The sequence below is a fragment of the Sphaeramia orbicularis genome, chromosome 11, assembly GCF_902148855.1.
Source record: "Sphaeramia orbicularis chromosome 11, fSphaOr1.1, whole genome shotgun sequence".
Taxonomy (NCBI): domain Eukaryota; kingdom Metazoa; phylum Chordata; class Actinopteri; order Kurtiformes; family Apogonidae; genus Sphaeramia; species Sphaeramia orbicularis.
Window position 1 is genome coordinate 31990217 of NC_043967.1, and position 144179 is coordinate 32134395.

The window sequence follows — 144179 nt, forward strand, 5'->3', positions numbered from 1 at the left end:
GAACAAAAGCCAATGTGGTTTAATTAATTAGAAAAAAACATCAAACATTGACCTAAAATGCTATAAAATACTCAACGGTTTCCATGTGAGATCTAACTCCCACTTTTTGAGTTATTATTTGTTTAGTGAGACAATTTATTTGTTTGATTACTACTGATACAGCAAAACAGAGTTAGCATTTTAGCATTAGCATTTTAATTTAACTGCTAACTTCATTGGTCCTACTTTTTACCTGGTCCTCAGGTTACTGTATATATTGTACATTTATTCCGTAAAGTAGCTGTAATATTTAATAATAAATTAAAAATGTTTGTTTTCGCAAGTGGATTCCATTTGTCTCTGTTGATGGACATTTATTACAAAGAAAATGGGGGACGCAGCCTTTACTAAATATGCACCAAAGTTATGGAATGCAATTCCAAAAGACATTAGAGAAGCCAGTTCACTGAATATATTTAAAACCAAATTAAAAACATTTTTATTCTCATTAGCCTTTGAAAGGAGATAAAAATGGGGTCACAATTCAGGAACCAGGAATGTGCTTTTTTGTTTGTTTGTTTGTTTGTTTGTTTGTTTTAATTGTATTTCTGTTTTTATTTTTTTATTTTATTGTATTTCAAATTTCATCTTATTTCTTGCACTTCAAAAATTCTATGCATAATCAAATATTTTAATGTGCGCTGCTTTTATTTTTATTTTATTGTATTTCTCTCAAATTTTATCTTATTTCTTGCACTTCAAAAATTCTATGCATAATCAAATATTTTAATGTGCGCTGTTTTCATATTTATTTTTATTTTATTGTATTTCTAATCAAATCTTAATGTATTTTAATATTGTATTTTTTTTCAATCAATGTGAAGCACTTTGGGCTACAATTTCTGTATGAAAGGTGCTATACAAATAAAGTTTATTATTATTATTATTATTATTATAATTATTATTATTATTATTATTATTATTATTATTATTATTATTATTATTATTATTATTATTATCATTATTATTATTTATTGCATTTCCTACTAATTTTACCTCCAAAGAAGTCCTTTTTTTTTTTTTAAGTTTTTTTTAATAGAACTCACATGTAAATGACACTGTAATTTATTAGGTCAAAGGTCAAACAAAGGCCAATGTGCTTAATTGATAAGAAAAAAGCTCAAACATTGACCTAAAATGCAAAAAAAAAAAAAAAAAAAACAACTCACACGCTTTCCAGGTGAGGTCTAACTCCCACTTTGGGTGTTATTGTTATTTGTTCAGTGAGACAATGTATTTGTTTCATTACTACTGATAGAGAAAAGCAGAGTTAGCATTTTAATTTCACTGCTAATGTCATTACTTTTGACCTGGTCCTCAGGTTATATATTGTAACTTTTTTCCATAATGTAACTATCAAATACATTTAATGGAATAAAGCTACAATATTTTAGTCTCAAACTTATAACACCTAACATTTACATATCAAAATACCTAAAAAAAAAAAAAAAAAGGCTCATATTCGATTTTTCAGTTGTGGCCTAGTTCTATCAGTGAAACAAACTGATTTTTTTTTTTTTGCTTAAATGTGATTTATTGCTTTCAATATTTCTTCAGTGTACCTCAGAAACATGCGGAATTGAAATTAAGAGAAAAAACAAACTGTGCAGTTGGAACAAAGTGCAATAGCAGCTAACAGCTAACCGCTAACTGCCACCTTACCTGCCACTACAAACCCAAATACAGATCTGTGCAAGAGTCACAGGCTGCCCTGAGCTTTGCTGTTTTTTGCAGGTTTGTAATGACTGTTTTTATTTCTCAGTCTAACATTTAACAACATACAACATACTAATGTGTACACTATTAGCACACACACACACAAATAAAACCATCAGAGCTAAATGGCTTCAACAGGTAAAATCCATATTGATGTGAACTCAGTTTGACTCAGTACGTCTTTAACTTTCTTGGGTCGACTATGGATATTTTCTTAAATTATCTTCCTGTATATTATACTACGCTTAATGAATAACACCTCAAAGTTCTTCTTTACACTTGAGATGTCTTTATTCTTTTTTTTTCATCTACCTGATTCCATACAGTGTCTCATATAATATTTATATTTTTCCAGAAATGTAGTTTGTTTTTGATGTTGTTTACATATTTCCTGTATAATCTAATTATACATATACTGATACACTGAGAAATGCATATGTATGGTCAGTATGACTATGCTAAAACAACAAGCCTGATGCTACCCACCCAATACACTCAATAATTCCCTTTATCCATCCATTATCTATGTCCATTTGAGTTTGACAGGATGATGGAGTTGACTGTGGGTGAGAGGCGAGGTCAGTCATGGACAGATTCCCAGTTGATTGCAGGACCACACTTTAATTTGATTCTATAAATGCATCTATAGTTGGCATTATGTTGAGATTAACAAGTATGTGTGAGTCTTCACAGGCACATAACACATAATGTCTATAATCTGGAATATAGGGCATCCTGTTCATAGCAAAGTTTATTTACATGAAGGCCTGAAAGTTTGATTATTATTATTATTATTATTATTATTATTATTATTATTATTATTATTATTATTATTATTATTATTATTTATGATATTAGTAATTGGTACACCAATAATTAGTTTTGTAAAGAAGTTTGAGAATTGTAGAAGTAAAGAATTGCTTTCTATTTGGTGAAATAAGTCATTTTGTGATTACTGTGCACAATGTTGTAATTTACATTGATTTGCTTGGTTAATTTTCAAGGAAGTTGCCAATTATTCCTTCCAAATCAAATACACAAAGTCATATAAAAAACATAAAACATATAACCCTCGTTTTGTATTTTTTTCTAATCTCTGTTCGGTGTCACTGACTATATTTTAAGTCTTTCTACCTTTAATATGTACCTTTTGGGATTAGATATAATTGCACAGGCTGATAATGTAAGTCCATTAATTCTGCAGTGCTAACAATACAAAATATGATTTACAGATCATGGTTTGGGCCTTGTAATTTGAATTTTAGATATTTTATTCTTGCACACCATGAACCATTAGCATTGGTTGACCCACAACAATAATCATTAGTAGAAATAATAATTTGCTGCTGTTTTTAGTTTTCTTTGATAATCCTGATTCAATGTGGGATCAAAGCTCTTTACTTTCTACAGTAAAGAACTAATAGAGAAATAAAGTCACTGAGCTGTTGTGTTTCGTCATTTAATTGTGTGTGTGTTTATGAGGACTCCCCCAGACTTTAGTGAGCAGGATGTTTGCTGATGGTCTTTGCTCAGTCTGGAACAGTAAACAGGTTCTGCTGGACCCGGGGTCTTCTCTGCCCCCTGCCTTATGGTGTGTGTTGGTCGGAGCAGACTGAAGCCTTTGTGCTCTGTACACCAGAACCTGCAGCCTGTGTTGGCCTTCACTAATTGACAGTAGGAGTTTGACTTTGCCGACTCCGCCCCTGGAAGTGTGTGTTCCAAATACGCTTTACAGAGTGTGCTCAGCACCCAGGTGTGGAAGCATGAGGACTCTTAAACAACACATGCAGATGTGGGGCTCCGTTATTTATGCTGCTGATTCAGTTTTAGTTGGAGGAAGGGTTACAGAGAGTACAAACACACTAAAATGACAAGCTCCATTCTGTTCATGTTCAGGTTTTAACATTAGGGTAACATTTGAGTCAGGTTTGAACTGATGTAAGAACATTTCCAGGGTAGATATTTTTACATTTGCAGTTCATTAATCCATTCAAACCTTTATTGAAGAGACAATAATATAGTCACTGTTGGGCAGAAACCTCGTAAGTTCATTTTTGGTTTTTACCCTCGGCCATTGGAGCAGGGGATTGTCATTGGATTGTTGTCTGTCTGTCCATTTGTATGTTCATCTGTATGTGCAAAAACTTTGGTGTGCACCAGTAGTTCCCAACTGGGGAGGGGGGGACTGAAGGCTGAAAGTTTTGTTACATTATGTTTTGTCATAAAAGGATTCCACTGGTCAGTCTTCACGTTAGCCTGTCAGTTTTAAAAACACTTAATCAGTGAAAAGTGTTAAAAACGGCTTGTGACCAAGGTTATTATTGTTAACAAAAACAAACGAAATGATGAAAACTAGAATTGTAAAAACATTTTCGTTAACTGAAATAAATAAAAACTATACTTAAAAGAAAAATACGATAACTAACTGAAACTGTATTGTGTGCTTACAAAACTAACTAAAACATATACAAATTATGGATAAAATTCCCTTCGTTTTCGTCTTTGTCAATGTCGGATTGATACGAAAGCAATTTATTTCGCCCTAGCAATTTTAGCTAGCAGCACCATACGGTACTTCATGGTCCATCACTTCTTGTCACTTGTTTAGAGTCAGCTTTTCATCTCCACTCTACCTGGAAACATGGAGACTAAAGTTGGGAGAAAGCAGCAGAGTCCTGTCTGGGATTTATTTGAATACGACGGAGAAGAAATTACGACGAAACTAAAATTAATAATAAAACTGAACTAAAACTAAGCATTTTTAAAAAAATTAAAACTAACAAAAACTAGCAAACCTGCTCTAAAAATGAATTAAAACTAACTGAATTAGAGAAAAAAAGTCAAAACTAAATAAAACTAAACTGTAATGAAAAATCCAAAACTATTAAAACCTTGCTTGTGACTACATCTCCTAACTCCATTTATTCATTTTACATATAAGTAGTTTTTCCAGTTTTCTGAAAAATAACCATTGTGGACATAAGAGGTTTCCACCTGACAGTGACGATGTTTTCACTGACCAACAGATATACAATGGTGGAAAAAAGTTTTTGGACACCCCATCCATTTGTGATGGATTGCATTAAGAATCACTGTTAAGTCACTGAATTCTACCAAGTATTGTTCCGTTCTCCAAACCCACATACTGCTGTCTGCACATGCTCTGTTCCATGAGGTCAAAACTGGATGTTCCACCAAAATAATGAAACACAACCAGGGCATGACATGTTGAAACTGTCAAGAAATTAGTTGAAACTGTCAGGAATTTAGTTTTATTATTTTTTTTCTTGTTTGTGTCTGTCTGATGCAGCCACAGCTTTAGAAACACAAAAACGATTTTTCAAATATTTTATGATAATATTTGCGTTTGTGTAAAATTTTAAGGGTGTCTGAAAACTGTTTTCCACTACTGTACTTCCTGTTGCGTTAATCACTAAATAAAGACACTTGCATAGTGTTGCATTGTTCAGTAGTATTACAGGTTTCATTATAATCTATATTAACATAATACTGGAAAGTCTCAAAGTGTGTGTGTGTGTGTGTGTGTGTGTGTGTGTGTGTGTGCATCTGCACAGTTCTGAGAAATTGAGACATTTTTAACAGGCCAGTTTGGTACCTACAGTTGAGGAATAGTCTCATCTCCACATTAAATATCTCGCCAAGTTGATAGGACCAATATTTTCGAGATATTAGTAATTTTGGAATACAATATCTTTACAATCACGTTGCTATGCTCATGGTGGTTGACAGGAAGTGAAGTACCACGCTGCATGATGGGAAATAAAGTTAAAAACAGGAACAACGCATTTACTAACTTCAGTCCATGACAGCTGACAGGAAGCACAGTAACACGCTGCATAATGGGAAAGGAAGTTTTCCCCAACATAAAAACTACCATATGTACAACAAGAGGTTCCCCACGGGTCAACGCGCTAGTTACAGTTTATCATATTACAGGTTTCAGTTGCTAAACAGTCCAAGGTGGTGATTATCGCTGTTGCATCTGGTGCAGAATGAGGCTTAGCATCATGCTACTTAAATAACCATGGACTTCTTGTTTCAAGATGTTGACTTGATCAGAGTGTACGTGGTTAAAATTCCAGTATATGCCTTAAGTTTGTTGGTATCTTCACACATCAGCCATCTGGACCCCGAAGCACCTCTGTCACAATCAATAATTGATGGATTGTAGTTTTTATTGCCTTTTATGAAGTGTCCCGACTCTTCTGGAAATGTGGTTCACTTGGGTTTTAGCCACTTGCTTAAAACTGAAACTATAGGATTTTCCTTTTAAAATGCGGTCTAACACATTCATTTTGATTGTATGTTTCATCTACTAATGGCATTGTACCCGTGGTGCCGTTGTAGGATAGCATGAGAGGCTAAAATCGTCCCGGATACCTCACAACATTTAAATACGGACATAAAATTGTGCGTAGTAGATAGTCAGGTAATGTTTCTATTCATTTGGCGAGTTTGGCGGTGATCGGGTCTGTGAAGGCTGAGGAAAACCTGTACAAACGCCCTCCTTTGCTGCAACTTCAATCACACATCGATGGGACACGGGGCAGGGCCAAAATGTGCATTATAGAACATCAATCATCAATCAATCAATCTGTATTTATATAGCACTTTTCATACATTAAGGACGTAGTACAAAGTGTTTTACATATAAGTTTAAAAATCAGTACCACCCCCCCACATACGAGAGTATATCTCTCTCGTAGCCTCAGGACTGATAACTAAAACTTCAGTTTTGCCCTGGTTGAGCTGTAAGAAGTTTTCTGCCATCCAGGTTTTAATAGCTAAAATACAGTTAAAAGGAGCATCAATTAGCCGAGTGTCTTCAGGAGACATGGCAATGTACAGCTGTGTGTCATCAGCATAGCTGTGAAAGTTGATGCCATGTCTCCTGATGATATCCCCAAGTGGAAGCAGGTATAGGTTAAAAAGTATGGGGCCTAAGATTGATCCTTGGGGCACACCACATCTAATTTCACGGATCGCTGAAGAGCATGTATCCATACTTAACAAAAATTTCCTATCTACATTACATAGTAGGAGGATTATAAGCCTAACTCGAGGGTTCCTTGAAAGGAGCGAACGTTTATTGTTTGTTAAATGTTCAGATATCGTCTGGGATGGAACTCAGATGTTTTTAAATAAGTCAGCCAGATGAACAAGTTGTCCCATCTTCATCCTGGCGTCTCCTCACGTATCTTCCAGGAACCGGCCGCCGAACAGCCTTATGGAAGAAGAAAGACGAGCGAAGCACAAACACCACAATTATAACGGTGAGTCACATTGTGCGAGGCCTTCCCTGTGTGTGATTTATGAGGGTGCGCTGCCAAAAAACAAGTCGTCAAGTCTGGAACAGCGAGTGAGCGCAGCGGCGGGGAGGTGTGTTTGCAGACCGCCCCCTCGTCAGGCCTGAAACCCCAACCCCGGCCCTCTGATGTCTGTGTGTCTTCGTTAATGAAGAAATTCTGGTACCTTGGTGAGACATTGCTCTCAGCTGAGCAGACTGTGGCTTCTGGGTGCCCTCGGCCCTGTCATACAGCGGCCCCACCCATCTGCAAACGGCCCCAGCCCTCCCCTCAGACCTTTCCTACAGCGTAACTCAGCCACACTTCAAACTACACCAAACTTGACTTTTTAGTCTGGCATTAATGTTTTACATGTTTCTGCTGAATTCAATCAATTTTGGTAAACAAAACAAAATCAGATAATATTTGTTCCCATTCTTATGACATGAATCAACGTATGTGACAATATCAGCCCATGTCCTCAAGGAGAAGTCTGTGGATACTGAATGTCCTTTAACCTCCTGAGACCCAGGACAGTGAATGTTTTAGCTTTTTTACGTTCAACAGTTGTCTTGATCGGAAACTGCACAATGCAACAGTTTTTTCAGATACATTTTTTAAAAATAATTTTCATTTATCTTTTTATTTTGTAATGGAATGTCCTTTATCATGCTTTTTTTTTTTTTTTTTTAATAAAACTGTGAAACTTTTGCCCCAAAAATGCATTGCTGGGTCTCAGGAAGTTAAACTGATACAATGTTGACATTGACAACATTTCCGATTTCTTAAAAACATAAAACTAAAAGTAAAACTAACAACTGTCAATGCTATCAGAATGGTTCATTTACACAGTAAGAAAACACACAATGTAATGCAGATTAAAAAAAAAACAAAAAAGTTCAAAAGTGGTTATTTTTTCTACAATGACCCAAAATCATTCTAATGTCCATAATTCACTCTTACAGAATTCCATTTTATTTCTGTTTATACTTCTGTGATTTATTATCTTTAGTTGCTAACTTTGTTAACGTTGTGCCTTCAGTTACACCAGTTTTGGCATAATTTAAGATTTGCAAAAGGAAATGCAAAAACACACAAATGTTTGCATAATGTCAATGATTCCGTCTTGATATGTTTTCATGCTCACATCACCCAAACTACCTTTCTTCCATTAGTATTATTATTATTATTATTATTATTATTATTATTATTATTATTATTATTATTATTCAGGGTATACAACAAAGTGTTATTACACACATTATATACATTTATGCAATAGATTTATAAATCTTCCACTAAGAAGAACCTGTAAAGTGAATGTATTATAATGGACATACACTGTTTTGAAGTAGATCTAGTAGCTCTGAGACAAACATTTCTTTGAAATAAAACCCATTTTCTTATTAATTCTTACAATTTCACATTTTGACCCAATTCAGTAAACAGCAAACCAACTTTTTTTTTTTTTTTTTTAATAAATATATTATATATAATTTATATAAATATATTTCTTTATTTGTGACTGAAACTTGGTAAACTTTTATTCTGGAGACATTTTACTTGGAGACCAGTGTTATTGGACACATGTTTTATGTATGTATGTATGTATTTATGTATTTATTCATTTACCTTTATTTAACCAGGAAGTCCCATTGAGATTACAAATCTCTTTTGCAAGGGAGATCTGGCCATGGTAGCAGCCATACAAAGTCAAAACTATGTAAAACACATGCATGAGCAATAAAACAGAATATCAATTATTTAACCACAATGACTTCTCAAGAAAAACAGTGGCATTCCTCCTTCGCAGCATTCTCCATGATACTTTTAACATCATGTTATACACACATGACGGTTTGGACATGTTGTCACAGCAGCTACAGACAAAGTAACATCATGGGGTCACATGGTTATACCCTTCAATATCCTACATAAGATTATAGGCATGTGTTATTTGGCTGTTTGGCTGCACCCACCCCCAGTGGTCGGACCACCAAACGGTGCCATGATGACTCCATCCAAACCAGACTCAAACTGAGAAAATCAGTGTTTTCTCTACAAAACAACACGACCCATGAGACAGATCAGAGGAGTGTTTTCGAACCCCATGAGCAATTTCACACATTAGGAGGACTTGCTAGCCGGCATAAGCTAATGTATGTTGCCTGTGGTCACCAGAGTGATGGTGACAGCCTCTCACCATCCTGACAGGCCCGTCCAGTTAGCTGTGGACACTCACACAAGCCCCAAAGACTTGTAAGCAAACTGGTCCTCACTGAAGTAACATTTAGCAGAGATGCATGATATCCAGTGTGGCCTGAGTGAGAAGGCTGCTCTTTCACTCGTTGGTAGTAACATGTTCATTAGTCCAATTGACATGACAATCACTGTGTTCACGGGTCAATGACGCCACACCTGAGTTCTACTCATTTCTTTTCCCAGTTATTGTTCATTATAAGACACTATATATGTAATATCTCACACTAACATGTGCTGACTTCAACTTTTCAAAAGCCATTTTCAAATTTTTCTGATATTTAGAGTCAAAATATCATGTGGTGTGACCATTCAGCCATGATGTATATGTATATGTACTATATATGTGTATGTGTATGTATATGTACATGTAAATGTATATGTATATGTATAGGTACTGTATGTGTATGTAGTATGTGTATTTGTATAAGTATATGTATAGGTACTATATATGTTTGTGTATGTGTATATGTATATGTATATGTATTGTATATGTGTATGTGTTTGTAAAGGTGTATATACTGTATATGTATATGTACTGTATATGTGTATGTATATGTATATGTATTGTATATGTGTATGCACTGTATATGTGTATGTATTTGTATATGTACTGTAGATGTATATATATATATATATATATATATATATATATATATATGTGTTTTCCACAGTGTTTTGTTGCATTCCTAGTTTTTATACCATTATAAGAGACACAGTTTGTTTTCGGACCACTCTAAAGGTCATGTGTGTTTCAATATGTGGACTGACTTTTTGGAATACCTTAATGACACATAAACATAAAGCCGTTTTGATATAAAACACAGTGGAAGTAAAGCAGACAGAAGCCAGGTTCCAGTCAAATATGATTATATTCATGTTATTTTCTGTTTTTATTTTACACTGGGGTGTGGGGCCACACTGAGGTGTGATGCCAATGGTTGGCTGGTCTGACGATATCTTGTTGTCTCTTTTTGTGGCAATGACATTAGACTGAAACTGAACTGAAACTTATTTTAGTTGTTGGAGAAAAAACATACATTGACCATGTTACTGCAAAGTAGCATCAAAGTGTTCATTTGAGTTCTTTAGGATTAAAAAAAAGTTTCCTCCTACTTGCTTTCAGACAGTTTATGGCATTCATTCCTATAACTCTTTACTTCATTGATATAGCTGTTCAGGATAAACATCAAAAATTGAACTACATTTATCCAGTTATCTTCATTTTAGGAAATAGCGTATGCTGTGACCAATAATAGCCACAACTTTATTAAACATAAGATAAAACACATGACGTCTATGACTGATGTCTATTTTAAGTGTTTATTCTTAAGTCAGTTGTATTTAATTTGTTTTTGTTGCATACATATGCAAAAGAAATATGATTTCATTGACATTTTTTCCTCACAGTCGATAACTGAAAAAGGAAAGAGCTGAAACTAAAGCCTCATTTTGTCTGTTCCCATCTTGAACACTAAACTGGAATACCACCAATACCAAAGAAATAAAGTACAAATAAAGTACATAAACAAGTCACAAATAATTAATTATATTTTCCCTGTGGTGTTTAAGAGAAAAAAAATGAGACCATTATTTCAAAACAGGAATTACTGTATACTTTATACTATTTTATATGAATGAGAACTTAAAGGAAAGGAAATTATGTGATTTACACATCACATTTTAAGGTTACGGCCTCAAGAGTAGAAATGACTTTTGGGCACAACTGGATTTTTGTACTTGCTCACATATCTAATATCACACTATTATTGTTTATTATTTAGTGTAACTATAGTTAGTTACAGTTAGTATTAGGTATTCTACATTAGATTGTTTAGTTATCCTTAGTTTTTAGCTTTTCACTGTAGCTTATAGACATATCCTTGTGCATAGCTTTATCCACAGATCATCTATTGATTTAGTTTTAAAAAGTTTGTTTGAAAATGCATAAAACACAACTTCATTCTACTTTCATGATAAAACGTGCCTCAGATAAAACAGGACCTAACATGGAGAACACTGCCACCTAGTGGTTACAACTGTCAACAACCACATACTGACACATTAACTGTCAACTGATTTTATATATATATTTTTTTTATCAGTTGCATTAAAATGATATGAAAGATGTGATAAATCTTCTGTAAAACATTTGCTATATGCTACATAAAAGCATGTTATGTTTCTTGTACTGACTGCACTATTTCAGTTAGGTAAAGCATTTTGTAACTACATTTTGAAGTGATGAACATGTTTAACCATGTACAGATCTTGTAAAGGTTTTATAATAAATGATCTCAAACTGACTTTTAAATTATTTGATAATTAAGTGTAAAGCAAGCCCATAACCTTTTATTTAAAGGTGGACATGTCGACTTGGTCATCATGCACTTAAGTGTCAAAGTGATGTGTTCCTGATGACCATTTAACATTAGTCAATATAATTTTTCAGTTTTATATACAGGCACAGAACTGTCTGATGTTACTGTACATTAGATGTGAATTAGTGAAAATTTTACTCCACTTAGTGGGATCCAATGGTCAACAATAAAAGGAGTTTTGGTAAAAACACAAACATTTAAGATTAAATTTGCACAAGAATTCACACTGAAAATAAATCCTCATTCTGTGTGTATGTGTTTTTAATCAGTCATATATGCCATAGTTTCATTTTGGTTTATTTTATTAAAAAATCCAGACACATCTTTAAATATTCATCGGACATGCACAGGAAACATGACAGCTTTACAGTCATCTAGTTTGTGACAAAAAGAAAAAAAAAGAAAAACATGAACCTTTGCACTTAAGACTTAGCCAACAAAACCATGTGATGTATGAAGAGATGAAGCGGAGGAGTTGGTCAGTGCCTGACGATGGATCTGAGTCAGATTCACATGAATCCGAGGCCACATGGACGTATTACAGCTGACAGCAGCAGGTCTCAGCTGAATTTGGCTTTGGAGAAATCCATCTCTGGGTGCTGAGCCATGAACCTGCAGACACAGACCACATCAAATTCACACGTTCTATCATTTTTACACAAATCACTCCTCTCTTGGTGTTTATTTTGATCAATACTTGTACAACAGCAAAGCCTTCATGTCACAGCGTTCATTTTTAAAGGGTATTTAGCTCCGAAAAGAAAAAGACCCCTTCTTTTCTGCGATGCCACCATCAGATCAAGGAGTCCTGAAACATTATTTTACCCCCATAAAACTAGACAAGGCTGTTTTTACAAGCATTCAGAGGCAACAGTTCTATAAGAGCAGACACTCACTGATTTTGGCCTCAAATCTGAGCAACAGACGACATCATCTCCCCTCTGGGCCAGAGCTGAGTTCACTTTTTGGCAGAACATTTTGCTACCACAGTAGGTAAACTCAGCAGAGACAGACGTAATCATCAGGTTGAGGGGAAAAGAAAAGCTGAAACTGCATCTAGAATCATCTATGTTTTAAAATTAGACTGATGTTCAGCTTCAGATTTAGTCACGTGTTCATATAGTTTACTAGTTTGACTTTCTCAAGTGTTTTTAGATCAGCTGACGGATTTGCTTTTTCATGATCTAAACCATCATTACTACCATCACCAGCCTCTAAATATTGTTAGACCTTTAATAACATATAAACCTTTAGTTGTGGGCTCATTCATTCTGTTCATGTTCAGTCGGGCTCCTGTAAGTTAATGTTGAAGTTAATCTTTCAAATATTACGTAGGGTTTTGCTGTATTTAAGTTAATGCTGCTGTTTGTCAAATTGAAAACAGGAAATGTGAAGTGTAAAGAGGAAGTGGCAATTTTCTTTCCTACAGTTTCCTTTCCTAATGCTGAGCACAGTTTGTAAGATCTAATGCATACATATTGTACCATGTTTATAGCATTATTTTGATTCATTTCAACCAAGTAAAACATCACAAATGTCTTTAATTTTAGGTTTAGTATAACTTAATAACATTAGTGTGCTAACCATAGGTTTAGCCTCTTAGCATTAGCATATTAGCCTAATATACTGTCAGTTCTCTGAAAGATAAGGTTGACTAACAATTGAGATTATGTAAATTAAAGGCTCATTCTATAAACATTTCATGAGTACATTTTTTATACCTGTCTGATGTTATTTTCTGACTATATTTCAGTGTTCACTCTGCTGTCTGGAATTGAATTGAAGTTTATGAAGGACAACTACTTCAGATGTGTCATCAATGGAAGAGTCCGTCACACATGTTTTGCATAAGTACTGTTAGCTGATGACGACGTACTTTTTGAGGATGTCTTGTTTCTTCTGTTCTTCAGACGTAGGCAGCCCCATTGACTTCTGCCTTTGGTCATACATCATCTTCTCTACCATGCCACGCGTCTCTCCATCCAGATCTGACAGCTGAGACACAAACACACATTATTCGCTGTAAAACACATCTCACTTGACTAAAACACATGACTGTTGATGCTTATTTTACCTTTGAGTTTTCGGGACAGATTTTCTTGGTGTTGATTTCTGGATCTGTGGTGATGATCCTGCTCCACCACTCCATTTTATTAATCTGAAATCAAACAATATTCATGAGAATATGAAGAAGGAAGCCAATAAATGGTTATAATACATCTCCTTTGAGCCACACAAATGATATCACACCTTTTCCAGGTGAACTGTGACAACTTTGCCATCATCGATGAGCCAGGAGCTTTCTTCCACCTTCACCTCGTTGTACAGCTGTCCCTCTACTACAGGAGGGTGACCCTTCAGACCCACTTTGAGTGTACGTCGCTGGATGTCCACCACCACATCCCTGCTTTTAATGCGGAACTTCACATCAAAAGGTACGGAAATCTGTGGGAGAATGAACAGTCAGTGAACAGATCAACTAAATCATCAGGTCTAGTGTTCTCCCACCGGAAATATATGGAAATCTACTATAAATATATGGATTTGATGACGCTGCAAACAATTTTTGGTGAATAACAGCCTGAGCTACTGAATGATAGATCAAAGAAAAGTTATGGAGGAAAAGGTACTCACATCGACTTCAGACAGGGTCTGTGTCCACTTATAGTTTGGAAGGTCAGCACCGTTTCCTGCATTAGGCTTTAGTTTGTCTTTGTCCTTCTCATCCTCCTCTCCTTCTGAATCAGACTGAGAAAACCAGGACAAATTAATTTGCCAGTTCAAAAGCAAATTCTTTCATCAGACACCATAATATTTGTCAGGGCAGTCTGACACACTCACCCCTTTCTCCTTCTCTTTTTCTTTTTCAGTTTTGTCAGATGACTTTTCTCCTCTCTCCTTATTCTCTTCCTCTTTCTTTTTCTAAAATGCACAACAACCAATTTGATGAATAAAAAGAGTTAACAGAACAGCAGTGGTTTTCCCTGTGTGATGATATGCTAAATCATTCTGTACATCACCTTGTCTAGTTCAAACTGAAGTTTCTCTGCTTCTTCATCAGTCAGTTCCTGAATTCTGGGACCATCGTCATTCTTCTTTTTCCTCTTCTCCTCTTCTGCCAGTTTAGCAGCTTTTTCAGCTTTCTCTTTCTTCTCCTTCTCCTGTTTCATCTGCTTCTCTTTTTGGGATTTCAATGCTAACTTACTGTGGTGGGAGAGAGTATCCTTCACAAGCTGAAAGACACAGAAGACAAGAGTTGGGAAACAATGCAAGACATGCAATTGTCAATACTTAACACAGTCTACAGACTGTTAAGACACAGTTAAGGTGAGGTTAGAAAGCACTCACCTTCTCTGCTGCACCTATATCACCACCAGTGAAGAAGTCCGTTTTGCGACGGAGGAAACTGAAAAATGTGTTTACTAACTGTAGAGAGAAAAACAGATATTAAGATCACTGTTATACTTGCACGACCTTCTGTTTAAACTGTTTCCTAAACTTTATTTTATTACAAAGAAATGTAGATTGGAAACAAGATGGTGATGTGTTTGTATCCAGAACACCCACAGCACCACCTTCTGGGGTAACTCCAGATGTGCCAGACACAGGTAAGATTCACCATGAGGTTGCATTAGAGATGTGGAAGAAGTTGATTCAAAGATACAAAATGGATATCTTAACTGGAGCTGTAGTTTTAATGCACAGAGGAAGATTTCTGTTGTTTTTGTCACGTTTACATACTGAAGTGGCTTGCACATGTGTTTGACTATTGTATGAGCCTAAGAATCTGAATATTTAAAGTGCAGAGAGGTCTAGATTTATTAGACTGTATATATATATTAGTAGTCATGGCCAGTCCAATACAAAATGTAGATTGTGTTGCATGGAGATTCCTCTGGAATTTTTGTACATCACTGACAGGTGAATTGTAAGAGAATCAAATTATGAGGCCAGAGAAGAGTCATACTCCAAGTCTGCACCAATGGGTTGACTTGGACTTTGAGAAACCTGTAAAATGTTTATGTCAACATGATTAACATTATTAGAGCTTGTGTTTGTTGGGAAATGTGGTTGTATTCAGTTATGGGTACAGAAGACTGTAGTATCAACTTAAAATACAGTCCTTCTTTTGTCAAGACTTCAGTGTATTCTGTCAATTTTATCTTTCATCAAATGATTTGTATTTTGTACACTCTTATTAAATCTTGGCTTGATCATTTACAGTGTCTTACTTTCAGTCTGATGCAACATTAACTGACTTTGCATCCCTGTATGAGAAAAACACAACCAGATGGCAACTATTTTATCTTTCATTTGTAAGTGGAAATTCTATCAAACTCTGTTTTTTGTTACTGGTTTCATGAAAAGAAGCGTACTTTCAAAATTCCAAGATAACAAATTAAGAATTTGCCACAATAGACATTAGCAGTAATAACACTAGTATTCCTTTTTTACTCTTAGGATATAAACGTGTGTAGAGGGAAATACAGATTCTTCTAGAAATGTCAGTCATTTGACATTACTGAAACAGATGCAGTTATATCAGAGCAAGACGAAAATGCGTAACAGTGTCGTCAATGTCCACGTCTTGCTATTTGAGAAAATATACTTGATAAAAACAGACATAAAAGAGCTGCTAAAACACGATTTTATTCTGTATGTCGTGCTACTTCGTTAGCACAGACAGCAGAGGTAGCATTGTATCGTTAATAGCATAAATATGATAAGTTAGTTATGGTCTCTCCAAGAGTTTTTCCACAATGACACCATTCTAGACTATATCATAACAAAATAGTGATTCCTTTAGTTTTTTTTTACTGAATATGGAAATAGAGTCAGTGGGATTTCTGCTAGCTTACAAGCTAACTAACCTAGCTACAACATTAGCATGGAGGTTTTAGCATTTTAGCAACACACTAACATTACCTCCTGGACTCCCCCTTCGTGTTGCTGCGCCATAACAAGCAGCATCCCATCGTACTTCTCTTCATCGTCACCCATACTGTCGGAGTAAAAATGGTTTAAGACGATGTCGGCTGTGCAAAATGACAAGCAAAACGCTGAACTGACGGCAGCGTGAGGCCTGTAGTCACACCAGTAACTTCCTGGTTACAAGCTCCTCCTTTAACTATTTTGACCAATCAGATGAAGACACTTTAATGGACAGCCAGTTTGTCCAATAACGTCAAGATATATACGTAGGACATGATCAAGGAGCTCATTGGACAGGAATTTTCTAGAGTTGCTGAAATTCATGATTGAACAGTAACAGTAAACAGATCTTAAATTAATTGACAGCTCAATACATACAGCAAAATAAAATGAAGAACTGATACTGAGGCATTATTTATAAGTTTTTTATTTATTTATCAATCAATCAATCTTTATTTATATAGCACTTTTCATACAGTGATGACATAGTAAAAAGTGCTTTACATATAAGTTTAAAAATCAGTACCCCCACCACCACCACCACCCATTTACAGTTGTAGTATATGTCAGCTAGCATTCATGCTTCTATATCAGGTACATTAATGCTGTTAATGAATCACTACATAAAAATAAAGAACAGGTACAATAATAAAACTCATGATGAATCAACATTAGACAAAGTGGAGACCTTACTGTTAAATTCCTCTGTCTGCACAATAATCAAGTGGAAATTAGGTGGAATAAAATTTGTAATGTGCTTACTAAACTTTTTCACCACTTATTTTACTAACCACTATCCATAGGATCCATGTTATACAGTATAATAGTATTACTAAAACATATTGTGATATAGCCAATACAGTAACTACAGCCAAGATTCTGTTACAGTGCAATAATACAGGACTAATTGTGAAAAATGCATAGCGGTAATTGCTCCACCCAATCTGATGAATTATGCCATGACAGACACATTTTTTTAAAAAGGATTTTTTGTTTGCAAATACAAATCATTCATGTCTAATACAAAATCAAATTATTTTGTCAGTATGGCTGCTTTTGTATAAGTCAAATGTTTTGTTTTTTTTACTTTAAAATGCTTAACTGCACTAAATTCTTTCATCATTACATCATAACATAGTAATAACAATAAAATCAAAAAAATTAAAGCATTAAAATTCATAAAATCATAAACGTAGCATAGTTATACATAATAAAAACAGGAATAATGGGCCTGTAGCTCACCAGCATGTTCTATCAAGAATCAATAACAACTTGAATTTGTGAGGTTTTCAGGTTCTGCTGCTATGTTAGAGTCCTGTGGTCTGGATGCAGAAGGTCAATTTCCCAATAGAAGTGGGTGGTACTTTCACTGGAGGATAATTCAGCTAATTGAATGAAAGTCCATATATGACTTCCTAAAAGTCCTCAATAGTAATGATATTGATATTTCTAACCATTTCCATTTCATAAGCCATTAGAATATGCCCCGTTATAAGTAAAGACAAATTTTTAATATTTCAAAAATTGGTCAAATACTCATATTTTCTCAAAACTGTGAACAGACTTTGTTGACATTGCCTGGCCTATTGGCTGATGAGCTACAAACCATAAACCAACACAAGCAAATTATTTTGACAAAATGTTAATCAGTTCTAAATGGAAAAGAGAAAGAATAAAATACAACAAAACCCCCCAAATCCCTTCATTTTCACTCTTTCATTAACACATTGTTTCATGAATCCATTCACTGAAGAAAGAGTACGTTTTGATTCATGTATTCACCTCCAGGTTTCATTAACATCTACAGTGTATCTGCTGCTCAGGTTAAAAGATCAATCCAAAATGGACTGTCCATACACATTCATGGTACATTAACAAACAGCATACTTGAACATTGTGGCAGTAGAACATACAATTTCTGCCATAAGCATTTTTTTTTAAAATATAGCAAATAAAAGTATCCTGTATGGTTAAAATAAAACTGAAGATTGAAACTGGACAGACATTTAAAAAGTTGTTTGTAGCAACAGTGATGTTACATATATGGTCACATAATAGGATAAATTGTTTGCAACAATTTGACATTTAGCTATTGTTACCCCTCGGCCAACTTCGTTTAGTCGTCTGTCCGTCCCACCATTCAACAATGTAATCGCATCATCTGAAGAATGTACTGACATATCTGCACCAAATTTATACTGTAAATGCATCCTGACACAGAGCAGAAGCCTTTTGAAATAGGTCCCCTTGACCTACTTTTTCAAGGTCAAATGGCATCAAATGGAGACATGCCCCCCAAATTTATACCATGTATACATCTTATGACTGCTTGACAGCCTAGTGAAGTTATAATATCTCAGTACTTTCAAATATAAATATGTATGTAATAAGTTTTACTCAAAGGCATTCTAATCTAAACAAGTGGTGCCAGACACAACAAACCCCGCCCCTCGCATGTACTGTAGTTTATTTTGGCATCGATCCAGCTGATGTCATCATGTCTATGTGTGTGCTGATGTCAGCATATCAATTGCCTCTATTTATGTGACAAGTTTGAAGCAAATTGAAACAAAATGTATGTTTTTTATAAATGTGAAATTTCACCCATTATAAGACAATGAGAGAAGAAAAAACACTTTAAAAATTCCTAAAATTTTTTTAACTTAACTTATTTTTCCCAAAACATAATCATGTCTATTCTGGGTCACTAGCAATATATAAACCAAATTTGGTATGAATTCAACCAATAGTTTTGCTGCTAGAGTGTTAACAAAGAAACAAACAAACATCCATCCATTATCTGCCGCTTATCCAGGGCCGGACTGCGGGGGTAACAGTCTAAGCAGGGATGCCCAGACTTCCCTCTCCCCAGACACCTCCTCCAGCTCTTCCAGGGGGACCCTGAGGAGTTCCCAGGCCAGCCGAGAGACATAGTCTCTCCAACATGTCCTAGGTCTTCCCTGAGGCCTCCTCCCGGCGGGTCATGCCCGGAACACCTCCCCAGGGAGGCTTCCATGGGGGAATCCGAAACAGATGCCCGAGCCACCTCAGCTGGCCCCTCTCAATATGGAGGAGCAGCAGCTCTACTCCGAGCTCCTCCCTGGTGACTGAGCTCCTCACCCTATCCCTAAAGGTGCGCCCAGCCACCCTACGGAGGAAACTCATTTTGATCGCTTGTATCCGGGATCTTGTCCTTTTGGTCATGACCCAAAGCTCATGACCATAGGTGAGGGTAGGAACGTAGATTGATGGGTAAATTGAGAGTTTCGCCTCCCGGCTCAGCTCCTTCTTCACCACAATCGACCGGTACAGCGACTGCATCACTGCAGGCGCTGCACCAAACTGTCCGTCAACCTCACGCTCCATCCTTCCCTCACTTGTGAACAAGACCCCGAGATACTTAAACTCCTCCACTTGGGGCAAAGACTCTCTGCCAACCTGGAGAGGGCAGACCACCTTTTTACGGTCAAGAACCATGGCCTCAGATTTGGAGGTGTTGATCCTCATCCCACTCACTTGACACTCGGCTGAAAACTGCCCCAGGGCACGCTGAAGGTCTAGGTTTGATGAGACCAACAGGACAATGTCATCTGCAAAAAGCAGAGACGAAATCCTGTGGTCCCCAAACCAGACCCCTCCCCCGGAGCCCCTGGCTGCACCTAGAAATTCTGTCCATAAAAATTATGAACAGAACCGGTGACAAAGGGCAGCCCTGCCGGAGTCCCACATGCACCTGGAACAGGTCTGACTTACTGCTGGCAATGCGAACCAGGCTCCTGCTTTGGTCATACAAGGACCCTTACCAGAGGGCCCCGGACCCTATACTCCCGAAGCACGCCCCACAGGATACCACGAGGGACATAGTCAAACACCTTCTCCAAATCCACAAAACACATGTGGACCGGTTGGGTGAACTCCCATGAACCCTCAAGCACCCGATGGAGAGTGTAGAGCTGGTCCAGCGTTCCGCGACCAGGACAAAAACCGCATTGTTCCTCTTGGATCCGAGGTTCGACTATCGGTCGGATCCTCCTCTCCAGTACCCTGGAATAGACTCCCCGGGAGACTGAGGATTGTGATCCCCCTGTGGTTGGAGCACATCCTCCGGTCCCCCTTCTTAAAAAGAGGGGGCCACCACCCCGGTCTGCCAATCGAGAGGCACTGTTCCCAACTGCCACGCGATGTTACAGAGACGTGCCAGCCAAGACAGTCCCTGCACATCCAGAGACTTAAGGTACTCAGGGCGAATCTCATCCACCCCCGGTGCTCTGCCACTGAGGAGCTTGCCATCCACCTCGATAACTTCAGCTTGGGTGATGGACGAGTCCACCTCTGAGACCTCAGCCTCTGCTTCCTCCATGGAAGACGTGACAGTGGGATTGAGGAGATCCTCGAAGTATTCCTTCCACCGTCCGACAACATCCCCAGTCGAGGTCAGCAGCTCCCCACTTCCACTGTAAACAGTGTTGGTGGTGTACTGCTTTCCCCTCCTGAGGTGCCGGACGGTTTGCCAGAATTTCCTTGAGGCCGACCAATAGTCCTTCTCCATGGCCTCCCCAAACTCCACCCAGACCCGAGTTTTTGCCTCCACAACCGCTCGGGCTGCAGCACGCTTGGCCTGCCGGTACCCATCAGCTGCCTCGGGAGTCCCACAGCCAACAAGGCCCGATAAGACAAACAAAAAAACTGAACTAAAAACAATACCTCTTGCCTCCCCTTCGGGGGGCGGGGCAATTATAGGGCAGTAACTTTGAACAGAATCTTACACTATATTTGGCTGAAGGGTATTAAAAGAGCACAGCACATTATGTTTCTCACCGATGGAGTGCATTTCCTGTGCAGATAAATCTTGAATGCTGCACCTGTTTTCTACACACTGATTTCCGGAATTTGATTTAAGCGAAACTTTGTCACCAAACTCTTCATGTCAGGGTCTAATTTAAGATCAGCTCTTCTAAGAATAATTGTCTTGTTGAATGGATCAAATCTGGATCTGTAAGAGAGTGACAAATTCATTTAAAACACTCAACAGAACTTCACATCAACTGACAAACCTTTAAAGTGTATTAAGAGTTGAATAAAATTGAACAAAATGTGATTAGTTTTAATAATAGTACTTCTTTGTCATTATTTCATTTCTAAACAATTTAAATGCTTTTATGGTCATCTACTGGATATAAGAATTTAACAACCAATGCTTTATAAAACATCACAATTTATTGTAAAATATTCCACTTACTTGGCTGCTTAATATCTTGCAGTGTGTATTGTATGGCAAAAACAGTGACAATTTGGAAGTATGTCTTATTACATGCTGCTTTTTTTCCTTTTAAATGCTACCAAAGAGGCATTGCAACTTCAACAAAGATTTAATTAAAGAATGAAAAATCCTCATGCAACAATGTTATACTGTTAGAAATTAAAAAACATATACTGTAAATGAAAAGGCTAATGAAAGAATATAGGTGTATACGCTCATGATTCAATAAATGTATAAAAATCTGGAGACCAACTTACATTTTGAGGTGTTTTTCTATGGCTTTCTGTTCATATATTGCTCCATGTTTTGTTTTCACAGGATCAACAAACATCTTCTTGCTAAGAGGACATTTGAGATATTCTGGTATATCTTGGCTCACAGGTTCCACCAGTTTCTATCACAGCACAAACCAAGAGAACAGTTATTAAAATATCAAATGTAAGTAAAACAACGGTAAAATATTGTTGTGAACAGCAACAATGCTTTAAATGTAGACTCATGTAAATGTTGCAAAACATGAACTTTGAAACTTTTCATTTTACAGCTTTTATACTTGAATTAAATGGTCATATCTGTGTAATTATTCATCAACAGGCATATGACGACTCCTCATTAAGACCAGATGAAGTAAGACGGAAGAGAGCTGAATAGTGGACCTTTGGACTGAGTGCAAAACATCTTGCTATTTAGCAATACTTATATTAAGTTCAGACCCACACAAAACACACAATAAATCTTGACAAACAGGATAAATATTGAGCTGACTTTTCTTTTTAAATAATCTGATAATTGTGTTAAATGTATTTTAAGATGAGCAATTTGGGTTATATGTGAAAAAATACCATCTCCATGAATTGTTATATTGCTAAGCACATTTGTAGGTACCTGTACAACAGTACACTATTTATTTATTTTTTAACTTTTACTACATTTTAACACACACACATTTAACACACTCCGTAGCTTCCAATCCATACATTTTCAAAATTCCTGTGACTTTTAAGAAAGGTTATATGTGGTGTATCTATTTTCTATCACAAAATGGGCTAAAATTATTAGTGTTGAGAATAAGGAGCTCTGAACTGTGTATATTCACATCAGCAGACTGATGGATTTATGTTACCACTCGAGGTAATAGTGAGTCACTCTGTCGGTGCCCCACAGTGAGGAAAACCAACACCACAGGTCCTTTGACCAAAGCATCAGACACTGACGAGATGGGGTAAGAACCACTAAGAAACCAATTTTAGAATCAAAGAATGTGACAAAGTGATAAAAACTACATGCATTGCTGTTTTTTCACCACTGGTTTAAGCTTTCTACTTCAGCTGTAAATGAAAAGAATGGGGTGTGATGCTAAATTGCAGTGTTTCTTCTACACAGGTGACTTTGATTATGAGACTTATGAAGGTATAAAGCAATGTGGTGTTATTGCCTTTGCTAAATTGTTTTGTTGATCTACAGTTCAGACTAAACTATGACAGTTTTGACCTTGTTTGGACGATTTCAAACAGATCTTTAGTTCAACCACTGACAATATAAACTGAACAGAAAACTGAGGTAATTTGTGATTTTATTGTGGCTGTTTTCTGTCTAAAAACAGAGCTAAGCTAACAGAGCTATAACGTAAACTATAAACTGATGCATCAAATGAAGATTATAAGTATTATTTTGACTCTAAGTCAAAATAACATTTTGTCTTATCACTATCCAGTGTTCAGTATTGTACATGTGATAGTTATGTAGTAGTTAAAAGTAGTACAGTTACCTTCTCCATGTCATCCAGTGACTGTCCTGCACTTTGCACGGTATGTTTTTTGGCCTCTTGGTCATATTTCTGACAGGTGGTCAGATACTCCTCAGCTGAGATGCTTCCATGGACAAAACAAGAAAACACACTTTACTCATAGTTGTAATTACCTCCGCCAAGGAGGTTATGTTTTTGTTGCGTTAGTTTGTCCATTTGTCTGTTAGCAAAATTACGCAAAAAGTTATGGACGGATTTGGATGAAAATTTCAGGAAATGTTGATACTGGCACAAGGAACAAATGATTAAATTTTGGTGGTGATTGGGATGGAGGGGGGGCACTGATCTGCCTTGGCGGAGGTCTGCGCTCTCCGAGTGCTTCTAGTTTTCTAATGTCACTAGAGTGGGTAATGTATTATATGTCTCTTTTATCAGGAATCTATGTTTACTTTGTGGCTTTATTCAGCTTGATTTTAATTTATATTTACACAATACAATGGGGACGGCTACTTTATCCCGTGCTAACAAGCCTAATAATGACATGATGATCACAATATTCAGTAAAGATGAGGATGTGAGAAAATGTTAATAGTAATAGTTAAAGTATTAAATAAGATAATGTATATAACTGTATATGTTTTATTATAGTAAAACATACAAAACAACATAGTTAATAAGCCATCCTATTGACAGTACTGGTGCCGTTTCTGCTTCCTTACTGCCATCACTAATTCACTATGTGGTAAATATCTGGACCCCATGTAGACAGACCAAAGAAGAACAAAGTTACATGTTGAGCGAAAGAAAAACATGAATCAAAACTAAATGAAAATTGTGCCAAATTACAATTAACTGCAAATTTTACTGAAGAAAGACATTTCTAAACACATTTGCTCACACAATATGTATATGGAGCTGAATGTGCTTAAAAAACTGAAAACAGTGGAGTTTTGTTCAATTAAGATAAGATAAGATAAGATAAGATAAGATATACTTTATTGATCCCCCAAGGGGGAAATTCAAACGACTTATGCATGGTGTGGAGTGTTTACCTGTCCAGTGGATCTTCAGGCTCAGGGACAATGAGCAGTCCATAAATAGCATCAAGGATCTCCCTCATGGTGATTTGTGCATTGTAACTTCAGTCAAATATATTGTGGCAAATACGCCCCACATTGTTAATATTGCAGTGGTATATCTTTATTTATGTCAAGAAAATGTTTCTTTTACCTGAAAAGCTATTCTTAAATATTTAAATTGATTTTAAAGGGCTGGATTGTAATCACTGAATAGCCATGAAATAAAAAGAGAAAAAAAAAGAAGATATCTTATCTTTTTGCTGAATAAACTGAGAAGTGTTTTTTCTCAGTGAGTGGTCAAGTGCTACAACCTGTACTTTGAATTATCTTGTACATGAAATGTGCTATGTAAATAAACTTGACTTGCCTTGCCTTGTAACCAGAGTCAAACAGGGTATAAAAACGCTTAAACAAGAAAGCTGCAATGAAGACAACATCTCATTCTGGTTGAGCTAAAGATGCCTCAACTAAAGTTTAAGCTATGTATTTTTATCGTAGTGTTTTTCATATTTTAATGGCAGTCAAAGCCAAATACTTCATGTATATACAGTACCCTCTATTACGCTTCATAGTCAAAATGATTCTATAGCTAAATATACTATTTTCTTTTGTTCAGACAAGGAATAGTTTTTAGATGTTACCTGCTTGACAGTTTCGACTGTGACGCCAGTCTTCCTCAGAAGCGTCATCCGACGTGTTGCTGGCATGTCATTTATCAGCTGGTCGGCTCGACAGACCAATCAGAGCCCGTCAAGCCGACCATGCCTCCTCCGCCTTGGGTGGTCTCTGGAGGAGGGAATCCCAGGTGTGAGAGAGGGTGTACGCCCCCTCGTCCCGGGTTAGGACACCACCCTCTCTCACACCTGGGATTCCCTCCTCCAGAGACCACCCAAGGCGGAGGAGGCACGGTCGGCTTGACGGGCTCTGATTGGTCCGTCGAGCCAACCAGCTGATAAATGACACGTCAGCAACACGTCAGATAACGCTTCTGAGGAAGACTGGAGTCACAGTCGAAACGGTCAAGCAGGTAACATGTAAAAACTATTCCTTGTCTGAACAAAAGAAAATAGTATATTTACATAAACAGAAGACAAAATGAATGTCGTTAACCTTAACCGATTCTATAGCTAGTATTATAGTTACTTTATAATTTATCTTTTAGGTTATGTCAGTGACAAAGTGATATTTTTACATTTCACAACAAACCTTTACTTGGTCTATTTTAGCATTAACTCAAAACCTCTGTAAATAGAATTTTAGGGTTTTCTTACTTCTGTGTTACTGTCACTTTGCTGTTGATCTGGCTTGGTAAGACTGCCTCTGGGATGTCATCGTACCCATGAGTTGCAAAAGATCCTGCTAAAGATTGCTGAAAATGAAGAAAGTGGTCTGTAATTGATTGTTAAAGAACATCTAACTGAACTAAGGACAATAATCAGTGTACTAACCTCAGTGACGGAAGATGGGTCAGCTTTGTTTTTGGGTTTGCTAATCTCCAAAGAAAGAACTGTTTCAGTCTCAAATAGCTTGAGACCATCTTTACTTGTCTCAGGTTTGAAACAGCAACCCCCTAAAAAGACATGAATCTCAAGTTCACTCAGATGCATCCATTATTCTTGCATCATAACCTGTTCATGCAATACTCTCATTTGCTAACAGTTATAACCAAATGGGCTGGATCTACAAAAGGTTTGCACGTATTAAAACGTGTGCAAACTCATTGCACACGCAAAAAGATGTACAAACTGATTTACTAACAGTGCACAATACGGGTTGCGTCTTTCAAAGGTGCAAAATAGCGCATCTGCATCCAGTTAGTACATTTGACACAATGAATATGTAATATGGGGCGTTTACATGCTGTTGTACGTATGGTGGGAGGAGAAATGTAAATATATTAATTTAGCACACGCAAAGTGATTTATCAAACCTGAAAGCAATTTTGCTCATAGAAACTGCGTCTATATTTACCACGTCTCAAGAGGAGGTGCAAACATGTTGGATGCGTAATTGCGCACACGTGGAAGTGGTTAGGAGACAAAGAAATGATGAAACGAGATGCAGAGAATGCATTTTTCACCCTCGTGTGAACATTTTTGGAGTGGCGGAAGAAAAAATAATTGAGACGCATTTATCTGGAACAGCTTCCATATTGATGTTTTACCTTCACACAGGAAAACAAGGCATGACTCTTGATATCCCAGATCCTTCAAAAGCAGTGGTGGAGTCACACAGAGTAGAGGGAAAGCTTTCATTTCCTCTTCCATCATTCCAAAGCTCTTCTCAATGTTTAGGTGGAAACTGCAAATTTATTTACATGGATTAAAAGACATTAACTGTATTTTTTATACTGTAACATGAAGTTAGCTGAAATGAAGGAAATAAATCTCTTTGTAGTCTCTGAATTATAGCATAATTTGTAGAAAAAGTTAATACTTACTTCTGTCCAGTGACACTGCCGTGAGAAATCCAGAGGTGGTATGTTCTTATTGATGGATGAACACTGAGCAAAATTTTCTCAATCTCAGTATCCCTCCGAAGTGAAGTGGGTTGTAAAACTGCCTCTGTGCAATTTGGAATCTTTTCACCATCTCCAGATAGAAACACACATGTTTAATATCAAGGAGAGAACATTTAATGGTTGTATAATCATATCAGTTGAGCATTAGAAATGGCCCATCATCAAGCTGATTCTAAAAATGGATACATCAAAATACAGGCCTGTCCAACCCTAGATTAGCCTGTCCAGCAGAGACCCGTATTAACCTGTAACGTGTCCAGCGTTCCAGACGAGTTAAATGCATAAGGAATCTATGAGTATGTACGGAAGCTGAGAACGGCCATGGTTTAACACATAATTTTATGGTTGTTATCTCGTGATAACAAATTAATTAAGTCGTTATCTCGAGATAACAAAGTTTGCTATCTCGTGATAATGAATTAATTTATTTTGTTATTTCATAGAAGATTGTAACAGGTACCACTTCCTCCACATTGCTGCCATCAGCAGCTGTTACTGACATGTGCTGAACAGAGAAGAACACACATTCAACAAGTTACCGGTAAGTTACAGTAACTACAAGTTCTGTTAATTTGGTTACTGTGTGTTTAAGGTTCAAGGGGTAATATGTTAGTCTGAACAGATGAGAGTTTGACCAAGTTACTAACATCTATCCGGTTGCTTCAGCTAACGTAGTGTTAGCTACTTGGTATTGCTCAAGAAATGCTCATGGACACTTTACTGTCAGAATAGCAACCTAACTTCATGTTAATGTTATTGAGCCGACAGACACCAGACGGGCTTTTCTACCCTTATGACTAAATGTGTTAATGTGGTGTAGTTACAAGACAAGACCAGTAGGGACAGCTCTATGCTAATGTTTAGGCCAAGAGTCATGTCTCTTCTCAGTCATAAAGAAATGTGGGAAGAAGAAAGATGTGTCCTTGCATCTATTCATTATTATTCTCCTGTTTCAGGTATGGTAACGTTATAAAAAATGACAGAAAACAACCTCAAGTAAAACATTTGTAAGTTTACGCAATTGCAAACTAGTTCTTACAAACTGTAAAGTGTTGTTTGATCTATACAGTTTATTACAGAAACAGCTTGTTAGCATCCTACCACTATGTTTATTACACTGGATTAGCTTCACTAGCAAAGTTAGCATTCAGTCATACTAGTTAGCAGCTACAAAAAAGTTGTTCATCTTTTGACTGCTGGCCCTTCATTAACTGTAAATACAAAAGGCTTGTCATAGTTCCAGTTTTTTTAAAAGCCACATTTGCTTTTGAGTTGATCGTAATGCACTGTACTGCACCACTAAGCATAACATACATACGACACATAGGACACAAAGCACTATTAAGGGGATAAAAAAACATTTCACGTTATACAACACATCCTGCTAAATTAACGTTAGCCTACATAAGCCAGTGTAGAAAAGCCCGACTGGTGTCTGTCGGCTCGATAACATTAACATGAAGTTAGGTTGCTATTCTGACAGTAAAGTGTCCATGAGCATTACTTGAGCAATAGCAAGTAGCTAACACTACGTTAGCTGAAGCAACCGGATAGATGTTAGTTGGTAACTTGGTCAAACTCTCACCTGTTCAGATGTTACCCCTTGAACCTTAAACACGCAGTAACCAAACTAACGGAACTTGTAGTTACTGTAACTTACTAGTAACTTGTTTTTGAATGTGTGTTCTGCTCTGTACAGCACATGTCAGCAACAGCTGTTGAAGGCAGCAATGTGGAGGAAGTGGTACCTGTTAGCAACTTCTGTGAAATAACCAAATAAATTCATTCATTATCACAAGACAACGAACTTTATCTTAAGATAACGACTTGATTATTTTGTCATCTCGAGAAAACGAACTTTGTTATCTCGTGATAAGGACTTAATTCGTTATCACGAGATAATGAACTTTGTTATCTCAAGATAATGAATTAATTAATTAGTTATCAAGAGATAACGACCATAAAATTATGTGTTAATCCACGGCTGCTCTTGGCTTCCGAAAGTATGACTATAGATAGCCACAAAGTTTAGAGGGAAGTATAGAGAATCTAGGACCTGGACACATATAACAGGCTAAGAAATAATGTGTGCATTAGAAATTGTGAAGAATTTCTCCAATATTTTATGGCAGTACAATAAATAAATGCCCATTCCTCCAAAGGAAGTACTACATGTTACTAATAGTAGTTCTGAAATTTAAGAGAGAAGTTGACCAAAATGAGTACAATACAGAACAATAAATAAATAAATAAATAAACAAACATATTTTTTAGCTACATTAGTAGCTTTAATGTGGTGTTGAGTATTTATTCAGCATCAAGTGGTACACAACAACCAAAGTTAAATTTTAACCCTTTCATGCACAGTAGTCACTACAGTGGACAGCTATTCTCCAGCTGTTCTCTTGTAAATTCATGGATTTTGTTGTTTTAGTTCCATATCAACCGACACAGTGGACGCTTATGTATCATCCCAAATACTGCAATTCATACCATTACTGTGACTTTGCTGTTCTTGATAAATTAGATTGTAGTTTTTTGTTTTTTTTGCATATTATCTCCATAAAGTGAGTAATACCTAATATTAGAGTATGTTAAAATGTGACAAAACACCAGATTAGCAGCATTTAAAAAAAAATTATTTCATAGTTTTCACTCAGTATATCAGTAAATACATGTTTGCTTCAAAAATTAAATGCATGATGTCCAGCTGAGTGCTAGGCTTGCGCTAGCCTATCGCCACATCGCCATTGGTGATGCATTTTCCTGGTTGGCAAAGTTGTTTTCAACCCGTGTAGCCACAGTGGCGAAGGTATTTTACCACTAATGGCAGCGTGACATTCACAAGTGCAGCAGGTACGCTGTGGAGGAGTAATGTCAGCAGAGTGGAGATTTTTCAAAACAAATGACGGTGATAAAAGTAACGCTGACTCCAAGTCACGTTAAAGACACAGATACGGACGGAGCATTCTGTCCGTCCTCTGCGTACATTCCATCTGTTTTCCAGCTGCTGGCAGACGCGTACCCAGATGGAGAATACCACCGGGGAAACTTATGGTTCATTTCTCTTTTCTTTTCCTGCTGAAGCTTCGCTTTTAAACCTTGCCAGTGAAAACGCTGCAATATTAGTATCACATTAGTGTTGCCCCTATCGTCTCCATGTTTATTACTTCCTTCTTCTTCTCAAAAAACTTTCTTCGTGGTATGTGTCCAGTATGGTTAATTAAGAGCGGCGCCCCCTGGTGGATTATTTGAGAAACGCTCATTCCACTGGTAAATCTATTTTATATTGAATCTCATATTGAATCTCATGAACATCAGTGGTCAGAATAATTGTATTTATAAGTCTATCATTTATTGTTTTGTTATACATTAGATTAGAAATAAAAATAGTTTAGATGAAAATGTTGACTTAAGTTAATTTTTTATGATTTTTTTTGTATGAAACTGAAGCCAGATGAAACATATTTTTAAGCTCAAAATGCACCAGAATGCAGGAAAAAGACTTCATTTTCCCCAAAATTTCCCAGGGGAGCTATGCTCGTTGCTGCAGTCCGCAAATTGCCCCACTGCAGGAACCCAGACTGGCTGTGGCTTTTTGTGGCTACACTCATTTCTACTAATGTAGCCACAGTAGCTGTATCTTTCATTTTCCTAGCGCAAGCAGTGGATATTTTAGCCACTCCATTAAAAATAGGTTCATAAAAAAATTTTCAATCTCATTGTTTTTTTCATGCCTAAAGAGGAATAAAAACACTCAAGACAAATAACTTGATTAAGGTCAAAACACGGTATTCAAAATCTCTCTGACGGGACATTTTAGAGACAATTTGACCCACATTTTTACTTTTAAATTAATTTTTTCTTTAGTTGGACCATAAGGGATTATCCAAAGCAAGGAGCTACTTTATATTGAAATAAACTTTGGAATGGCAATCAATTAAAGTTTGCTCTCTGATTGGATATTACTGTGTTTGTGTCAACAAAGCAAGTGGTCCTGGTTGAGCTTACTGTCCCCTGGGAAGACAGAATGGAGGAGGCCAACGAACGCAAGAGGGCCAAATATGCTGAGCTGGTGACTGAGTGCCGGAGCAATGGCTGGAAAGCCCACTGCGAACCAGTCGAGGTGGGGTGCCGGGGTTTTGCTGGCCAGTCACTACCCCGAACCCTAAAACTCCTTGGAGTAAAAGGTCAGCTGTGCAGAAGAGCCGTCAAGAGCATCATAGAGGCTGTGGAAAAAGCCTCAAGGTGGCTATGGATCCGGAGGGGAGATCCGTGGAGTAGTGGGCCACTTGGACACAAGCCGGGGACTGATCACCCCTGGCTGGGTCACCCAAGCGATGGTGTTTGATGATCAAAGACCCGAAACACCCTATGACCTCGGGTTCATCACTGATGATGTGTCCAAGTAGCACCTAGTGGTGTATTTAAGAACTTTCGCACCTGGCCTTGCCAGTGACCTCCGGGAAAGACTGGATGACGACCGTGAATAGAATGGTGACGACTGGAGAGACAGTTGACAGCACGGAAAGACGGCTACCGGGGCAGCAAGGGCTAGCACCCCAAACTGCAGTTCCTGTGAAGGAGCACCCAAAGCAAGCTACTAAGAACCCTTCTGAACCATACCCCCAGGGATTCCCGAGAGGGGGGGAGAATGAGAATCCCAATGGGACTGACCTATCGGCAATGACCCTAGCTAACGGACAATCGACAAAGAGCACAGTCTGCATCTGCGGCAAGGTGTGCAAAAACCCGACAGGTCTCAAAATCCACCAGACCAAGATGGCCTGTCTGAGGGGAGGACGAGTGAAGCAACGCACAGGTGCAGTGGCCGGCACTACAGACGAAGTGCTCGTCACGGTCCCTGATCAGACAGAGGAGGAGCCAGGCCCGGAGCCACCCCACAGTGCCCGGAACCTCCGAGCTGCACCAGCCCACCCGCAAACTGGAACATCAGGACAACGTCGGGTTAAGTGGCCTGCCGCTAACAACAAGGAGTGGCTTCAGCTGGACGCGGACATTGACAAGATCATGGAGACAACAGTGAAGGGCGATGTGGACCACAAACTCCAGGCCATGTGCACCCTCATAACAACCATCGGCACAGAACGGTTTGGGGTGACAGACAGACCTGTGAGCAGTCAGGCAGTGAGACCCAACCGGCGGGAGCTCAAGATCTGTCAGCTGAGGCAGGAACTGAAGACCTTGAAACGCCAGTTTAGGGCAGCAAAGGAGGAGGAGAGAGGCGCCTTGTCTGAGCTCAGGCAGCTCTTGAGGAGAAACCTCGTCACACTCAGAAGAGCTGAATGGCACAGAAGGAAGGGGAAAGAGAAGGCCAAGAAGCGCAAGGCATTCATTACCAACCCATTCAGCTTCACCAAGCGACTACTGGGACAGAAGAAGAGCGGTAACCTGGTGTGTCCTGTGGAGGAGATCAACCACCACCTCAACATCACCTTCAGCGATCCAACAAGGGAGCAAGATCTTGGCCCATGCGAGGCACTGGTAAAGCCGCCAGAGCCCGGGGTGCAGTTTAACACTGCAGAGCCCACCCTGAAAGAGGTCAAAGAAGTAGTGATGGCTGCAAGATCCAGCTCCTCCCCAGGCCTCAGTGGAGTCCCTTACAGAGTCTACAAGCAGTGCCCCAAACTGCTTGTGCAACTCTGGAAGATCATGAAGGTGATCTGGCGCACGGGAAGGGTCGCAACTCAGTGGAGGTCTGCAGAGGGAGTCTGGATTCCGAAAGAAGAGGATGCAAGTAACATCGAGCAGTTCCGTGTCATCTTGCTGCTATATGTTGAAGGGAAGATCTTCTTCAAGATAGTATCCCAACGGCTTTCAGACTTCCTCTTGAAGAACGGCTACATAGACACCTCAGTACAGAAGGGGGGAGTTCCAGGTGTTCCGGGATGCCTAGAACACACGGGTGTTGTCTCGCAGCTGATCCGGGAGGCAAGGGAAAGCAGAGGGGATTTGGCAACACTCTGGCTGGACCTAACAAACGCCTATGGATCCATTCCCCACAAGCTCGTTGAAACAGCACTGACAAGACATCATGTGCCAGTGACCATCACCAACCTCATCCTGGACTATTATAACAACTTCCAGCTGAGGGTAACATCGGGATCATTAACATCTGCCTGGCAGCGCCTGGAGAAGGGTATTATAACCAGCTGCACTATTTCAGTGCCACTCTTCTCCCTGGCTATGAACATGATTGTGAAGTCAGCTGAGGTGGAGTGTAGAGGCCCCTTGTCGAGATCTGGTACTCGGCAGCCTCCCATAAGAGCATTTATGGACGACCTCACAGTGATGGCAACCTCTGTTCCCGGCTGCAGATGGCTTCTCCAGGGGCTAGAGCGGCTCATCTCTTGGGCGAGGATGAGTTTCAAGCCCACCAAGTCCAGGTCTCTGGTCCTGAAGAAAGGCAGGGTGGCCGACCGGTTCCGCTTTACCATAGGAGGGACACCAATTCCAACGATGACGGAAAAACCTGTCAAGAGCCTGGGCAAGGTCTTCAACTGCTCCTTGAGGGACTCAGACGCACTCCAGCAAACCAAGGCTGAGTTGACATCATGGCTCACAGCAATAGACAAGTCGGGGCTACCAGGGAAATTCAAAACCTGGATCTACCAACACGGAGTCTTGCCAAGACTCCTTTGGCCCCTGCTTGTCTATGAGGTGCCCATGTCAATGGTGGAGACACTGGAACGGACCATCAGTCAGTTTCTCCGCAGGTGGCTTGGGCTCCCTCGATCCCTCAGCAGCATCGCTCTGTATGGCCATTCCACCATGCTGCAACTTCCAATCAGCGGCCTGGTGGAGGAGTTCAAGGTCACACGTGCCAGGGAGCTGATGATGTACCGGGACTCCTCCGACAAGAAAGTTGCCACAACAGGGATCCTGGTGAAAACTGGGAGAAAGTGGAAGGCACAGGAAGCCATTGACAGAGCAGAGGCACGACTGCAGCACAACATCTTGGTGGGCAACACGGCAGTGGGCCGGGCGGGACTTGGCAGCTTCCCCAAGCCCCGCTACGACAAAGCCAGAGGAAGGGAGAAACGTCAAATGGTACAGGATATGATCAGAGCAGAGGTGGAGGAAGATCGGCGGGTCAAGATGGTGGCTATGTACCAACAAGGCGCCTGGACGAGGTGGGAGCACGCTGAACAGCAGAAAATCACCTGGCCAGAGCTCTGGAGACTTGAACCCCAGCACACGAAGTTCCTCATCCAATCAGTATATGACGTTCTCCCTAGCCCAACCAATCTGCTGTGATGGGGCTTGGCAGACACTGCAGCATGCCAGCTGTGCCAGAAGAGAGCCACCCTAGAGCACATCCTCAGTTGCTGCCCGAAGGCCTTGGGGGAAGGGCGGTACCGCTGGCGTCACGACCAGGTCCTCAGGGCTCTGGCAGACACGCTCAGCACAGCACTTACTAACTGCAAATACCAGCACACCCCCAAGCAGTCCATCACTTTCGTCAGAGCTGGGGAGAAGGCACAACATCAGCCAAGTTCCTCTGGGGGGCTCCTCACCACTGCACGAGACTGGAAACTCCATGTCGACCTGGGAAGACAGCTCAAGTTCCCAGAGAACATTTCAGCCACTTTATTTCGGCCAGACATGGTGTTAACATCAGAGTCAACAAAGCAAGTGGTCCTGGTTGAGCTTACTGTCCCCTGGGAAGACAGAATGGAGGAGGCCAACGAACGCAAGAGGGCCAAATATGCTGAGCTGGTGACTGAGTGCCGGAGCAATGGCTGGAAAGCCCGCTGCGAACCAGTCAAGGTGGGGTGCCGGGGTTTTGCTGGCCAGTCACTACCCCGAACCCTAAAACTCCTTGGAGTAAAAGGTCAGCTGTGCAGAAGAGCCGTCAAGAGCATCATAGAGGCTGCGGAAAAAGCCTCAAGGTGGCTATGGATCCGGAGGGGAGATCTGTGGAGTAGTGGGCCACTTGGACACAAGCCGGGGACTGATCACCCCCGGCTGGGTCACCCAAGCGAGGGTGTTTGATGATCAAAGACCCGAAACACCCTATGACCTCGGGTTCATCACTGATGATGTGTCCAAGTAGCACCTAGCGGTGTATTTAAGAACTGTTTTGACCCATTAAGGTTCTCATAATTCATGCATGAAAGGGTTAAATAATATTTTTTCTATATGAAATCTTCTTTGTTTGTTAAATCTCGACCTGGCAAAAAGTACCTTAAAGAGACAAATCACATTTGGGAGAATGTGTTGGATGTGTGTTTTTAGTTCAGTTTGGCAGAAGTCTCATGAATAACATATAAGAAGTGAGACTTCAGTTAGCCACCAGGGGGAGATGTACACTGAATTTTGCAGAGAGGCAGAAGAAATGATGATCTGAAAAAACAAACAAAACTAAAAACAACAGGAAAAAAAGAATTACACAGATTTGTACTAAGACACTCAGAGGTTACCTTTAATTTTTTTGAGTACATCAGCTCTTTCCAGGGCACCTGGCACTCCAGCTACAGTGACTGGTTCACAGAAACGTCTGCCTTGTTCAGTTGTCAGTGACACTGGAGCGTAATTCTCATGATGTGATGTTTCTTTCTGTTTCAGTGTACAGGTTGGTATCATGAATGTAGGTAACTGACAGAGCTAATGTAAAAAACAAATGACCTCAATCGCAAAAGACAGACTCTGACACAAACTTCAAATAGTACTTGACCATGCCAAACTGGTTATCAGCAAATCAAGTTTAACTTAAGGTTATCAATTACTATTCTACCGCTTCTATTATAGGTCTGTTTTTTTTGTTTTTTTTTTTAATCATATGGTATTGGTACTTTCTACTATCACTCTTAACAAGTAACAAAAATGAAAAATGCTGAAATATATATATATATATATATATATATATATATATATATATATATATATATATATATATATATATGTAAAAACTGAAATAGCTTTGTTAGACAGCCTGGTTGTCAGACTGTCCAGGTGAACCAAATATGAAGCGTGTGATATTGAATTCTGTTTCTAAAACATAGTAGAATTACCTTTGCCTCTGACATGAGATAAGCCCAGCAGTGTGGTGAGTATTCAAACACATCTCCATCCTCAATGATCTTATCCCCATGTTTTGATCCAAGATTTGGCAAAATCTCTCGAAAGAGTGTGTACAATCCTTCAACAACTGCAATCTACAGACGAAAAGTAGATGAAGTATTTAAACCAACAAATAAACAATAAATGAATAAAGGAGTGTTCAGTTGCTTCCTCTAGCAGCTATAAGGTCATTTGGTGCTCTTAAACATTGTGTACCCTTTGAATCCTGGAAACGGCTTCATTCCGCAGTAGCAGCTGATGTAAACTTTGAGCCAGAGGGTTACATCCAGTTAGTTTTCTAATGTAGCCAATCAAACTGTTGTGTGAAACAACTGGAGACTTGTGCTTCTAGATGACAAAAATGTAATTCAAGCTTTAAGACAACAGTCAGTATTACAAAAAAATACCTGCACACATGCCTGCCACACTATACTGTTGTAGTATTACTCTTGAATTGTAATATTCAAAAATAATCTGTGTATTTATAGGATAAGTTAAAGTTACTGACATTTTATGATGAAACTAGACTTACAATGACATAAAGGGATGACAAGAAAACACTCATTCCTTTGGGTGTTTGTTGCACTGATGGCACAATATCAGTACTGAAGAACGCATTTGAGCTTGGAGCCTCCTCGTCAAATGTGGACAGTGAGAAATACACTGTTTTCTCCTCTGTTATCCCATAATTTTCCAATGTAATGCCAGTACCAGCTCCGCCTCTGAAAATATCATGGGAATACAAATAAGGGTTAATGTATGAAGAATCAGATGTTATGTGAAAGCTGTGAACATTACTATACAAGTTCAAACTTACATGTAATGAAGAACATGTGCTGGGATTCCACTTTCATTTGCAAGCTTGTTTTTCAAATTAGAAATGGTGTCTTTTTCCAAGTCCACATTCACTTCAAAGTCTCCCTGTGTGAAATGACAAAGCTAGGTGTGATTGAAGTGTGGTATAATACATACAACATTATATGTTGAATTATAGGTTATTAGAGCATATTAAATTAGATCTATACTACATCTCACCTTCAACATGATGTGGCAGCGAATTTTACTTGTGCCAAAATCTGTATCCATTGTACCCATTGTATTTGTAGATGTTACGGATGTGATCAGGTTGGCCTTTGGAGTAAATATGGCATATATTATATCTCCATCCTTAATATGTCTGTCTTGTAGAGACCCTGTAAGCAAATAAATCAAAGTAATTTATATAACCATGAGAATAGAGGGTTTTAGAGAGGATTTCATTAGGGACTTGGACTTTTGTATCTTCAGGGAAGATGACTCAGGACATGCTTTGTCATGTGTCATATTTAGAGGAAACAAAATGGCATTAGGTAAATACAGGTATTGTGGCTTATTAATCAAGTTTGTTAACTTGTTATAGATGTAACAAACAGTAATTCATGTAATCATTATCAAACTGTTTCAACACAATGGTAATCTAAGAAGGAAAAGTGAATTCAATCATAAAATGATCCTCAGAAGAATTTAAAATACATTTAATGTTCATGTGTCACACAAGGATTCACACTTGGGTCTCCAGAAAAGGGGGTCACTGACTCCACCAATGGAAAGACAAGGTTTTCTCCATACCCTCTCATAAGTTGAGGGAATGAAATCACATGTACTTAGTGATGGCTTAATAACTTATTTCAAAACACACAACTGAAAAGGCTTACATGTGTTGAAGAAGGGATCATCTGTCAGGGGCATTCCATCCACTGTGTAGAGACAGACTTCTCTGGATGAACCAATATTCTCAAAGCTGTGGATCCTCAACATCAAATCTTCCAGTGTGTTTGGTGCAGGATCCATTTCTATAAAGTAACCAAATGTAAAACAGGTTGCAGTTTTTCCTCTCTGATTAAACATAAATCTTACTTTATGCTACATGTCCAAACTATACAGTTTATCCTTTGATGCTACACTGTTTACTCAGTGACTCACAAATTGAATTAAGTTTCACGTCCATTCTTTTCCGTTCTAAAGGTCTTTTCATTCTCCAAAAGCCCTCATGAGGTCCTCAGTGTGCACTAATAAAACCTGATTTTCTTTTAAATTGTGCCTAAAACTTTTTTTCTCAGCATATTTATTCACATTTTGTTTCATAAGCCAGTTGTTAATTTGATTTTGTTGTGAGGTCATGTGTTGTGGTGTGCCTCGGAGCAATTTAAAAATATATTTAAGTCAGCATAATTATTTACAATCTCTTACATAGCTTAATTAATAAGTAATAGGAAACATTTTTGAATCCTTACCTGTGATGACTTTTGGTTCAGGACATTTGGGGTATGTGTACCGGAGAGTGAATGATTTCACAGACTTCCGCACAGGTGCCAGACTTTCTTGTGCTGGTGCTCTCAGTCTTGTAACTGCTGTTCTCAGATTAGAAAAGCGTCTCTTTTCCACATGGGTTAATCCTAGTCAGAAATGTTTATTATGTTATGTTATGCTTTGTTTATTTTTTTTTTATTAATTTGAAATTGTAAAACCAAACTAATTTGCAAAATATTCAGAACAGTCTGATTATACATGAAACCTAAATAAAGTTGTGGACTTCATAAAACTTTAAGTTGCATTCAAAAAACTTACCAAGGTTAGTTAAATCTTCATCTGTGACACTATCAATGAAATCTCTTTCGTCTGTCACACCTATTTGAAGAAACTTGTTGTAATAAGACTCCAGTCTGTACTTCTCAAGTAGATGGATAAATTCTATCCATCTAAAGGGCAAAACAGAAAAATCAAATGTTCATCTAAGTATAAATAGTATATATAGTAATAGGTTATATTTCTTCTGGATAAAAACATATACTTACTTTGATCTTCTGCTTTAGAACAACTGCTGTAGAACTGCTGTAACAGTTGTGAGGTTTTAGTTTCTCTTTCTAACTTTTACAGTAAATAGGTGTGTCTTCCACAAAAACAAAAGCTTATCTCACAAAAAATCACAAGCTTAAAAGTTTCACAAAGTTGGCATAAACTACTTAGGAATTTGAATGATGATCCTGCATACCTGAAAATGTAAAACCAGATAAGATAAATGAAGCACCACATAGAAAAGAAGACAGCACTATAAGAACATTGTAAGATAGGTATATTGATGAAATGAAAACTTACACATTGTATGGGGAATTTTGACATTTGGCATTATGGTCTGTATGTTTTTAGTGCAAATGGATAATTGTGTGTTATCTAATGTAACTGAAGGTTGACTGTACATTAATAGAGAGGCAGTTACTGCTACACCTTTATTCCCTCACTGCTCGAAACACTTTCTCCTATGGGAGACAGTTAAATCTAATCTGAGGATTCACCACCTGTAGCTTCCAAACCATATTTGGCCATTTAGTCATTCACTCTATAGTTTCTGGCTTTGGAAAAGCACAAAATAAAAAAGATATGAAAATGATAACATTTCTGTAATTTAATACACATTTTGCAAACATTATACAATGTAAAATGTATAATCAGTGCACAAAGAAGAGTTTTTTCAATCCAAAAGTATGTCTCACATCAGCAGCTGCCAACAAAACACAGACTTCAACACAAGAATATGTATGCAGTTTTAAACTCTTCTCAAAGTGTTTCACTACAGATACAACACAGATCATAAAAAACAAGACTGATACCAGGAAGCCCAACCACTTCCTTCAGTGAAGAGCTTATGCAAGCTACAAATAAGGAAATGGTTTGTTTGTTTGTTGTTGTTTTTGTTTTTTTTTTACACAAAACAACAATTGTTTCCTTGCTGTGACAAGCAAATTTAATTTACATTGTTCAATGATCATCTAAGCCAGACAGTTCCTGAACCACTGGCAGCATATCTTTGTCATTTGTGAAGAAATCTGGTTCAGGGCAGGGTTTACTGATATTAATAAATAGGTTTCTCTAGTTATGCTGGACATATTTTTCTACAGCATTTGACATCATGGGCACCCTCCAGTTTGAATAAAAAAGAAAGTAAGTATACAGATACTGGTGGCAGTATAAAAAAAGAATAAATGAAAGTAGCATTTCATACTAGGGCTGGGTAAAAAAAAATGATTTAATCGATCTTAGATCGATCTCATTAATTTTGCGTAATCGATTAATAGTGGATGAGATCGATTTTTCATTTTACGCGGAACCGTGGGCGGCTCCGTTTTGTGAACCCTTGGGGAAGACTTGGTCTCGCTCGCGAAAAAGACACGGAAAAGACGCGGTGGGGAAACCCCCTCCGCTGGAGCTCCTCCGGCCTCAAAGTCGAACCCGCAGTGTGAAGTCACAGAAGCCGGTCGTTCTTGGAATAATAACTTGGATCCATACTATCACCTATGGCTGAGTATGGAGTTAGAGGACGAGGAATGTGACAATGTCCGACCGTTACGCTGCCCCGCGCCCCCCCCGCTCCCCGACCAACGATCACGGAGCGCACCCCCCACCCCCCAGTGAGTAGAAGCCTCTAGCAATAAAACAGAATAAAGGTGACAAAGTCTGTTCTGATCCACTGCACAAACATGGGAGTGTTTCTGTCTTGTTCATTATTTAAGAGCACATTCAGCAATTTACTGCTGAAATTCATCTACTTCCTGCTGAAATGTCATATTTATTTCCTTTCTAATATCAGTATTGATACCAGTATTAATGTGTTGCATGACTGCGGTCCTCAAATAATCAGGTTACAACTCAAAATTGTACTTTGGTATCACTAAATTACTCTCAATCAATCAATTAATACTGAATCGAATTGATATTGAATCGAATTGAATCGTGATTAATCGATTCAGAACCTTATGAATCGAAATCGAATTGATTATGGAAATTGGTCATGATACCCAGCCCTATTTCATACATATTACTTCGGACTGGTATTGTTGTATGAACACAATCAACTTAAAACAGTTAATATTTCACAAAAATACTATAAAATGTCTTTATACCTATGCTAAGAACAAGGTTACTGTAAATAAATGTAGGATACAATGATGTGTATTCTCTGTCTGTGCATCAAATGATTCATTCTTTTAAAACCCAAACAAATTCCTGATTGTGTTTTGATATTCTTTGGGTAGTTTACTATTCTATTCAGGATTATAGTTGGTGTGAGGGGCTAATTTGGTACCTTTAAAAGTAAAGTACTTAAACACCAGTGTAAGAATATATTGAAAAGACAACGTTTAAAAACTTTAACTATGAATCTAATCTTCAAATTATGTTTCAAATATTCATTCATTTTTATAACAGAGTTGTTTGTATCCAAACCAAAAATGTAATGCTTATTCAGTCCTCCATGGTTAAATATACAGGTTAAGTAGGCGTGTGCCTGTTGACCCTATCATTCCCCAGTCGACTGATGCAAAGTAAATGATAGAGGTAAACATGATAAATGTTGTTCACCCTGCCATCATGTGTATTTTACTCCCCTGTTTAACGGCTAGGATTTATGTCCCATCATTGCCTCCTTGTGGACAGAACTGAGCTCTGAGGGGAAATTCTAGGTTTAGTGTTTGTCTTTGAGTCCAAGGGGCATAAAAACAATCATGATGTTGTTGTGAAAAGCTGATGCCCTGGGGCCTGTTCTAGAAAGCGGGTTCACCATACTCTGACTCTAATTCTAAACTTGGAGTCTACTTACCCTGAGTTCAGAAACTCCAAGTATCCGGTTCCAGAACAGAGGCTCAGAGTTGGGTCAAACGACTCTGAGTAAAGGCTGCTTTATGCTTGCCGCAAGAACGTGACGTGCGGAAAATAGACACGAGGAGTCGGCACGAGAATATGCGTGATGCTTTTACTCTGGGCGGCGTGTATTCCCAAACTGCAGAGGGCAGTGTGCCACAAACAGTCGTCTATCACAGTAAGTGAGTGAGTGAGTGAGTGAGTGAGAGAGAGAGAGAGAGAGTGAGAGAGTATATTGAAGTTCAGCTGACCTTATTTCATGGACACATTACATTATCGAACCTATGGGCCTGATCAACTGAATCAACCCCAGATCATAACACTGCCCCCACAGGCTTGTAGTGTAGGCACTAAGCATGATGGGTAATCACTTCATTCAAGTCTGTTCTCACCCTAATGCAGGGATGTCAAATTCATTTTCTCTCAGGGACTGCATTCAGCCCAATTTGATCTCCAGTGGGCCGAACCACTAAAACAATAAAATAATAACCCACAAATAATGACAACTCCAGGTATTTCTCTTTGTTTTCCAAACTATCCAAACAAAAAATACATGAATAATGTAAAAAAAAACCCAAAACAAAACAACTGAAATTTCTTAAGAAAAATAAATTTAATTTTAACAGTATTGTGCCTCAACTTATCATTTATACATGTACATTACAGATCAGATCTAAAAAGACAAAACATTTTTTAACAGGCAGAATATTGTTAAAATTGCACTTAATTTTCTTTAGACATTTCAGGTTATTCATATTTGTTCACACTATTCACATTTTATTGTCATAAGATAGTTTGTTAAATATTTTCATAATTTAATCTTTTTTTTTTTTGCACTAAAATGAAGAGGAAAAAAATGGAGGCATGATGTAATATTTTTCACATTAAAACCATTATTTTACTATTATTTTACTTGAGGTAACACTGGTGTGTATGTGGCCCCCAAAACGAGTTCAACACCCTTGACTCAATTTCAATTCAATTCAATTCAATTTTATTTGTATAGCCCAATATCACAACAAGGTTATCTCAAAGGGCTTTACAGAGTCAGTTGGATGTAAACATCAACAGTCAAATAAACAGCAAGAAAATGAGTAATGTCCAGGGCATCCCCCGTCCTTAGACCCTCCTTCTCGGCAAGGAAAAACTCAAAACCCAGTGGGAAAAGGGAGAAACCTCAGGGAGAACTCCTTCTGAGGAAGACTACAGGTTGTAGCCGAAACATGTCAAGGTAAAAGAATGAACTCTTTTTCATCTGTCTGACAAATAAGGAAAAGAAATCTCAGATATGTTGAGGAAGCAACCTCATTTACAATATAGCCAAGACAAAAGATATGATGTATGATGAAATATAGAATGATGAAATAAGTGACATATGATTTTTAAAAAATGATACATGATGCAGAATCACATATATGATAAATATTACATTGAATCAAGTCATACATTGAATCAAGTCATACAATTTAAGAAAAAAACAAAGTTAGAACAAAACTCTGAGTTTATGAAGAAAAACAAACAATTACCAGAAAAACTGAAAGTAAAGGGAAAAAAAACTAATGATAAAAACCTGGACTTTCGGACCAAATTTATGCTACAAAATGGTGATATTCTCTGAAATTAAAATAAAATATTTGCAGATTCTTGCAAATTTAGTTATTAAAGTTGAATTTAATACAAAATAAGACCAAAGTTATAATTTGCTTCAAGAAAAACGCATTTCAAGTGAAGAAATAAATTCATCTTGGCCTTGTTCTATCTCTTTCTTTGACATATTTTTTAAAAGGCATCTGTAGAAACGACACAAATACGTTCTACGCGCATTCATCTTCTCCCTATAAATGCATTATAATAATCTGTTCATCTGAAAACATAGAAGAGCCTATTCATGTTAATATGCTTTTTCTTGGGGTTTTCTGAATCGTCTGAAGCCAAAGCATCCATGAAACGGACACGCGACCCCACCCACATCTTTCTGACATCACTATAGGCGTGGCCTAGTCACCGAAATGAACAGGTAGAGACATACTGTCAACGCGGAAGAGGAGGACGAGGTTTATCATTATCATGTGAATATTTTACCGATAAAAGTGTGTGTGGACAACGCGCATCTATCAAATCCCAGGTACGAAACGTTCAGTCGTTTATGACCTCCGCCAAGGAGGTTATGTTTTTGCCAGGGTTTGTTTGTTTGTCTGTCCGTTAGTGTGCAACATAACTCAAAAAATTATGGACAGATTTTGTTGAAATTTTCAGGGTTTGTTGGAAATGGGATAAGGAAGAAGTGATTAAATTTTGGTGGTGATCGGGGGTGGGGGGGCCCACGGGGGGGGCGCAGACCAGAAAATTTCATCAAAATCTGTCCATAGCTTTTTGAGTTATGTTGCACACTAACGGACAGACAAACAGACAGACAAACAAACCCTGGCAAAAACATAACCTCCTTGGCGTGGGGGGGTGGGGGGGAACCGATCAGCCTTGGCGGAGGTCTGCGCTCTCCGAGTGCTTCTAGTTTCGGTTTAGTTTTAGACATTTTCACGAGTGTATCAATAGTTTTAGTTCCATATTAACCGTAATGAACCGAGTAGTTAACGGACTGTATGTATTTGGATGAAAGTGATGTTGTTCTACATTGCATTTGTATATATGAGATATTTATTACAAAACGTGTTTGCTATAACTGTGTATCAGCACAACAGGACAGAGAAAATCTAAGGATCAGGCTCTCAGGTTGTGTGACCCTATGCTCTCATTGGCTGACGTTCTGTGACGCTGCGCTCTCATTGGTTGGCGTTCTGTGACGCTGCGCTGTCATTGGCTGTCATTTTGTGACGCTGCGCTCTCATTGGCTGGCGTTCTGTGACACTCCACTGTCATTGGCTGGCATTCTGTGACGCTGCGCTCTGATTGGCTGGCGTTCTGTGACGCTGCGCTCTGATTGGCTGGCGTTCTGTGACGCTGCGCTCTGATTGGCTGGTGTTCTGTGACGTTGCGCTGTCATTGGCTGTCGTTCTGTGACACTGCGCTGTCATGGGCTGTCGTTCTGTGACGCTGCGCTCTGATTGGCTGGCGTTCTGTGACGCTCTCATCTGATTGGCTGGCGTTCTGTGACGCTGCGCTCTGATTGGCTGGCGTTCTGTGAAGCTGCGCTCTCATTGGCTGGTGTTCTGTGACGCTGCGCTCTGATTGGCTGGCGTTCTGTGACGCTGCGCTCTGATTGGCTGGTGTTCTATGACGTTGCGCTGTCATTGGCTGTCGTTCTGTGACGCTGCGCTGTCATTGGCTGTCGTTCTGTGACGCTGCGCTCTGATTGGCTGTCGTTCTGTGACGCTGCGCTCTGATTGGCTGGCGTTCTGTGACGTTGCGCTGTCATTGGCTGTCGTTCTGTGATGCTGCGCTCTCATTGGCTGGCGTTCTGTGACGCTCTGCTCTGATTGGCTGGCGTTCTGTGACGCTGCGCTCTCATTGGCTGGTGTTCTGTGACGCTGCGCTCTGATTGGCTGGCGTTCTGTGACGCTGCGCTCTGATTGGCTGTCATTTTGTGACGCTGCGCTCTCATTGGCTGACGTTTTGTGATGCTGCGCTCTCATTGGCTGTCGTTCTGTGACGCTGCGCTCTGATTGGCTGGCGTTCTGTGACGCTCTCATCTGATTGGCTGGTGTTCTGTGACGCTGCGCTGTCATTGGCTGGCATTCTGTGACGCTGCGCTCTGATTGGCTGGCGTTCTGTGACGCTGCGCTCTGATTGGCTGGTGTTCTGTGACGTTGCGCTGTCATTGGCTGTCGTTCTGTGACGCTGCGCTGTCATTGGCTGGCGTTCTGTGACGCTGCGCTCTGATTGGCTGGCGTTCTGTGACGCTGCGCTCTGATTGGCTGGCGTTCTGTGACGCTCTCATCTTATTGGCTGGCGTTCTGTGACGCTCTGCTCTGATTGGCTGGCTTTCTGTGACGCTGCGCTCTGATTGGCTGGCGTTCTGTGAAGCTGCGCTCTCACTGGGTGACGTTCTGTGACGCTGCACTCTCATTGGCTGTCGTTCTGTGACGCTGTGCTGTCACTGGGTGACGTTCTGTGACGCTGCGCTCTCACTGGGTGACGTTCTGAGACGCTGCGCTCTGATTGGCTGTCGTTCTGTGACGCTGCGCTTTCATTGGCTGTTGTTCTGTGACGCTGCGCTCTCATTGGCTGACGTTCTGTGACGCTGCGCTGTCATTGGCTGACGTTCTGTGACGCTGCGCTTTCATTGGCTGTCGTTCTGTGACGCTGCACTCTGATTGGCTGACGTTCTGTGACGCTGCGCTCTGATTGGCTGGCGTTCTGTGACGCTGCGCTCTCATTGGCTGACGTTCTGTGACGCTGCGCTCTCATTGGCTGGCGTTCTGTGACGCTGTGCTGTCATTGGCTGTCGTTCTGTGACGCTGCGCTCTGATTGGCTGATGTTCTGTGACGCTGCACTGTCATTGGCTGGTGTTCTGTGATGCTGCGATCTCATTGGCTGGCGTTCTGTGACGCTCTGCTCTGATTGGCTGGCGTTCTGTGACACTGCGCTCTCATTGGCTGGCGTTCTGTGACGCTCTGCTCTGATTGGTTGATGTTCTGTGAAGCTCTGCTCTGAATGGCCAGCGTTCTGTGACGCTGCGCTCTCATTGGCTGATGTTCTGTGATGCTCCGCTCTCATTGGCTGGTGTTCTGTGACGCTGCGGTCTCATTGGTCTGTGTTTTGTGACGCTACGCTCTCATTGGCTGGTGTTCTGTGACACTCCGCTCTCATTGGCTGCTCAAAACAAATAAATGTATGAATGAAAAAAAGCCTGTTTTCTTTAAAATCATAGCTTCCTGGTGCTTTTTAAGGCTAAAATCTCAAAAAAAGACTGTTCTGAGTTATTTGGAAATGCCCATGTTCCTGTGACTTTAATAAAAGAAGCCTCTAATCATCGCAACTTTTACCACAATTTTTTGGAAAAGCTGCCGCAAAATCAGGCATTTTAGGCCGCAACAATCAAAAAAAAATCCCGCGAAATCCTGGAGGGACTGGTTAGAGCTCGAGCGCTGTTCTGCGAAGGAAGGAATTATTGCACTTACTTCATTTATTATTATCATTATAAGTATTATTGTTATTATTATTTAATTTTTTGGGTGGTGGAGGGGGTCCTGTGTTGCATTATTTTTTTTTGAGGGCCTAAACATGCGCGAAAAGTACATTTTGTTTTTATTCAGAATGATGAGTGGCAGGCCCAGTCCTGTTCATGTAGGGGCTCTAAGCAAGACACGTTTGGGCCCCCCCCCCCACTGTACCATAAACACAAAAAAATTTCACTCTGAATTATAACATTAATTCATGTCTAAAGTTCACTGGCTATGCATACCAATGTGTTATATTTTAACATAGTGACAGCAAAACCGTAAATACAGTAATGAATATTGACTGACTTTGGTGCAGGAGGCTGGGGTTCATATCCTGGCCAGGGTGTTCCCAGTTTCTAATGCACTCACCACATCAGAAAGGCCATAAGGGGCTGGTGCGCTGAGGCTTGTGAAGGGGCAGGAGGTAGGCACATCTAAGACTTAAAAGGGTTAAAATCCCACCAGTTGTCTTACTCTGGGGCCCATACAGCAGTAGAGTGGACCTGTAGAGTTATTCCACATTTCCACTACATGGGACTGGCTCGACTCAACCCGGCTCGACTCGACTCGCGTACCAGGTCCTATTCCTGGAGACCATTTTCATACAGGATACTACCGACTTTACAGTACCTGGACGTCATAGCGATGCAGCGCGTTACTTCGGTGTCGTCTGTTCAGAGAGTTGCTGATAAACTTGCTCATTGCATGTTGTCTCATCAAGCTCATGCTGAACTTTTACATCAGCCACCAAATAAAGATTGAATCTCCTCGACCGACTATGGTGTAGTTTTGCAGGCTGTCATCCTGTGGGTTAACCTACCGCTGTATTTACTGTAAAATTCCACATTTGTCTTTTGTAAAACGGCAGGTCACAGAGACAACTCTCTGACCAATCAGTGGTCTGCAGTGTTTACACGTCACATTTTAGTATCTGTTCCCCGGTCTTGGAACGTTGTCGGAGGTGATACCAAAAAACTAGTACCGGGTACCAGATTCCAGGTCCTTTTTTGTAATGGAAATGCAAAAAGGCAGACCCCCCCCGCGAAGGTGTTTTCCCAACCCTTCCTCTGTGCCCTTCCTGCGCCAGAACCGTCACGAGCAAGATCGAGACGCCCGTCCCCCCCCAGGGGCCCGCGAGACGGAGCCGCTCGCACCTCGGTGTTGGTGGTACCAAGGTCCGGTACTTGCGTTCCCGCTCTGAAAAATCAATCTCATCCACTATTACTTCATTACACAAAATTACAATAAAATTGATCCAAAATCAATTGCACTGATTTTTTTCAACCCAGCCCTAGTGAAGACCCATTAATGCTCTTTGTTCTAAATGTGTTCATGTCCTCAGAAAGAAGAGGAGTCCTGGTCCTGAAGTGGACCCACCATCCTGTTCTTTGTGTCTGAAGGTCCTAACTGATCCAGGCTGGATCAGCTGTGGACACTGGCTCTACAGAGAGTCCATCACTTCATACTGGGACCAGTCTGGTCCATAAGGAGACTCCTCCTGTCCCCAGTGTGGAAAAATGTCCAGAACTGGAACTGGACTGCAGATGGACAGAACTGTACAAGGTAAGACTGTAATTCTATCTAAAGATGTCATCCGTCCTGAAAACATGTCTACTTACTTACTATGTTTCATTTTAAGTCACATTTTTGCAGCATTATAACGTTCTACATTTTCATGTGTATGTTCTTTTCAAACATAGTCAGATGTTTAGTGATGGAACAGAAAAATACAGAACTGCATAAAAAGATGAACCATCAAAGGGTGTGATTATCAGAAAAATCTCATCATTATGAGTCAGTAATATTCATGTGAATATAAAGTCTGACCAGATCCTGATCTTGTCATCATCACTACAAATCACTACACTGGACAAACACGACAGCGCTTCATTCTATTTTCTTTTTGTTTTCCTTCTATTTTACATTAGTGTTTGGATGGAAACAGCATTATTTTCATTAGATTCCATTTGATTCGGCTTAACTTTTCTATGATGAAATACCAACTCATGATCATGAAATAATATGTTTTATTCTTTGTCTGTTTGTGAATGCAATGTGTTTCATGGTAAACTTACTCTAATTCTTTGTGATTAAATTGTATAAAGTCAGGTTAACATAGTGTCACAGCATTTATTACTTTTAATAGTTTGAGATGAAATCGTGTAGAATTACAGCCATTTTTAAACCTGACCTGGTGAGTGTTTTTGCCTCAATAGTTCATTCAGGATTAGACTTTGTGTTTGTTGTGACTGTCAGGGAGCTGAAGGGATAGAAATAACGCCACTGTCCAAATACTTAATGATCTAACTGTATTTATTTAAAGTGTATGTATTTTCTGTTTTCAGATGAACATAAGCTCAGTCTGAGGAGCAGATGTGAATGTGTGACTGAAGGAACTGATGGAGCAGGAAGTAGAACCCACCTAAACCAGATTTACACTGAGCTCTACATCACAGAGGGACAGAGTGAAGACTTTAACACCCAACATGAGGTGAGGACGCTGGAGACAGTTTACAACAAGAAGATCATCTATGACAAACCCATCAAATGTCAGGACATCTTCAAAGCCGACCAGCAGAACCCCATCAGGGTGGTTCTGACCAACGGCGTCGCTGGAGTTGGAAAAACCGTGTCGGTGCTAAAGTTCACTCTGGACTGGGCAGAGGGTTTAGAAAACCAGGATGTCAGTCTGGTGGTTCTGCTGTCGTTCAGAGAGCTGAACCTGATCAGAGATGAGCAGTACAGTCTGCTGACGCTGCTCCATGATTTCCATCCAACATTACAGAAGGTCACAGCAGAGCAGATCAACAACTGGAAACTTCTGTTCATCTTCGACGGCCTGGATGAAAGCAGACTTTCACTGGATTTCCGCGACTGTGAGGTTGTTTCAGACGTCACACAGAAGAAACCAGTTAACGTCCTGTTGACCAACCTCATCAAGGGGAACCTGCTTCCATCAGCTCTCATCTGGATAACTTCTAGACCTGCAGCAGCCAATCAGATCCCTCCTTCATGTGTCGACAGGGTAACAGAAGTCCGAGGATTCACCACTGATGACCAGAAGGAGGAGTACTTCAAGAAGAGATCCACTGATGAAGATCTGTCCAACAAAATGATCTCACACATTAAGAAATCCAGGAGCCTCTACATCATGTGTCAAATCCCAGTCTTCTGCTGGATCAGTTCTATGGTATTGGAGCACATGTTGACTTCAGACCAGAGAGGAGATCTGCCCAAGACCCTGACAGACCTGTACTCACACTTCATCATGGTCCAGACAAAGAGGAAGAAGAATAAGTATGAAAAAGGAGGTGAGATGGAGCTGACAGAGGCTTACCAGGAAGTTCTTCTAAAGTTGGGTAGATTGGCATTTGAACAACTGGAAAAAGGAAACATCATATTCTACCAAGAAGACCTGGAGCGGTGTGGTCTGGACGTCACAGAGGCCTTGGTTTACTCAGGAGTTTGTACAGAGATCTTCAGAACAGAGAGAGTGATCTTCAAGAAAACAGTCTACACCTTTGTTCATCTGAGTGTTCAGGAGTTTCTGGCTGCAGTCTACATCTACCACTGTTACACCAACAACAACACAGTGGTACTGGAGGAGTTTCTAGAAGACTGGGAGGAGGAGGAGGAGGAGGAAGATGTATACCTTGTTTCTATGGATGAGGAGGAAGAAGACCTGGGGCATGATTTAGCGCTGGATGTCTTCCTCAGGAAAGCCATGGAAAAATCCCTCAAAAGTGAAAATGGTCACCTGGACCTGTTCATTCGTTTCCTTCATGGTCTTTGTCTGGAGTCCAACCAGAGAGTTTTAGGAGATCTGCTGGGTCCAACAGAGATCAGTCCAGAAACAATACAGATAGTCATCAACAACCTGAAGGAGATGAACACACAGAGTATCTCTCCTGACAGAAGCATCAACATCTTTCACTGTCTGACGGAGATGAACGACCAAACGATCCATCAGGAGGTCCAAGAGTTCCTGAAGTCAGAGAACAGATCAGAGAAGGAACTCTCTGAGATTCAGTGTTCAGCTCTGGCCTACATGCTGCAGATGTCTGAGGAGGTTCTGGATGAGGTGGACCTGAAGAAGTACAACACATCAGAAGAGGGACGACGTAGACTGATTCCAGCTGTGAGGAACTGCAGAAAGGCTGAGTAAGAACTGATGTGGATATTGACATTATTTAACTTTGTAGTGATTCATCACTTTGATGAAGAATCCATCAAGGAACCATGTTCCCTTGCACAGAGAAGGGAAAATTTACTTTCTATCACATCTAATTTTACAGTCTCTCAGGGAGTCGGCCCTCAGAAACTCACTTTGAAGTCGTGGCCTCAGCTCTGAAGTCCAGTCCTTCTCATCTCACAGAACTGGACCTGAGTTCTAACCCCATGGAGGCTTCAGCTGTGGAGGTTCTATGTTCTGGCCTGGAGAGTCCAAACTGCAGACTGGAGACTCTGAGGTCAATAGAATTTGTGTCTACTGATGAGATCTCCTGTCTTTTTTCTGCTTAAATCATGAAGTTCACTGTTCTCCATTTGTCTGAGCCGTTGTAAATGTTAAACAGGTCATTTTATTATTTCAGTCGAAGAAGATTCAGTTCTGTTTGTCCATACATAATACATACATCACTGAGGCTGACATCTATAAATATCTACAGATTGTTCATCATCTAATTGTCTAAGAGTAAAACACTGAGTAAACAAACCTGAATGATTGAGAAATAGAGCTGCTTCCTCTTGGACTGCAGAGTCCAAACTGCAAACAGGACTCAGTTCACAGATTCTCCACTCAGGTTCTAAATCTTTGTCTGGTTAAATGAATCGGGGGTGGGGTGGGGGTATTAACAGAGTTTAATGTATATCATTTATTCTTTATTCAGATTGAGGTTCTGCCGTTTGTCAGATGTCAGCTGTTCTTCTCTGGCCTTAGCTCTGAAGTCCAATCCATCACATCTGACGGAACTTGATCTGAGTTGGAACGACCTGGAAGATTCAGGAGTGAATCTGTTGTGTTCTTTTCTTCAGAGTCCAGACTGTAAACTACAGATTCTGAGGTTGGTTCACTGTTGTTTTAACAGAATGGTAAATTGTTTGAATTTTAATCTACAGTCCTATTCCAAAAAACAACTAAAACGGGACATTGTTCAAAATACAGTCATGAGCAGAATACAATACAAATCTTATTAATCCACATTTTATTCACAATAGAACATAGAAGAGAACCAGTAAAACTGTTTCAACCATATGCTTGACTCCTGATCTCTACCTAATGTTATCAGTGGGCAGGCGATGTCATAACGAAAATATAATGTGTGTATTTTCACATCACTAGCCCCGATGTAGAATGTTTAAAGGTGTATATAATAATTTAATTCACGCCAAAATACACAGAAGTTGATCAAACCTGGAATGTGCTGATAATGTGATTGATTTCATGTGTTGAATTCCTTTGTGTCTGTGATGCAGGACTTTCAGTGACTCCAGGAATCCTGGTAATAACCAAACACAATGATTGTATTCATCAACCACACAATTAAAGTGGTTTAGTAATGACAGACTTAAGTGTGTGTTCATTGGCCTTAGTTACTGGTTTTATGTCCAACATAAAGGACAAATCTCGACCTGTTTGGAAAAGAAAAACAACAGTAATAAAGATTAAATAAATGAATAATAAAGTCTAAATGATTAGTATAGATTCAGTGTAAACTGGTCCAATGTTATCTTTGAAATGACTAAATAAAATAACTAGTAGGAGTTTTATTCTATTTAGTGTCAGATCACTCTTCAACTGTTTGTCTTAAATGTCTTAAATTTAATAATTATGTCCAGTTTTAGTTTTTGAACTCCAGATGTCATTCAACTTATTCATTCATTCCCAGATCCTGGGTTTATTTTATAACTTACTGTAATCTGACGTGTAATGTAGTTCCATATGACATGAAGCTCCTGAGGAACAGGGTTGTTTGTTTTCTACCAGTAACAGTTCCCTCCAGGTCGGTCCACTAGTGTCACATGACCACACCAAATGTGGTAGTTGTCCATTTAATCTGTTTGGATGTTTATGTTCTGACAGATGGCACCCATGAAAAATATGATATTTGTGTATTATTATTTTATTTAAATGTTATTAATCTACATTCATCCACATGGCATTCTAAACCTACATCATATCATCAAACTGTATCTTTATTTATATAGATGCTCTAGAATCACTTTCCACAGACTGAAATTATACATTAGTGCTGCAACATTAATGCTAACAGCTCATAATACAACACTGTTAAATATTATTCATACTCTGATAATCACACAATATGAAGTGAATGTATATTAAACATGAATGTTTTCACAGCGCTGTTATTTAATGACAGGAGCTTGTCTGTGAAAAGGAGATCATAAACCAAATTAAGATCAATCATAATCAAATATAATATCATTATCTTGTTGAAAGTATTAAATCAAAGATGCTTCAGAGTAAATTGCACTCAACAGACATGTGTATTATATGAGTTTAATTCCCCTTGTTATTTACTTTATATTAAACTTACAAAGTAGGAATATTCCTGTGGTTTCTTTGAATTATGAAGTATCTTTAGATTATTACAGGTCAGACTCACTGAGTGGGACATAGTAATGTTGGACTGAACATTTAAAACCTGAACACATCTGACTGGATAATTTACAGAGTTTAATCTATATCATTTATTCTTTATTCAGACTGAAGGGCTGTCGTTTGTCAGATGTCAGCTGTTCTTCTCTGGCCTCAGCTCTGAAGTCCAATCCATCACATCTGACGGAACTTGATCTGAGCAGCAATGACCTGAAGGATTCAGGAGTGAATCTGTTGTGTTCTTTTATTCAGAGTCCAGACTGTAAACTACAGATTCTGAGGTTGGTTCACTGTTGTTTTAACAAAATGGTTAAACGTTTGATTTTTAATCCACAGTCCTATTCCAAAAAACAACTAAAACGGGATATTGTTTAAAATACAATTATCAACAGAATACAATACAAATCTTATTAATCCACAGTTTATTCACAATAGAACATAGAAGAGAACCGTTGAAACTGTTTCAACCATATGTTTGACCCCTGATCTCTACCTAATGTTATCAGTGGGCAGGTGAGGTCTTAACTGAAATATGATGCATGTGTTTTCACATCACTAGCCTCTCTGTAGAATGTTTAATGAATGATTGTAAATAATGATTAAATGAATAATAAAGACTCAATGACTGTTAACATTCAGTGTAAACTGGTCCAAATGTCGTCTTTGAAATGACTAAATAAAATAACTAGGAGAAGGAGTTCACTTCTATTTAGTATCAGATCACTCTTCAACTGTTTGTCTTAAATGGCTTAAATTAAATAATTATGTTCAGTTTTAGTTTTTGAACTCCAGATGCCATTAAACTTATTCATTCATTCCCAGATCCTGGGTTTATTTTATAACTTACTGTAATCTGATGTGTAATGTAGTTCCATATGACATGAAGTTCCTGAGGAACAGGGTTGTTTGTTTTCTACCAGTAACAGTTCCCTCAAGGTCGGTCCACTAGGGTCACATGACAACACCAAATGTGGTCGTTGTCCATTTAATCTGTTTGGATGTTTATGGTCTGACAGGTGGCACCCATGAAAAATATGATATTTGTGTATTATTATTTTATTTAAATGTTATTAATGTACATTTATCCACATGACAGTCTAAACCTACATCATATCATCAAACTGTATCTTTATTTATATAGATGCTCTAGAATCACTTTCCACAGACTGAAATCATACATTAGCATTGCAACATTAATGCTAACAGCTCATAATACAACACTGTTAAATATTATTCATACTCTGATAATCACACAATATGAAGTGAATGTAAATTAAACATGAATGTTTTCACAGCGCTGTTATTTAATGACAGGATCTGTAGTATCTGTGAAAAGGAGATCATAAACCAAATTAAGATGGATCGTAATCATATATAATATTGTTATATTGTTGAAAGTATTAAATCAAATATGCTTCAGAGTAAATTACACTCAACAAACATGTGCGTTTTATGAGTTTAATTCCCCTTGTTATTTACTTTATATTAAACTTACAAAGTAGAAATATTCCTGTGGTTTCTTTGAATTATGAAGTATCTTCTTTTTTTTTTTTTTTAATCAACAGACAAATTTTCTTGTTATCCATTGTTTTGTTTATAGTGCAGCCATTTTCTCCAGCGCTTTATGAAGATTTGTTCCTGGAGCCGTAGATAATAAGTCAATCTTTCCATAGAGTAGATTTCCTCTATTACAGCCACTGATCCTCACAGGCTGCATCAGTTTTGAGTCAGTTCCTTGTAATGGCCTTTTTGGAAGTAATTCTAAGAATTTTAAAGAGGTATTTGTCTTCTTTCACTAATAGATCTCCAGGTAGCAGTCCCAGCAGAAAGAACTTGGGGTCCTTAGGAATTGTGAAAGTCATAATGCCCTCAATCATTTCAAAAAGCCTTTCCCAAAAAGACTTCAATTTTGTACATATCCAGAAAATATGACAGTCATTAGCACTTACGTGTCCACACTGTCTCCAACAACATTGCTGATGTCCCTTTACTTTAGAAGTGATATGTGATGTGATAAAGAATCTAATCAGGCTTTTCTACCCAAATTCCCTCCATCTTTTAGAACTAGTAGATGTTTGTTTTGTGTTGCACATTGAATGCCAATCACTCTCAGACAAGACAATACCCAGCTCCTCCTCCTATTTTGATTTAATGTATAATGTGTTTTTTCCATTTAGTTTCTGCAGCCCTTTATAGAATTTAGAAACAATTTTACTTGGCAGACCAAGACCATAATAATAGTCTTTCAGATTAGGCAGGGCTAAACCACCATCTTCTTTATCTTTATGAAGTGTTTTAAATTTTATCCTAGGTCTAGCTCCTGCTCAAATAAATCATGATATTACCTTATCCCTAGCATTAAACTGAGAGTCTGGAATTATAATGGGTAATGGCATAACAAGGTCAAGAAATCTTCAAAGTAGATTCATCTTAACTATTTCTATTCTTGAATGGAAGTCCAATGTCAGTATTGTCCAATGTCTCATGTCTACCTGTATAGCATCAATCAATTGACTGAAATTTAGGGCAAAGAATTATGAAGTATCTTTAGATTAATTACAGGTCAAACTCATTGAGTTGGACATAGTAATGTTGGACTGAACATTTAAAACCTGAACACATCTGACTGTATTATTAACAGAGTTTAATCTATATCATTTATTCTTTATTCAGATTGAGGTTCTGCCGTTTGTCAGATGTCAACTGTTCTTCTCTGGCCTCAGCTCTGAAGTCCAATCCATCACATCTGACAGAACTTGATCTGAGTGGAAATGACCTGATGGATTCAGGAGTGAATCTGTTGTGTGCTGTTATTCAGAGTCCAGACTGTAAACTACAGATTCTGAGGTCAGTTTTATTGTTACTGTTGGAAAATTAATAGGTTTCAATAATAACTAATTAACTAACAAACCTAATTGACTGCATAACTCTGAAATTCTAAATGATCTGTTGTCTGTGATATTGCCTCTCGGGTGCGTGAAGTTGGTTCCGTTCTCAAAACCAGTTCTTGGAACCAGGTCTGTTTACGAAACCAGTTCTGTTTTTGGAACCAGTTCTGTTTACAGAACTCAGAACCAAACCCTGCTCCATCCTCCAATCCCTGCTTTGCGCCCGCATCAAGCCCTCCAAACCCTGGCTAATTATGGAAATAAAGTAACCACCATCACTTTATTCCTTATATCACATTATATAATTTTATTCCTTATATAACTTTAAGCGTGTCATAAAGTTCTATAATCATACCAACTATTCAAGGAAAATATGACAGTATGACACAATAACTCTGTTTAACCCACAAAGACCCAAACCACCACAGACCAAAATCATCTACTGATCTAAAATGTTTAAAAACTTCTTAACCATTAATCCTATCAATACATGCAAATAATTGGTGTAAAATGCAGTTTGTCATCTTTTCATACTCAAAGTGGAGCTTGGAGCCCGGCTTGGTTCCAAGTTCTGTAAATGAAACCGGTTCTCGGAACTGGAACCGCGCCCTGGGTCACTGCAGCTTAGCGCATCAGTCTGCAAGCCCGACAGGAGCTGGTGCTTGGCGCTCAGAGCAGGGCTTCCTGCAGGGCACGACGTGGCGATGTGGCAGTTGGGGTTGGCATTAATTAAGTCAATCAAAATGACATTCGCCAGCATTAAAGAAAATATCAACAGCAGAAGAGTGCAAATGTGTATTAATTTATGGCTCGGAGCTGATGGAGAGCATTACTTGGAACTAGATCCAAGGTCTGTGGAGGTCTGCGTCTTGGTTTCCCAGTTCACCGCGGCTTTGCGCACCCCCAAGCCCGACAAGAGCTGGTGCAGCGCAGTGATGTGGCAGTTGGGGTTGGCATTAATTAAGTCAAAATGACATTCGCCAGCATTAAAGAAAATATCATCAGCAGAAGAGTGCAAATGTGTCTGTGGAGGTCTGTGGCTTGGTGTCCCAGTTCACCGTGGCTTTGCGCACCTCCAAGCCCCACAGGAGCTGTGGCTTCTGTAAACAGAACCGGTTCTGTTTTCAGAACGGTGCCGAGATCCTTAAATGGAACTGATTCCATAAACGGAACTGGTTTCGAGAACGGAACCAACTTCACGCTCCCTTGTCTGTCATAGTAATTTCAAGTCAGTGGTGACATTAAAAACAAATCCTGTTACTTACAGAAATTGTACGTGAGCTGTTAAATAAAATTATGCTTTTGACAAACGGCCACATTTCACCACAATATGAATTGTTCATTTTTAACTTTTGGGTTTGAAATAATGGTCCTTTATGATAATAATTCTGAAGAAACAAGAGAAACAACAGATAATTTCTCATGGACATATGCTGGTCTATACCTACTTTACTGAGCACATCTGACTGTGTTATTAACAGAGTTTAATCTGTATCATTTATTCTTTATTCAGATTGAAGCGCTGCCGTTTGTCAAATGCCAGCTGTTCTTCTCTGGCCTCAGCTCTGAAGTCCAATCCATCCCATCTGACTGAACTTGATCTGAGTGAAAACTACCTGGAGGATTCAGGAGTGAATCTGTTACAGGATTTACTGCAGAGTCCAGACTGTAAACTACAGACACTACGGTCAGTTACTGTTATAGAGTCAACGTGTTTCATCAACACCTGAATCCAGTATAATTCAAACATGTATTTATTTTATATTTATTATCATGTGATCTGATCATAACCACTGAACTCATTCTTAGTTTAATGTTGGGAGATGGAGGAAGGGCTCAGTCCATGTGAAATCATCAGTCTTCCAACTGACCGTCTCCCATTTGCTTCATACGTTCATAAAATAACGTTACTATTCCAGAAAACACCCGGCAAAATCTCATCCTTATACCCTCATAGTTTCTAGTTTTAGAGATATGAGAACAGATACTAATGTCAGGTCTTCAGTACTTTTGATCCGTTCATGATAGATGGATGGTTTCATGGTGATATTGTCTTGGTGGATCTTCACACTGGATCATGTAAGATTTTTGTGGTGACTGTATCTTTACAAGAAATAAAATTGTCAGATTTATGAGGCATTAAAAATGAGAGAAAAAAAAAAAACTACACCTATTTTCAGTTGCATAACACTCATATGACAAGGTCTAGTATGAAAATAAATTTATGAATGGAAATAGCATGTCTGCATTAATATATGTACTAAATGTGAAAGTGGTGTCATCAAAGAAGTTTAGTGTTTTAGTGTATAAATAACCCCATGTTTTCTGTAAAATATAGAAGTACTGAACTGAAGATCCATCACAAATCTGTGTTATGCATCTGTCGTATCCATCTATTATCAATAGTTCAACAATTTGACTGAATTTAGCATCTTTTTTTGTAGCACATTTTTACATTTACTGTAATTTTCAAAGGCCCGATGTCTCAAAAACTAATGATGATATGAGGCTGCAATGTTATTTACTGAAAGTATGATGAATTGGAGACAAGTATTTGGGAACATTTTATGAATCTGATGATTTGAGATGGAAAAAAACAGACTGACAGGATGGAACCAGTTGGATAATGAAATCAGGAATCAGCTGATATTTTAGTCGATCCGATGTGGATTAAGAGATGGAACCTTTGTTAAAGGGCAGCGAGAGCAGACAGCGATATGGGAGGAACCCACAAGAACACGGAATAAAACATGACAGTCTGTATATTTTATGCCTTTGACCAACTTTATTAGGACATTGTCTGGGACATTCACTGGAATCCCATTGCGCCATCGAGTAGAGACAGAGGAGGACACATCAGAGTCTGGCTGTGGGGTCAAAGGTCGTCCTCGAGACTCTGACAGTGAACCTGGACCCTCAGATAAACGGTACCATTATCACTGACACCGTTGGAGTCTTTATTTCATACCTTACAGTAAATAACATGTTCAGTCTGTTGTTTTCTCCAGAGATCTTAAAATGTATGAGCAGAGCTGTGTAACACATGTTTAATTCAACCTTAAATCTTTAATGTTTTATTATTTATTTCTCCTTCTAACCTTTAAATCCAGGTTGATGCAGTTGGATTTTTAGGAGACTTTATTTAATCTGCATTTGTTTTTGTTTCAACAGAACTGGAGCTGACAGGCATGAACCATGTGAGTAAACATCCACATGTAAAGACAACTGTTGTAAACTGCCTGTGGATCAGATTCATTCCTACAGTCCAGGACTAGTCTGGTACACAGGATGGACTCTGCTGGAAAAATCCCACCAATGGGCCTTTTAATTTCACTAGTTCAACTTCGTATGAGCTGAAAAAAATACACAATTCCTGAACATTTGTGGAAAATTCAGTAACAAGATTTTGAACAAAAAAGAAAACACATTTAGAGGAATGAAAATCAAAATACCTTAACCCATAAAAACCCAGAACTACTTTCAGGACAGTTCCAAAATATTTATTTCTCTATATTTAAGTTTTCTTAAGTGATTTATCACAATTTCTTATGACATTATCCTCTGTATTTTGCATTTTTTCAGTGAACATCATGCATTTTCTTATATTTAATTCACTGATCATGTAGATGTTCAATAAAGGTCAGATTAAAGTTGATTGTTATTATATCAGAAACAAAGAAAACCTAAGAAAAATGTACTTTTTTAGTAAAATACACTAAGCAAAAATAAAAACGCACCATGCACAATATTTGTGTAACGTGGCGTGTGGCCGAAAATGAGCTCACATTGTCTTATAATTGTAAAACATGGTTAATTGTCTTGATTTGTAAACAAACATTGTGTCCATCTCTGTAAGAGAGCACCTGCTCAGCGATCCAGTGACACCACCCACCACACAGCTGTGGTATGTCCAGATGCTGCTAAGATACCGTTAACAGTGTTCAGACACTCCTCATACTGGGGACAATAAAAGGACACCTCAAATGTCACATTTCCTCAGGCATCACCATGACATAGATGTTGCAAATCATGCGGGAAAGGTTCTGGATAACATCCCATAGCTCCATGTAGCTCTCAGTGGAATAACATTCCACGGACCACAATTGACAATATTGTGTGAGAAGACGATGTGTCTCTCCACAGGAAGCCAATGATGGACACAAGATATTGAGTTGTGGTTTCCTTCAACCGGCCCCCATTGTGTCCACATGAATGTCCCTGAATGCCACACACCGCTATTGTGTTCTAACGGACACTAATCTGTACCATATTGATCACCAAAATAAATTGTGTGCAATTTAATATGTTGTGCAACATCTAATGTTATTAAAATTTACAGTGTCACATGGTTAGTTTATATTTTTGCTCAGTGTATATCATTAACTGCACATAAACCTAGTGTGTCCATCCACCGTCACTGATCCAACTCCATGGGTTTTACTGGTTAATCAATGTTTTAGATCACAGGTGTCAAACATGCGGCCTGGGGGCCAAATCCAGCCCGCCAAAGGGTCCAATCCGGCCCGCGGGATGAATTTGTGAAATGCAAATATTACACTAAAGATGTTAACAATCAGTGGTGTCATTTTAATTCAGGTTCCACATACAGACACATACAGTCCAATTAGATTTCAAGTGGGTCAGACCAGTAAAATATTATCATAAAAACCTATAAATAACGACAACCCCAAATTTTCTCTTTGTTTTTTTGGTATGAAAAAGTAAAATTACATGAAAATGTTTACCTTACCAAACTATACATTTACAAAAAATGTGAATAATCTGAACAAATATGAACAAACTAAAATGTCTTAAGAAAAGTAATTGCAATTTTACCAATATTCTGCCTGTTACTAAATATTTTTTGTGATTGTAATACATGTGTAAATGATAAACTGATAAATGGAGGCAGAATATTGTGAAAATTGTACTTGTTTTCCTTAAGACAATTCAAGTTGTTCATGTTATTCAGATTTTTAAGGAAACTTTGTAGATGTAAATGTCATCATAATATAACTTTACTTTTTTCACTGTTATTATTTTACTGGTTCGGCCCACTAGAGATTAAATTGGGCTGAATGTGGAACTGAACTGAAATGAGTTTGACACCCCTGTTGTAGAAGATGACGGTGTTTCCACGGTAACTACAGAACCTCTGAACGTCCAAATGGGTCATATCTGATGATCATGAAAAGATGAATAACTGTATTTTACACCAATTATTGACATGGATTGATAGGACAGAAAAAGTTTGTATACACTTCGGGGATGTTGCAATCTAACTGGATGAGAATTTATCTCCCCCAAATTTTCTGATTGGTTGACAAATGTAACAGTATGCACAGTTTGAGCAGGTAAGCAGGCCAAGTTGAGTGAGCATACAGCAGGCTGCCTTCACATAGAGTAAGAGTTTGTGACAGAGCTTGGAGTGAAACTGAATGAAAGGTGGCACCTGCATATTGATCTTAACAAACATGCAAATACATTTGTAGAGCACAGAGTAGATTCTTCATTGCTTAACTTCAAGTTCTTTTTTCTCTGGTTTCATTTTTCCTCAAAATGTAATTTGTGTGCTTGCTTACATTTTTCTGCGCTCAAAGTGTCCCACTACCCTCCCAGAATAAAGGTACAAAAATAACACCATGTAGCTGTAGTTACAGGTTAATGTATTTAATCTGAATTGTGTCATACAGACAGTTAAACCAACATCATCTTCCCACAGTTGTTGCATGTTTTGTATGTGGTTTCACCCACTGGGATGAAACAACATCCACCAGTGAGTGTTCTGACTGTTCACCCCCCAATCCATCCACAGCAGACTCAGACCTGAAGAAGGTTAAGGTCAGTGGAGAGGACTGTGTGGACCGAAACCCTCACATGAAGCCTGAAGATGCAGAGAAGCAGCAGCTTGTCTGCACAGAGGTTCAGGCTGGACCATCCAACTGGGAGGTACACCCATAAAAACGTCAACCATTTGGACAAATGATGGTAAAGTCATGAACCAGGACATGGACAGAACTAACACTGGACCTTTGTCATTTGTAGGAGTTCACACCTGAAGTATCAGCTGAGTCTGGACTCACTTCATACAGGTAACGAAACATCCAAATACACAACACCAATCATATGACAGGGTTTTAAGGAGAACTCTTCAGATTCTTTCTTCAACAATTCACAGCTTTCATGTCATTTATTTCATGAAAACCCAGGACATGGACTGGTATGGTCCAGAATTCTGGAAGAGTTGTGATGAAGTGAGTCAGTTCTGTCCCTTTCAGTGTTTATGCTTTCAACACTCGTGCTTCAGTTTATAGTGTTTATCCTGTCGCAGCTGTTACATTCACATATTCACATTCATAGTCCAGAAATACAGAAGCGAAAAACATAGTTAATGATCAGGGGTGATGCAGAGTCTTTGTTTTCAGATGTTGAATGTTGAGACAAAGACAGTGTTAATGACTGACTGAGGACATTAAACCTGTAGCCTCGACTTGGACAGAGGACAGTAATAGGACTGGTCTGTGTCTCCCAGGTTCACGTGTCCTCATTCAGGTGCCTTCCATTGTACTTGGACTGGATTGGTGTTCGTTGTGACTCGGGAGGTGGGGCTGATGTACAGAACCGTCCAATGGGATGAACCCCTCCTTCAGTCAGCTGGCAGGATGCCTGCAGGGCCACTGTTCAGTATCGAGAGTCCTGAGAATGCCGTTTGTCAGCTCCACCTCCCACACTGTGAGACAAACCCTGGTAAGTTCAGCAGCTGAACTGTGGTCCTCCGACGTCTCCGAGAAGACGAAGAGCTCATCACAAACACAACATGAACCAACTCCATCCTCAGGTTCATCTGTTCACAGACACTGTGGTGAGGCTGTTGTGAATGAAAACTGAAGACTCTGTGTTTTTCCAGATCAATGCTCTAAAAGCCTGCTGTCTGTCGTCCACATCACTGATGATGGAATGAAGTTCATTGAGCCTCAGAAGATCACAGACACTCATGTGGTCATTGACGTCCCACATTTGTCTCTGTTTGGTCTCGTCTGGGTTTTGGAGAGGATTCAAGACATAATCTCTGTTGGCGGTCAGATGGTAGAATCGATCAGTCAATACATCAGATCAGTCAGTGGGCAAGTTCTGCTGTTCCTCAAACCACCAAACCCAGAAACACAAAGAAAAAAACTAGACGTATTACTACTGCCATTCAACGTCAGTATAAATCAGGTAAAGATCTTTTACTCTTTAGTCAGTACAAAACTATTTGTGAATCTACTAACAAACCATGACAAGAACAATCCTTCTCAGCAGCACATCCTCCAACCAGCGGATTGATTAAAGGGTACCTGTAGTCAATTTTTATTGGTAGCTATCTCAAAAGGCCACATATCATGCTAGCGGTTCCATCAGGTAACTTGTGTTTTAGCTTGTTGTCAAGTAGGCCTATGCGTTGTCGAGTATTAGGTTACAGCTTTGTCAGTCAGACATGGTCAGAGACATGTTTCCTCCTTCACAGGCTGTTCCAGCATCGATACTGACCCAGACTGGTTGTATTGCCCCATTAACAGGGCTGAGATGGACTGGTCCATGTGCAGTCATATGACCAGTAGTTTAAAACAGTGACTCATTCTGAAACCACCTTAAAACTTACCTCAGAATTATGTATTTCATGAAAGTAGGTTCTCTCGATACATGTCACTCATTTGAAAGATGTTTATTCTGCCTTTCTTGTTCACATTTCCAACAATCGCGCATCTTTCAACGAGACATGTAGTGACCTGTCAATCAACTGGGGCGGCACTGGCACCTGAGGTGTCCAATCAGGTTCCAGAGGTGGTCATCGCAAAGTTAGTAATATTTTCCTCGGCATGACCCGCCCTACTCTGCCTCTGATTGGCTCATCAGTCCTAATGCCTAAAGTTAACCAATGTAATCAGTGAAGGCAGTGAGTACTAGCCAATTAGAGGCAGAGTAGGGCGGGTCACGGCTTCATCATCCTTGGGGAAAACATTGGCAATTTGGCTCGTAGATACTACTGAATGTTGTGCATTAGGGGGATTTAGAAGTGGGTATACGCAATACTGACTGAAAAATAAGTAGGTATACGTCATATACCACCGTATACCCTGGATTTCACCACTGGGTTAAATCAGTTGCTAATTAAATGATCCCAATTCTCTGTAGGTTCAACAACAACGGCACAACACCTTGTACATTGATGTAACGTCCAAATGTGAACTCATCACAAAACACAAATACAGGGTTGACTGTCCTGAAGCAAGTCTGATACAGCCTGAGGTGAGGACAAAGCTCATAAATTCAACTACTCCTTCATTTGACTTTGGATACCATCTCAAATCGACAAATTTGCTGCTTGTTGCAGGAAGAAAAGTTTGACCTGAACTTTGGACCAAATTATCACCCAATGTTTGAGATTCGCCTGCCAACAAACACAAAAGAAGTGACTTTAACTATCCGAGACCAAGGGAACACAAAGGTCTGGGAACGTCAAGTGGACCTGACTGGTAAGACATTAGTACACCTGAGGACAGACTGAATCACATACTTCACACACACGACACAATGTCACATTATTAGCCAATCGTCCACATGGTGGAGATGGGGCTGTGGTGGAAACAGTAGGATTATAATACTGTTTTATGATGTCACTACCAGACGACGGAAAGCCAGCACTTTTCTGTTATAATTTCACATAAGACCTTTTAATATAAGTAGCGATGTAAGGTATGAAAAACACAAATCAGAAAACAGTGGCTTTAAAATGGTGTTTGACTCGTGTTTCATTGTTGACATATGAACACAACTGATTTCATGCTTAGTTTGGTTGGTTTCATTTCTTTTGTAAATATACATCCATTTTTCATATTCTAGATGAGACAAATTCAAGAAAAAGTTGAGACGGTAAAGAATTGTCACTTTTTGAACTAGTGAATATCAAACCCGGTTGGACCAGGGGGTGCCCACCTGACTGTCAGAAAATTAGTTTGGATTTAGTTAATAAATCTAACCCTAACCCTTTTCTGACTAACGGGTCTTCTGACAACAGGGCTCCTCCCAGACCAGGGTGGAGTTGGGATGTTCTCCTTATGCTCTGCAGGTTTCTTCAGGTCATTTAGTTTTCCCCACTATCAAAAACATGTATGCTAGGTTAACTCTCCTGTCAGTGTCCTTGACCGAGGTTCTGGTTTAGAGCTGGTGTCAGTCCCTGGGCATCTCCACTGCTCCTTGTACTTGAAACTGGATGGAAACAAACTCAGAGGAACAGCTGGTTGAACAGGAAAGTTGAAGATTTCTCCTCTGTCCACTCTGAGGCTGAACACTATGGTCTAAATCGGAAAAATGCAAGACTTAAATTATGATTTCATTAACACTGAACTAGGTATGGAGATACTAATTGGACCTAATACAGTCTTTTATGTGGTGAACAATATAAAATATTGACCATGTTTCTACATCCAAGTATGACAAAGTAATGCAGCATATAGAAGATGTGGTAGATTTTTTTTTTTAAAGCTGTGGAACAGTCACAGGCTGAAGTTCATTCATAATCTTCCTCTGCTGGTCCTTCAGATCATGCTGTGAGTGAAGACCGTCAACCGAGGTCTCAGCAGGACATCTCTCTGGAGGACAAGTTGTTTTCAGTTCGACCAGAGTTCAGCGGTCGCGTGTCGGGGGCGGTTCTGAACCAGCTGCTGGACAGACTTTTACAACGGAGGTTTATAAACGACGAAGAAAGTGAAGAAGCTAAAATGAAAGGCCGATCCGACAGAGCTAGATATGTGATCGACCTGGTCCGACACAAAGGACCAGGAGCCTGTTCATGTTTGATAGAAAACATCTGTGAGCTGGACCCACACCTTTCACAAACACTGAACCTGAGCCATCCTGACCGGCTTTGACTGGGTTTGACCCCCTTTGTTCAGAACATCACGGCATTTTCCTCTGTCGTCCTGTTTTGTCCAAATGTTCCATATGTAGAAAAGAAGACTTGACTAAAGATAGAAGGGATTTTTATGTCTTTTTTTATTATTTTTTTAAAGGATGAACTGAAGTCCAAAACAAATCTTTAGAAATGAATCTCTGAGTGACATTAACCTACCAAAGGAGTCACATTAGGACTTTATTATGCTTATGTTTTCTCGATATTTTGTTAACTTTGTTGAAAGTTTCATTTTTCTTCATGTTTTTGACTTGATGTTTATTCCAGTCTGTATTTTCAGGACATGGTGGATAAAGTACCACATCGTTTGAAGTCGAGGCTGTGTGTTGCAGAACCCACACTTCCGTTCACCCTCCATTTATTGTCTATTTATAATTTATAATATAATTTATAATTTGTTTGTTTATTTATGGTCATTGGAATAATCTGTGTCCATCTGAATTCACTCTGGATAATAATCCTGGACCTCGACCAATAGATTTACAGAATGCAATCAAAGTAATTCAGCAGAAACGACTGAGTCTGATCTGAATACATTGTTCTGAACTTTGAGGTGGAAGCACAAACCACATAGATTAACATGAATTCTTTTACCAGGGTAATAAATTCCTGGGAATGTTGGTGGAAAAGGGTATATAATATGTAAATGTAAGTCTGTGTCTCAATCGCTGGATTTCCATTACCCTCAGAAATGTGCAAAATGTAAATTTCACAATAGAAAACTTGCAGTTGAAACACCAAAATGAAATGCAAAAAAGTTTATATGCACTCATGAGGCTGTTTTTGAGATGTTTTGGTATAGAAATATCATGCAAAAGTGTAATGGAAACACATTTTGCGCATTTTACTAGAATTGTGTATCAGAAGCCAAACACTCTTCAATGGAAACGTCTACAAATAGCACTTTGTCGAAAGTGTGGAAATATCGCTTTTATTTTGCAGAAAACTGTCATGGAAACCCAGCTAGAAGTATTGTGTCCTCCACAAACATAATCTTTGTGCCTTGTTGGGATCTGGTCTGTCTAGTCTGAGTCCAGGTACTGACTCTTAGTCCAGATGACCTCTTCCTGTCCCGGACTAAAGTGACTCTGATAGTTGTTATGAAGACATCACCCTGTTGGAGAAAGTCTGCGATTTTTAAATGTGTGTTATATTTTTAATGATCTGACTACATGAGTTTTATTTTGTTAAATGTGTCAATGGAAGATTTTTGCAGCCTCAGAATCAAGTGTGTGTGTGTGTGTGCATATATATGTATGTATATATATATATATTTTTTTTTTTTTACAATTTTGACAATAGAGATTTATTTTTGGTATTACATTTGTATTTTTAGAGGTAAAGCGAAATCATATCAATACAATACAGATGCAGTCTTACTGAAAGCCTTCTACTCTCTCTGATTCCTGAACTGCTGATTTGATAGAATGGTTTTACCCTGACTGTCGCCGCCACTGGGTCTCCTTGGTGTTTTGGTGATAACTTGGACAGATTTGGTTGGATTTCTTCTCCCTTGATAACCAACATGGGGGACCCCTAGTGGCAGAACCCCATGGATTTCAGCTTATCTGTGAGTATTATAAGTCATCCACATTGAGGTGCTTTAGTTGAAAATCAGTTTTTTGGACATAATCAAGCAATAATAGGCCGATTGTGATCAAATTTGGTTCATATTGATTGTCTTCCAAATGTCTGTTTTCTGGCTACCATCCAGAGTTCATATGGGGTCATTTTCATTCACTAGGTGGAGTTTTGTGGTAAAACTGATTCTCTGACCATTACTTTGCCACTTATTAGGTTGATATAGCTCAAACTGAGTTCATATCGATTGTCTAACAGTTGTCTTTCTTCATGACACTACCTTGAGTTTACATGTCATATTTTGACACCATTTTTCCAAATGTTTGGGGGAGCTTCTGTTGAAAAATCAGTTTTTTTGACATTATTAAGGAAATAATCAGACAGTCAAGCTCAAACTTGGTTTATATTGATCGTCCAACAAATATCTAATATCTTTTCTAACATTATTCGAGCTATAGGATATCTTTGGTGTGAAGGTGATAACTGTCCCCCCTTTAGCACCAACATCAGTGACCCCGAGGGTATTTGCAGATTCTCTCAAATTAAAGTTGAATTTAATACAAAATAAAACCAATGTCATAATTTGCTTCAAGAAAAACATATTTTGTGAAAGTGAAGAAATAAATTCTTCATCTTGGCCTTGTTCTATGTCTTTCTTTGACAGATTTTTAAAATGTACCTGTAGAAATGACACAAATACGCTCTGCACGCGTTCATCTTGTTCCTATTGTAAGCGGCTGTTTCAGTGCCAGTTGTACTGCGCATGTTTTAGTCATTCTGACCCCTGTTGTTAACGCTCTCGTGGGGTTGTTGTTTTTGTAGTGCAGGGGTGTCAAACTCATTTTAGTTCAGGGGCCACATTCAGCCCGATATGCTATAAAGTGGGCCAGACCAGTAAAATAATACAAATAATAGGATAAGAACTTTGAGTGAAAAAAGTAAAATTCTGTAATGAAAATGTTTTCATGTACGAATTGTACTCAAACATAACATGAACAAATACACTACAAACAAAAAGTTAAGGATATTTCAGTTTTTGGGTCATTTTTTTGTCATTTTTGCCATTTGTAAATAAAACTGTGGTCATTAAAAAAATGTGTTTCAATTTAATTCACACACAAAAAAGTAAAAAGTGCTGTGCAAGAATTCCAACTGAAAAAAATAACCCCAAAATTAAAAATATCCTTAACTTTTTGTTTGTAGTGTATGAACAAACTGAAAATTCCGAACAAAAATAAATGCAGTGTTAACAATATTATGTCTTAGTTTATCATTTATACATGTGAATCACAACTTAGAGATCACAGTGGATCTACAAATACACAAAACATTAAATAACAAGGAGAAAATGATTAAAATTCCACCAACTTCTCTTACGACATTTCAGATATTCACATTTTTTCTAAAAGGCTAATCTATAAATGTAAATATTCTTGTGTAATGTAACTTTTTTTTACACTAAAACAAAAAGAAAAATGTGCAGTTTTCATAATTTATAGGTTATTATCATAGTATTTTACTGGTCTGATCATTTTTAGATTGAAATGACCTAAAATGATTTTAACATCCTTGATTGTTAATATCTTCAGTCTAATTTTTGCATTTCACAAATTCTTCCCACAGGCCGGATTGGACCCTTTGGCGGGCTGGATTTGGCCCCTGGGCGGCATGTTTGACACCTGTGTAGTAGAGACTGATATAATCACTGCGGTTTGCTCAGTAAATCCAAGTGCTGCCTTTTTTTTTGGCCTGGCTGTATGTACTGTCTTCTTAACTATAGTTAGTTGGATTACATTCATTCATTCATTCATTCATTCATTCATTCATTCATCTTCTGAACCTGTTTTATCCTCACTAGGGTCATGGGGGTTGCTGGAGCCTATCCCAGCTACCTATGGGTGAAGGCAGGGTACACCCTGGACAAGTCATCAGTTCATTGCAGGGCCAACAAACAGCCAACCACTCTCACATTCACACCTACAGGTAATTTAGTTTAACAATTATGCATTAAATATATCTTAAGTTTATTAACAGCTATGTTGTACAGTTATACTTTCTGTAACTTTGTAAAAGCATGTTAAGAAAAAAATCAGTGATCAAAATCTAATAAAAATCAAATGTTCAAATGAGCAAATGGCTGTAAGATCTTATCAGTCTAACTTTTGTCATGGGATACTTTGTCTCCCCCATGTGGCCTTATGTGGAAACAACAGGAAACTTGTTTTTGTTTTACTCCACTGGTCTTTATTAATTTCATAATGAGACATTTGTTAAAAGATGAGCTGTTGCTAAAAGAACCTGCCAACACATCTCAGCTGAACAAAAGCTACATCCATTCCCCTTTATACTTTGACAAGCTTGAACAGATTAATGTATCTGAAGAATGTTACTTTAAATAGTCAGGTCACATTTCCTGCCTGTTGGTCTGAACCAGAACAACCAGTTTCACACCATTTTACTATAACTGCCCTGGTGTTATAGGTAAATTCCAGACACACTGTAAACAGACAGAAATTAGTCAGGGGTGTTATGTTCAGACTCCCTGAATACAAAAATCTTTTTTTTTTTTTTTCAATAAAACAGAATGCAAAGCAAAAGAGGATGGATTCCAGGAGACAAAACAAGTTATAATCTGAATCATGTCATTTATTTATGTGTGCTAACTACATGTGTGTATTAACAGAATTACAATAGAGTTCGTGATAAACAGAAAGCATAAGCAAGAGTTGATAAGAAGGAAACGGAGACAGATAAATTCCACGGAACCAGCTGGGCAAATTCTCACCAGGAGCAAACACACAGAGTGGGTCACAAAGAAAACAAACATTCACTTCATAAGTCAGCCTGGGATAATGCCACTAATAACTTAACAGATTACATTACACTGTCAGGATAGCTGCATTTGACTATTGTTTAAAATGTCTTTCATATTGAGGCTTGATGTACAGACAGAATATCAGACACAAATATTATGTAGAAAGGATCAGTGAGTTGGTTAATGTAAAGATGGAGTAAGGTATTCCTGTCATCGGCCAGTCTACGACACTTCACTGCTGCTGCACCAGTGATAGTGTGGAAATATGTCTGCTATTGTTCTGGAACAGGGATCATAAGTATCTGGGTTTGGCAGTTTGAGGGTGGGATACTTGGGCAGTGGATTTCCAAAATAGTGTCAGGAGTGAACTTGTTTTGGAGGAACATTTGCACACAGGGAAGTGCATTGTAGTATTAAAATCAGTAAATCCCTACAAAACAAAACACCACATAAATGGATGTGACATTAATATTCACCCTTACTCTGACACGGTACTTCCAGCCCAACTACTCAACATTTAAAAAACACAAAAAAAGTCCCTCAAAAACCTGTCCTTTCAGATCCTCTGTGTGCAAACATGCAACTACTTCCTGTCATCAGTATTTGCAAGTTAATGTACAGGAATGTCTTGAATTTAAACAAAGTAATGGTTTCTTTCTTTTGCACATTTTTTAAATAAAAGTAAAAACATATTATTTCTGTTTTGTAATGAATGTCTAATATATGGTGCCCCATTTTACCTTACAAAATAAACAACTGATAGATAAGTTTACATACGCTGAAGTCTACCATTCATCAGAATCATTTAGTTAGACCTGTAATCTGCAGTGTCACTTGCTAATGCTAACTCCAATTAGCTCACTAAAGAATGTCAGCAGTTTTAACGGTGTTTGAGTAAATGGCTGTCTCTAAAAAAACATATTTAATCTGTATTTTTTCATTCATCCTCATTCATTCATTATCTGAACCTGCTTTATCCTCACTAGGGTCACAGGGGTGACTGGAGCCAGTCCCAGCTACTTATGGGCAAAGGCGGGGTACACCCTGGACATGTCGCCAGTATTTATAACAAAATTAAAATACATATTTGTGAAGAATGGTTAAAAACACTTAGTAGGGAAGCTACAATTAGCCACTACTGTTGAATGTGAACTAGAATTGATTAGGTTGTTGCCATGTATACACACAGCCGAGTATCTGGAAAAAGAGATATTGTGAAGGCGAATGAAAGGCTAAAACTATTAATTAATTAAAAATATTAATTTTCATTTTCATCTGCCTTTCATCCACATGAAAATGGGAATAAATAACGGATTTCTCTGAATTTCTGTTGGAAAATTTGATGTATACAAGTATCACATCTACAAAATATACAATATAGCCCTAGTTGTTTATCGACATTTTAATCCAGAAAGCTTTACTGTCTGCTTTACAGCTTTTCTGGATGTGTTTAAATCTCAGAAAAGTGCCTTTAAATATTGATGATAAGGACTAGCTGCAAACAAATATGTTTCTGGTACAGATGAGATAATGTCATTGTGCATCAATGCAAAACATTACAGTTTTTCCAGCATCACAGCTGTGAATAAACACCAGCAGGAGATATTTGTTGAATTTGACAAAAACTATACAGGAATAGAATCACTTACTCCACCTTTGAAAGTTAAATTTGCTTCATATTAATCTTGTGTTATTATGTTAATTATAACATTTGCAAGAAAATCATACAATCCACATTTTATGAAGCCAACATAGCAACACAGACACAAATAAATAACTCACAGAGCCACTTATTAGCTTTTCTCAGGACTTTTGCTTTTATAACTACATTTCATGGACAATAGTTGAGCCTTACTATTAATATTCATGTATTATTATTATTGGATGGATGGATTACAATATTTTACATATAATTATGGCTCTTTTATTGCAGCTGAGATAGGGTTGAAAGACCCCCAAGTTACTAAATGGTCTGTGGTTTTTTTCTTTAAACTACTGTTTAAAATGACACTGAGTTTAAACATTTTAAGTGTTCTACACAAAAACCCATTGTTTCTTTGGTCCTACCAGGTTAGTGTACAAACTCCATCCAAGATCACCTTTGATAGCTTTGACCTAGGGCTGCACAATTTTGGCCAAAAATAAAATCCTGATTTTTTTTTCCTCTACAAACTCGATTTTCGACTTTGATTTTTACGGTAAAACTACAAAAGACTACAGAAGTCAGCATGTCGTTTTTGTGAGCAGCCCACAATGCAAGGCACTGCTCCAACCTCAAATCTGTGATGGTATCACATGATGGGCCCACAGAAGTGATACCAGTGTAAGTCAGTGACAGGCATCAGTCATGCGTGCATGGACCACGTAATATGAGTGATCCCCATGTGGTTATATTTAAACTGGGGGATCCATGCGTGGAAAAGACCGACCCAGGATACGCTGGAGGGATTCCATCTCTGCGCTGGCCTGGGAACACTGCGGGATTCCCTGGGAACACTGCGGGATTCCCTGGAGCTGGTGGATGTGGCTGGGGAGGTGCTGTCTGGGCTACTGTGCTGAGGCTGCTGCCCCCATGACCCGGATCAGAAGAAGACAGGACAGTACGGATCCGTGTGGGACAACATAAGCAGTTATATTTGAATTGGGGGATCTGTGCATGAAACCACAGCTTACATTGGTATCACTACTGCAGGCCCATTACAGATTTAACGTCTGTGGTCATTATACAGACTACTGTGAAAGACTCTCACAGATGGGAGAAGTCTATGGTAGCCCACAGGCCCACGGCCCAGAGGCACGAGAGATGAAATTGATCTGATGATTTCCCTTTTTTAAAAAATTGTCCTATTTAGAAAATCCGATTTCGATTTAAAATCGATTAATTGCACAGCTCTTCTTTGACCATCATAGAAATCGTCTTCCACATGGTGAACAATGTCCTAGTATCACTGTGTCTCTTCTATCATTATTGATACATATCACAATGCACATTCCATCATTTATCTAGAACCACTGATGTAAATACAGTATGTTAGAGATCAGCACTGACTCAAAACTGAACTGAGTATAGTGTATAAACAGCGGCAATTTGTTTAGTGAACTACAACTTCAGGTGTCTTTGTGTGATTTCAACACAACAATCTGACAAAAGAATGACAGTTAGGGTCCTCGTTCAAAAGACGTGGACAGAGGTTCTGCTGATATGTGCTTTCAGGATGTGCACTGAATCAAGCAATCCTTCAAATGCATGCATATTTATATTTATCAATCATAAATAGGTACACACAGAGCCCTGAGTTACCTGAAGTCCTTCAGACAATGTGACTTTTCACATTTTTTCCCACGACGAAGTCACGTTCTGTACAAAGAGCTTAGCTAAGGCTGTGCAAGTAGTGTCCCCTTTCAATACGTGACCTTGTACACACAGCACGGCCGATTCAAGCATAGACTGCCAGTGTGGGGTCGGAATCATGTTCTCACAGAAGTGCGAATTAGAGGAGCACCTGAAGAGTTTGTCTCTGTGGTGGTAGGTGAGTAGGTGGTTGGAGAGTTAGAGGAGTGACCTGCAGGAAGAAAAAAAGAGGGAAAATGAAACAACAAAAAAAAAAAAAGACTAAAACTGTCATTCTACTGCGTGACATAAGTGCATTAAAGAAACGCCTCAATGAAAGATGTCTGTAGGTTCTTATTTGCCCAGGTCATCCTTCTTCTTGGTAGTTCTTCTCGGTTCAACTGGAGCTAAACCAGTCCAACTGAACCGAGAAGAACTACCAAGAAGCCTCAATGAAAACAGACACTGTACCTCTGCCAAGGCCCCATAGTCCTGTAATTTAAATAAACATCTTACAGTTGTGCTCATAAGTTTACATATCCTAACAGAATTTGTGATTCTTTGGCCATTTTTCAGAGAATATGAATGATAATACAAAAACTTTTCTTTCACTCATGGTTAGTGGTTGGATGAAGCCATTTATTATCAAACAAATGTGTTTGCTCTTTTTAAATCATACTGACAACAGAAACTATTCATATGACCCTGATCCAAAGTTTACATACCCTAGTTCTTCTACCCCTTTAACATCAATGACAGCTTGAAGTCTTTTGTGGTGGTTGTGGATGAGGCTCTTTATTTTCTCAGATGGTAAAACTGCCCATTCTTCTTGGTAAAACACCTTCAGTTCCTTTAAGATTTGGGGTTTTCTTGCCTGAACTGCATGTTTGAGACCTCCACAAAGTGGCTGAATGATAGAGGTCAGCAGACTGAGATGGACACTCCTTCACCTTCCCTTTTTTCTGCTGTAGCCAATGACAGGTCGACTTGGCCTTGTGCTTTGAGTCATTGTCATGTTGGAACATCCAAGACCGTCCCATGCACATTCTGTCAGGGTATGTAAACTTATGAGCACAACTGTAATTCATAATGTTGGAAAATGTGTAATAGAATACCAAACTCTGTCCCATTTTACAGATCTCCTCCAAAATCATATGGTTTCTACACACTTTCCATACGTTTCCATCCCAGACTTAAATGCTTCAAAGGTGGAATTGTAGTTTTACTCCTCTGTGAACCAGTCAAGTGTCATCCACATCTGTCAGACTTTCAAGACATTTAATAAAAGTACATTTCATGGTGCAACAGAGGTCTGTACTATTTTGATCAATAACTACAGTGAATCATTTCTAGTGAGATAAATGTATGTGTATATTGACTGTACATCAATACTGGCTGACATTAGTAAATATTGGCCAGTATCAGTGTGGGCATATAAGACGTCTTTCCATTCATGGCAGTGACAGATATTTATTTGTGTTTTTTTTTTTTTTTCATTATTTATATCTGTGTTCATTCAGACTTTAAAACAACTATTTTTAACATTTATAATATAAATTTCTTCATTAAGGGATAAATAACAACAAAATAAAGAAGCATAACATTAGAATTGATATCAGTTTTTGACTAACATGTCATTTTGCATTGGTAAATTGGCATCTATATGTATTGCACATACACATTAGACATGTTTGTGAAATTTAATCACAATTTGAAGATAAATTATTGGATAATGACTAAAAATGCATTTTAGGCTAACTTTAACTTTAACCTTTGTTGATTAAAATCTAATTTTTTTTTATTCAAACATGTTAAAAACCTACTCCTCAAGGAGAAACCAATTCAGTCGGTAATATTCATATTGTATCTGTAAATACCTCAGTGATTCTCATTTCATTTCACCTTGGGACACTTGTTTTCCAGAGGTCAGGGGTCACAAAGCTTTATCATTGGACTATGACTATGCATTCAGAGCATGTTACTCTGACAATATTCTATGAAAATGAGTAAAATTTAACATCACAACTGTTTAACTATGTTTATGTACAAGTAGATAATGGGCTGTTTTTATTTCACAGTTTGGATTCCAGCTCAGATGAAAGGTATTTAACACTATGACATCTCACTACACAGATAAAACTCTTATTTGCATTTTAGTCTGATACTGGTGCAGCTCTGTGATCAGCTGGGATCATTTTCCAGGAAATCACCCCACATATGAACATGTGACACCTGAGCAGTGTGTTTCTGAACTAGTTCCCTGTTTTAGATAAAGATCAACCATCAGTCTGACCAGAGGACGACCACTGACTGAAGGGATGCTTCAGCCATTTTTGTTATTTATTTTTGTACAAGATCCTTAAGAGCAATTTGTGAAGAGTATTTATTTTTAGATATTTATTGCAAGTCACTGTGTTATTGCTTTTAATGGTTTTTATTCTGCTTTTATACTGCATATACCTTATAACTTTTATTCTGATTGTATCTTTTAATCAAATTCCTACATACCTGAATGTGTACAAATGGCAAATAAACTATCTTATCTTATCTTCTTAATCTTAACACTCATTAGTAATTGCTGCATTGAATAAAATTACATGTAAATGCTGGGTAATGCAACATCTAAACAACAGGATAGTATAGTAGTAGTAGACTGATTCCAGCATTTTTATTGGCAGAAAATGCAGTATATACTTAACTAAGAGGAGGTATGCAAATGACATTCTTTTATTTTGTTTAAAGTACAACTAAGTCCAAGGTGAGGTCATTCTATAAGCCTTTTGGGTTTCTGACCTCACCTGCACATTTTCATACCCTTCTCTCTATCAAGAGAGATATGTACATGTATTTGTCTTATTTTATACTGTATGTGCAAATAAATAAAGAAAAAACTATTACCAAAATAAAAACATTAAAATACCTATTGTAGAACAAACTTATTATGATAATTGATAGAAAATGGCAGCATTGTTAAAATTTGTGATAATTCAGATTCTTCTTTAATTCAGAAACAAGGTTAGAGGAGTTCTGTTAGTGTGATGACAACAAACCCTGGTATTTTCTGTACTAGGGATGTGATGAGGGCAGCTTCTGTGGTTAAATACAAACACATAAATACATGCACATGGGTACATCATGTTTACAGTACTGACTATAGCTGACCCACAGGCTGTACTACAGACGTGGACATCGCCACCATGATGGTGGATCACCTTTTTAATTCAACTTGGTATTTTGGGTGTAGTGATCTTGTTTCCTGGAGGTTCTGGTACAATTGACCATATTTCTGCAACAGGGTGTAACTGAAGCAGAGTACAGGCTGAAACTCACCAAATTAACACTACTGCTAACCTTCTGAAAACACCCAGAACACTGCTAACTGTATTCATCAAATCAAGGGGCGGTAGAGCGGGTCGTCCAAAAATCAAAGGGTTGGCAGTTCGAATCCCACTCTGTCCTAGTCAGTCCATTGTGTCCTTAGGCAAGACACTTCACCCTCCTCACCTCCAGCGTCACTCACACTGGTGTATGAATGCACATGAATGTTTGAAGGTGGTCGGAGGGGCTATTTGGCACAAACTGGCAGCCACGCGTCTGTCAGCCCGCCCCAGGGCAGCTGTGGATACAAACGTAGTTTACCACCACCAGAGGGGGAATGTGAGAGCGAATCAATAATGTAAAGCACTTTGGGTGTCTTGAAAAGCACTATAAAAGTCTAATCCATCATTATCATCATAATTACAATGTGCAACAAGTGTTCAGAGAACGCAAACCTCCGCCAAGCACCCTGAACGGTGTGCATGTGTGGATCGACTATTTCTTTTTAAATTAAACAGTTTCCAGGTTGTTCCATACAGCAGAAAAAGTTGAAGCTTGGTACCAGTCATGTGTATATCAAATTATATTAAATTCCAATCAATATTTGTTGAGTTATAATTAAAAAATGTGTCATAAATAGGATTTTCAATGTTAAATTGAAATGTCCACAGAGTCCACATTCCACGGTGGATGTGGATATTTTTGTGCTAGATACAAGATATTGTTATAAGCTATGGGTGTATCAAATTGGAGGCTAATCGGAGTCGTCTTGAATTTTTTATGAATTTTTGAAAATTTCTCAATGATGAGAGATAGGAAAATTTGAGATTTTGTGACCTTGAACTTTGGCCTACTTGACCCAAAATTTAATGGGTTGGTCCCAGGGCCTAGGCCTATCTGTGGGTAAAATTTGGTAAAGATGGTTGTAATAGTTTTCCCGTAAAGTTGCTAACAAGCAAACAAACAAACAAACAAACACGCAAACAAACAAACATACAAAGCAAAGTGATCACAATACCTCCTGGCAGAGGTAATACCATGTTTTACATATACATTTCCAGTCACTTTCTCCTCGCCCTCTATACCCATTATTTATTATTATACTGTCTGCAGTCTGCTTTTCTATCTAAAAAAAAATTTAAAAATTGTGTGTTTGTGTCTATTTAAATATGCCTTTATTATCGATCTTGTGGATTGGAATTTCGTTCTACATGTCATATATTGAATGAAAATAAAGAGTCTTGAATCTTAACTATGACTGGGTTAAACAGCAGCAAGTAATTCCAGCTACTTAATAACTGCTAACACAAATAGCAGTGTTTGATAAAGGAAAAGTCACCTTTGTGTACTGTACAAACGCACAACATAGTGCTGGCCTGATGAGCATTTGATTTAGGAGGACCTATTTACAAAACCAGACCATTATGTTTTCATTGTGTACTATAATCACTTGAAAACAGTTGTCCCTGTCATGGGAGATGACAGCAGGTCAACTCCCATGTCTGTCATGTCTCTACAGCAGCCCACAACTAATGTCTTCTACTTTTTTATTTATTTGTAATTAGTTTTTATTTTAATTAGTGTGAACAAATGGTGGTTCACCAAAGAGTGGAGAAAGCAAAACAATGACAAAAAATTAAAAATAAAATAAAAAGAAGGGGAAAAAAAGCAATAAATAATATGAAGATGATAATACCAGTAATATTATAGTAATAACAGCAATAAAGAATAGTCATAAAGAGAAAAAGTGGAAAAAGATGATGCTGATGACAATAACAACAATACTATTATTGTAATCATGGCAGGAATAATATAAGGCAAATGAGTAATAATAATAATAACAATAATAATATTCATCATCATCATCATTATTATTATCATAATTAAGAAGAAGAACAAGAATGAGGTAGCATAACAGCAATAGTCAAATGCCATATACTTAGATCTTCTGTTTTGGTTTTATGGAGGGTGGCATCAAGCGTCAAAGTACTTTATTATAACCTAATTTTTCTGGGTGTGGATCAGAAATTTATCCCCTTAAATAAAAACCATAGAATATAAAAACCAAACACTGAGTCTCATAAGGGCCTTTCATGCTTTTTGTTTTCAGAAGCAGCCAAACATGTTCATATACATTCATAGAATTTAAACAAGTATCACTGACTGAGAGAGTTAGCAACAGAGACCAAACCCATCTTGTACCAGGCTGTGAACATGTTTACTTCTGTTGGAATTGTGGGTATCTTATCACAGGGGTGTATGGAAACTGGCTCTCTTTGCAGGAACCACAGGTTTTGGCTCCTTTGTGTTTGCTTGTGACGGTCATGTTTGGTCTGATTCCAAAACAAATCTCACTTTGAAATAAACGGGACTTGGAAATGTGCTTTATCACATATGACTTTATTACACTTTTAAAATGAAAATTTTTAATCTGATTTTCATTAAAAAAGTCGCTGTTATACTGTGTGGCAGTTCTTACCTCCATTGTTCCTGTACATCTCCCTGGCGTACCTGTCAGAGGAGGTCTGGTCTGATATTTGGATGTTTGGACTTGATTTGTAGTCATCTTAAGGGAACAGGAAGTAAGAGTGGTGATTAACAATGGCAGAAATATGCTTGATAATGCACTAGGACATTACTTTAAATGTAGAAGTGATGTTCCTAACTCTCAACATGAGGGGGAAGTCTCAAACCAGAACACACTTAGCACCAAAACCTCCAATGAATCAACACTATGTATCCACAGACTGTAACATTCAGTGAATAAAGTATAAAACTCATTGTTTACACACATCTGTTTATAGTATCAAGAATTCTTCTGCAAAAACTCACACCTGGTTATGTTGACAGTCTGTCAAAATAACCTTGTGTCTTATAATCTTCATATGCTGCATCACCTGATAGTTTACATCACAGGTGTCAAATATTTGGCCCGGGGGCCAAATCCGGCCCACTAAAGGGTCCAGTCCGGCCCTTGGGATGAATTTGTGAGACACAAAAATTACACTAAGATATTAACAATCCTTTTAGTTCAGGTTCCACATTCAGACCAATTCAATCTCCAGTGAGCGGGACCAGTCAAGTATTATGTTTATGTCAGGGCCAGATTAACACTTCATTGTATCCTGGGCAACAATATTCAAGGGCCCCATCATCACAACCCCAGGATCCCTATAATCTGGCAAAATGCAGAATAAGTTCCAGGAATATATGTAAATATACCCCATACTTCAATATCTAACTATCATCAAATTCATTTTGATGTACAAATGTGTAAATGCTCGTAGAACTACAAGTGCACCACGATAGCCTCTTGTCAAGGCCACTCACTTGCATATGATGATTTGAAAACAAAACACATTAGCATCAGTATAATCTAAAATTGATCCACTACATTAGAAAGAGAGGGAAGTGTCCTCCATTTTCACAAAAAATAAATAATGGCAATGGCTCCGGGCAGCGGACAGTTTCATTTATAAGCAAAAGATAACCAGATATTTTCGTTATGCCCGAGCTACCCAGGGCCCTTCAGAGGTCGCGGGCCCCTGGGCAATTGCCCAGTTGCCCATATGGTTAATCCGGCCTTAGTTTATGTGTATGTTTATGCATTTGGCAGACGCTTTTTTCCAAAGCGACTTACAGGGGAAAGCCAATTAAATCACTCAATCAATCAAATTTTATTTATATAGCGCCAGATCGCAACTATCAAAATAACATATAAATCCAAATGTTTCTCTTTGTAAATGTAAATATTTTCATGTATTTACACTAAAACAAAGTATAATTTTGCAAAAACTGTGAATAACCTGAACAAATATGAACAACCTGAAATGTCTTAAGAGAAGTAAGTACAATTTTAACAATATTCTGCCTGTTACTCAATGTTTTGTGTATTTGTAGATCCACTGTGATCTGTAAGTTATAATGTACATTTGTAAATGATAAACTGAGGCAGAATATTTTTTCAGTTTGTTCATCTTATTCACACCTTTTGAAAGTATAGTTTGTAGATGTAAACCTTTTCATAATATAAATTTGCTTTTTTCACTCTAAAACAGAGAAAAGTTTGGAGTTGACATTATTTATATATTATTATGTTATTATTTTACTTATTCGGCCCACTTCAGATCAAATTTAGCTCAATGTGGCCCCTGAACTAAAATGAGTTTGACACCCCTGGTTTACATTATCACTGTTAGCTTAGCTTTTAGCTTAGCCACAGTAAAACCACACCTCCATTTCCTGTACGGTTTGAGTTCTTAATGAAAGATCTGCTTGAAATCATCCAGACAACACTATTTCTCGCTATTATCACTTTCTTTGACTCTAAAAAAGTTGTTTCTTTGCGACTCTCCTGCTATCAAATAATCCCATGGCACTTTTGACACCATGGGAGACGAAAGCAACTAAATAAATTCAGTTTATGTCTCTATATTCATAACTCACTCTACTGATACTGTTAGATCACTTTTGAATATTTGAAAATAGAAATACTTCATATATCCCCTTGAAGGCTTTCATTACTATTTGCCATCAAACGTGAACTCATGAATCATTAAAACATACTGTTATTGCTGAATGAAAAGGACTGGCTGTCCTTCATGGTCTCGTTGCCGCTGTCCGACAGTGTCCCCTCCGTCCTGGACGGGGTTGGCCTTTTCTTGGTGCTCTTCCGTGTGCTGATGCGGATGATGCCGCGCACCAGCCGACACTCCGCCTCCTGCTCGTCCATTTTGTGCTCCTCCGCCAATGAGTTGATGAGTTGGTTGATGGCCTTGCTCTTTTTCAGAAACACAGAGTCTGAAGTGCACCGGGCCAGCTCCTCGATCTGGTACTCAGAGTACAGCTCCAGCAGCTTCTTAGCAATCAGAGAGTCCACGTCCTCAATGTCGTCCTCCCAGTCATCCAACCTCATCGATTCGTGGAGGGACGACTGGCTGAACTCTATGTGAGCTCTCGCTGCAGGAATGCGTGTCACAGGTTTGGTTTCGACTTCTAGATACTCTCTCAGACTGTCCACTTTGACTCCGGCGATGTGGATGTCCTCTAGCCATTCGGGACTGTCTTCGTCTTTGTTGTTTCCTGCGTTCACAGTTTTGAGGCTTACCTTCTCCGGTTCATCTGGGGAGCTCTCGTTGGGTGCCAGGCATGGGGCGAGGATGGAGCGCTGGCAGACCCGGTAGAGCCCACAGGTCAGGACACTGCACACAAAGGTCCTACAGCTGTTTGGTGAGTCGCAGGGGTTACAGGACTGTGCTGAAGATTGAGGCTCAGCAGAACCAGGGATGAAGCCAATGGTCTCAGACTCCTTCCCGTTGGCATCCGTCAGGTCAGCTTTGTGGGTCGTCTTTGTGGTCTGGGGTCTGTATTCCACCGGATCCACGCAGCGTTCCTCGTAGGATGACCTCTGGCTGCTGCTCCGGTTCAGCCCATGTCTGAAACTGCCGGGCCCAGAGCTGAGCCTCACACTCCCACCGCTGCCCACCGACATGACCTACAGGCTGCAATGTCTGGACAAACAGGACAACAAATGTTAACAGCTGTCTACACATATCTCCTAAAACCAGCAATAACCTTTAACCACATAATTATAATTACACACAATATTTTTGCACACTTATTAAGTATATTTTTTTAATTATCATATTGATAATATATTGTCTAGTACATATTGTACAAATTGCCGTTCTAACTTTATGTCTTACTAGAGCAGTGGTTCCCAACATTTTTTGGCTCCTGACCCCGTTTTAACATCACAAATTTCTGGCGACTCCAGACATTCAAAACGGATATTTTTTTTCTTTAAAATTAATTTGTTTTTGATCATGAAATAGTTTGCTATACTATGTTGCAAATAAACATAAATTTTAGATGACATTTAGTCTATATAATGTATATTATTATGGACGGAGGCAGTAAAGCCAGGTGTAGATTACTGCACAAAGTGAGAATTTTATTTTCCTTGGTCAGGATATGTACAGTCAGTCCAGCTTGGATTTACAAGGCTGACAATTAATACTGATCAAACAAGAACTCAAACTATGAATTATGAAAGAGCTGCAGCATCTGAAACTGACCACAATGAACATTTGAAAGATAAACAGTACCACAGAGCTTCAGTTTCAGCTTCACAGTTTATGTCTTTTATTGAGACTGTCTCTGTCAACTCACCATATATGTTTTATCAGTAATTTCTTTCTTTTTTTTTTCTTTTTTTTTTTTTATCAATTACAAGAAATTTCAGGTGACCCCAGGTGAATTCCAGGAGACGCCATGTGGGGTCCTGACCCCAAGGTTGAAAAACACTGTACTAGAGTGTTTTAAAATGTATATTTGGTATATATGTATATATACATATACATTCAGAGCTATATATAGAGCTTTATATGTATATATTTTTCTTTTTGGTTGTATTGATAATTTCATTCCTGCTACTTCTTTATTATACTTGAATGGAACGACTCTAACACCCAATAATTTCCCCCTGGTATTAATAAAGTATTCTGATTCTGATGAACATAACAGCATGATACAGTCTCACCTCAGATAATAATCAAAACTTCCCCAAATCATAAAATAAATGGACAAAATAACAGAATTCCATAACACAGCAGTCAGAAGGACAACGTAACAAATCACAACAAATCAGTTCCATCCTCTGTTCATCTGCTTTCACCTCCTACCATCAGACGCTGCTGTAAAGTCCCTCTAGCCAGAAAAAAACAAACAAAACCTCTTTTGTTTCTATTGCCATTGACAACAATAATTTCTCCACCTGTATTTTATTTTATCTAATCTAGGCAATCATTCATCAGTTAGCTGAATATAATGTATATCTTATGCTAATGTATATTTTTATTCATAAATCCATCTATTATTGTTTTTATACTGTAATTCATTTATGTAGACTTGCTGTGTGTTTTCTTTTTTTATCTGATGGTGAATCAGACATGTTGACAGATAATAAAATATTCTGCTTCTGAATTGAAATCAGTAGAGCTATAGATAAAAAGGACCGTGAGATTATAGAGAAATGCTTCTTGTCTGATTTGTAGAACATTTTCCAGCCCTTCATATTGACACAGGCGGGACATTTGCATTAAAGCAACACAAACAAACATGAACTGGAATGAACGTGACACAGAATGAGGACAGAGCAGTCAGCGGTCAGACCCAAACAAATGACTAGTTCTGCCACATGGGTACGTTTCGGACACAGATATATTCAAGCATATGCAATATTTGTTGCTCCTGCCTGTTGTTGTGATACATCAACTTGGACCAATCAAGTCTGACCTGGTTTACACATAAATATACTTTTACCCTACACAGATAGCTAACCCTGGAATAGTCTGGAGGGCCTCCTATTGGTACGGTTGGATGTCACACCAATACTAATATCAATAAATACTGGTTTCTAAATAATACGTTTTAGTACTGAGCAGCGACAGCAGCACTGAGCAGCGACAGCAACTGGAATCAGATTCCACCAGCCAGCCACCAAGCTAGGCCGGATCCCACACCACCAGCAGCCAGCCACCAGGCCAGGCCAGAACCAACACCACCAGCAGCCAGCCACCAGGCCAGGCCAGGATCCAACACCACCAACAGCCAGCTACCAGGCCAGGCCAGATCCAACACCACCAGGAGCCAGCCACCAGGCTAGGCCAGAACCAACACCACCAGGAGCCAGCCACCAGGCCAGGATCCAACACCACCAGGAGCCAGCCACCAGGCTAGGCCGGACTCCACAAACACCAGGCTGGAGGGGCTGACAAGGGACCTGCAGGAGTTAAAGACAAGCTTAGAATACACACAAAAGGAAGTTGATGCGTTAAAATCTGAAAACTCTAAGCAATCAGAACGTGGCAATTCATTGTAGTCAGATGTTTTAAGAGTGTGTGATAGTCTGTTAGCTGTGACTGACAAGATGGAGTATCTGGAGGGTCAGTCCAGGCAAAATAACCTGGTTTTTGAGGGAATCGTGGAGTGATCTGGTGAAACCTGGGCAGAGACTGAAGAAAATGTAAAAAAGGTTTTAGCTGAAAACCTTCAGATGCACCAGGGGATAGAAATGGAACGGGCCCACCGCATAGGCAAGCCTGGAGGGGACAGACCCAGACCCATTGTGGTGAAATTTTTTAGATATAAGGACAGAGCTGCCATTCTCCAACGCACCAAGAGACTAAAGGGAACAAAAATTTATATCAATGAGGACTTTACTGATGCGGTGAAAAGGAAAGAACTGATGCTGGAATTGCGAGCTGCAAGACAAAAAGGAGACATTGCCTACCTTTGTCACGACAGACTAGTTATTCATCCACGCAGTAGCACGCCAAAATAACATGGAATAATGCAATCATAAACCAGGTATGCAGACACTCACTTTTCTTTATGGCAACAGGAACAATTTATACACATACTGGACTCAATCATTTACTACAAAACATCACAGAGCATGATGAACTGCAGTTAAAAAACTTCCAGTACACTGAACATCATTCACATAATACTGAAAATGACATTGATCCGGATAACAATTTTTTCTCTGACATCAGCAAAAGCTATTATACTCAAGAACAATTTAACAGCTGCATCAAAATGGACAACGGTTTATCAATAATCCATTTTAACAGCAGAAGCCTTTATGCCAACTTTCATAACATCAAATACTTTTTAAGTCAATTCAAATGTATTTTCAATATTATAGCTATATCGGAAACCTGGTTAAATAGCAGTAGGGGTATGGATTTTGGAATTGAAGGTTATGAGATGGTTTACATTAGTAGACAAAACAAGAGTGGGGGTGGTGTTGCTTTGTTCGTAGACAGGAATCTTGATTTTAAGGTAGTGGAAAACATGTCAACAGTGGTGGATAACATACTAGAATGTGTCACTATAGAAATATTTATGGAGAAAAAGAAAAATGTCATTGTGAGTTGTATATACAGAGCACCAAGTTCTAATATTGACCTGTTTAAAGATTGGATGGAAGAACATCTTTCAAAAGCAAATCAAAAAGTTATGTTCATTTGCGGTGACTTTAACATCAATTTATTCAATCCAAATCAACTGACAGAAGAATTTATAAATACAATGTACAGTTATAATTTGTTTCCAAAAATCACCAGACCCAGCAGGATCACATCTCACTGTGCAACATTAATCGATAATATATGGACAAATGTCATAGACAATATCACAATGAGTGGATTATTAATAAATGACATCAGTGACCACTTGCCAGTCTTTACTATCTACAAGAACGACTACAGAAACACTAAGATAGACAATGGATATTACTACAGACGTGTCAGGACAGAGGAATCTTTGTACAAATTAAAAAATGATCTACAAGCATTTGACTGGGAACCAATTTATAAAGAGGAACATGTAGATAAGACTTATGATAGTTTTCTAAGAATATTTAAGGTTTTATATGATAAACATTGTCCAATCATACAATATAGTAGAAGAGGAAAACATAAGGATAATCAATGGATCACAAAGGGGTTAAAAAATGCATGTAAAAAGAAAAATACAATATATAGAGAGTTTATAAAATATAGAACTAAGGAGGCGGAAAATAAATACAGGAAATACAAAAATAAATTGACAAATATTATGAGAATATGTAAGAAGGAATACTATAATAAAATACTAGAAAATAATAAAAATAATATTAAAGGCATATGGAATGTATTAAATAGTATTATTAGAAATGCTCCTAGTAAAGAGAACTATCTAAATTATTTCATTGAAAATGATATCAATATCAGTAAGAGGGACCTGGTGGTGAACATGTTTAATGAGTTCTTTGTTAATGTTGGACCCAACTCGGCAGATAAAATTCCTGCTTCAGCAACAGAACCGAGTAATGTAGTATCAACAGATGAAAATCCCAATTCAATGTTTCTCAAAGCGACTGATGAAAAAGAAATAACAGAAATTATTAATAAATGTAAAAATAAAACATCAACTGATTGTGAAGATATCGACATGATAGTTGTGAAAAGGGTCATTCTAGGCATTTCTAAACCGTTAACTTACATCTTTAATTTGTCATTCCAAACCGGGACATTTCCAAGTCTAATGAAAATGGCTAAAGTCATACCATTATACAAGAACGGCGACAGACACCACCTCACAAATTACAGGCCTATTTCTCTTCACCCACAATTCTCCAAAATCCTCGAAAAACTCTTTAATGACCGATTAGACATATTCATAGAAAAATACAAATTACTTTCAGACAGTCAATATGGATTCAGAACCAACCGATCAACATCATTAGCATTAACTGAACTCACTGAAGAAATCACAAATTCCATAGACAATAAAAAATTCACAGTTGGAGTTTTCATTGATTTAAAAAAAGCATGTGATACTGTAAATCATGACATTTTACTCAATAAACTGAAACAATATGGAATCAGGGGAGTGGTGCTGAATTGGGTTAAAAGCTATTTGGAGAATAGGAAAGAGTTTGTGATGATGGGAGACTGTCGTTCTGAGTGTTTGGGTATTGTATGTGTGGTGTCCCCCAGGGGTCAGTGTTGGGACCTAAATTGTTTTTAATGATATATGTAAAGTGTCTGAACAAATTAAATTTGTCTTATTTGCTGACGACACAAAAATTCTGGGAAGCGGTGAGGATTTGCAGAAACTTTTGTACATAATCACTTCAGAGCTAAGTAAAATTAAGTTATGGTTTGACAAAAATAAGTTGTCAATAAATTTGTGTAAAACGAAATTCATGATTTTTGGTAAATGTAAAACCAGTAATGAGGCAAAGGTACAAATAGAGGGTGTAGACATAGAAAGGGTGAATCAAAACTAGTTTCTGGGAGTGATAATTGATGATAAAATTTGCTGGAAACCTCACATAAAACATGTACAAAACAAACTATCCAGACGCATCTCAGTCCTGGTCAGAGCAAAGGGGATATTAGATCAGAAATCCCTTCAGATTTTGTATAATTCATTGCTCTTACCCTACTTACGTTACTGTTTGGAGGTATGGGGAAATACATATACAAGTTCAATACAAAGAGCAATAAGAATCTTTCACAATGTTGGTTTTCGTGAACACACAAATCCACTATTTTTCCAATCTAAAACTTTAAAACTCATTGACCTTGTGGAATTCAAAATTATTCAAATAATGTATAAAGCAAAGAATAACTTACTGCCGGGCAATATCCAAGAAACGTTTTGTGAAAGAGAGTGAGGCTATGATTTAAGGGAAAGTTAAATTTAAAGATTCACAAAGCACGCACTACGTTAAAAAGTTTCTGTATCACCATCTGTGGAGTAAAATTGTGGAACAAATTGTGTGTAGAGATAAAACAAATATCAAACATATTTCAGTTTTAAAAAAGATATAAAAAATGATTCTTGAGAGGTACAGTATTTAAGAATGACAATGAGGCCTTTTTGTTTATGGCTGATGTTGTACTGATAAATCTGCTGTAGTTATTGACAAAAATGGTCGAATTGTTGAGTCTGTTTGTATGACTGTACTGCCATGATCATATTGTTGGGTGTAATTCAGTTACTGCATTATGTATTTGCTGTGGTTTGATGTTAAAATTAGGAAAATATTATTGTTTGACTGTTGTATCAAGTTAGTGATAAAGATGTAAAAGCACTGAGGGGTAGGATTAAATAAGTTTATACTTCTTCCTACTCCTTTTCGACCATGCAAAATTCAGACTTCTATGTGCTTGGAGATAGATTCTGTCCTTTTGAATGTTTTATTTTGTTTTTATTTTGTTTTGGGTTTTTTTGCATGTTCTAAATAAATAAATAAATAAATAAAATCCAGGGACAACAGATGAAAAATAGCCATTAGGCTAACTCTGGTACATTTACAGTAATATTGATGAATATATATTGTCCAAGTTAAATAAACTACCAAATAAAATAAAGTAGGGCTGTCAAAATTAATGCAATAAGACAGATTAATCCATCATAATGATTAATCTGATGAAAAACTTTAATGCAGTTAACCCATCTGTAACGCATAATGACTCTGAACATCTCTGCTGACGCATTTGAGGCAGTTTGCCCAAGTAGAGTTAACATCGCGCATGAACAAATGTGCAGTTGATCCAGTAGTGACAGGCAGCAGAACCAACCCATAAAAATGGAAGACACTAAACAGCACATTGGTTCTCTGGATGGAAATATGAGGACAAAAAACCCGAGATGGAACAGTTGTTTACAGTTGTTTTGTTGAAACTGTTAACTGTGTTTAATAAAACCCATTAAGTGCATACATATTCCCTTCTTTCTTGAGTCTGTTTGCTCATGCTAAATGAAATGCAACTGATATAGATTAAAAACAAATTATATTTATTTAATCAAAATTAATCCACAGCAACACTGTGATTGATCTGATTAAAAAATTTTAGCATTTAGACTCTGACTAGAAAATGGCTAAAAAGAGACATACCCACTATGAATGACTGGATTGATGTAGTGTACAATATATATGTCATGGAGAGAATCACATTTAAGTTAAGATGTAAAACTGATATTTTTTACTGAAAATTGGTCAAAGTGGCTCACTTATATTGTAACTGTGAGACCGGACTTTGTATAATTTCAAAGGATCCTCAAACTTTACTGTAAAGGAAAAAAATAATATGGGTATACGAGTATACTGATGCATGTGTGTGATGTATGTATATGTGGACTAGATGCTGCTCTAAGGCTAGACTCTCCTCCCCATTGTTTATTTGTTCTGTATTGTTTTGTTAGTGTAAGTATTTGTGTTCTGTTTTCTCTCAAAAACAAAAGAAAAAGCAAATAAAACAAAACAAAACAATATATATATATATATATATATATATATATATATATATATATATATATATATATATATATCATTTGGCACCACTAAAATAAATAAATAAATAAATAAAATATCAATTTCTCATTTTACAAAAGAGAAAAACTACAGTTCACATTACAGTCACCTATTTTTCATCTTATTTGCATTCTTATACACTCATACATTTTAACCCTTTCATGCATGAATTATGAGAACCTTAATTAAGACTTTTTTCCCATGTGTTTTATTCCTCTTTACGCATGAAAAAAAAACTATGACTGAAATTTTTTTATGAACCTATTTTTCATGAAGTTCCAAAAATGTCCACTCAGCTGGACACCATGAGTTTAATTTTTGAAGCAAAGAAACATGTATTTAAAACTCATCATCAGAAAGTGATACACTGTGTGTAAACTATGAAATAAAATCCTTTTTAATGCTGCTAATCTCATGTTTTCTCACATTTTAACAGTCTGTAATACTAGTTATTACTCACTCAGATAATATGCAAAAAAAAAAAACCCTGTTAATTACAGTCTAATAACAATTAGCAACTGATTTACACTCAAACATGTCAGTGCAGATCAGGTTTATCTAGAACAGCAAAATTACAGTAATGGTCTGAATGTCAGTGTATTATTATGGGATGGTGCATAAGTGTCCACTGTGTTGGCTGATATGGAACTAAAACAACAAAACCCATGAATATACAAGAGAACAGCTGGAGAAGAACGGTCCACTGGAGTGACCACAATGCATGAAAGGGTTAAACCCTAAATCTGTTTAATACAACTTGATGTTGTCTATTCATATCTGTGACACTCTGCTATGCCATTTACCGGTTGGGTATGTAATTGCACATCAAAGAATACCAGACATTTTATGATTCCCAACAGTATTTAGGCACAGCTCAGGCAGTGGCATAAAAGTAATGAACTTTGGCACTTAGCCCTGCTATCAATACCCATTAATTGGTTTACCTCCGCTTTATTTTAACCTACGAAAGTGTACATGTTCATATTATATCTTAATTAAATATTTAGATACACACTCAGATATGAGGAAGTACCATTCATTTGTCAGGATTATAACTGAAAAGGTCAAAGGAAAAGAATAATAGAAACTATTAAATGTGCCATTAGATCAGACATGATCACTATCTGCATTTTCATATGACGTTCTGCTCATAATGCAGTGCTCTGTTTAAGTTAAATATTAAAGTTGGAGCTGATATGGGATCACAATTCAGTTTGTTAGGGAAAACCAAAAATCACTTGTTGCCACCTAAGGGCATCTCTCCTCTACAGTGAAGTTAAAGAGCTATCCTCAGGTGGCACATAAAGTAACCAGACTGGTTCTCTGAAGATGTGTAAGTACGCAGAACTATCAGTCTATTGACATTAGAAGAAGGTTGTATGATGCCAAGGGGGTTTTACTCATCTATCTAAACATACAGTTGCGGAAAAAATTATTAGACCACCAAAAGTAGACAAAAACAATAGTTATGCAATCAAATACTAACTCATGTGTGTATCATGTGACTAAAACAAACAGAAAAGAAAACATGGAATGCCTAAAAGCACTGTTTTTGTCAGTACAATGCCATAGATACTGATGTAAGAACTTTTTATCAATGTGTGTTGTGTCCTGTTGTTTTATGCATATTTATGGTACTTGATTAACCTGTTTTTATCTTATAATTTAATTATTCTTTTAGATGTAAAGCACTTTGGGCTTTGTTATGTTGTTGTAAAGTGCTATAGAAATAAACCTTGATTTGATTTCATTTGAACTGAAGTGATTTTGGTTATTATCAAGAAAAAACATGGAAAATGGATAAATATCAGCTCTGAAATTAAACTATTATGAGCAATTTTTATTATTATCATTATATTTGTCCAAACAAATGTACCTTTAGTTGTACCAGACATTAAAATGAACAAGAAATTGAAGACAGCAAGGGTGGTCTAATAATTTTTCAGAAACTGTATGTGAATAAATTAGATAAAAACATCCAAATAATGCCACTTATTTATTATTATTATTATTTTTTTTTTTTTTTTACAGGATATCCACCTTTAATGGCTGTGCGTCCTGGATACTGTTTACAGTTGTCAGATCATGTCCAAATACAAACAGGTGATACGGACTAAGTCGTGTTTTATTCTATTAATTTCCAAACACATACTTTTTTAAAAAATCATGCATTACATTGTTAACATTTGTCCCACATTTGTATCTCATTCTGTTTCATGTATTAACATTATTTTCACTTTCATGGCGACTTGTCATTGCTGCTCTTTTCCTCCATTAAAGGACTGTCGTAATTCTGTCCAAACTTTACTCACAGTGTACACGGTTTATCCACCAGCTGACTCCAAAACCGACGGTGTCCTCAGTACATCACACCACACCGGTTTATTTTTAATCCACTTGCTACGTTTCCTCTGTCAACATCGCTGCGAAAAAAACACACGTTTCAGGAAAGTTTTCGATCAAATCCGTGTACCTGCGCGTCAAGGTGGAGAGAGCGCACCAGGTAGAAGCAAAAAGAGGCTGGATATCCGGTCCGAACATACCCTTCAAAATAAAAGACCAGAGTCCAATAAGGATCAGAGTTTATATTAGTAATACATTCAGAGGGTTAGATAAGGAGGAAAAGAAATAAGACAGACACATGACACCAGTGGCTCAAGGTGGTTAAACCAGTTTAGTTACTGTTGTATTGATTTGTCTCAATCTTTGAAGTAAAAAAAAAAAAAAAGAACCAAAAAAACAAACAATAAAAGCAAACCAGTTTAGTTACTGTTATGTTCATTTGTCTCAAACTTTGAAGTGAAAAAAGAAAGAACTAAAAAAAACAAACAAACAATAAAAACAAACCAGTTTAGTTACTGTTCTATTTATTTGTCTCAAACTTTGAAGTAAAAAAAAAAAAAAAAGAACTAAAAAAAACAAAAAACAAACAATAAAAGCAAACCAGTTTAGTTACTGTTATGTTCATTTGTCTCAAACTTTGAAGTAAAAAAAGAAAGAACTAAAACAAACAAACAAACAAAAATAAAAACAAACCAGTTTAGTTACTGTTATATTTATTTATTTGTCTCAAACTTTGAAGTGGAAAAAAAAATTAAAAATTAAAAATAAATAAATAAAAGCAAACTAGTTTAGTTACTGTTATATTTATTGTTTATTTGTCTCTGACTTTTAAGTAAAAAAAAAAAAAAAAAGAACTAAAATAAATAAATTAATAAATAAATAAAAGCAAACCAGTTTAGTTACTGTTATATTTATTTGTCTCAAACTTTGAAGCAAAAAAAAAAAAAAAAACAACAACTAAAATAAATAAATAAATAAATAAATAAATAAATAAAAGCAAACCAGTTTAGTTACTGTTATACTTTTTGTTTATTTGTCTCAAACTTTGAAGTTTAAAAAAAAAGAACTAATACAAATAAAATAAAAGCAAACCAGTTTAGTTACTGTTATATTTATTTGTTTATTTTTCTCAAATTTTGAAGTGAAAAAAAAAAAAAAAAAAAAAAAAAAAATCATTAAAAACAAACCAGTTTAGTTACTGTTATATTTATTGTTTATTTGTCTCAAACTTTGAAGTGAAAAAAAAAAGAACAAAAAAAAATTAATTAATACATTTAAAAAAAAAATAAAAGCAAACCGGTTTAGTTACTGTTATATTTGTTTGTTTTTCTCAGACTTTGAAGTAAGAAAAAAAAAAAAAAAAAAAAAAAAAAAAACAATAAAAACAAACCAGTTTAGTTACTTATTTGTTTATCTGTCTTAAACCTTGTAGTAAAAAAGAAAAAAAAACAAAACAAAACAAAAAAACAATAAAAGCAAACCAGTTTAGGTACTGCTATATCTATTTGTTTATTTGTCTCAAACTTTGAGGTAAAAAAAAAAAAAAAAAAAAAAGCAAGAAGTCAATTATATATGCACCTATCAGTCATCATTAATCACAGAAAACGTAATGAAATACAATAAATTCAACATAAATGTACATATGGATGAACTCATAAACACAGTTTGAGAAGGGACAGAAAGAAGCAAAGGCTTATCTAGTCCTGCTCCTTCCTTACTTTCAGCGTCAGATTCATAACCAAATAAATTTCCTTCATCAGTTATCTATCACATCAAAATAGATAACAGTGAATAACTAGTTATACCACCTTTGAATTGGTTGTATGACCATTGAGCAACCATACTGCCAGAAATAAAAAAAAAACAAAACAAAAAACAAATAGAGACTAAACTATGCAGGGTATAATACATAAACCCCAAACTACATATAATCCCATTACACCCATTACTCTCCCATTACACAAACCAAAATATGAAAGTGGTCTGATTACTCAGTGTATATATCAGGGTAGAGACTGCGATCTGGTAGGATCGGCGATTCTACCAGTAGAGACTCCGATCGTAGTCTCTACCAGTAGAAACTCCGATTCTACCAGTAGAAACTCCGATCAGAGTCTCTACTGGTAGAAACTCCGATCCTGCCAGTAGAAACTCCGATCGGGTTAGGGTTAGGGTTAGGGTCAGAGACTCTGATCGGAGTTTCTACTGGTAGAATCGCCGATCCTACCAGATCGCAGTCTCTACCCTGACATATATACTGTAATGTATGAGTCAATTAACATTTGTTGGTTTTCTCTTTTAAATAGCAGTATATTCTTACATGACTATTACACGAGTATAGACTAATCTTCAAAAACAAACCAGTGATGAAGAAAGCTGTATCTATAATAGCGCATCATAATTTATTAGTTTATGTTAATTTTACATTAAAAACTTAAATCAGTGAAGTAACTGGTAAACACAGGTACTTGTAATGCAACAACAACAACAACAACAACAACAACAACAATAATAATAATAATAATAATAATAATAATAATAATAATAATTTGTGAACAATGTGTTATAATAAACGGTATCGTATGCTTTGTAAGTTCACTAACTGGCAAAAAGTATTATTATTATTATTATTATTAATAATAATAATAATAATAATAATAATAATAATAATAATAATAATTTGTGAACAATGTGTTATAATAAACGGTATTGTGCGCTTCGTAAGTTCACTAACCAGCAAAAAATTATCATTATTATTATTATTATTATTATTATTATTATTATTATTATTATTATTATTATTAACAACAACATCAATAATAATAATAATTTGTGAACAATGTGTTATAATAAACAATAATAATAATAATAATAATAATAATAATAATTATTATTATTATTATTATTATTATTGTTGTTGTTATTATTGATGTTGTTGTTGTTAATAATAATAATAATAATAATAATAATAATAATAATAATAATAATAATAATAATAATAATAATAATAATAATATACATTTGTATGACTTCCGGTGAATGCTGTTGAATATTGCTAATTTGACAAACCGTCAAATTCCACATTTGGAAAATAAATGAACCGGACGTTACACCATCATGAATAAATGTGTATTTTTAGACCATGAATCATGCACAGCTATATTTATTCGTATAGTTGTGTGTTTTTCAAAATTAATGTAATCTTATCCCATTATATGTAATGCTTATTTAGACACTTATTTCGAAAGAAAGGGGCGGATATGTGTGTTTAGTCGGAGTTTCAGATGACATCAGCCGGACAGCTGATGGTGATGGAGCTAAACCAGTCACGAAAACCAAGAAGAAAAACAGCACGGCTACAAATATCACAAAGTTTTAATTCACGTTTTTATGTCTAAACTTAGAATAACAGGGCTTTGCGACGAAAGTTAACCAAAATGTCTAAAACGGTTGAGCTAACATGCTAGCGGCGGTAACGGTGCTGGGGGTTTACTGATGTTAAACAGTCCGCAGCTGGTTCGTCTTCTCCGGATGTCACGGCTAACAAGCTAACGGTGACCAGCGGGTTACCTCCGGAGTTGGTGGACACACAGCCGGAGAGGACTTAAGAAGAAATGAACCAGACTAGACTCATGGGGAGTACCGGGAGTGTAATTCCAGCCATGGGGAGTTGTGGTTATTTCCATGTGGATGTCTGTAATACAGGATTAGCTTGTTTTGTCTGTGGAATGACGCCGTTTGCTCCATTAATCCGTCGCAAACACGAGTGTCGGTGATGTTTTCGTCCAGTTTGGGACAAAGAAACCAAACTACGTTATAAATAAAAACAAATAAACATATATATATCATGAAAAACTGTGACTATCAGCAAATCGACCCGCAGGCGCTTCCGACGCCCACCCCGACCCCTCCACCCCACCAGGGAGAGCCCCGAGCCGGGGAGGACAAGCCGAAGACCCCGAAGAGAAAGTGGGAAGTTTTCCCCGGAAAGAACCGCTTCTACTGCGATGGACGGATCATAGTGGCCCGGCAGAGTGGGGTCCTGCCCCTCACCCTGGGCCTCATCCTAGTCACCAGTGGGTTATTCTTTATATTTGAGTAAGTTGTTTTATATTCATATTTCAATGAGTCCTGTATAGTCAGAGAAATGTCATGTGGAGCTGTTTGTTTTGATCACATGGAGCAAGTTTTAAATGAAACATGAGAATTAGATAGGTTTCTGAGGTAAATACAGTCATCAAAAGTCATCAAAAACAATGGTTATGTAATCAAGTATTAACTCCTGTGTGTATCATGTGACTAAAACAGATAAAAAAAAAAAGAAAACATGGAATGTCTGAAAGCATTGTTTTTGTCAGTACAATGCCATAGCTATTTTTGTAAGAATTTAAGTGATTTTGGTTATTATCAAGAAAACATTGAAAATGAATAGATATCAGCTCTGAAATTAAACACTTATGAGCTATTTTTGTTGTTATCATTATATTTGTCCAAATTAATGCACCTTTAGTTGTACCAGGCATGAAAATGAACAAGAAATTGAAGAAAAATAAGGGATGGTCTAATAATTTTTGTCCGCGACTGTAAATAGTCTTAAAATTGAGGTTTTAATGGCCTCAGACATTTATTTTGACTACTTTTATCCATATCAAGGCTTTGAACCTATATCAGAACAAATCCTGCCTACATTTATTCATCTGTCAAATAAACTAAGACCAACAAGATGTGTAACAAAATAATGGTATTAGTAGAGACTGATGGGTAATATTTGACCACTGGATTTGTTCACTTTGAAGAAGAAAAATTGTGAAAATATTAACCCATAAAAGACCCAGTACTACTTTTGTGTCAGTTCCCAAATTAATTTTTCTCTCTATTAAATCTTTAAGTGATTTATCACTGTTTATCTTAATATTATCCTCTCTTTTGCATTTTTTCAGGGAAAATCTGGTATTTTCCTATATTTAATTCACTGATCATGTATTTTAATCAATACGCTGAGACTACATTTGAGGATTACTATACCAGAAACAGAGAAAACTTGGGAAAAGGTGACTTTTTCAGTTAAATTTATCATTAACTGAACATAAACCAAGTGTCTCCATCCATTGTCATTGATCCAACTCCATGGGTTTTACTGGTGAATCAGTGTTGTAGAAGATGATAGTGTTTCCGTGTTCACTTCGGGGCCTGTGAACGTCCAAATGGGTCATATCTGATGACCATGAAAAGACAATAAACTGCATTTTACACCAATTATTTCCATGTATTGATAGGATTAGTGGATCTAAAATTATTAAACATTGTACATCAATAGATGCTTTTGGTCACTTGAGGATATTTGGGACTTTATGGGTTAAAAAAATCACACCCAGGTATTCAGAATAGAATGAATAGAAGATGGGGGAAATTCAAGGTGTCCAGCAGGTCAAAGAATATCCACAATCAAAACAAAACAACACCTATCCACTAGTATATATAAATATAAAAAGTTGCGGGGTATTGTAAATACTATCATAGTAGAAAATTAAAACAAAATATAATAATCATTGTATACAATCCAGTCCTTTTAGGATATGGGGGGGGCTCTCCTGGTGGTTAGTCTGATATTTTATGTAAAGATGTCAAAAACGTTCAGTAGCTGTTTGCTTTTTCCTGGTAAAGCTTCTCTGTTGGCTGACCTTTAAACCTGAGTCACTCTAATCAAGTCCTTCATAAAGCTGCTCTGCATGAGACCATATATACCCTACTTCAAGCTGGGTATTTTTCTCATATTTCCAGTAAGAATAGTGAGACTGATACAGTGGTTTCCATACATGTTCCCAAATGATATTTTTTCAGTACCAGTTTTTGACTTTAAGGGTCTGCTGCCTAATGTTTAAGAGGATCCATTTGCAGAAGGGAAGTATGATATTTAGAATCATGTTTCATTAATGCATAAAGACACAAAAATGAGATTTACCTGTTTATATCCACAGAGGAAACTATATTACAACCATAAGATACTCTCACATTAGTTTTATTTTGGAACTGAGGTCTGTGCCCCTTGCCCTTAACAAAAAGATACATATAAAAAATCCCAGTATTCATATCTTTAGTTTTGATTTTCGTCTTCTTCTTGACGTTAAACACACTAAGCAATTTCCCAACATTGGAAAAACCAACCAGATATACCACAACATAGAATAGTTTATTAACATATTACCAATAAATAAAATGTATTAAAGCTTTTCCTGGTGAACATACTGACACTGATGAAATGTACTCTTTATTAATTAGCCAGATGTTTTTTGGATTTTCAATAGTATATCCAACCAGTTCAGTCGGTGCCATAACAGAACCTACCTAGCCTAGTACATATTTTTTTTTACCCCAAAGACTCTAATATCTGTGTATTTTCCATATCTTTTTTGAGAAAACATAGTTTGAATATGGGTTTTTTCAGCTCAGTGCCAATAAATACCCATTGCTTTGTCTGAGCCATTTTATTAGGAATGAGTAGACATTGTTGTCAGTTGTACCCTTTAACACTGAAATCAAAAGCCAGATATTAGTTGGCCGTTTGTCAAGTGTCAGAGTGGTATTAGGCCACTTTTGATGTTTTTTCCACTTTAATATTTTAATATTCACTTCTGTGTACATTTCATCTTTAAAATATTTGACCTACAAAACTAACAAGTGAACAAACCTATGTTTTTCTATATTAAGGATATTCTTTTTTCTTCTAACAGTTTTAATTATACATAGTCTATATTATGAAAGTGGTGTTCATCATATGACTGTGTAGTGAAAAGTGTGTTCTCTCCCCAAGGATTTAGAAGGTGATTAAAAATACTGAATGTTAATTAAAACTAAGTCTCTTGGTAGCTGACAAAAAGTGGGCTCCATTATGTGCTTTCAATACTATAGGAGGGACTTCAAAGCTTTGTGCTAATAGGTCAGTCCTTAACAAATCACCTTCCCCCCCAGTTCACCTCAGGGATTATCCTGTAAAATATCACGATAAAACTTCTATTAATTTCATGGTTATTAAAGGATGGGGTAGTATAGCATCTGTACAGTTTTTATCCATGTTCAGTGATTGGGAGGACTTTTCAAGGAAATTAAAATACTCTTTCTTGGGAAAATATACAGTCAGAATGTGGGTTTTTAGCTCTGAAGCTATATTTAGCAAGATCTGTTGGCAGTCAGTTTGCTATGCAGGACCAAAGAACTTTCAGTTATGGTACAACTATATTAATACTGTACAGAGTTGACATTTGGTTGCAAGAAAGAAAATAGTGGTCTTCACCATTTTAAGGGACGTAAATAGAGAGGTATGTATAAAGTCAGAATGAATGGCTTTGTAATTAGGATAATAAATCAACCTCAACCTCCCATTACATATTCAGTTAAACCACCTTGATCTGATGTTTTATGATTTTTAACCAGTCATGACTGATTCTGACAATAAGTTCAATATGTGGAAACCAGCTTTAGTGATATACACCAATCTATATGTGCACATTTACTTTGCATTGTGTGACTTTTCTGCAAATTAACTCTTGTCTGTTAGCTAACATTTCCTATTACAAATGATCTGTCACAGCATTGTTAGCAAATTATGGTTTTGTGATGGTTTTTAAAAAGTGTGGGAACATGTTACCAGTGTCCTGACATTGCAAGGTCCCTCCTTTTGTTTATTAATTGGATTTAAGCAATATGTACTTCTATGAACACATATTCTAAGTCGTCCTTGCAACCCCAACCAGTGCCAAAATAAGGCGCAGGAAAGGTTATAACTGTAATACCATGGAGTACTATTTGGGTCCCATGGACTCCATAGAGGATTTCACTGGAATTTTTTTATAGTCCTTGATATGAACTCAGGTACTGATGCTAATGCTAACACATTCACCAGACTGACTTTGTGTGATCTCCAGCCTGTGATTGTGTTGGTGTTTGACCCATTTTATCTGTTTCCGTCCTGTATCCCAGTTGTCCCTTCTTGGTCAAACACCTGACCAGCTGCATACCTGTCATTGGAGGAGTCCTCTTTGTGTTTGTAGTCATCACCCTACTCCAGACCAGTTTCAGCGACCCGGGGATCCTGCCCAGAGCTACACCAGATGAGGCCGCAGACATCGAAAAACAGATTGGTAAGGACCAGAACTATAAGCCTCTTCCAAGTGCTTTTCACTGTGATGTTTGGTATTGTTAAATTTCAGCTTTTTGAAGTTTTTATTTCCCCTCAGGGTGCTCTATCGGCCAGTTTAGGACAGTGAAACAGTCCATCATTGGACTCTTGAGCTCTCCATGTGGCCCTTTGATTTTTCTAAAGGAAATGTGATCCCTAAAACCAAACTGCTTCAGCTCAGCTCATTTCATTTATGTCCAAGTTCAAGGGCATTCTCTTTGCAGAACAGTGGATAACACTGTTGTGAAAGCTTCCACAGTTCATGAGTGAGATGGAAGTCATTGTTCTGTTTGCGTTGGCTGTTTTTCATCTTGGAACCTAAACACAAGGAACAGGTCATTTTGATGTTGATTTTTTTTTTTTTCCTATTAATGAATGATTAACCAAGGCTTAGTGAAATCACCTACTAGGATGTTTTTGTAACACAGAGGTGTCCTGAAGAAGCATGTGAGAAGGCCATGTGCAGACCCAGTCACCCCACCTGTTCTCATTTCACCACAACAGGCCTGCCGCATCAGTCTGAAGTCTTGCCAACAGTATATTTTCTTTCCATATGGATTGGCTCACAGTCCTTGTAAACTCCTACTCATGTTCAAAGTTTAGCCAAGGCAGTGGTGATGTAAGCTGGTCATATTGCCAAATCCTAATTCTGTTATTCCAGCTATTTTAGAAATAAAGACACTGACATAACTAGTTTACATCTACCTGCGGCTCTGTCTAATCAGTTATGTTCAGGCTGCGTTTGTTTTATATTCATTTTATTAACACTGTTTTAAAGTTTTTTTTCCTTCAGGCTTCAGTCACAGTGCCAATTCAAACCCTTTTTAAGCACAGCCACATTGATTTTTAGAGACTAAAGTGCAAAAAAACCTAATTTGTTGTTTGAAGGGCATTTCTAATCAGATTTTCACAAATGCATTTTATTAGTTTGAGCCCTATTGCCACTCAGATTTTAAGTTTTTCATTTGTTTATAACTGTGCTAAGCCAGGATCATGTAAGTGTCAGTGTCTTACCTGGGAACAAACAACAGAAGTTTTATGGAGGAAATTAGCACTTTATCATGAATGTAGTTCCTAAACACATTATAAGCCTATGTGTCAACTTGATCTACTTTAAGAACGTCTTGTCTATATGTGATATATCATCTGTTACTGTAATGTCATAAAATAACGGAGAGTCCTATTAGAATCCTACAAGTTCTTAGACATTCTTAGATTGTAATACACCATATTCTTTAAGAGACTGTTTATATGTCTCTAGGATCAGTGAGGGACCTCCTGGACAACAGGAGTCAGCTCTGATAGGACAGATGATTCTGATCTGTGGCCATTTGAATGAATTGTGTCTCTTTGTTCGTCCTCACACTCCCGTCGTGTTCAGATCAGACCGGGAACACCAGTTATCGGCCTCCTCCACGCACCAAGGAGGTCCTCATCAATCAGCAGGTGGTCAAACTCAAGTACTGCTTCACCTGCAAGATGTTCCGGCCTCCACGGACCTCCCACTGCAGCCTGTGTGACAACTGTGTGGGTGAGCTGTGGACACACACTGACACAGTGACATTTAACTGATAAATAATGGAGAAAGGTTCCACTACTGAGTGCATGGTTTTCCTGGTACATCAGTACGTTAGTGGGTCAAACATAGGTGTGTCCTCATGGACTGTAGTTGCTCCTCATTATACAGGGTTCCAGCGGGGTCTTAAAAAGTCTTAAAAGTCTTGAATTTACAAATCTGGTTTTAACACCTTAAAAAAAGGCTTTAAAAGGTATTAAATTTGTTAAGGTAGGTCTTAAGTTATATTGCCATAAACCTGTTTACTGTATTGTGTTTAAAGGTGCCCTGCCACATTTATTTCATTACTTTTGTGGTTATGTCTGAAGTTCTACCATGGACTCTGTAACATTTTTTGTGGAAAAAATGCCTTGGTTACCAAGTTTCAGACCGTTCTAACGTGGTTAGAGCTGCTGGAAGACTCGGCTCGATTTGCCCAAGTTCTCATAAATATTCAATATGCTAATCTGACTCTGATTGGCTAACAGCTAGCCAATGAGAGCCTGGCAGAAACCGAAAGTGAAACAACATGCTTTGAATGTCCGGCTCCTGGCTTCTATGCCTCTCTTGTAGGCGGACCTTACACAGAATTTTCTCAACTTCTAACCTCCATCCACTGGGCCCCCTCCACTGCTCTATGGGAATGCTGGGCCCCATGAATTTGTCATGTGCCCGCCCGCCCCCCCCCTTCTACAGTGCCCTAGCTTGTTGTATATGAAAACTGTCACTGAGCGAGACACATTCTGTGGGTGTGGTCTCACCTGGGCGAGCTCATGAATAGTAATGAGCTCAGGCAGTAACGCGTCACACTGACCAGCTTTAATAATTGACCTGATTTCTCTGGTTATTTCTTTTCAGTGTCAATAGCAGACAGAGGAGGTAGCGGTTCATTTTCACTTTCACTACATAACAGAAACACCTATGGACCAAATATATTTCAAGAAATACAAGTCTAAAACAGTTTTGTGTGGCAGGGCAACTTTAAATGTGTCTGACAAATGTTCAAGCTGCAAAGTAACATTAGTCGACTCAGTTTGTCCTGTTCCAACCCAACAATTTATATTGAAATTAGGAACCAACTATCGCTAACTTTGCTGCCCCGGTGAGAAATGACTTGGAACGGTGTGAATCAAGGTGTTGGAATAAATAAATGCTTTTTCCTAAATTCTAGGACTTGTGAATTTTTGCCAGTATGGCCGTGAAATAGGTTGTGAAATGGGCATTAAAGTATGTTCTAAGTAGTCTTAAAAAGGTCTGAAAAAGTCTTAAATTTAACTTGTAGAAACCTGTAGGAACCCTGTTATAAATGCTGGCGTTAAAAGGCTTCCACTGTGAATTCCTCCCACAGAGCGCTTTGACCATCACTGCCCATGGGTGGGGAACTGCGTAGGAAAACGCAACTACCGCTTCTTCTACACCTTCATCGTGTCGCTGTCATTCCTGACGGCGTTCATCTTCGGCTGTGTGACCACACATCTCGCACTGAGTACGTTCCTGCTCCATTGCACAGCTGTTTAATGGACCCAGAGGGGGCAGGATGTTACTGATAGGAGCTGCTATCACACCTGGCGCAAACAGCACTCGCCATTAAGTCTTAATGTTTGTTTTATCCATGAGTGCCAGACAGACTGGGTTCACCACATCAGAACAGTTGAGATAAGAAAAATATACAGAACACTTTAGATAAGTCTCATTCCCATTTGGCAACAAAACACTGCTTTTTTATTTACAACACACTCAGTGAAACCAGAACGTTTGAACTGAATTACATTCATAGGTCATGTACTCAAGAATAAAATGATCTCATTCACTATAGAGCACTGCTTCCAGATCAGGATAATGAATTTTAACTGTTGGTTTGAGAGCTTTTTCTCCTTCATGAACACTTGGATCTTGTGTCAGTATTGGTTTTTTTTTATCTCTTTCAGGGGCTCAGGGTGGAAAAGGTCTGGTGTTTGCTCTTCAGGAAAGTCCAGGCAGATATCCTTTACTTGAAAATAATTTCATGAGGCAATAAATAAAGCAGGTTTCCCACATTTATTTACCCGCACCACATAATGATTATCTCCTTGACCTAGCCCTTTACTGCAGTGGAGCTGGTCATATGTTTCTTCTCAGTCTGGTCAATATTGGGCCTCTCAGGCTTCCATACATATCTGGTTGCTTCCAATCTAACCACCAATGAAGACGTAAGTAATGTTTTGTGAAGTATTTTGGTAGTGTTGTAGTTGTAGAGATCAGTCAAGTCTAGTTTTTGAAAGTGTAGGTTCAGTCACAAAATAGATTTTGGATGGAGTTGGGATTTTTTTGGTCCAGGCAAGACTGTGTTTGCTCGGATCACTGAAGTTCCAGTGTATTGTCTGATTCATTTGTTGACCTCATTACTGTGACTAAATGTAAAATGTTCTGCTTCAATAATATTCTTTATTTAAACTTTATGAAAGGGAGTTATGGATCAAACTTCTACAGAATTTCACTTCAGAATATGTTTAATAAACGTGTAACCATGAAGCTGTGTGTGCAGTCTGGTCTTGGTCATGATGTGGTCTTCACTAATGCATTACCTTAGGGTATAATCCTAATTTTAATGTTAGTTTGAATAAAAATGTTTTGCGTGGTCCTTTTCAGATTAAAGGCTCATGGTCAGGGAAGAGTGGAGGAGAAGACGTCACCAACCCATACAGCCATAAAAACATCTTTATCAACTGTTGCTCTGTGCTCTGTGGACCCATGCCACCCAGGTGAGCCCAGCCTGGATCATGTTACTGAAGGATCACTGAATGATTTGGTTTTATATTCTGCATGCACTGTCTGTACAGGTATACAGTGGCTACCATATTAATACAGAGTGATGACTTAACAGAATTCTCCTTGCATGTCTTTTCATAGAGTTTTTAGTTTGGACAGTAAGTAGAGCATCACTTTATTTACACCATATCTGTGTCCACACAAGGGCTGGTCTTCAGTTCACCTACGATGGTTTTACAGCTTCACGAATCCAGTAGAAAAGAAAATAACATCTATAGTAACATGATAAACTGAACTGTAAACATGCTAGAATATCCATTATTTGCTCTTATAGATACCTGGACTTTCTGAAAGCTTTCAGCATGACTAGACATCTCCAGTGTGGATGTCAGAAAAACACACTCCTACAGGTTAAAGTGGGCTAACGTAACACTAACACTGACAGACACTAATAAGTTACTATAGATGGACTGGAGAATACATGGAGAATCAGCGTTCAGTTTCTATGCTCTGTATATCTGGAACAAACTACCAGAAAATATCAGGTCTGCTGAGAGTCTGAGTTCTTTTAAGTCGAGGTTAAAGACTCACCTGTTCACTGCTGCCTTTGACTAAAAGGCTTTTTACTTTTTAAATTTTATATTATCTTTTGAAACTCTGCACTGCAACTCTTACTTTAATATGTGTGTATTTTTATGTTTCTGGATTTTATGTGTTGTTTTCTACTTGCTGTTTTTAATCACCTTTTACATGTGTCTTTTATAGTGTTTTAAATGTGTTTCTTTTTCCCTGTCGTATTTCAATGTCCTGTGTGAAGCACCTTGAATTGCCTTGTTGCTGAAATGTGCTATATAAATAAACTTGCCTTGCCTTGTCTTGGAGTACAATTGCTAGCCTAGCAACAATAATGCTAAGCATGAGTCATAGTTATTTTATGTAAAATCTAACTGTATGAAAACACTGTATGCATCAAATATGTGTAGGCAGACTGGAAGGCATGGACAGGTATTATTTTAGCTGGCCTAACTGCATATGTATATACAAGTTTCCCTCTCAGACTGTAAAATTCTCCATCAGTTTTCTAGGTTTAATTCCTCTGATAACTGGTGCTAAGCTACATAGATTGTATGTTTTTATCAAAATGAACTAGCCATGTTCATGTATTTTGAAGTTGTTGGCAGATCACCCATAGAAATACATTCCTGTCTGCCTTCCCTGTTAATTATTGAATAAACCTGCCCCTAAATGTCATAGTCATGAAAATATTCATCACAGCTTTTCAGAGGCTGAGATAATGCCTTCAGATTTTCCAATAAGACATTTACATTTCTGTCTGTATTTTACAATGCTTTAAAACAAAAACAGAATATGTCACTGAATAGACTCAAGCATATTATTTAGGACCAAAGTGTTCGGTACTTGTCATAATTATGAGGATTGCTTTTAACTTGATTCTCAGTACAGGATGCAGCATATGAGGGTATTTTATTTACCCTTTCATTCCCATTCCATTTAGAATCCATCACCATCCGAACCTGCTTCACTAACCTTAACCTTTAATAACCTTTGTCTCCTTTCAGCCTGATCGACAGACGAGGTTTCCTGCCCGCAGATGAATCTGCTCAAACTGGTGCAGCGGACATCGAGCTGCCTACTCTGGCTGTAAAAAATGAAGCAAACGTGGTAGGAGTGAGTTTCCATGAGGCTTTTGGCTTGTAGGAACCCCCCACTCCTGTGAATGCACCCCCTCCCCCCTTTGTTGCCTGCTGTTGCCCCAAACCTAGCATCTGTCTGTTGCCTGTTGTTTACTGTTGTACGGGTTAAGATTAGTCAGTGTTTACAATGCACAGCGTAGTTTAAGTAAAGTGTAATCGAAGTTTTCAGTAGAACAGTAGTCGCTTTTCCATTGACCCTCAAATTGCGCAAATATAACTTGCGCATAAAAATTTGCCTAATGGAAAAACGACAATTTTGCCAAAACTCATGTCTTTCGCTGAAAAGTTTTTGTGCTGGCAAGAAGTGTTTTTTAGAGCGTAGCAAAATTGGTATATCACTCAAAACTACAATAGAAAGATGTTTTTGTGCAACTAGAGTCATGTGAACAAAAAAAAAGGATGTTACAACAAACAAAGAAGAGTTTTAAAACAAACATTGTGCGGTATGTGTGGACACACCAGGAAATCGAGTCATTTTTTAAATTAGTAAGAGATAGAGGAGTAACGAGCATTCTAAATTCAAAACAACAGAGAAATATGAGCATTTTCCAGAACTTAGAGGTTGCTCTGAGAGAAGTACGAACATATCTGTAAATCAATGTCATATTTATGTTCGTTGCCATGTTTATGAAATTATTTCTCGTGACATCTGTCGATAATAAACAAATCATCGCATTTGTGATTTAATGGAAAAACTGACATTACGCACATTTTTCGACATTTACTAAATATCGGTCAAGTTTTGCGCATATGTCCAATGGAAAAGCCACTAATAAGGCTTATACCTGATTGACACGTTAGATGTCATATCATATGGGCCTTATGGCATCAGTTCTTTTCAACTGAGAATCCAATAGGGAAAAAATAAAGATATTTGCAAATTGAATACCCAAAACAAATAAGTAAATAGAATAAATCTAATGTATGTTTTGACTAAACTGCAATACTTGGTCCAAGAATTTTTTTTTCCATGATCAGTTGGTTTACTTTGATTTTCACAGAATATTTACTTCCTCTGAACAAGATGGAGAACAATTTAATCATAACCAAGCTGAGCCTCTTGTTTTCCTTTTTGTATTTTTGACTTGAATATACAATTAAAAGTAGCAGAGACAGAACATTTATTTTCAATCAACTTCATGAAGATTTACAGGAATGTGTAGTTTTATGGACCATTAACCAGAATTACTTCATGTAACTCCATAAAATCAAACTTAGTTACATTTTGTGTATGAACAAGTTGATAAATGTGACAAATGTATTGTTATTAGTTGCAGTTCTATCCTCCCTAATCCTTCTAAATCCCTCTATCACACACTGGGCCTTAAAATCACTGTTAAAAATATGATCTAGTCAAGTCTGAGCAGGTGCGTGATGAGTTTGTCGCCTCTTACATGTATCATATTCATGATTTTACCTCAGTACATAGAGTTTTGCAGGATTTTGAGCCTTTGTAGTCTTTCATGACAGAACAAAGTAAAAGGCAATAGCAGCTGGAGTATTTTCCAACTGTCTTTCATTTTCTGTTTTATAGTTTTTATATCCACTTGACACACTGGTGACGTTGAGTGGAGCTGTGGGGTTCCAGTTGCCTGCTATCATCATCATCATCCTCATCATCATCACTGTCTCCACCACTTTTGTTCCTCTTCATGTTTATATCCATGTTTTGTATGAGTTGTATATATATTTTTTTATGTTTTTATACATCATGTGTTGTAAAATTGATCTCGCCATCATAGTTGGTAATCTAATAAACATTAATTCTCTTTACATTCCATCATGTGTGTTTATTTATTTCACTGTTTTCATTTCACTTTTTCACTCCCAAACTGTCCTGGTATCAATACGCTCCTTCTGTGTGTGTGGGTGTGCGTGTGTGTGTGTGTGTGTGTGTGTGTGTGCGTGTGCATCCTCCCGGTCCTAACCTATTGTCCTGTCTGTGGTCTGTCTTCTGTGACTGTGTGTCCGTCCACCGACACGAGGAGGAGAAGTGTCTGGACTTTGCTGTGGTCTGCACTGGCTGATTAGCTACATTTAGAGCAGGAAAAGCAAAGCTTGAGCTTGGTAAGCCTGGTTCCACAGAGGGACGGACTGTGCACAGTGTGTGTGTCCACTGCTGTGTGTGCTGCTGTGTCCTGTGGGCTCACTGCTGTACTCCTGCATGGCTTTACCCTCAGCCGCCATGTTGAATATATGACTGGGTGCATAATTTCACACAATATAAGGTGTACTGTGTGCAAAATAAACTAACAGTGTACAGGCAGTTAAAATACTACCACTATCACTTTAATCTACATTGACCATTGTAGTGCAGCATTATGTAGTAACAGTGCAATATGTGATAATCATTTTTCACCTCATTATGTAATAACGCCGCATTTTGTAATAAAATTCTTGGACGCGTTTTGTAATAACTTATTTCATATTGCAACAGTTATTACAAAATGCAGGTGTAGCACTTTTTTTTTTAAGGAAATGTAATAATTTGGTGCGTTGTGTAATAATCATCAAAATTGATGCCTTGATTGGAAAAGCAATCATACCAGCAGAACAACATTAACCATTCCAGCTTAATAAGAATTCATTTTATGGCTAAAATTTGCTTAGAGGTCTTATTTCTGTCTTTGTGCATAAGAAATCGATAGAAGTGAATCCCCAAAGGAACTTTGTGTTGGTAAATGCAAGTTCTGCAAATGTACAGGATTTCAGTTCTGTTGCAACATGTTGATGGTCATATGAACTATGTTTTCAGCTCAAAAATGTCCAATTTCATCACAATTAATGCTATATTTTCATGTCACAAATGGCCAAGTTATATTTTAACTGATTTTACCTGAAAAACAAATATTCTATTCTTTTAGATTCCCCAATTTTTCTTACAAGATTCTATCCTACATATCACATGTTTTATTTTCACAGGTTGCAATATGGAGTATGGTGCTGATCCATCCTGCTTATGTTACGCCAATACATACATTAAGAATGTCACACGTCACTTTTTAAATCAATAGTTTTCTAATAATAAGCATTTTTATAAAGAAATAATTCTATATTGTTATTTCCTCTTTAGTATGATGATAAACTATACAATAAATAATTCTGATACTAGTTTTTGCACAGGGATCATTAGTGTAAACGGTGACATGGCTGCCGAGCATCAGTATGATGGGATCTGTAACAACCATGTCACATCCGTCCACTGCCACATTTTGTGTTTCTGTGTCAGCTGTTATTGTTTTAGATCCACAATACTAACATTAATGAATAAGAGGATAATTAGCAATAGTAAGTATATAAGTTTATTAGTAAAGTACTGGTACTGACCAGAGCATCATGGGTAATGTCACGTCCGTCCACCAGCAAAAGTTTTCACATACACGTGCTATTCAAAATCCAATATTTCTGAAAATAGAGCTTCCACTGTCAAATAATGTCAGTAGTCTGTGCACAAATGTGTTAGCATTATTTCAACAGAGTTCTATGCCTTTCTTACAACTTTTTTTTTTTTTTTTTTTGACAAAAATGGCCACTCATTTGACCCCCTAAGTAAATTTTAGCCATTTACAAAACTAGTAGGTTGTTTCATTGGTCAAACCTAAATCAAATGTAACTGTATTCATTATATTGGAGAATGTGTTTGCAAACTAGAGACAGAAGCTGCACTAATTAAGTATTACTGACAAGAAACTTAACGGTGCACTGAAATTTGGAAGACAATACGTAATAAGTTATTACAAAATGTGGCAAAATTTATAACAAAATGCGTTCAAGAATTTTACTACAAAATGCAGTGTTATTAGAAAATGAGGTGAAAAATTATTACGTTATTAGATATTGCACCTTTATTACATAATGCAATGCTACAACCGTTTTCATGCCATAGATCTGCACATTGAAATTTAGTCCAAATTTTCATGGAAATTTCTGTTTCTTGCCGTATGCTTTAGCTTTTCCCAACAGTTTGACCTCCTGACCTCTCTTTCCCCTCTTCTACGTCCATCCAGTTGTCCTTTCCTTATCACATGACCTAAAAATCTCATCTGATTAATCCTCTGTTTACAAAGCAGCTTCCTATTTATTCCAGCTCTTGTTGACACTTTCTTGTTTTTTACTTTATCTATTAAATTTTCTCATCCTTCTACTTAGAAACCAAGCAGGTTCTTCTAATACTTTTGCGTTTGTGAGGTAAAAGATCGAGCTACATCTGAACAGAGTAGACACATTTTCCCAAGCATCAAATTTTTTGCATGATTCTTCTTTACTCACTCTTTGTCATTTATTTCCTTTCAATAATTTCCCCTGGGATTAATAAAGTATTGATTCTGGTCTGATTACAAAAATACATTATTTATGGTACAATAGTGTCCTTCATTTAGATCAGGGATGTCAAACTCATTTTAGTTCAGGGGCCATATTCAGCTAAATTAATCTGCAGTGGGCCGGACCAGAAAAACAACATAATAACCTATAAATAATGACAACTTCAAATTTTTGTCTGTGTTTTAGTGTAAAAAAATAACATTAAATTATGAAAATACTTACTTTTAGAACCTATCCAAAAAAAAAAACAAAAAAAAAAAAAAAAAAACTGAAATTTAAATTAAAAAACATAAGAAAAGTTTGTGCAATTTTAACAATATTATTCCTCAACTTATCATTTGTCCATGTGGATTATGTATCAGATCTACAAAGACACTAAACACTGAGGAACAGGCAGAAAAGAGTTCAAATTGTGCTGAATTTTCTTTAGACATTTCAGGTTGTTCACATTTGTTCAGGTTATTCACATTTTAGTGTTACAGGATAGTTTGTAAATGTGAATATTTTCATAATTTAATGTTATTTTTTGCACTAAAACAAAGAAAAAAAAAATCTAAGTTGTTAATTCTAGATTTTTTTTTGGGCTTAATTCAAGATTTTTTTTTTTACTTAAATTAAGATTTTTTTTGCTTAATTCAAGATTTTTTGCTAAATTTAAGATTTTTTTTTGCTTAATTGAAGATTTTTTTTTTACTTAATTGAAGATTTTTTTTTTTTTTTTGGCTTAATTCAAGATTTTTTCCTTAATTCAAGCTAAATCTTTTTTTGCTTAATTCAGTTCAAGACTGTGGAATTTTTGCGCTTAGCAAAAACATCCCAGGGGCCGAACTGCACCCTTTGGTGGGCCGCATTTGGCCCCCAGGCCACATGTTTGACACCCCTGATTTAGATTTACATCAATAAGAATTAGTGCCCTCTGTTTGTATTCCTTCTCAAACCAGTCAAGTTGCCATTTACAACCGTATCTGTAACTGTTGTTTTACCTTTTGGATATAAAATGACATTAAATAATCAGTTTGATCTATTACACATATGTATAATATCCTGTCATGTTTAACATTTCACTTCTTGACTCATGACTAAACTCAACTGTTGTTCGATCACCAAATTCTAATCATTCCAACCTTGAGTTCAAGAAAAGTGAAAATGATAAATTCTTTCAAGCCCTTCCTGGGATACTGCATCAAAAATAAAGACACTAAAAATATAGTAATAGATGAAGGAATCTTATTTAGAGTTTTTTTTCTCTCCTCAACTGACAAGTCTTTGAAGGCAATAAAAAGAGCTTTAAGGATTAATTTAGAACATTAAATAATGACATCTCATGGAGGCATTCTAATGTTGACAGTGAGCAGCTTCAAGTAAATACATCAGAAAGCAGCTGTTTTTACATGTGATGCACAACTGTAAACAGTGAACACCAGACTGGATGGATCTGGAATTGAAACAACTTTTTTTTTTTTTGCTGAAGACAGCTGTTAAACTGCTTTTCTAACAATGAATAGACAAATAAAAGCATGATTTTATGGCTCCAGCATGAAATATGAATTGATGTTCCGATTTGATACTTATGTTAAAGTTTGTATAATTCAGTATTTTACATTAAAACAATAAAAACAGCTACTAAAAATATTGTTGTAAGTGACAGATTAACCCTTTCATGCATGAATTACGAGAACCTTAGTAAAGATGTTTTTCTTGAGTGTTTTTATTCCTCCTTGCACATGTAAAAAAAAAAAACAATGTGATCTTTTTTTTTTTTTCATGGAGTTACAAAAATGTCCACGCATTTAATTTTTGAAGTAAAGAAATGTGTATTTAAAACCCAATATCTGAAAGTAGAGAAGAGGATTAGGGCCACTGGAAAAACAATACAATAAACTAAGGTCCAATATGTACAGGGTGGGGAAGCAAAATTTACAATATTTTGAGGCAGGGATTGAAAGACAGTGTATGACCAATTAGTTTATTGAAAGTCATGAGAATTTATTTGCCACAAGAAAATTGACATAATAGAAAATGTTTTTATTCTATGTGTCCTCCTTCTTTCTCAATAACTGCCTTCACACGCTTCCTGAAACTTGCGCAAGTGTTCCTCAAATATTGGGGTGACAACTTCTCCCATTCTTCTTTAATAGTATCTTCCAGACCTTCTCGTAATAGTTTTGCTCATAGTCATTCTCTTCTTTCCATTATAAACAGTCTTTATGGACACTCCAACTATTTTTGAAATCTCCTTTGGTGTGACGAGTGCATTCAGCAAATCACACACTCTTTAACGTTTGCTTTCCTGATTACTCATATGGGCAAAAGTTTCTGAAAAGGTATGGATAATAGTGTTCGGTATGATTATGACATCAATATATGTTTGGTTTCAAAACAATTGACGTAGTGCCTGCTGAGAAAAAACAACTAAATGTTCCTTGTAAATTTTGCTTCCCCACCCTGTATTTCTTATTAATATTATGAGAAAAAAAAGTCAGAATTCTGAGATTAAAGTCAAAATTCTGAGAAAAAATTCAGAATTCAGAGAAAAAAGTTGGAATTCTGAGATTAACATCAAAATTCTGCAGGTCATATTGGGTTGTATGTGGCCCCTGAACTAACAGGAGTTTGACACCCCTGATTTATAGGCTATTAAGTCATTATTTTACTGGTCTGGCCCACTTGAGATCAAATTGAGCTAAATTTGGCCCCTGAACCAAAATGAGTTTGACACCCCTGCCCTAAATCATTCCATGTAGTTGCCAACAAGCAGTAGTCCAGCCCCAGACACACATGCACAGTATGACTTTACTCTATCATTAGGAAATAGTGAATGAGGATGTGAATTAGTATGCAGATCTATGGTGTGAAGCGTTTAGAGCTCCTCCTGTGTGGTCTGCCTACAGTCACAGCTTGCCTTTAATTCATCTTGCACAGCTGCTGCTGCTGCTTTCACTGAAGTCACTCCACTCCCTGCTGGTTAACTTTACTGACTTGTCTCATCAGTCCTTGTCTTTCTACCTTTTCCCTCCACCTTTCCGTTGTTTCCTCAGTGCACACAGGGAACTAAAGGTCTGCTGGAGTCGGCCACTCGTTCTCCTCTCCTGTCCAGCTCGTGTCCACAGGGGAAACCTCTGTCAGCCCACACCTGTCCGGACAGCAGCCCCGCCGTGAACTCTGACCCCTCACCGGAGCTTTCTAAAAGCTGCGGTGTCCGTCACTCGGCCGCCCCCCCGGGTGACTCCTCTCCTCCACGCCGCACCAAGACACGCTCCAAGAAAAGCAAACGAGTGTCTTTGCATATTCCCAACCCAGCCTTCGATGACCCTGCTTCCCCTACCTCTCCAGATGCCGGCACCAGCTCCAAAGCCAGAGGCCACAAGGGGGCCAGCTTTACCCCACTGCACTAAATGACTTGAATGACAGCTTTCTCAAGTGAAAACAAGCATTGTTCAAAGTGTGCATGCTATGAAACAGTCACTTATTTTTATTTCATGTTAATTCTCTGGAAGTCCTTTGTATAGGCAGAGAGAATGACAATCACAAGTGAGAGATCAATCTGTAGTGACAAAAGAAACACATAAAGCGAGTTTACCAAATCAGGCAGGATTAGTTCAGTTAGTCTGATTTAGTGGATTTGGTTCCATAAAGCAAATTCAGCTTTGTCCAGACTGTTAGACTGAAAATTATAACACAGGTTGTATATAAAGATGGATGCTGTAACAGCATTTCTTCCTTCCATGTAAAGACGTAATCCAAAGTCCATGAGGTCATAGGGAATAAAAAACAAAACAAAAAACAAAGTGAGTGGATGAAAAGTGGAGAAAGACAAAAAAGACAGGAATTGTGTGTATGTGTGTAATTATAATTGTGTTTTATTTAAACAATTTTGCACGGTGACCTTGAGTGTCCTGAAAGGCGCCTATAAATAAAATGTATTATTTTTATTATTATTATTATTATTATTATTATTATTATTATTATTATTATTATTATTATATGAGCTGCCATGTTGCTTGTGTGATGCAGTTTGTAGCCAGAGTCTGTGCAGTAGACATGTGGGACATCCTTTCTATGTGCCAGCTACCTGATGTAGTCCCATTCATGTAAAAAAAATTCTGTACTGCAATTGATCATGACAACTTGGGTAGCTTGTTAAGAAAAACTTATCACAAAGATGGTGACTTAAATATGAATCTGCCTGGTGAAATGCACCTCTAACACTAAATGGCCTCAAGGCAAATTTTTGGCCCCACTGGATAACATGGAATGACCTATACCTCAGCCAGCCACCAGGGGGAGATCAAGATAGTTTTTGCTTCATTTTTAAAGAGCGGTCCCAGTGTTCATCTTTATATACAGTCTACAGTCACTGTGAGGTTCACTGTCAAGTAAATTACAGAAAATCTATTTAAAAATAAATTATTCAATCATAAAACACAACATAGACCAGGGATGTCAAACATGTGGCCAGGGGGCCAAATGCAGCCCGCCAAAGGGTCCAGTTCGGCCCCTGGGATGTTTTTGCCAAATGCAAAAATTCCACAGTCTTGAATTGAAATAAGCAAAAAAAATGTAGCTTGAATTAAGAAAAAATCTTGAATTAAGCCAAAAAAAACCCCCCAAAAAATCTTCAATTAAGTAAAAAAAATCTTGAATTAAGCCAAAAAAAAAAAAAAAAAAAAGTTCAATTAAGCCAAAAAAAAATCTTCAGGTAAGTAAAAAAAAATCTTGAATTAAGCCAAAAAAAAGCTTCAATTAAGTAAAAAAAAATCTTGAATTAAGCCCCCCAAAATCTAGAATTAACTTAAAATTTTTTTCTTTGTTTTAGTGCAAAAAATAACATTAAATTATGAAAACATTTACATTTACAAACTATCCTGTACCAATAAAATGTGAATAACCTGAACAAATATGAACAATCTGAAATGTCTGTAGAAAATTCTGCCCAGTTTGAACTCTTTTCTGCCTGTTCCTCAGTGTTTAGTGTCTTTGTAGAGCTGATCCATAATGCACATGGAGAAATGAGAAGTGGAGGAATAATATTGTTAAAATTGCACTAAATTTTCTCATGTTTTTTTTATTTAAATTTCAGTTTTTTCAGTTTTTTTCAGGTTTTTTTTTTTTTTTTTTGGATAGTTTATAAAAGTAAGTACTTTCATAATTTAATGTTTTGTTTTTTTTTTTTTTTTTACACTAAAACAAAGACAAAAATTTGGAGTTGTCATTATTTATAGGTTATTATGTTATTATTTTACTGGTCTGGCCCACTGCAGATCAAATTTAGCTGAATATGGCCCCTGAACTAAAACGAGTTTGACACCCCTGACATAGACCTTTATATAAGTTCAATATTTGGTAGCCTATTCAATATTAAATGCCTTGTGATAAATAAGATGAGCATCGCAAGAAAAAGATAAAAACATAAATAGTTATTAAATGATATACTATTCAGAAATGTATCTAAATATAATTAAATAGACACCTTGAACCCATATCAGATTGGTCTGTTTGAACAAAACTGAATCAATCTTTATGGAACCACATGAATCCCTGCTTTTCTTAGAGCGATTTATGGAACTTTCAGGCCCCAGAGAGGAACAGATGAGACTTATTTTGGTTGAGAAGATTGCACTTCAGCTTGTGGTGTATAATGAAAAGCACAAGAAAAGATTAAAGCAGGTAAACTGCTGTAGAGCCTTGTATTTTTCTGATGACTCTCATGTAAAACATGGATTTTGTCAGCATGTCAGGTCCACCAATTAATGTGAAAAAGTGTTTTTGTTGTATCAGGTGGACAACTATCAAAAACTAGCTTGTAAAGCTTTTGTACGGAGGGTGTGATGCCAGAATCTGTGTGCATCTGTGCAGAAACCAGCTGTGGCTAAAAGGGAAAGTCCACCCTAAGTATAGAATTCACAGATGTTATTTCTATATTCTGCTGCCACTCAGTTTATAGTGTGAATCTGAGACACTTTCTTCCAAAGCTGAATAACGGGGACAGTTTGTAGGGGTGATGTCATCTTCAGACATTAAAAGCAGGCTGTTGGGATTAGGAGAAGCAGTTATGGAGGACATTTACACATTTAACATTGTGTTCAAAACGGTAGGAAAAACTGAACAACTAAAAAAAAGAACCAGGAGAGTTGAGAACATCAGCATATGACTGCAAAAATATCGTACGTTTAGGTTGAAATCTTGTAACTGTGCAGACAAATTCATATAGTCGTGGAAAAAATTATTAGACCACCCTTGTTTTCTTCAATTTCTTGTTCATTTTAATGCCTGGTCCAACTAAAGGTACATTTGTTTGGACAAATATAATGATAACAACAAAAATAGCTCATAAGAGTTTAATTTCAGAGCTGACATCTATCCGTTTTCCATGTTTTCTTAATAATAACCAAAATCACTTCAGTTCTTACATCAATATCTATGGCATTGTACTGACAAAAACAGTGCTTTTAGGCATTCCATGTTTTCTTTTCTGTCTGTTTTAGTCACATGGTACACACAGGAGTTAGTATAACCACTGTTTTTGATGATTTTTGATGGTCTAATCATTTTTTCCGCGACTGAATAACTCCAAATAGCTGATGCACTGATCCTGAAACTCTAGGCCAGTATTCATCAGTATTATTTCTTAGTATGTTTACCTTTGTTTCATGGTGTTTTGTTGGTAACTAGTAGCTGGATAAATTCACACAGTGACTTAGACTGTTTACTAACACTTTGGGAATGACACATGTTTTGTTTTGGCTGAAAGTTTTAGAATTTTGTAGGTTTCAAAGAAATTCAGTGATAATTAAATCACATTTAAGTAAAGAATCCACTTATGTCATTCCCATTTTTTTTTAAATGTATTTTTTATTTAACCTTTATTTAACCAGATAAAATATCAACACTTTTGACCACGAGTGTAGAGCCACTGCGGCCAGCAGAGGGCCCTCAAGAACCCTGAAAATATCCAACAGAAGAGCCAGAATTAACTTGCATTTGAAAGCAAAGGTTAATCATTAACAATGTTATGGTAACAGGATGGCTAGTTAATACCACAGGTTTAATCCTGATGTCTCATTCATACAAATACTAATATTTTTGTATCAACTTGAATTGTTGAATTATATTTTCATGGTTTGATGTAATGATAATTAGCAGTAATATCACATTAAAACTATTGTGCAGTAAAAATAGTTAATTACATTCCACCATTATCAGTAATATAATTTTTGGGCTACTATTCTGTTTATTTTAGGTTTGAGGTAACATCTACTTGTATGTGGCTTCTGTTTTCACTCTATATTTTAATGTCAGTCCACCACTTGCTATCGTTGCTCATTTATAAGACTTGTTATCAACATGTAGCTCCATTGTTCATGTAGGACAGATCAGCTGAACTTCATACGACTTCTTTAATCTAAGCTTGTCTCACTCAGCTTTTAGGGGCTCACTTGATTTAAAGCACAGAAACTCAGTACTTACCTGAGATTTAACCCTGTAAAGCCTGAACCACTAAATCATTGACAGAAAATTCCAGTTCTTTGAAACTGAAGCCCTCATTGGTCCTTCTGAACAACCACAAGAACTTGTTTCCATTTCCATGCATGATTTTCAATTTTGTATCGTATTTGACACATTGGGTCTCAATGCTCAAATATTATTATTTTTGAACAAACAAAATCATAATATAACACAAATATGTCTAACAAATTGGTAATTCCTTTTCAAAATTGTCAAAGTTCTGCCTCCTTCCTCATTAGTGACAGTCTTATAGTGTCACTGGAAAGGCCTCTGGTGAATCAATTCCTCTCCCCTGGTGGATTATCCATGTATTGCATGTATCTAATTGTATACATCTGGTTTTTCAACAAAAAAAAAAAATATCACAAAATGTTTGGGAAGGAATACTTCTCGGACCAAAAAAGAGTTTGTTCGAGGTGCTCTTTGTAAAAAGGGATTCAAAAAGTATTTATCACACTGGAAGAAAAATCCGAGGCACTCTCTTTAAACATTAAAATGCCTTTATTACCATGGCATGGTCATATCTAGACCTAAACCTCATTGTCTAGATATGACCGTGCCATGGTAATGAAGGGTTTTTAATATTTAAAGAGAGTGCCTTGGATTTTTCTTCCAGTGTGATAAAAAAAATATCACACTGATCATGTAGAGGGCTTCAAAACTCATGCATCAAATATGAAACGTTTGGTGTTATAGGGTTAAAGGTTAAGACTTGAGACTTTTTTGCTAATTGCGTACATGACATTTACTCACAGCTCTGCCTTAACCTATTATTAATTTGGAACTTACATGTGATTAAATAGTTATTAAATATCACTAAATATATATTAAGCTGTAATGTTAAGTTATACCAGTCATTCCTTCAACCTGTAGAGTTTCAGAAATACTTCAAACCTGAAGCGATGTACATAAGGTCCAATATTAACTGCCTTTTTTTTTTTTTTTTTTTTTAAATTACATGAATTATTGTGAATTCTAATTTGATGTGGATTTTCCTTTTTAACGCCAGCTGGTTCAGTAAGTGTGTATCAGTGTGTGTTGTCAGATTTTCATGCTGTAAAAATGGCAGTGAATGCAACAACTGCATGGTAGCAACAAAATGATGTGTTTTATGGTACTTTTATTACCCATGCTATCATGACATTATATGCCTCCAGCGTCCCCTAGTGAGGCTGTGTTTTGGATTCCTAAATATCGTTGTGTACCTGAGCTGATGCATTGCCTCTGTTGCACCACCCCCTGCTTGTGTTATCACAAATATCACACAATAACTCAAAGGACCCTGTCACTTTTCTCGTTCTTGCCCACATTTCTGTTGTCTCAGCACAGCAATACCTGTTTTCTCTTCCTTTTAAAGTTTTTTTTTTTGTGTGTGTGTGTGTGTGTGTGCACTTGGACAAATCTAATATGTGAACGCAGGATGCATTGTTCTCAGGTGGAAAAGTGTCAATATGCAAGTTCTATGTGACATATATCACGTTTCTCCATATTATAACCGATACTGACGGCAATAGTTGCATAAAGTTGCAATGATCTGAACCATTATTTCCATGCACTTAAATGTAGGCTTGCACACACTCACATACACTGCCCATCTGTAGCTCACCTAAAGAGTACGATCACTTAGTCGTCATTCGTTGTGTCAAAATTCATCCCGACACCTTCTGATTATCAATGAGAGTAAATGCAAGCAATGCATTTCTGATGAGAAATATATTGTGGTGTATTTGAATGAACTGGGTGGTTATTTAAGCAAAAATAAAGGAGAAGTGAAGTTAAAAAAAAAAAAAGTTGTATTTGCCTCTGAAGTGCTGAAAGTGACCACTAGATGACAGTGACGACCTACAAACAGCTGTAGTCAACCCTTCATCCATTGGATCTAATGCATCCATTCATATTCAACTACAAACACTGAAGACTGTAGAGCCTCTGTTTTTAGTTCTATCCACATCTGAGCTGCATGGACTGGACATCAGGCTTATTCTCTAAATAACTTGCTCATCAATATATAATATAATCGAAGGACTTTTTTGAGTTACCTTTACAGGGTAACATAGTTGACAGGTATAGTTGACATTTTTGCTGTTTTCAAGCCTAATATCAGCATAATCATAACACCACATGGCATTTTTACAGAAAGATTCATCTAAATATCATATATAGTTGCAGGAAAAAATATTAGACCATCAAAAGTCATCAAAAACAATGGTTATGCAATGAAGTTCTAACTCCTGTGTGTATCATGTGACTAAATCAGACAGAAAACAAAACATGGAATGCCTAAAAGCAACTGCTTTTGTCAGTACAATGCCATAGATACTGATGTAAGAACTGAAGTGATTTTGGTTATTATCAAGAAAACATGGAAAATGGATAGATATCAGCTCTGAAATTAAACTCTTATGAGCTATTTTTGTTGTTATTATTATATTTATCCAAACAAATGTACCTTTACTGGTGCCAGGCATTAAAATGAAAAAGAAATTGAAGAAATCAAGGGGTGGTCTAATAATTTTTTCCACAACTGTATGTAATTGAGTAAAATTGATATTGAAAGTTATTTATAAAGATATTGTAGTAACACTGTTGACATAAGAGTGCAATAAATACACAGCTGACTCACACACTACTTTATATTAAATAACTAAGAAAAAGGAAAAAGAACATACCTTGGAGTCTTGCCAGTGTTTTCTTCAGGAGGAAATGACATCATGTGGAGCAGGTCATGTGATTTGGAATTAACACACTTCCTTCAGAGGTGTTTTTGTAATGGGTAACTTAGCTTAAAGTAATTTCTCGGACACAGATATGATTTGTTATTTTCCATATAAATTCGATTCGACTGATTCGTGTACGGCACTTTGGCCAGCTGTAAAGTTCTTTAAGTGCTTTATAAAAATAGTTGGTATGGTATGGTATGGTATAAAATTTGATATATTGGCAAAAAACAAATCTCTGTCATGATTATCTCAACTTAATAAAAAGAACACAATCAAAACATTTTTGAATAATTTCATTTTATTATTGTTTAGCTAATTAGAAGGTGGTTGTTATTAAATTCAGATGGTTATTTAGTTGACATTTTAGTATATCTAGTCATTTATTAATTATTTATTAATCAATTATTGATAAGTGATTGTTTCCATAATTTTATTTATATATATATATATATATATATATATATATATATATATATATATATATATATATATATATATATATATATATTTATTTATTTATTTATTTATTTATTTATTTTTCTAATTAATGATCATAAAAAATTATTATTATTATTATTATTATTATTATTATTTATTTTTTTGCTTTTAATAAAGATGTATGCAAGATATATTCCATGAATGTCAAAAGTCCCTCAGTTATATATTGACCCCGTTCTTTCCCAGACTGGGGTCAGCCTTCTTCCAAAACTATGTACAACAAAATTGCAATTAAAACAAATATCTAGAGGGTCCTGACCTCAGACACAACGCACAGTAGGCGTAATCCCATAATTATACTGTGTAAAACAAAGCCTACAGGTCAGCTTGTGCCTGTGAGCAGACAGGTGTTTAGTCTAAAGGCTGTGTACGCCTGAACATACGACTGTTTGCTCATGTGTGTTGAATTCCATCACCTGACTGTGAAAGATGGAGAAAGTGAATGAAATGTGTTAACCTATGTGTCAAAGGACCCCAGTAGTTCTGTACGACTGCTCTGCAACTGACTGAAGTGGCGTTGGCAATGAAAAATGAACACATAGGTGATGTCTCTGTTCACCTTTCCACACTTAGAAATGAAAAACCTGTAAAATTGTTCTATATATGGATTATTTTTATTTTGACTTTTTGATTGTTTTGGAAATATTTGTAAGAACAAAGAAAATCCAAATAACAGGTAGTCATATACTGGGATTTTTATCAGAATATCAGGGACAGTAGTCGCTTTTCCATTGACCCTCAAATTGCACAATTAAACCTGCGCATAAAAATTTACCTAATGGAAAACCGACAATTTCGCCAAAAGTTTTGTTTGTCGATTAAAAGTTTTTGCGCTGGCAAGAGGTGGGTTTTTGTGGGCGTAGCGCAAATGGTATATCACACAAAACTGCAATGGAAAGACCTTTTTCCACAACTAGAGTCAGGTGAATTAAAAACCCGGATGTTGACGAACGTTACAAGAAGTCAAGAAGAAGAGTTTTAAAAGAAACATGTTGTGGTATGTGTGGACACACCAGGAAACTGATTTATTTTTTAATTTAGAACGAGATAGAAGGGTAATATACAATAATAATGAATATATCTGTAAATCAACACCATATTTACGTTCATTGCCATGCTTATGGAAGGACTTCTCAAATCATCTCATGATAATAAATAAACAAATTATCGTGTTTGTGATTTAATGGAAAAACCGACATTACGCACTTCGGTTTTTTGTTTCAACATTTAGTACATATCAGTAAAGTTTTGTGCAGATGTCCAATGGATTAGCCACTAGTGAGAAAGTCTAAACAACCTGTCCATATACAACAATATCAGGACTCTGTTACAGTGTTTTTCAACCTTGGGGTCAGGACCCCACGTGGGGTCACCTGGAATTCAAATGGGGTCACTTGAAATTTCTAGTAATTGATGATTAAAAAAAAAAATTTACTAGTAAAAAATGTATGGTGAGTTGAGAGAGACAGTCACAATCCATAAAAGACATGACAAACTGTGAAGCTGAAACTGAAGCACTGTGGTTCTGTTTATCTTTCAAATGTTCATTGTGGTCAGTTTCAGATGCTGCAGCTCTTTCATAATTCATAGTTTGAGTTCTTGTTTGTTCAGTATTAATTGTCAGCCTTGGAAATCCAAGCTGGACTGACTGTACATATCCTGACCAAGGAAAATAAAATTCTCACTTTGTGCAGTAATCTACACCTGGCTTTTCTGCCTCCGTCTATAATAATATATATTATATAGACTAAATGTAGTCTAAAACTAACGTTTATTTGCAACATAGTACAGCACACTATTACATGATCAAAAACAAATTAATTTTAGCAAAAAAAATGTCTCTGTTTTGAATGTCTGGGGTCGCCAAAAATTTGTGATGTTAAAATAGGGTCATGAGCCAAAAAAAAGTTGGGAACCGCTGCTTTATTGACACACAATGAGTGTATAATAATAGTATCTTCAACAAACTTAATGAGTGTTGAAGCTATGTGTGACTATTACTGATGAACAGGAAGAACTACAGGGGGCTGAGGACACATCCCTGGGGGACACCACAACCAAGTGTCAGGTCCGAGGGAGGTGTGACAGCCTATCTGCACCACCTGTGGTCTGCCTATCAGGAAACCCAGGACTCTGCTGTTCAGGGAGGAACTGATGCACAGGTACTGGAGGTTCATGATGAGCCTGGAGCTGTAATCCACGTCCAAGACTTCATGTGGTCCATTGTTCAGTCTTTGGGATGAAGGTGAACTGGAGTGGGTCTGGTGTAGTAGGCAGAGGACATGTAATATGAGCTTTGGCTATTCACTGTCGAGTGTTGTTGTCATTTAGAAACTCAGCTTTGGTTTCTTTGTGATCTGTATAATTATTTCTCAGGAACATTTATCATCCTTAGGTGTAACATTTCAAGGTGAAGTGCAGCTGGAAACATGTTTACCTCAGTGTTATTGATGTGTTTCAACGCAAGTAACCTGAGTCCTGTTAGTTTTTGTCTACACTTGTTCGCTTTTTATCATATTGGCATCAATAAAGGTATGTTGAATCATGTACAAGCTGTTCCTAAAGCCGTTTGTCCGTGCATGTGTAGGCAGCTGTCAATGTAACACTTTAGATACTAGACAGAGTGTGAATTTAGAAGTGTCTTTTTTGGTGTGGTGTCTGTGTTCAGATTTGATTTATGATTGCTCAGGGGATTTTTGACACAAAGTGAGGCAACCAGATTAACCCTTTCATGCATGAATTAGGAGAACCTTAGTCGAGATTTTTAGTTGTGTTTTTAATTCCTCCTTATGCATGAAAAAAAAAATGCGATCGAGTTTTATTTCTCCATGGATTTACAAAAATGTCCTCTGAGCTACACCACGCATTTAATTCTTGAGGCAAAGAAACATGTTTTTAAAACCCAATATCAAAAAGTGGTATGAAAACAATGAAATAAAACCTTTTTTTTCTCTACTTTTTATTTTAACTTTTTAAAAACTCTTTTACAGCACAGTAACAACCATAACAGAGCACAAAACAACAAGGGGGGGGGGGGGGGGGGGTGCTGTTCCGTATGCACTCATCTGCTTTTCCGCATCAGATCTGGTAACAAGAATTAGTGTCCTTGAATGTGATGCGTTTCTCCCATCTTTGCTTAAAAGTTCCCACCTTAATCCTCAAATGAAACGTTTTTTTTTCCATGGCTCCTCTATAACAGAGGTGTCAAACTCATTTTAGTTCAGGGGCCACATTCAGCTCAATCTGATCTGAAGTGGGCCGGACCAGTAACATAATAACAGTGAAAAAAGTAAAATTATATTATGATTAGGTTTATATGTACAAAATTTCCTTAAAAATCTGAATAACATGAACAACTTGAATTATCTTAAGAAAAACAAGTGCAATTTTAACAATATTCTGCCTCGGTTTATAAGTTTATCATTTACACATGTGCATTACAATCGCACAAAACATTTAGTATCAGGCAGAATATTGGTAAAATTGCATTTACTTTTCTTAAGACATTTCCGTTTGTTCATATTTGTTCAGGTTATTCACGTTTTTTGTAAACGTATAGTTTGGTAATGTAAACATTTTCATGCAATTTAACTTTTTTACACCAAAAAACAAAGAGAACATTTGGGGTTGTCATTATTTATAGGTTATTATGATAATATTTTACTGGTCTGACCCACCTAAAATCTAATTGGACTGTATGTGGAACCTGAATTAAAATGATTTTGTTAATATTGTTAATATCTTCAGTGTAATTTTTTCATTTCACAAATTCATCCCGCGGGCCAGACTGGACCCTTGGTGGGCCACATGTTTGACACCTGTGCTCTATAATGTCCAGCTATTGCTGTGGTTAAAGAGGGTCACTTTTTAATCAGCTCCTTGTGACAACCTTTTTGCAGGCAAGAATTAATATTTTAAATAGGTTAGTGTCTTATCTTTTAATTACATCATCAGTTATTAGACCCAGATAGATAACCTGTGGGTCCACTGGAATTTCATAATTTAAAATGACCATCATTGTCTGAACAACACTGTCCCAAAACACAAATAAAAACATTTTTAATGCTGCTAATCTGATGTTTTCTCACATTTTAGTATATTCTAATACTAGTTATTACTCACTTCATGGACATAATATGCAAAAAAAAAAAAATAAAAAAAAAACCAAAAAAAAAAAAAACCCTGTTAATTACAGTGTAACAATTAGCAATTCATTTACACTCAGTCATGTTACTGCAGATCAGGTTTACAAGAACAGCAAAGTTACAGTAATGGTATGAATGTCAGTGTATGGGATCAGGGCCATTTCAAGATATCTGGGGCCCTAGGCAAGAAAGTAAAGTGAGGCCCCTAATACGCGAAGATGTGGTGGTCAAATCACCGAAGAAGAAAAATAAAATCCATATGCGATTTCCTGTTTTCTGGCGCATTTAGTACTAGTACTACTGATGATAAAAGGATAAACAAATAAAAATTATTATTATTATTATTATTATTATTATTATTATTATTATCATTATTATTATTATTATTATTATTATTATTATTATTATTATTGTTATTATTATTATTATTATTTTTTTTTTTTAGGCCTATTTATTATATAACGATATGCAGTTAGTACTGATTGTGATAGATTTAATAATGATAAGATTTTTTTCCTAGACTGTGATGTAACTAATTCCATGTTGCCTGATAAATACCTTCAGCTTGTGAGGAGGTGGCATTGTCACTATCAACTGGCGCTGACAGAAATTTAAGCAAAGCACCTAAAAAAGCAAAAAAAAAAAAAAAAAAAAAAGGCATTTGGTGAGTAGGCTTACTTTTGTCCTTATTCCAGAAGTATATGATTAAAGTGTGGAGGATTTGATAGTAGCTTTGCATGAGAAGAACTTCATTTCCCATAATGCACCAAAATGTAACGTCAGACCTCATCAGCAAAGCCACCTGAGCACATGGTGCAAAGTGTTGTGATGTGTTGATGGGCAAGTGTGGGAAATATAGATAATTACAGAGTTTAAAATGTAGGATTGTGATTACATGGTTCACAGACATGGTTCACAGACACCGCCATTCATTTTTTTTTTTTTTTTGATGTTGTATTTGAATATTCTGAATATTTGACGATTTTGAAAAGTGTTGTAATTTCCTAATTATTCTAATTGTTCCTGAACGCCTCATGTGTTGTTTACGTGTGCCTCCTTGAACGTGAACAGAACTCAGTTCCGCAGTGAGGGCACAGAGCTGATGTGAGGGACTGAACTAATGTTGGACTGAAAATACAAACTTTTGCTGCAGTCCTACTCTAGTCCTCTTCTGTGCCTAAACCAGCTGACACACAAGGAACAGACGTATGGATGAGACGGACAAACGCAATGGAAAAGGGACATTATTCTCCTAATGGGATGGACAGATCACCAACGGAAATTGCTAGCTAACTGAAAATGTCCACTGAACTGGATGGATTATTTGTCCAAACTGGATGGGATTCATAGGCCCAGACGATTTAGTTTGGAATAAAGTTGTGTGGGTGACCGCAGCAGGAGCAGACAACCGTCCAGAGTAAGTGAAAACACTTCAGTAGGCTTAGCTTTGGCTTTTCAGGACTAAATACTGTTAATGCTGTCATACTTCGGTCCTCCACATCCAAATTATTTAACTCCAAAGAAGTTTTGGAACGCTGTACAACAGTAGAAAAGGGCGATGGAGAAGTGTTTCTTCTGTCCTTAAATTCTTCAACAGAACACAGTTGTGTTGTGTGTATATGATCAGTTCTTGAACTGAATCCTCTCCCTCTCATGCTAACATCTATCTGTGTGTTTGGTCACTGATGTGAGGGCTTTTGTTCGCACACTTTCAAACATATCACACAGTTGTAGTCTATTTGGAGAAAACAATGGTTTACTTAATACTTACCGCTGTGTCGTTGGCGTTTTTCCTCTTCTTCTTTCTTTTTTGTCTTTTTTCAAACCCTGAAGGGTAGGAGCGCTTCATCATTGCTGTTCTTTTAAAATGGCCGCCGCCGTGCTCAGTGTGGACAGACCGTTTGTTCCTCCACTGACAGCAAGTGGGGGGTGTGATGGGGGGTGTGCGAGGGTGGAGGTCACTTCTACATGACCCTCATAGTGTTTGTCATTGCATAGGGAGAATCCCTCTAGCCTGGGGGGCCCAGTCACAAAACAGTACAGGAGAGGGTTAGCGCTGCCTCACTGTGGTGGTTTGTTTACAATGGATGGTTTTTAATAAGTTGTACAGATAAATGACCATGCGGCCATCGGGGGCCCTCTTTAGCGAGGGGGCCCTAGGCAGCTGCCTACCTTGTCTACGTCATTCCGACGGCTCTGTATGGGATGGTGTATAAGTGTGCACTGTGTTGGCTGATTATGCAACTAAAACAACAAAACCTGTGAATATCCAAGAGAGCAGATGTAGAATAGCTGTCTACTGGAGTAACCACTATGCATGAAAGGGTTAATATATGAGCGAGATTGAGGGCAGCCCACTACTTTTTGATTCATAACTTTTGAACCAGACAAGTCTAAATGCCATCTTAAACATACTTGAAGGACAAAATTTAGTTTCATTATTGTACTTAAATTTTTTTGACCAGATGTTAACCTTCCCTTGACTTCACCCATATGTCTCCCTAACATACTTTCTACTGCTTCATCCAATCCAGTCTCTGGATTATCACATCTCTTCTTCTGCAGGTGGGTTTTAACTTTTCAAATTCCAGTTTTTGAGAAAGTTCTGAGTTCTGCACCGTCATTATCAGATGACGACATGCTGTATAAGTATAGGGGTTTCTAGGTTTTCATGCTGCTGTGTCATTCAGCCTGTTATTACGTATGCTATATTTTTCATATATTATGTCAGCCACTGTATGACCGCATTGTGGCGGAATGGTTTAAAAGAAATGCTTAAAGCCTAAATGCCTGAAGACAGGTGGGTGAGACCGTGTAGTTACATAATCCAGACTGTCATTCCTGAACCGTCCCCAACAGAAAAAGACATTCTTCAGAAAGACAAGACAAAACAGTGATGTTGAACATGGGATTGTAACTTTATACACAAAGGAAAAGATGAATGTGCATTAATATCATGTATTTTAAACACACTGTTCTTTCATGGATGTTTTCTTCATTTGTTTGGATTTGAAGTATAGGATAGCTGACCATTTTAGGAATGTAAGAAGTAGAACACCATCTAAGATGAATATTAAGGTGTGTATCAATTCACAGCCACATTTTTCCAAGTTCACTGACTATGAAGGCCATACTGAGTGTGATTAAACAGGATGATGTGTGTGGAGGAAGGTTATTATCATTAACGACAACTAATGAAATGACAAAAACTAGAACTGAAAAAACATTTTTGTAAACTGAAATAAATAAAAACTATAATAGAAAAAAAACAAAACGATAACTAACTGAAACTGTATTGTGTGTTTACAAATCTAATTAAAACTTATTTAAATTATGGAAAAAAAAATCCCTTTGTTTTCATCTTTGTCAATGTCGGATTGATATGAAATCGATTTATTTCACTCAAGCAATTTTAGCTGGTGGCACCATACGACACTTTCTGGTCCGTCACTTGTCGTTTTGAGTCGTCTTCTCGTCCCCACTCTACCTGGTGCAACATGTCGCCTAAAGCTGAAAGAAAGCAGCAGAGTCCTGTAAGGGATTTATTTGAATACAACAGCAATGAAGATAAAGGATATGAAAAAACTAAAAGTAAAACTAAGCAATTAGGGGGAAAAAAAAAAGAAAATTAATAACAAGTAGTAAACCTGCTCTAGAAACAAATTAAAATGAACTGAATTAGAGAAAAAAAAATCAAAACTAAATAAAACAAACTATAATGAAAAATACAAATACATACATACATCAAACCTAGTCCCCTTAATACTGCCACTTATCAGCACCATGATGGAGCCTGACATTCAGATTTGTGTTACAACCATTACACTTTATATAAGAGGAGCTTAACCCATTTTCGGGCAAGTGACTATTTTTGGTCATTTTTGGACACATTACAAGACAAGGTTATAGTGAGGACAGTGAGTCAACAATCTTAGGTCCAACGTGGTCTCCAACGTCTGTAAGGTCCACCTCTGCATGAACAGTGAGTGTACCTGCTTTGTTAGGTACCATGAAGTAATGGTACTAATGTAAGGAATGATGTTCAAAGGGATCATGTGGATGTGGACAGGGGTCTGGATCAGCACTTATGTTGGTCTAATATTCTAAAAGTGATGTTCTTTTCACCTTACATGTTTTTTTTTCTGTGTTTATTTTATATATTTCTTGGATTTTGTTTTGCCACTTATGGACATGGAACCAAATATGGTAACTTCATTGACCTTGATTTTATTCATACCAATACAAAATGTTGAAATATTTCACAAAAATAATGAAGTCTTGTTATGTCCTCTAATAACACACTAAGGTTGAAATTTTTAATTTCAGAGTATTTCTATGAGTGCCCTGTAAGGGGTTAAAGCAGGGGTGTCAAACTCACTTTAGTTCAGGGGCCACATTCAGCTAAATTTGGTCTGCAGTGGGCCGAACCAGTAAAATAATAACATAATTATATATAAATAATGTCAACTCCAAAATTTTCTCTATGTTTTAGAGTGAAAAAAGTCAAATTAAACAATGAAAATGTGTACATCTACAAACTATCCTTTCAAACAATGTGAATAACATGAGCAAACTGAAAAAGTAAGAGTAATTTTAACCATATTCTGCCTCAGTTTGTCATTTACACATGTACATTATAACTTACAGATCACTACAAATACACAAAACATTTAATATCAGGCAGAATATTGTTTAAATTGTACTTACTTTTCTTAAAACATTTCAGGTTATTCACATTTTTTGTGAAATTATACTTTGTTTTAGTGGAAATACATGAAAATATTTACATTTACAAAGAGAGAAATTTGGATTTGTGAGTATTTACAGGTTATTATGATCATATTTTACTGATCTGACCCACTTGAGATTGAATTGGTCTGAATGTGGAACCTGAACTAAAAGGATTGTTAATATCTTAGTGTAATTTTTGCATTTCTCAAATTCATCCCAAGGGCCGGACTGGACCCTTTGGAGGGCTGGATTTGCCCCCGGGCCACATGTTTGACACCTGTGGGTTAAAGTAAAGTCTTTCTGCCAACACATTTCTAATCTGCTAAATAAATCCCATTAAGTAGTTCCAATTACAGTTAATTTCTACAAAATTAAAAGGAAATAACAAGCAGCAGTTAAATTAATCCACCAGTTTGGGAAAACATAGTAAAATGAAGTGACAAAGGACATTAGGGTCCCCAAGGCAGAATAAAAAAAAAAAAAAAAGAAAAGAAAAACCCAAAAACAAACAAAAACCCATAGTTACCTAGAAAAGAAACCCAAGCTACTGACTGAAAACAAAAGATATACAAAACTAAACGTCCTGGTTGGCCACAAAGCAGAAGAAAAAGTCATAAAATAAATGGTGGAGACTACTGTAAAGGCTTTATTTCACAAACAAAAGGATTCTAAACACGCTACAGGAGAGCTATAATGAGCCAAGAGAGCTAACAATAGCTGAACACACAAAGACAGTGAACTCTAACAATCACACAGCACTAAAGCATCAGGTGGAAAAACAGGTCGTTGCTTTACTTTCTTGTGGGAATCTTTTCAGGGATCAGACTTAACACATGTAAAGAAGCGTGACGTACATTTGGATTATCTGGACTAAAATACTAAGCTTTCTCCAATCTGATGTGGTGTTGCTATTTAAAATAATAAAATAAGAATCGAACTTCTGCGTTAGATAAAAAATACATATCTCTACATCACTTGCAAGCACATTAAGACATGATATAAATTGAAAGTTCAATATAAGTTCACGTTAACACTCATGAAATACAGCAGTACAATGTATTCCAATAACAGACAGTTGTAACACTGGAAAAAAAAAAGTCTGTTGGATTAACATGGAAAAAGTATGGACGTCGGTTCCACACAATAAAATTATATTTATTCAAAATGCATCAATTGTGTTTAATATTTTCTATCTGTAGTATTTCATATAAATTTAACACTTTACATTCATGTTCAGTATAGTTAATTATTGATCTACCTCTTAGTACTTTAAATTGATTGTGCAATAACCTGCTATACGTCACAGTACTTTTAATTCAAATGTACAATAACTTGTTTACCTCTCAGGACTCTTATTATCATTACTATTACCCCTTTTTATGTAATAGTCTATTGTTACAAATGTGCATCTGAGCTGTAAGTGCAACAGCTGTTTTCTTGTAGGTTTTAGCTGTTTTATGTTTTGTATCTGCCTGTTTTTTTTGTCATATCTTTACTCTTTGTTCAAGCTCCCTTTTCTGACTCAGGGAAGTGCAAGAATTCCAATGCGCCTATACTGCTATGTATCTGTGCAAATGGCAAATAAAGTCTATTCTATTCTATTCTATTCTATTCTATTCTATTCTATTCTATTCTATTCTATTCTTGTTTGATAAAATAACATAACTTTTTCATGTAAATTTCACATTTTTTTCATGTTCGATATATTATACGATATATAATCATCATCTGTTTAGCCAACATGACATTTTTGTTAGATGTACTTCATCTGTTCAGGACCAGACTAACACACGACCACAGGAGGGGAGGACGTTTGTTGTTTCCTTATTTCCTGTCTCATTGGATCCTCACCTTCACTACTCTCTGGTAGAAGGAGTGAGGGGTCGAGAGGAGGACCTGAGGGGCTACGACATGAGAATTGTAAAGAAGGGAAACAGAATCGTCTTTAAGACAGAGGTCAGAAAAGTTAATGACAGAAACTATTTTGTGTAATTTAGTTGATGAATTTGAGGCCTTGTACCCTCAGTGTGACCTGTTCCTAAGGCTAGGAAACATCATGACCAGGTAAAACAAACGCTTTAAACAGTTCTGGCTCACAATTATTCTGTTTTATTCTCACATTTTATGTTCCCTTTTGCCCTTTTTGTTTGCTTGATTCTCATGAAAATACTGTCACAAGAACAGCTTATGGGCATTTCTTCAAATATGCTGAAAATATTCACTTGAAATTGATTAGACTTTGATGATTAGATTTTTCTTTGGGCCACTTTTACCCTTCAATGTGAACGCAGCATAAGTGAGAGAACTGGTGGAGTAGAATATGATGCAAAGACAGTGGGCATATGAGATTAAACTCATAACTCTCGTCTGTTTCTTTATTTCACATCAGCATCTGCTTATTGTCGTTACTCTGCAAAGAGCTGAAGTAGCTGACCCATTATGTGTACACATGATGTGAAAAACTGCTTTTTGTAGTTGCCTTTTTCCTTTTTTTTCCCCTCAGAGAATATTTGATCCAAGTATACCACATGCATACTGCACTGTTGTCACTCCTCACAGTTATGATGTGGAAATTGGTCAAAGATGTTCCAATCCCGTAAATGCATTTTAGAGGAGACATGGTGCGAGACGAGGTGAGGCTTCCAGAAGATTACTGAACCACAGGTGATCCTGTGCAGACAGTTTTCCACACAGCTACCTTGGAATCTGTTCAGCAGCCAGGTGGAAATTGTAATATTAATACTGCATAAACTGCAATAGGGCAGGTTTGTCAAATAAAAACACCTGCAGAAGTGTTATTCATGTGCATATACATATTATGCATGGATGAATATGAAATAAAAACAAATCTGACATTTTCCTCTTGAAACAAAAGACTGTAAAATTGTAATTTGTAATATTGTAATATTAATACTGCATAAACTGCAATAGGGCAGGTTTGTCAAATAAAAACACCTGCAGAAGTGTTATTCATGTGCATATACATATTATGCATGGATGAATATGAAATAAAAACAAATCTGACATTTTCCTCTTGAAACAAAAGACTGTACTCACCTTCCTCTTTGCTTTTTTCTTGTTTATAATCTTAAACAAGTGGTGCCAGGCACAACAAACCCCACCCCTTGCATGTATTTGTAGCTTATTTTGGCATCGATCCAGCTGATGTCATCGTGTCTATGCATGTGCTGATGTCAGTATATCAATTGCCTCTGTATATGTTACAAGTTTGAAGTAAATTGAAACAAAATTGATGTTTTTATAGACATGTGACTATTCGCCCATTATAAGTAAATAGAGAAAAAAAAGATTTTAAAAATTCATAAAAAATTTGAACTTTGACCTACTGTTCCCAAAATGTAGTGAGGCATATTTTGGGTTACTGGCAATCTATAAACCAAATTTGGTATGAATTCAACCAATAGTTTTGCTGCTACAGACATTTGAATTTTCACCCATTGTAAGTAAATGAAAAAAAAAAAAAAAGATTTTAAAAATTCATAAAAAATCTGAACTTCGACCTACTGTTCCCAAAATGTAGTGAGGTATATTCTGGGTTTCTGGCAATCTATAAATCAAATCTGGTATGAATTTAACCAATAGTTTTGCTGCTACAAACATTTGAATGTTTGCCCCTTGTAAGTAAATGAAAAAAAAAAAAAAAAAAAGATTTTAAAATTTCATGAAAAATCTGAACTTTGACCTACTGTTCCCAAAATGCAGTGAGATAATTTCTGGGTCACTGGCAATCTATAAATCCAATTTGGTATGAATTCAACCAATAGTTTTGCTGCTAGAGTGTTAACAAACAAACAAACTAACTGAACCAAAAACAACTATTATAAACCCTTTTATTGTCGCTTACTTGATGTAATTGTGTCAAGATACTACTCAATCACACACATTTAGACTTTATTCAGATATTTAAACACCCTGGCCCAGTAATAGACCTATATAATGGGTACAAATGTGCTATCAAACATGCCATTACCATCTTCCTGAGTATCACTATGAATATGAATCAGGCAAAATCATCGACAGCCAGATGTGCCTGCCTCCAAGTCATTAAAAAAGACCAGATTAAATGCATTAAAATAAATGACTCCCTCCAATATGTCCATCCTAATTCCAAGCGAAAGGACCAGGTATTTAAAGGCCTTTATCCCCCTGCTTAGAACAGCCTTAATGGACTTTGACTTGACTTACAGACAGTTGACTGCCTTGGGTTTTAGTGCAAGAAACAAACTACAACATAGCAATATTTACTCGTGGATAAGACAGATTGTCCAACCCGAGTATGAACAAGTACTGATGACTTAGGGCTGGTGTTGACAGATCTTTGGGTGAGAAAATGTCCAAAAAGAAGCAACTTGGCTCCAAAAATGAACAACATGAAAGACAAACACTGACTAATGCATTTTAACAGGCCAAGGGAGTTTCTTTTATGTTTATCAGCGCTGAGGTGGTGAAAGATCTGCATGATGTGTATGTATTTCACGCTTACATTAGACTATCCTCTCACTGCATTTGGATCATCCCTTACTTCAGAGTGAATCCAGTCTTTTAATACATTTGCTGTGTTGTTCTTTTTTGTATTTTCTCTGTATTTTCCACTTTGTCTCTGGCTTGATTAGCAAAATAGCACTTATTATCACTTATCACTTAGCAGCAACCGAAGTGCAATATGGGTACTGAACACATTACAGTGACAGTACCTCAAATAAGGATATACATTTAACATATATCCATATATTCAGTGCAATATATTTATCTCTACTGTTTCTTGTTTGGTTTACATACTTGGTTTTGTTCTGTATATATATTTACACTTTTCTTTTAAACTATTTTGCACTGTGCACCACAAGAGAGTTGTCCCTTTTGATTTTGTTAAAATATGTATAATGACAATAAAGGCATTCTATTCTATTCTATTCTATTCTATTCTATTCTATAGAAAGAGGAGAGGTCCAAGGGAATAGGGTTGTGGACAGATCTGACAACAGGAGTAGAAACCAGGCGCTTTTGCTTGTCAGACAGGTATGGTGGAAAAAAGAGACAGGAGACACACAGGGAGCAACACATGACTATGGATATTATGAACTTGACAGAAAAACAAGCCTAAAGTCAACGTTAGTAAGCAGTCTGTGCAACTGTGGTGCTGTAGAGTAAGTGTTGAACCTTAGTTTTCCAAGGTATACAGTAATAGAGTAAATATAAATAAATAAATAAATAAATAAATAAATTAAAATAGAATAGAAGGGGACACAGCCACTGGGACATCACCCACTGCCATTTTGAAGCCTTGTGTTTGCATTTCTCATCACCTACTTGGCTTTTTTTTGTGGAATTGATCATATTTTGGCTAAAAGGTAGAGCAGGTGAAGTGCAAGTGATGACGGATGAGCTAATGCTAACTGTTTTTTACTGACATGATGGTACCCTTCCCGGTTTTGGTAACAAAATAATTCCAGTCTTGTTAATGTATCTTAGTAATTGCAACTAAAGTATAGCTGTAAAGAAAAAAATGATGCTGTGAATGTTCAAACTGGTGGTGATCAAAGCCAACATGCCTGCCACTGAAGCTTCTTTTAACCCTAAAACTTTATTACAGAAATATCAACTTAATAAAAAGCTGCCAGTAGAGTCATTAGATTGTTAAAATAAAGTGAATGAGATCACGTTGACTCTTGGGAAAGATTAACCCTTTCACGTATAGTGTTCACTACAGTGGACAGTTATTCTACAGCTGTTCTCTTGTATATTCATGAGTTTTGTTGTTTTAGTTCCATATCAACCAACACAGTGGACACTTATGCATCATCCTATACACTGCAATTCATACCATTATTGTAAATTTGCTGTTTTTTATACACCTAATCTGCAGTGATATGTTTAAGTGTAAAAAATTGCTTGATATCGTTATTAGACTGTAATTAACTTTTTTTTTTTTTTTTTAACAAAGAGGTGGTTTTTTTGTATATTATCTCCATGAAGTGAGTAATAACTAGTATTAGAGTATGTCAAAATGGGACAAAACATTGGCTTAGCAGTAGGGATGCTCCGATACCGGTACGAGTATCGGGCATCGGCTCCGATACTCAGTGTGTGTACTCATACTCGTACTTGTAAAAGATATGCGATACAAAGGCACCGATACCACTTATGGCCGTGTGACATTCACAGTTCAGTGCAGCAGGTACGCGGAGGAGGAATAATGTGTGTGGAGTGTGAAGATTTTTCAAAATAAATGACGGTGATAAAAGTAACGCTGACTGCAAGTAACGTTAAAGACACAGACAGATACGGACGGAGCGTTCTGTCCGGCCTCTGCGTACATTCCATCCATTTTCCAGGTGCTGGTGGATGCGTACGCAGTTGGAGAATACCCCCAGGAGTACGGAGCAGTGCGGACCGCCGCCAGCGGAAGTGAAAACAAAACTTATCACTCATTTCTCTTTTCTCTTCCGGCTGAAGCTAAGCTTTTTAAACCTTACTAGTGAAAACGCTGCAATATTAGTATCACATTAGTGTTCCCTCTGTCGTCTCCATGTTTGTTATTACTGACTTTCTTCTTCTTCTCAAAAAAACTTGACTCTTCTTCGTGGTATTTGTCCAGTATGGTTAATTCAGTGTGGCGCCCCCTGGTAGATTAATTGACAAATGCTCATTCCAACATATTAAATGTCAGTAGCAGCACTTTGTTCCAGTCAGACTAATGACAACGACAATAAAGCACAATTACAAAAGGAACTAAGAACTGGAATGTGATTATTAAGTACTAGTATCGGTACTCGGTATTGGCAAGTACTCAAATGTAAGTACTCGTACTCGGTCTGGAAAAAAGTAGTATCGGTGCATCCCTACTTAGCAGCAATAAACACGTTTTTATTACATAGTTTTCACACAGTATATCAGTAAAGACATGTTTCTTTGCTTCAAAAATTAAATGCCAAGTGCCAAGCTGTGTGGACATTTTTGCAACTCCATGAAAAATAAGTTCATACTTTTTTTTTTTTTTTACATTGCATTTTTTTTTTTTTTTAATGCCTAAAGAGGAATAAAAACACTCAGGAAAAAAATCTTAAGGTTCTCATAATTCATGCATGAAAGGGTTAATGATGAATTTCTTGAGGGAAGTTCAGTGGAAGTCAATAAGATCCAGGCTTTTTTGGAGTCAGCCTCTAGTGGCCATCAGTGGTACAACACCTTTACATTTTAAGGTGAAGACACACCACACCGACTGCCGATCGTCGCCAGAAAAGGTAGCTCAACTGATCAGTTGGCTCCTGTCTGCCCGACACGGTCAAAAAAGTGTGACGAACACACCAAATCGACTACCGACTTGAGCACTAATCTAGACGTAAATCTGAAAATGAAGGAACATCTCAGAGCTCACTGTCGTCAGTCATTGTTGTCAGCAGAGAGTGTTGAGTAGTCCAGAAGGGTTGTTGTTGTACTTGTTGAATGGATAGCAAGTAATAAGAAGATACTGGCATTGTCAGCTCTCAGGCTTCTTCTTGTGGAAGAAAGATGTCGCAGGCGAAAACTAAGGAGAAATCGCACTGTGCTAACAATGCTAACAGTGTTAAGTGTGAAATCCATAAACAACACTGACTGGCACTTATTCAGATACGATATGAGCAGTGAATGTCCTATTATAGAAGACAATCATAATATGAAGTACCTTAGCATAGCTGTATTCACATGTAACCTTCTCGTTTAGTGATTCACTCGTCAAGGGCTATCCCTCCACCAATCAGATTGGTCCAACAGAACGACGGGTAGTGGCCGATTACACATGTTGGAAAAAAAAAATTGGTTGTCCATTCCCAAACACATCCTGCTAATGATCATCCCCATCTGACTACTTTTCATACAACTGGAAAAGGTCATCAAACATCCTGCAGGTACAAGAGTTTCAGTCATTTTCATCTCCATAACTTAGCAACCTGCGGTCAAATTGGGCTGCTTGTGATAATCAACCAGGCAATTTTTCCTGTAACCCTGCTGACAAACAAACAAACATAAAACGACAAACACAACCTCAATGTTGGAGTTAATTACAAACCGTCATCCTTCAATCTCGCTATCCCATCCCCTTTGGTCAACACAAAAACGCAAAAATCCACATTAGTTGAATGGAAAGCAGCCAGACAGAAATTTCTCATTATTAAAACATGCATCTACTTGAGGCCTATCACACAATATATCCCAGTGTTTACACTTTAAAACAGTGACCTCATATGATGTCATGTATTATGACATTTGTTTGCATGACTCAAACATGAGATTGAGCTTCATTAAAGAAGCCAAGAACCTAGTGGAGCTCCTCTCACCAACTGCTGGGCTCTTCCTCAGTTGGATGCTCTCAGGTTTTTTCCATCTGTCTGTCTAACTGACCCATCTGTCTGTCCTGCATGTGTGGAGCTTACGAGGGGAAGTGGGGCTCCCCTCTCGCCGTATGCTCTCAGGAATGTCAAGACAAATTATGTTGCTTCAGGCCAAAAGAGTCTGCCATGTTTAATGAGCTCCTTGGAAGAATAAATAAATGTTTATGGAGAAGCGGCAGTTAACATAGCTAATCTCCCCTTCCCAGTCTGGCTGTGTCATGAAAACACAGAGCTGTTGCCAGGGAGATCCCCTCGTCTCCTGCGGTGAGTGGGGTCTTTGTCTGGGTGTTCGGCTTCAGGTTAAAACTTTTCATCACCCTTTACTATGCATTCGCTTTTTTGGCACTGATAACATCTCATCAGACGCTGCGACCGACTCTCATTCAGGGGTTTAGGTCTGCAGCGCCAAAGTCAAGATCAAGGGCAGAAGTGGGAGCATTTCCACAATGTTATCATGTCGTCATTAATGACTCTGTCAAAAGCTCTACTGTCATTAGATTTGAATGCCTATAATCTGGGCTTTTGTGTGCCATGCCTTTCATGAAAACGGAGCTCTAGTGATGGACTCAATTGGGTACAATTTGCAACTTCACTACTAGATGCCACTGAATATTTTGCATTGTACCTTTAATGACCCCCCCATAGCAAACTACTACAATGTGTCTGTGCTGTTACTTACCTTGAGTCCAACATTTTAGTTCAAAGGAGCAATATTTTGCTTTTTTAAATGGAATTATGCATTTTAAAACATTTCCCTGTGGTCTACATAAACTGAATTCTTCATTAATTCAACTCCACAGGTCCATCTTCAACCCTATTTCTGAGTAATGACACCAAAAAGGTCGTTTTGAGCGCTGGCCCTTTAAATGCACATGAGCCAATTCAGGCCCCACTCCTTCCAGGTTGTTGACTGTGCTGTGCCCATTCAACCAGTAACTGAACATTTTAGGTACCGTATTTTCCGGACTTTAAGTCGCACTTTTTTTCATAGTTTGGCCAGGGGTGCGATTTATACTCCGGAGTGACTTATATGTGAAATTATTAATACATTATTATATAATTTCACATATTCATTATTTTCACGCTGACAACTGCAAGAGGGTGCTCTAGGCTTGTGTACCTGTACCTGCTACTTCTGTACCACTGAAAATGTAAAATTTCAACATTACCGGTAACTTATAAAGATAACTGAGAAGGGCTGAAAAAAATGCCATCAAAAAGAAAATCATATTCTGCAGATTACAAGCTGCAAGTAGTGAAATATCGAGCCGAAAACGTTAATCGAGCAGCAGAAAGAAAGTTTGGAGTGAGTGAGAAACTTGTGAGGGACTGGCGAAATGCGAGGTTACTCTTACTGCAATGAAGAAAACAAAAAAAGCTGATCGCGGGCTGAAAGCTAGGTGGCCACAGCTAGAGGAACGAGTTCGCACATGGGTGCTTGAACAACGTGCTGCTGGGAGAGGCTTGTCAACAGTGCAGTTGCGTCTCCACACTCAGGTAGCTGCCAAGGAGATGAAGATAAATGACTTTGCGGGAGGACCTTCTTGGTGTTACCGCTTCATGCAATGCAACTGCCTCTCTATCAGAGCAAGGATGCAAAATGCGACTTATTGTCCAGTGCGACTTATATATGTTTCTTCTTCTTTATTTTGCATTTTTTGGCTGGTGCGACTTATACTCCGCAGCAACTTATCCGGAGTCCGAAAAATAGGGTAATCAGTACTCGGAGAAATGTTCCTTGGAAGTCTTGACCTCATTTGTGCAAATGTCGTGATGTAACTAGTTATAGAAGTAACAAATTAAAAAGGAATTAAAACGAGTTGTAGAAATTCACTTGATTTTTGCCAAAATGAATATAACGATAGCTTTGCAGCACCTGGAGGGTTCAAATTCAAACTTTTGGAACTATTAGCGTCCAAATACACAAATAAATGTACCAAAGACAAATAAAAGTGGCTTTAGCAAAATATGACCCCTATAAGATTAGTTAAGATGGTTAAAATGAATGCTAAGAGAACATGTAGCATTAGCAATTAGCATTAGCATGTTAGGAGCAGCGAGGTGCCATTGAAGTCAACTCAGGGACAAACTCCAGATCTTCACCAATATCATGGTGTCGGGCACTGTATACCTGTTCATAATGGCCAGGAAAACCAGAGGAAACCTGTGTGGTTTACTCAACACAGAAAGGCTGAAGACCAATGTGGAATTGAACCCAGAAAATTACTAACTATTCATCACCAGATTTGACTGAAATAGGCCTCAAGTAACAGGTAAGTATTGTTAGCCAGAATTAGTAGCAGAAAGCTCCGTCCTGTGTCAAGAAAATCTGAAGTAAACCATTAAAAAGTCAGAATAAAGGAAAACCAAAAATGCAAATGTGCATTTCCATTAACAGGATTATAGTGAGTAAATAAATAACATAAGTAGAGCAGAAGTAGAGCATTCTGTTTTTGCTGCTGCTAATGATTGTTAATGATGTCTTTTTCCATCGGTGCGGGCGTGAAATAATTCAGCTTCCTCATTATTCCACTGTAGCTGTTATACTACCAGACATGGTTTTAAATTTCCACAAACTTCCATTAAGCGCATTAACTGAAACTGAACTCAAAAACAGCAAAAATAGCCAAAAATAGCCAAATGAATGTAATAGTTTTTTTTTGTTTTTTTTACTGTTTACACAAACTAATAGTATAAAGAGATTCTAGATTGTAATGTCATTTTTTAAGGGCTGGTTTGAAGGTACTATGAGAGTATTGTGGCATTGAAGGAAAACATCATCAAGAGACGTAATATAACATGTTAATGTCTTTATTGAATAATCCTAAAATGCAACATAATGGCACTAAAATCTGAATTAAGGCTGTAGTGCTTCACAATTTTCTGCCTTCATTATACAAAATAACCTCCCAACATATTTTGGTTAAAGTGGTCTGAAAGAAAATGGTTCTACCCTCTTCTGTAGCAAATGTAGGTGTAAAAATCAATAGAGGAGTGAGTGGATTGTATGGGAAGTCCTATTCACATGGGATTAGTGAATTGGTAATAAGGTTGTCTATGATGGTAATCCTGTGTGAATGTGCCATGTCTGTAATTGCTAAAGTAACTAGAAAAGCACTCGGAGAGCACAGACCTCTGCCAAGGAAGATCAACCCCCCCTCATCATCATCATTATCATAATCATTTGTTCCTTGTGCCAGTATCAACATTTCCTGAAAATTTCATCCAAATCCGTCCATAACTTTTTGAGTTATCTTGCTAACAGACAAACAGACAGACAGACAAACACCGATGAAAACATAACCTCCACCATTCCTTGGCGGAGGTAAAAATTCCACCTCAAATGACCTACTTTGTCTCAGTGAACACAGACGTTCTGTTATAATATTCATACTCCTGTCTATATATCAAAATCTCTGTAATGTGAATGGGATGGTACAGCATCGTTTGTTCCCATTGTGCATGTTTTTAGCATATTTCCTGGCTGAAGATGATGGAGGCTGCTCAGGTGATAAGTCAAAGTCCTAAAAGCTTAATGCTGAACACTTGTTTCTAATAAAAAACATACTTCACTTATCTGGTGTGAATATAGAGCATAAAACACAGATACGGGGGTCATCAGAGGTTATACGGGCTATACAGGTTATACAAAAAGTCAATTTAAAATGACTCTAGATCCTATTCTAATAGGATCTAGAAAGGATCTCAGTGTTTAAGGAATACATCACCAAAGGTAATTTTTGTGACATGGCATGCAAAGTTCTCCCCATGTCTGCGTGGGTTCTCTCTGGGTACTCCAACTTCCTCCCACATCCAAAGACATGCACTGATAGGTTAATCAGTTAATCCAAATTGCCTGTAGGTGTGAATGTGAGAGTGATTGTTTGTCTCTATATGTCAGCCCTGTGATGAACTGGCGACATGTCTAGGGTGTACCCCACCTTCACATATAAATAGCTGGGATAGGCTCCAGCGGTCCCGTGACCTTAGTGAGGGTAAAGCGGGTTCAGAAATGAATGAGTGAATGAATAGCATGCTAATTTCTTCATTTAGTAATACTGGTATGCACTACAGCAGCATTAGAAGTTGAGTTAAAGCTGCAGAGCTACTTTCTCTTATTCTGTAATAACCTTTCAACATATTATAATTCAAGTATTGTACAAGAAAACATTATGAGTTCTGCAGATGTGAAAGTCAATACAGCATTAAAGTGGATTGTTCTATGTCACAGGTGTCAAACGTGGCCCGGCGGCCAAATTTGGCCCGCCAAAGGGTCCAGTCCGGCCCTTGGGATGAATTTGTGAAATGCAAAAATTACACTGAAGATATGAACAATCCTTTCAGTTCAGGTTCCACATTCAGAACAATTCAATCTCCAGTGGGTGGGACCAGTTAAATACTATCATAATAACATATAAATAATGACAACTCCAAACTTTTTTCTTTGTAAACGTAAATATTTTCATATATGTACACTAAAACACAGTATAATTTCACAAAAAATGCAAATAACCTGAACAAATATGAACAACCTGAAATGTCATAAGAGAAGTAAGTACAATTTTAACAAGATTCTGTCTGTTATTAAATGTTTTGTGTATCTGTAGATCCACTGGTGATCTGTAAGTTATAATGTACATGTGTAAATGATAAACTGAGGCAGAGTATTGTTAAAATTACACTTATTTTTTCAGTTTGTTCATGTTATTCACATTGTTTGAAGGATTAGTTTGTAGATGTAAACCTTTTCATAATGTAAATTTACTTTTTCACTCTGAAACATAGAGAAAAGTTTGGAGTTGACATTATTTATATATTATTATGTTATTATTT

The 144179-nt window shown here is 37.3% G+C and overlaps 5 protein-coding genes across 10 annotated transcripts; 2 read left to right on the forward strand and 3 right to left on the reverse strand.

Moving 5' to 3' along the window:
• Positions 1-11944: 11944 nt before the first annotated feature.
• Positions 11945-16811, reverse strand: nudc (nudC nuclear distribution protein). Its single transcript, XM_030147713.1, has 9 exons — positions 16628-16811; positions 15050-15127; positions 14722-14934; positions 14543-14623; positions 14336-14449; positions 13952-14146; positions 13776-13859; positions 13578-13696; positions 11945-12313 (listed from the first exon to the last, which is right to left on the reverse strand). Exons 1-9 carry the CDS (start codon positions 16700-16702, stop codon positions 12262-12264), a joined length of 1011 nt encoding a protein of 336 aa, XP_030003573.1. The 5' UTR covers positions 16703-16811; the 3' UTR covers positions 11945-12261.
• A 4519-nt stretch (positions 16812-21330) lies between these two features.
• LOC115428589 (uncharacterized) lies at positions 21331-39198 on the reverse strand. The gene is made up of 17 exons (XM_030147711.1): positions 39159-39198; positions 38932-39062; positions 38598-38759; positions 38019-38156; positions 37360-37517; positions 37142-37245; positions 36857-37046; positions 36541-36672; positions 36276-36419; positions 35685-35820; positions 27160-27310; positions 26884-27020; positions 26168-26289; positions 25991-26088; positions 23662-23764; positions 22151-22287; positions 21331-21626 (listed from the first exon to the last, which is right to left on the reverse strand). The coding sequence occupies exons 4-17, from the start codon at positions 38152-38154 to the stop codon at positions 21503-21505; spliced, it is 1872 nt and encodes a 623-aa protein (XP_030003571.1). The 5' UTR covers positions 38155-38156; positions 38598-38759; positions 38932-39062; positions 39159-39198; the 3' UTR covers positions 21331-21502.
• Positions 39199-44032: 4834 nt separating this feature from the next.
• Positions 44033-70169, forward strand: LOC115428765 (NACHT, LRR and PYD domains-containing protein 12-like). Of its 5 annotated transcripts, XR_003936681.1 has the most exons (18): positions 44033-44122; positions 48461-48681; positions 49464-51279; positions 51414-51587; positions 52008-52181; positions 53845-54018; positions 56411-56584; positions 58139-58312; positions 59418-59552; positions 59797-59822; positions 62441-62574; positions 62671-62717; positions 63158-63372; positions 63533-63843; positions 64801-64914; positions 65000-65141; positions 66208-68147; positions 70017-70169. XR_003936681.1 is itself a non-coding variant. In XM_030147978.1 (17 exons), exons 2-17 carry the CDS (start codon positions 48636-48638, stop codon positions 66534-66536), a joined length of 4185 nt encoding a protein of 1394 aa, XP_030003838.1. In that variant the 5' UTR covers positions 44033-44122; positions 48461-48635; the 3' UTR covers positions 66537-68968. The 5 variants fall into 5 exon arrangements, 4 of the variants coding, with proteins under 4 accessions (XP_030003838.1, XP_030003839.1, XP_030003840.1 ...); XM_030147978.1 differs by lacking the exon at positions 70017-70169 and having other exon boundaries at positions 66208-68968; XM_030147979.1 differs by lacking the exon at positions 70017-70169 and having other exon boundaries at positions 62444-62574; positions 66208-68968.
• A 510-nt stretch (positions 70170-70679) lies between these two features.
• Positions 70680-92983, reverse strand: kdf1b (keratinocyte differentiation factor 1b). The gene is made up of 4 exons (XM_030147823.1): positions 92809-92983; positions 82189-83132; positions 80102-80188; positions 70680-74536 (listed from the first exon to the last, which is right to left on the reverse strand). The coding sequence occupies exons 2-4, from the start codon at positions 83111-83113 to the stop codon at positions 74442-74444; spliced, it is 1107 nt and encodes a 368-aa protein (XP_030003683.1). The 5' UTR covers positions 83114-83132; positions 92809-92983; the 3' UTR covers positions 70680-74441.
• A 3115-nt stretch (positions 92984-96098) lies between these two features.
• On the forward strand, positions 96099-115170 carry zdhhc18b (zDHHC palmitoyltransferase 18b). Of its 2 annotated transcripts, XM_030147822.1 has the most exons (10): positions 96099-96937; positions 100817-100977; positions 102397-102546; positions 103919-104056; positions 104499-104550; positions 104657-104759; positions 105199-105311; positions 106899-107001; positions 109019-109100; positions 114395-114508. In XM_030147822.1, the coding sequence occupies exons 1-9, from the start codon at positions 96687-96689 to the stop codon at positions 109058-109060; spliced, it is 1113 nt and encodes a 370-aa protein (XP_030003682.1). In that variant the 5' UTR covers positions 96099-96686; the 3' UTR covers positions 109061-109100; positions 114395-114508. The 2 variants fall into 2 exon arrangements, with proteins under 2 accessions (XP_030003682.1, XP_030003680.1); XM_030147820.1 differs by lacking the exon at positions 109019-109100 and having other exon boundaries at positions 114395-115170.
• Positions 115171-144179: the final 29009 nt, after the last annotated feature.

Bases quoted from the DNA above. Each gene is read 5' to 3' on its own strand.
- nudc (XM_030147713.1), bottom strand. From the start codon at position 16,702: ATGGGTGACGATGAAGAGAAGTACGATGGGATGCTGCTTGTTATGGCG. The intron at 14,935-15,049 runs GTGAGTGCTTTC...TGTGTCTTTCAG, and splicing joins ATATAGGTGCAGCAGAGAAG to CTTGTGAAGGATACTCTCTC. The intron at 13,697-13,775 runs GTAAAATAAGCA...TTTGTGTCTCAG, and splicing joins TCTGTCCCGAAAACTCAAAG to CTGTCAGATCTGGATGGAGA.
- LOC115428589 (XM_030147711.1), bottom strand. From the start codon at position 38,154: ATGGATCCTGCACCAAACACACTGGAAGATTTGATGTTGAGGATCCAC. The intron at 37,047-37,141 runs GTAAGTTTGAAC...TGATATTTTCAG, and splicing joins GCACATGTTCTTCATTACAT to AGGCGGAGCTGGTACTGGCA. The intron at 23,765-25,990 runs GTAAGAAAACCC...TGTCCATGGAAG, and splicing joins AAAGTGACAGTAACACAGAA to CATCTCAGCTGAGGAGTATC.
- LOC115428765 (XM_030147978.1), top strand. From the start codon at position 48,636: ATGTCCAGAACTGGAACTGGACTGCAGATGGACAGAACTGTACAAG. The intron at 58,313-59,417 runs GTCAGTTACTGT...CAACTTTATTAG, and splicing joins TGTAAACTACAGACACTACG to GACATTGTCTGGGACATTCA. The intron at 63,844-64,800 runs GTAAAGATCTTT...AATTCTCTGTAG, and splicing joins TCAACGTCAGTATAAATCAG to GTTCAACAACAACGGCACAA.
- kdf1b (XM_030147823.1), bottom strand. From the start codon at position 83,113: ATGTCGGTGGGCAGCGGTGGGAGTGTGAGGCTCAGCTCTGGGCCCGGC. The intron at 80,189-82,188 runs GTATGTTTTAAT...TGTTCCCTTAAG, and splicing joins CTTTTCATTCAGCAATAACA to ATGACTACAAATCAAGTCCA. The intron at 74,537-80,101 runs GTAAGAACTGCC...TTCTTCCTGCAG, and splicing joins GATGTACAGGAACAATGGAG to GTCACTCCTCTAACTCTCCA.
- zdhhc18b (XM_030147820.1), top strand. From the start codon at position 96,687: ATGAAAAACTGTGACTATCAGCAAATCGACCCGCAGGCGCTTCCGACG. The intron at 104,760-105,198 runs GTAAGTAATGTT...GGTCCTTTTCAG, and splicing joins ATCTAACCACCAATGAAGAC to ATTAAAGGCTCATGGTCAGG. The intron at 107,002-114,394 runs GTAGGAGTGAGT...TTGTTTCCTCAG, and splicing joins TAAAAAATGAAGCAAACGTG to TGCACACAGGGAACTAAAGG.